The sequence below is a fragment of the Culex pipiens genome, chromosome 2 (genome assembly GCF_016801865.2).
Source record: "Culex pipiens pallens isolate TS chromosome 2, TS_CPP_V2, whole genome shotgun sequence".
Lineage (NCBI taxonomy): Eukaryota > Metazoa > Arthropoda > Insecta > Diptera > Culicidae > Culex > Culex pipiens.
The window spans coordinates 63641731-63785909 of record NC_068938.1 but is presented as its reverse complement, the minus strand read 5'-3'; the positions used below and the strand labels follow the sequence as shown (position 1 = coordinate 63785909).

The following is a 144179-nucleotide window of genomic DNA, read 5'->3' as shown; positions in this document are numbered from 1 at the left end:
TTTGTACCTACTTAAATCTATAAATCACTATTTTATGAAGTTGTCTTTGAGTAGTTTTATCTAGATTTTTTTAAGCCAACCATCGATCGATTTTTCATAGTACGGTTTGTTTTGGTTTTATTTTCTGTGAGCCTTTCTTTGTGAAATTTGAAGAGTTACACTCTCGTATTTGTCGCCAAATTACATTCCGAGTTTTCATCGGGTGTTTTTGTATTCGGATCAACTGGAATTTACTCAAATATTAATTCATGTTTCAGCCTGTTTTTTACTAATTATGTTATTGAGCAATTCTTTGAAACTTCAAACATAGAATATTTCATATTTTTATTCGACTGATTTTTTTTTGCATTTTCATGTTGCTGAGTACTTTTACTGTTTTCAAAGATGCCATTCTACATTAGTTTGTCTTTAAAAATCTTCAAGCAATTTTGACAGATGTCGATACAAAATTGCTATCCAAATTTTCAATTTTAAGGTCTGAAAAGAGCATGGAAAAGTGAGGCGTCGGTCTTTACGTTCTCAAACGGAAACGGAAATTACGACCTCTGTGAATCTAGTGAACTTTCTCACACTTTTTTGTTTTGAAAGGGAGGGCTTTTTGTCGTTCAAGAATTACAAAAACAGTACTTTTCAAAAAAAAAAAACTCCAGAATTGTTTTTTTCCTAAATTCATTCAATAATATCGTCATTTGGGGTGAATAAGGACTTCTGTTTTAGTCTTGTTACTGCAGAAAATTTAGATATTTTTGACTAGTTTTGGATAGATCCATAATTGCCAGGTTGCCAGATAAATCTGGGGATGCCAGATTGTTTAAGTGTCAGCCAAAATAAATATTCACCCTTGTTTGTAGATTCTTCACTTTATGCCCATTTTGAAATTTTTTTTTATTATATTGAACAAATTTAATTGGAAATAAAAAATAGAGTGCGATTTTCCTAAAGAAAATGTAAATTCAACTTCATTGAAGCCAAACAATCTGTTAAACCATCTCAATTCTGAATTTTTAGATTTTCAATTGCCAGATTTTTCCAGATTAGTTTGTTGCTTTCTGAATTTCAAGCTATCAAGTGTTTTAAATCTTCTGTCCCTTTTCAGACTGTAGTTCCGATTCATCCCAGTTGACGGTACCTAGAAGAGTGTGAGGTATTTTGGACACCCTAAGGAAATAGCTCACCCACATGCTACATCAGCATTTTAAGAGAAAGTGAATGGCAAAAAAAGCAATTTATTTTACGAAACATTCATTTCAAGGGGGTACATACATGTAGAATATCGCGAAATTTCATAATTCAGAAAACTTTTAAATCCACTTGAAAGATGATTTTCAATCACTCCTCAAAGTTTCATGAAGATATTTTACGAATAAACTAAGTAAGAGACGAATTAAGCTCAAAATTTTGCCATGCGCAAAGCGAATTGTCAAACTTTCTGTTCGTTTTTCTATAAACACCGAGTTGATTTACGATTTGATTTGTTTTGTTAATAAATAAAAATGTATATTTTGATGCCCTGAAAACAGATTTAAAACGAGTTGAAGTGTATGCTCATACCCACCCCTGATTTTTTGCCGATTTACGTGTATGTAACCCCTTAACCAAATAAGCTTAAATTTTTAGACTAGCATATGGAACAATAGTGCATAAAATTTCCGGTTGATGCGTTTACTTTTATCACCCCCATAAAATCTAAATTACCTTAAAAACTACCGTTTTTTGTAATCCTTGTAAAACCTTGTTTCCCAACCCTGAAATATTGGCATTTAAGGCAGTGCCTACAGGATTTCGGAAGCTTTTGCAGATTGTTTCAAAACTACTTGACCTTTTTCAACTTTTAAGAAATTTCCATTATCCAAAGCCATCACTTGAACTGGCTCAGTCGCTTACATTGCCAGGTGCTGAAGCGGTTATTAAAGCGATTATTTAAAGAAAAAATATTTTTAATGGATGTCTGAACTACTGTTTTTTGTTATTTTTTAACACCTAAAAAACTTCAATGACATCAATAAGTTTCAAATTGTTTTCTAGCAAAAAGAGATTGCTTTTTTACTTGGATGTTTTTTATTCTTAAGAGGCAGTATTTGTAGATTCTGCTCGGTTTGTTCTAGAGGTCGTATCGAGTTGCTCCGATTTGGATGAAACTTTCAGCGTTTGTTTGTCTATGCATGAGATGAACTCATGTCAAATATGAGCCCTCTACGACAAAGGGAAGTGGGGTAAAACGGGCATTGAAGTTTGAGGTCCAAAACACATGAAAATTCTTAAAATTGCTCGCATTTCCGTAAAACTTCATCAATTCCAACTCTCTTAGATGCATTCGAAAGGTCTTTTGAAGCCCTTCAAAATGTGCTATAGACATTCAGGATTGGTTTGACTTTTTCTCATAGCTTTTGCAAATTACTGTCAAAAATTGATTTTTTTAAAACCTTAATAACTTTTGGCAACAGCCTCCAACACCCATACTCCCGTAGGTCAAAAGTTTGGGAATTTCATGGACTATAAGCCTACGGTATTAACTTTTTGGCCAATCGCAGTTTTTCTCATAGTTTTTCGATTTTTCTAGAACAAACATTTTACAACGTTAGTTTTTGCTCTGTAGGCCTCCATAGCGGCACTTTTTGGTCTCAATTTTGACATATTCGGAATCCTCAGAAAATTTTACATTAGATTGAGGTGTTGGAATTTTGAATTTGATTGGAAAAAATGCCAGTTAGAATTAATTAAAATATTATTTAGAATTTTGTCGGATTAGGGGTAAACAAGTTTTCGCCTACTTGATACAGCATTTGACGTATTGATCATAGGGTAAATAAGATCTATTTCTTTTTTCAACAATGTTTTATTTAATTATTTTTTAAATCAAAATTACAACTCCAATACTTCTAACTTACGTGAAATTGACCGAGGATTCCGAATATGACAAAATTGAGACCAAAAAGTGCCGTCTTCTTGGCCTACAGGGCAAAAACTAACGTTGTAAAATGTTTGTTCTAGAAAAATCGAAAAACTATGAGAAAAACTGCGATTGGCCAAAAAGTTAATACCGTAGGCTTATAGTCCATAAAATTCCCTAACTATTGACCTATGGGAGTATAGGTGTTGGAGGCTGTTGCCAAAAGTTATTATGGTTTTAAAAAAATCAATTTTTAACAGTAATTTGCAAAAGCTATGAGAAAAAGTCAAACCAATCCTGGATGTCTATAGCACATTTTGAAGGGCTTCAAAAGACCTTTCGAATGCATCTAAGAGAGTTGGAATTGATGAAGTTTTACGGAAATGCGAGCAATTTTAAGATTTTTCATGTGTTTTGGACCTCAAACTTCAATGCCCGTTTTACCCCACTTCCCTTTGTCGTAGAGGGCTCATATTTGGCATGAGTTCATCTCATGCATAGACAAACAAACGCTGAAAGTTTCATCCAAATCGGAGCACCTCGATACGACCTGTTTCTCATCGGTGAAAAACTCGCTCTTAATAAGAATAAGCATATTTTCCCTGTATGATTTCAACATTTGCCATATTCTATTTCTGAATTTAATATTTCCCTGGCACTACAAACTGAATCATCCTAATTTGAAAATTATAGTTAAAATTACTCAATATTTTCACAAAAATATTTGTTCACTCTTCCTCTCAAACACCCACGAAAAACATTCAACAATGTCCCTGATGTCTTGCGCCACAGTTTTCCGCCCAATAAAATAAATTCACCTCGCATAATCCCCTCCACCGTTCAAGGATCGCCCGAAAGCAATTTTCGACCGCGTGAGTGTGGACTTAAAATCGCGGGGGACTATTTTTGCGCAATATCGCGCCCTCCACGGCTGTCACTCGGACCCCCCCCCCCTCTCGTGGACGGAAAAGTTGTAGAGGTACCCCGAAAAGAACGATCCGCCAACGATCAACGGGAGGGTGAGGTTATTGAGTAAAGTGCCAATTGCGGACCGGCTCCGAACGCCCTGTCTGGTCTTCGAACCCCGTCGAGAGATCTCTTAAGAAAGAAAGAAACATATACCTGTGCGGCCCTAATAATAACCGCTGCCGCGACCGTAGGTATCCGCTCCCACACTCTTATCAGCGACATGTAAAATGCACATAAATAATGTATCTCTCTGCACTGGCAGGGTCCAAGAGGGGGTTGTTGCTGGGTCTGACTGTCTGGTTGGCGCTCCAATGTGGGATTTTGACTCCACAAGTGTCTTTCTAGAGAGCTTATTGGCACTTTGCTCTTTGAGGCGTTGTTGTTGTTGCGATTGTGGGGTACTTTTTACTCTGGTAGATACACGCATATCTCCGAACAACCCAAGCTTGAAAGCTTTCCGAGGAGTGTTGAAATTTTGTTTATTTTTCATCTGGATGGGAATGTTTTTTTTTTTAATTTTAATCCTAGTTAAACCCGAAATTTTATAACTCATGACTTAAACTGCATAGATTTTACACATTTTTACGTCTACCTCAAAAAGATCAAAATGAAACATAATTTCAAGCAAGCAGTCTAAAATGTATCAATTCCCATCGTCCATACCAACTTCAGCATATCTCCAGCAACATCAAACGGCAGTCATCACGTAGTGATAATATCAATAAATCAGGTGCAAAAAACGGCAAGCAAAACGATCCATCCATCGTGAACACTGCAGCGCTGCCGCCGACTGTTGGCACTTACACGAAACCGCTTGATAAACATTAGAATGGTTCCTCCCTGAACAGGTTCCCCGGCGGCCGCGGCACCCATAAGTGCTGTATCACATTTCCGAGCGCAATACCGCCGACCAAGTCGAGTTCGATGAGTAGTCATGAGTTGGTACCGCGCTAGGTTTTGCCTCCAGGTGCTCAGACATCTCCCTCCAGGTTGGGGTTGGGCTGAGCTTGGTGTGGCGTGCCGAAGAAATTTATAAACAACACCTGTTTAAGGCGCAATAAAATCAATTTTTATGTGACTTCAATGCTTTCGGGCTCGAGCCGGTAGGCGAATGCTTGTTCGCAGGTTATTTACTACCTCCATCAAGAATCCAACGCCAATAAATCTCTTCATTTTTTGCAGCAGCACCAGCTCCAGCAACGTGCTCCTTTTTTGCAATATATATTAGACTTTGGAGGCAGAAGTGAAGCGAAGGAATATGACTGACCGAACTTGCAGCGTGGCGGCGGGAGTACCCTTTTGCCACTCCAAAAACCGCAACCGGAATTGTGCCCCCAACAATCGGGTGGTGGTGTCTGGCCTGTGTAGAGTGTCGAATCCAAAAGCAAACCCGGCAAAATAAAGACTTTTCCCTTTGGAGGTTTTTCCAAAAGAAACAAAATATGCGAGCGTTACAATTTATGGCGGCTTTGATGATACTCACCGAAGTACACTTGTTTGAGGAAATCAAGCACCCAGAAATAAAGGGCTGCACGCCGTGGTGTACCATTCGAAGTCAGCAGCATAAATCATCTTTATGCGATTTTCCGAATGCACACACTTTGAACATGATCAATAACGTGCCTTGAAGTGGCCATTACACGAGCCGCCGCCGTCACTATCCTTCTTCGTGGTTGAAGGCAGGAAGGATAGGCTATGGAACTTGCAAGCGAGGAACCTGTTGCGTTTGTTTTGGGGAATTCCTTGAGGAATGGAAGAAACAAATCTGAGCTGCATACAACATCAAAGTGCTACACTCGAATTTTCTGAAAATTTTCCTTCAAAATGCTCAAATATTAATCTCAATTATAGTAGTTGAAAAGGCTGTTGAAAAATGTTGACCTTTGACGCAATGACATCTTTGAATCTGAGGCTAACTTTTTGTGCAAATTTATCTTAGGTATCTTAGGTTCACAAGTTCCTTCATTGCATTAACAATGGTTTCACAATAAAACTCAACCAAAACTTTAACAAAAATAAAACTGCTCCCCCCACTAATCAGTGTTGTCGTGAAACCACCTTCTCAACCCGAAAATGGCCACGTTTTGCCATTCGTTACGCAAAACCTGCGCGCTCTCGTGATGTAGATTTGTTTTTTTCTGACACATGTAGACCACCAACACGCCATACCGTCAGGCAGAAAATTCGCTGCCACAAAAATGTCGCACAAAAGATCCATTATCTTCTGGTTGCACATCCCCCATACTTTGTAAATTTGGCAACAAGCTAGAGACTGGCCCCCACAAAACTGTACAACAAAGTGTTGCTGGCAACATGGTGACATATGGTCGGTGGTCATGTTCTGTTGTCGTAACTGTTCCCATCTGAAATCTGTGGAAGTCATCGTGGTACTTGTTTTCATTTAGTTTTAATTTAAAATACTAACAAAATTTTCTAAGCAACAAATGGTTTTGACGACGACAAAGAGTTTTACACCTGGAAACGGACGTAGCCCTGAAAGACTGTGAAAATTGCGGCAATTCCAATAAAACTTAGTTTTGTTTCAATTAAGTAATAAATATATATTTTTTTACTTTTCATATTTACACAAAACTCAAAAAATTCAACCCCAGAACAACAGTCCATCATAAACGCCTTCGCCTTGGTGTAGGAATGGTCGCGGGGATATAATTTCACTTACATTAATTTAGCATTTTGATTTATTATACACCGTCCAGTGTCTGGCTCAAATTGAAGCAGTGCATGAGAGTTCTGTGCATGTGCATTTCGGTGCGCTTATGTTTCAGGTCGAGTTATGTTGTTAAGCGGTATGAATAAGGTAAAGGTCATTGCGAAACATTCAACGTTCATCAACCAACGCAACGGTGATATAATATCAGCTGTCGGACAAAAAAATGTGACCGAATTGTTCTTGTTTATTGCGTAAAAATGTTGAGAAGGAGGAAGAAAAATGTTGTGCAGGAAAGTGTGAAAAGAACATTTCAATTGAACTTAAGCATTGTATAAGAGTAATAAAAAATGCGGGTTTAATTTTCTCACAAGTTGTTGACTTTGTATAAGCACAAAATGTAAAAAATGTGTTTTTTTATTATTCAAAAATTTGCATAAAACCTTAAAACAGACAAGCATTGGGCATTTTAGCAAAAAGCTTTACTGAAATGAAAATTTGTTTTTATTTGTATTTTCAGTAAAAAAAAAAAATGCAAAATTACTTTGCTCGCACAGTTACCTACATACAAAAAAAGTTTGTAGGGGAGAGTGGGGAGACTTGATCCCCGGGGACACTTGATCCCAAGCCTGTATCTCGTCAGCATGTGGGTAAAACAATTAGCTTTGTTCTAGAAAGTTGTGCGAAATTAACTAAAACTCATTGTAGAGAACAAAGAAAAAAAAATTAAACAATGTTTAGATTGAGTTACACACATTTTTCTAAAACGAGCTGCAAAAAACTTCCAAGAGATCTTTTTTTCTTTGTTTTGATATGTATAGAAAACACTCAAAAATTATTTACAAAAATATTTTTTATACATGAATTGTTCGATAAACTTATCAACTCCAAAACCCTTACGTATTTGATGTTAAATTTATCGTCATACTATTTTTACAATCAATTGTTTAAAAAAGTGCGTTAAGGGAGACTTGATCCCAGCATTTTTACAGTCACTGGAATCAGCCTCAAGATTAATTAATTGGGCTGGGTTTTATACATAGTTTCCTTTAGTATAATTGTACATAACTTACTGCAGTTTGAACCTTTTTTCAAAAGTTTTGTTAACAAAAATTTTCAGCTTTTGTAAACATGCTTAATTTTGGTCTAAAAAATAATATTTTAAGTTTTTAAATATTTTACATACTAAACTTGTTATATTTTGAACACAAACGTACAGGTTTTATGTGAAATTGCTGTAACTTATAGAAAATTAAAAGTTTGGATGAATAAGAAACATTTTGCTTCAGATTTCTTCAAAATGTGGAAAGGGGGATCAAGTTACCCCTAACATTTTGAAAATGCCGGTTTAAAATATTTTTTTAAAACGCTTGGCATTATTCGAAGAGTTCATCTGAGGAAATACCCTTATTAGCCAAACATAGATGAATGTTTAAGCTTTCAATTCATGCAAAAAGTTTATAGTTTTGTGAGACATTGCCAGAGTTATGTGCGATACAAAAAAGGGGATCAAGTCTCCCCACTCTCCCCAAAATAATAATCCTTAATCAATTAAGAAAATAATTTGATTTGAATATAAACCTTAGTTTACTTTTGAAATAGTTTATTAAAATTATATAAGCTTAGTGTTGCAAACATAAATTTTTTTATCTGTCGGCTCTAAAACTTTCTAGACATTGATATACAGTCATCCCACATATTCGGAACACCCACAAATTCGGAACACTTTTGTGGTAAATTGTCAATAGAATGCAAAATGCAACTTTTCTGCCGACCCTGTTATTTTTAGGGCCTTTATTTGAACATTCTCTTGCTATTTCACTAGTAAAAGTAACACTTTTTAAACAAAAACTGCATTTCAAGACTATTTTATCCAGAGCACCAAAACACTGCCTCCAAATTGCCTGTTCCATGATTGTGGGATGTTGTGTTGTCTGAATTTAACTAATATTTTCATAAAAAACGTTATCAGACCATTCATAAAACATTACTAAGCATGAGTTTTATTGGTTTTAGAGTGCAAAGTCATTATTTTTTTAAAAATAGGTACTCCTGGGAAGAAAAAAAAAGTTTGTTTACATCGTAAGAAAAAAGTGTTCCGAATTTGTGGATTTCTAGGGTCAATGTTTTTCTTTGAAAACTCGATATAAAACGGAAAAATATATAGCCGGTCTATACATCAATCGAAAGATCGCAAGAAAAGCTTTCACATGAAGGTTAAAGCAAATCATTATGTTCAATTATCGATTTTCTATGATTTGTTGAACATAGGCCGATCTGCAAACTGTTCCGAATATGAGGGATGACTGTACTCTTAAAGATAACCCTGCAAAGTTACGAAAAAAAGTACCGTAAAACGGGGTGACTTTGATAGCCGGGGTTACTTTTATAGGTTTGAAGATTTTCCGCAAAATGAAGAGTGCAAATTTAATTCATACGGAATGCTATGGAATTATACTAACCATGGTAGAGAAGTGTTCAAGTAGACTTCAAGAAGATAAAATTGTGAAAAGTTCAAATAGTTAGTAGACTATAATTAAGAAAATGTTGATGAAAAACATTATTTTAACATTCTCAAAGTGTCATAATTTTCTTAATAAACATGATTTCAAATAAAAAAACGGAACGCATTTTCGAAGTCGTTGGTAAAATAAATTTGTAAATAATGTTTATGCGTTTTTATAATAAATAAATAAAAATCTGTAAATTTAAAGGCTTTTTAAGTAGAAATAATTTCAAAAGAAATGTGAAAACTTTTGATTCGTGTTTCGAATTGAGTTTAAAATGCAATATTAATCGACAATTTTACAAACAAAACTTGTTTTAACAAATTTCAGTTAAAATTGTGTCATTTAACAATTTTACATAAAATTTATATGTTTTTTGTGAAATGCTTATAAACTTCGTTAATTAAATATAAACTTTGTTTTTTTTTTCTTAGCAACCTTAGCAATTGAAGATTTGACGTAAAAATAAAATTTGAACACCTTAAATCTGATTTTAATAAGAAAAACTATGACTGAAAAAAACCTTAAGAGTTGGAAAATCTTCCATAAATAAATTGAAATCCTATCAATGTCACCCCGGTTTACGTTAATTTAAAAATGAAAAATATATTTTATATTTATATTTTTTTTTTCGATGAAAAATACGATCTTTTTTTTGGAATTTTAGGTACACAATCAAGTTGTGCGTCTAATTTTACATAATTTTTTTGCGCCAAATTTCTGAACCACAAGATTTTGAAAAATTGACCTGGGATTCGTGATCAAGGACCAAAATTATCCTTAAGACAATGTTTCACGCAGAACGAAGAGAGGTCGGGGCAAATCCTGTGTGAGTTGATTGGATTGGATTGATTAAAAAATGTAAATTTTAAGATGAAAGTTCAGTTCGTTGCAACCATTCCTGAGATCCATCAACTTAAAACTGAGAAACAGGGAAATTGATATTTTCTTAAAGCCATCAATAAAAAGCACAAAAGCTATTTTCTCTGTTTTTTTTTGTATGACATCTCAAGAAAACATGTTATCAAATCTTCAAATCTTCTGGAAAATTTATTTCAATTGTAAATTCATGCTTCCAGTTAAAAACATAAAATTCTCGTTGATACAACAAATCGTCAGCTGTGTGCTATCTTGTGACATAGACCATTTTGGTCGAAAATGAGTTAATGATGACGTTTTGCTATACTTAACAAACACTACAAGATGCTTCAACCCGATTTTGGAAACTCGCTTCCGTTTCCCGGATATCGCAATACACACTTGTGACATAGACCAATTTATCATCAAAATGATCGTGCACACTTGTGACTTGTCATACATGTTGTTGGAAAATGTGGAAAATTTTTCTTGTTTTTCACAAAATTATGTACACAATGAAACCATTGATTTGAGCATATTTTAGTTTGTATGGAAATTCTGTGCACACTTGTGACATGTAGTAAATTTTACTTTCGAAACACACTTGTGACACGTGCTTTTTGGATTTTTAATTACATAACTTACTGTATCTTTTAACTGGTGTAACCAAATTAGTTGAAACTTTGAGCGTTTGTTATGCGATAGTATACAAACCGATTGCGTCAAAAAGTTTGGCTCTATTATTCATAGTTTTGAACATATTTACCATCAAACTTTATAAATCGATTTTCTCGAAAAGACCTAAATGGTCGTTGTCACAAGATAGCACACAGCTGACGAAATGACAAAGTTAAAGATCCTCGAGTTCCTCATAATTACTTTAAAAACCCCCAACGCAACCCTATTTCCAGCGAAAACCTGTACGCGGAGTTCTCTCTCCCAACATGTTAATTATGACCTCTGACACTTGGGACATTCACATTTTAACGACCTAGTCCGTACCATGGGACCTCACACACTCCGCCTCCATAGCTGTGGGTCTGGCCATGTAGCCGTTTTTTTTTTCAACTGACGAACCAGAATAAAAAGAATCTTGGTCCCACGATCGTTGCAATCTTCCCAGCTTGAGGACGCCGGTTCCTGGTTTGGCGACTATATGGACGCATATTTTCCAACGAAATGACGACAACACACTTCTCGACTCTGCTCTGCTTAGATGTCGTGGCGGTCATTTGCGTTCATGCTGTTGTTCTTGGCCTACCTTTATTTCTTTTTTGCTTTTTTTTGGGTGGTTCCGAAAAAAAAGGTCGGTCGAGAATGGTTCGCATTTTTGAGTTATTTATACCGATTTCTTCTTGTTTTTATGACACAGTGCGACGGCGATATCTATCTTCTGGCCCCGCGGTGCGATCGTTTATTATAATCATCATCGTTGATGGGTTAGCCATCGGAGCGCAACAAAGCAACTTTGAGCTAATTCTGGCAACAAAACGTCCGACTTGTTCCTAGGCGAAATCGGTGGAAGAGGTCCGTGGCGCCGCTCCATCTCCCACTACTGCTGCTGCTGCTGTCCTGGGCAGAATCTCAGTCTTGCGGGTTGAGTTTAATTTGATGTGACACAACGAGCAGCAACAGCTGGGCTCTCAGGTCTAGGCAGGGCCAGAGTGGCCAAATTTGCGGACATTGTTGCTGAATAGGTAGTGTAGGGAATTTTCTTTTTGTTTTATTATTGTCACGTGTGGAACTTTTAAACAAAAAAAAAAACAAATCTGAAAAATTGCAGTGAGGAATCCTTACATAGCCAGTTTTATGATTACATTAAACAAATTTAGCAGGATCTGGCAACCCTGCCCGCCACATGCCTCCGTTTCGCCACTCGGGCAATTAGAGGCGTTGATCGGCTCGTAATTGCACGTTTTGTTCTTGTCAGCACCGCGGAGCGCGCATTGAAGACAATCCCAACTAGGCCACGTCCCGCCTCGTTGCTGCGTGCTCCTGCTGCAGATCATCCCTCCCCATGAACCACCGGGGTGGCCGTTTGTCATCGTGGGTCATCGTTTGTAATAAACCTCGCGCATCAGGATCATAAAAGCAACGGCTGCCGACCGTGCTGTATTGTGGATCATAAACCCCACCCAGACTATGGCGGGACGATTTAGTAGTAGTTGGATTTTGGTTAGGAGTTTTTGGGAGTCTCACGGGTGAGGGACGTCCAACGGCTAGGGTCCAGGAGTTCAAGAACTAACGTATCGGAGGTGGTCCTCCAAACTTTCTGTTTGGGACTTCTAATTTTCCCATGATCTGCTACGATCACAGTTAGAATAAGACATTTAACAGACTTGGATACAACTTATCGAGGTTATGTAGATTCCTCGAGACAGGTTCAACCTGGTGGCGGGACGGCAATGTTGTAGGAAACTCTTTTTACGAGCCTCTAGATTTAAATACCCGCGCAAAGTGGATCGCGAAAACATGTGATTGGTGCATAAATTATACATATGTTTTGCAAGACTAGCAGAACCCAGACTAGACAGACCTTCTTCACGCATCCACCCCGGGCCGTCCCACCGCGTTGTCTCGGAGATCCGTCTGCGCGGTTGTGCGCCTTACACTCTGGAGTAAATGTTGCATGTGAAATTAAATTTATCGTCACTAGTAATTGAAATTAATGATCACTGGCGCGCGAGCCAAACGATCGGATTTGACTGTGTGGCCAAGCCGAAAGGGCGTCTGCTGACTTAGAGAAATCTGGGCGGAACCCAGTGTTGTTGCGCTGCTAGACTGACAGAATCCAACTGTCGGCGGTGGATCGTAAATTTTGGGGACATCTCGAGATGCAATGAAACATTCCTGCGTTTGCTGGTTAAATGTAGTTTTGCCTTGATTTTCATAGTTACTTTAAGCCATTTAATTTTTTTTTGCAGATTTTGATCCTTGGGTCTGAAAGAAGTCGAAGTTAGTTTTTTTTTTTCTGTTTGATGCTTAACGTGAAGACTTCCATCATTGTCATGATTTTTCCTTCAAAGATATAAATTTTGCGTCGCTTTCAATATTTTGACAAAATTCCTTCAACAAGTTGTTTAGAATAGTGCCCTACACATGCTGATTCCTTTTGGTAACGATTATCCCATTCCTTGTCAAGTTATGGAAATCGTCATTAATCAATGATTGCCAACTAGGACGTCAATGACTGTGCCACAAAAGTATATACATTTTGAAGCACAATTGATTTAGATCAAAAATTCCTTCAGTGGCTTCAAGAAGGCAACAACCGGAACATGCTGATTGCTTTTGGTACTGAAATTCGTTAAATTGAATTTAATACACAATTTTTTATAGTGATGATTAATTTTCTTCGAAAATGATCAACGGCTTCACCTTGCCTAAGTTTCAGAATTTTTAAGATCTTTGACGTTTTTGAACCTTAAAACTTTGTGTCCCGATTTGCTCCACTTCCTGTTGACCTAGAGTGCTCATATTATGGCTAGATGCTAGTTTTATATGTACAAACCATCCCTGAAAATTTCAGGCAGATTGGTGAGGTCGATGCGAGAAGGGGTTGCTCTGCTCGTGGACTCGCTCTTAAAACAAACAAAAAAGGGCAATTTTATTTCTGTTAGTTTGTCAAATGAATATGTGAAATTTTTGTGATCTTTCAATAAAAATTAATGGGTAATTCTCCGCCAACTCACACAGCAGTTGCCCGACCCCTCTTCGATTTGCGTGAAACTTTGTCCTAAGGGGTAACTTTTATCCCTGATCACGAAACCGAGGTCCATTTTTTTATATCTTGTGACGGAGGGGCGGTACGACCCCTTCCATTTTTGAACATGCGAAAAAAGAGGTGTTTTTCAAAAAAATGCAGCCTAAAACGGTGATGAGATAGAAATTTGGTGTCAAAGGGACTTTTATGTAAAATTAGACGTCCGATTTGATGGCGTACTCAGAATTCCGAAAAACGTATTTTTCATCGAAAAAAAAACACTAAAAATGTTTAAAAAATTCTCCCATTTTCCGTTACTAGACTGTAAAAAAATTTGGAACATGTCATTTTATGGAAAATTTAATGTTCTTTTCGAATCTACATTGACCCAGAAGGGTCATTTTTTCATTTAGAACAAAAATTTTCATTTTAGAATTTCATGTTTTTTCTAACTTTGCAGGATTATTTTTTAGAGTGTAACAATGTTCTACAAAGTTGTAGAGCAGACAATTACAAAAAAATGATATATATACATAAGGAGAAAAAGTTACTTTTTGCGTTTTTCTTTGTTTCTTCTTCCATGTCTGTCGCGGATGACGATGAACGGCCATGATCAACGACGACCAACATTTTCAAAACTTTTTTTTCGTAAAATCGCGATAACTCGTAATGTTTATAAGCAAACTCCTTATGTTTGTATATCAAATTTTTTGTAATTGTCTGCTCTACAACTTTGTAGAACATTGTTTTACTCTAAAAAATAATCCTGCAAAGTTAGAAAAAACACGAAATTTTAAAATGAAAAATTTTGTTCTAAATGAAAAAATGACCCTTCTAGGTCAATATAGATTCGAAAAGTACATTAAATTTCCCATAAAATGACATGTTCCAAAATTTTTTACAGTCGAGTAACGGAAAATGGGAGAATTTTTTAACCTTTATTGTTATTTTTTTCGATGAAAAATACGTTTTTTTCGGAATTTAGAGTACGCCATCAAACCGGGCGTCTAATTTTACATAAAAGTCCCTTTGACACCAAATTTCTATCTCATCACCGTTTCAGACTGCAAATTATTGAAAAACACCTCTTTTTTCGCATGTTCAAAAATGGAAGGGGTCGTACCGCCCCTCCGTCACGAGATATCAAAAAACGGAATGACCCTAATTCTAAATTTGAAAATCAAAGATTTTTGACTTTTTGATGGGGAATTTTTTCCACGCACCAAATTTTTTTTTTAAATCACAGTTTTCAATATTGCCTTGGAGTCAAAATTGATTAGAAAATCCTCTTATTAGATACCGATTTTCGAGTATTAATATGGCCATTGTTCATGCCCAAAAACTAAAAACTGTATAGAAAAACTAATGATGCCAAATGGCTTCTCTTGATATAGGAAATGCATGGATAAAGTTTAGAATCAATAAATATAAAGAAATGTCGATTTGCAAATCGTAGACAACTTTTATACAAAAATCTGAAGTAGAATTAGGCCGTTACAAATATTGTTTGAAGTTTATGTCCCTCGGCTATGACCAAAGTCAAGGGGGGGTTAAAAAAATAAAAAAAATATAAAAATTGAAATTACAAGCCTAGGTTTCAACATTTGGATGAAAAAAGTGTTTTAAAATGCATTTTATAAGCGTACAGTTGCTTTCCAATCACTAGTTTTGAAAATATGGAGGTATTGACGGATTTTTTTTCGCAAAAAGAAAACTTTTCGTGGGACTGTACATTGGTACTTCATGAAAATTTAAAATGTTTTCAAAGGAGTTCAAACATGCTAAATATGATTATAAACCGGGAAAATGCATTTTAACTAGTTTTCAGTTGATTAAACTTGAATTTTCATTAAAGTTATGAAGTTATTTTTTTACCCCCTGATTATTCAGGCCAACTTTGAAGGGGGGGGGGGGAGGTGGTGTTTCTTTTTCTTAAAGTGGCTCTATCTCAGCAACCCGAGGTCCAATCTTCAATGTCTCTTAGACAATTTTATAGCAAATTTTCTGAACTTTAAAAAAAAAATATTTTCAGAAGCGGGCACTCATGGTCACTATTTTCAAAACTTGAAAAACTGCAAATATTTTGCTATAATCAAACTTTCGGTGGCTATATCTTGAAAACAAAGCTTTTTATCTAATCTAATCTAATCTAATCTAATCAGACCCTAGCGCAGCCAATCTTTCGAAGGGATCCTGGAGAGTGCCTTAGGTTAGATGACGCCTAGCACTCTTCTTGTCATTTATTAACATTTGTAGTGTACCATTGCATCGGAATGCATTGAAACATCACAAGCGTTAAAGCGGCCAGGCCTACTGCGTAAAGCCGTATCGCAGAGATGACTCGTAATTGGGTTGAGTTTGAGCACTGAGTGTTCGAACAACAACACAATTCTGAATCGACAGGGGAGGAAGAAGCGTGGGGACACACCACCATACGCTCCGAGATTTGGTTGTATTCGTTGGGAGCACCATGCTAAGAAGGTTTGGTACTCCGGGACCCTCTGGGATGGGACATTGTATTTCCACGAATTCCCTGGACACTATTTGCCGTGGTTATAGCGCCACAACTCGCTCTCTGTAACAGTATTCCTAATTCCAGTCCAAGTCGTCATGGCCTAGTGGTTAGCATTTTTGCTTACCAACCCAAAGGACGGAGGATCGAACCCCGCCTCGAGCGACTTTGATTTTTCGTTCATATTCATCATTTCAAATTCTGTGAACTTAACTTTCTCGTTGGGAGCAGATGGGAATCGAACCCAGAACCATTCGCTTACAAAGCGAACACCGTAACCAGTCAGCCACGGCCGCTCCCATCTTGAAAACAAAGCTTTTTATCAAAAAATCTGAAAAGTACTTTTCGATTGCAAATTCAATTTTGCATTAAAAAATAATGTCAAACTTGTTTTTGCATAAAACTTCGATTTTTTCCAAAAATCACTATTTTTTCAAAAATTCATAACTTGGCGGCAGATTTTTTGACCATGTGTTCTATGGCTCAAAAGTTGCGGATTTTTATCCCCTAAAACATATCAAAAAATCTCGAAAATCAAAAAATACGTATTTTGGGAAATTGAGTTTTAGTAAAAAAAAAGTTGATAAAAAGATCTGTAAATTTTTTTTCCGTGTACCTATTTTTTCTCAAAAGCCCTCAACAATACCTACAACTTTGATTGATTGATTGATCAGAAAATTCACTCAAAAGTTACAGTTGTTTGAATATTTACATACCATTTTTGTATGGACAGCAGCCAAAAGTGTAGGGAGACTTGTATGGATGAACCAATCACACAAAATAGTTTATTTGGTCATAGGGAAGGCCACCACAAAGTTTGAACCAAATAAAAAAATACAAATAAAATCCATTTCCGGTTTTGGTAGAGAATTGCTAATTTGTCTTTTTTATTGTTGCAATTTTTATTTTATTTTTGACTAAAGCAGATATGGTTCTATGCAAAAAAATGTGTAAATTTCAGAGCGACATAGTTGTCCTTAAAACATCTTCATCATTCGCTACTGCTTTCCTGATACTACTCAATCTTTCCGCCCGTACATTTCTAGGAAAAAGCTGCTTCGAAAAGCACCACCGCGCCAGAACCAGAATATAAATAAAGCCATTCAGCGGTGGAAAACTCCACCAAAGTCAAACACGAGCCGCCGCCACCGCCAATGCTACGGTACGCCGAGTATGGAAAATAAATTTTCCAGACACAATACGCGAATAAATTCATTCCCAATAGATTTATTAGCGTTCTGCAGCAGCATCAGCAACCCGGCCAGCAGCGCGCGAGCATGAACTTGAGTCCAACTTGAGAGCTTTAAATCTCAGATATATGCTTTCTTTTAGGGGTTTAATGTTGTTACCCCATGATTTTTCATAGCTGGAACAGAACAGGCTGTTTCCTCATACGAATCCATCACGGTCCTCCTCCGCGAAAGGCAGTAAAAATAGTCATCTCCATTAAATGGAAACATCTTAATTAAATTGCTGACCAGTGGGGGCAGAACTTTAAAAAAAAAAATGAACCCATTCTCCAGGCTCGACGTCAGTTACGGAAAGAGACCTTAGCCCGTCCCCCCTCAAGTCTGTAACTGCTTTCTTTATGGAGATGTTACGATGATAATCAAGATGTTTGGAATGCGCTGTACAACATAAAAATCTACAAAACTGGTTGCTGACAACGAGCACTGCCTGCCTGCTGCCATATAATAATACCCGGCAACATATACCTATGCTTCGTGTTGCACTTTTTTCCCCTGGGAAGCCCGTTTTCTCCTCAACATGAGTTGGGCTCCAAGGGAGGGTGGGGGAACGGGCGAGTGGGATTAGCGAGCGTTTAATTGCTGGTTTGTCTCGCCGCTGATTTTCCTCCCAACTTTTAACACTTTTCGTTTAAGAAGCCATAAAAACAGGCTTCTTCCTTCGAAACACATACACATAAATACCAACGTCTTCTTTGAACACAAATTTCAGTTCGTTCGCTCGAGCTGCGGGGGAGGCAGGACGTCAACGAGATGAAATTTTTTTACGAGCAAATTCTTGCATCGCTGAGCAACTCACCGCCAGTGCAGGTTAGAAAGGTTTCTTTTTTCGGGGTGGACTCCCAGCGCACCTTTCCGAGGAAAAGCAGGCATAACTTGACTTAAAGTGGATTAAGAATGACATTAAAAGTTATGACGGTGATGGCTTAATGCGGCGGTGGTGGTTTCGAATGGTCAACCTCATCCCGCTCCCCGTAAGCAATCGAGCCGTCGTCGTGATGCATATGCGATGGATATGATGTCTTAATAATATGGCCACTTCAGCACCTACACGAGCGCGCGTGGAGAGCGCAATAAAACTAGTCCAAACCGTGATTCCATATCAGTGCGCCTATTAGTGGATGTGCCTTGCTGAAGTTGGAACGATGTTTGCATACAAAATTGCTCTAATCTACCTTCTGAAAATTGACATTTTATGAGAATTGTTTTAAGATTAATTTAAAAGTTTCAATTCTCTATTTATATTTTTTTCTGGTCATGGAGGTCATATAGAAAAACATTTCCAGATTTATTTTTATTATAATTTAGTGTATTCAAAACCAGTTCACACAAACACACCCAAAAAGCACTCGCGAGCTCAAATCGAACGCGACGCAAAAGAGCTCTGATGAGTTCCTACCGTTTGTCACTTCCACACCAATCGCAACTGAATATTTTCTCTTTTGCTCTCCCTCTCACTCCAATAGGGTAGTACAGTGAATGGGTCAAAGCAGTCTGCGATCGGCTTTGTTTTGAACATTGATTAAACTGCTATACATCAATGTAAATGTTTTGCATTTTTTTGTGCACACAACATCAAAAACACATTTGCCAGCAATCGTTTTTTGTTTGATTCTCTCTTCTCTGAGCATATTCGATTCAAAGAAAATGTTTGATTCTCTCTTCTCTGAGCATATTCGATTCAAAGAAATTACCGAGTATTTGTGTCGATGTGTGAAGCGATTGACAAAATCGCTGGCAGCTAACGAGTCGTGTTCGCTCACGAATGGTCACCCGCTTCAGTTGACGAACATTTCATCGGATGAGCTTTATCCCAAAACAAATCTAATCCTTTATTTTTACCCCTGCCAACGTTCCGACTGTCGCCCGACTCCGTCCATCATTTCGCGCTCCCACGAATATGGTGAAAAATGCATCTAATGCGTGGTTCGTGGATTAAGATAAAACTGCCATTCACGAACTCTCTTCCAAATAAATTTATACCCGTTTTTTTTTCGCCCGGCCGGCCACGTCTTTCAGGCTTTACCGGCCATCGGCTAAAAATGGCGCGACAAAGGCGACTTTTATGTGCTCCTCGTTATCGTCGACCTGTTGCATGGGGAGTTGAGGGGGCTTACTTTTTTGTAGATTTTTTGGGGGTGAACCTGAATTGTTTTTGATGTTTGAATTATTGGGTCTTCTAACAATGAAGTAGTTTTTGTCATTAAATTCTTAAAACATATTTTGAAAAAAAAAATGAGGGGAATTGATTTTTCATTTAAAAATCAAAATAGGGACATCTACCTTACTTTAAAAAATCTCTTTCTTGTCCCGGTGACGACTTCGGAATGAAGAGATAATAATAACATAACACCTAATTTTACCACCACATTTTCTGGTATGGCCGCTGCTGCTGGGGTGGCGCTCGTGGTATCTCTTAAAAAGCTAAGGCCCCCGGGAATGTGGCCGCGGTCGGCAAATCTTTAGTGGTGGTCAACTAGGTGCGTCCCGATGCAAGTTAATTGCTCAATTTTCACAAAACAATATTTCACCCAAATTTATGCCGACATTTATGGCGGCTTTTATTCATTTTATGGACACTTTTGCCAGGTTCAAAATTTAATGTTTTCTTAATCGTTTATTTACGGGTCCGCGCCGGCTCGCACTACTGACCGGTTCCGTTGGGGCAGCACGTGTGATGTGGGTGGACTCACGGGTACCGGTGGCCAATGAGGGGGGTGGGGATTCGGCACCCCAGAAAAGGCAACTCACTTGGTCGACCTGGTCTGAACGATTGCACCTGATGTCCGTGCGCGCATACGGTACAGCCTTTTTAGTGTCCTTTATCGGCTAACTTAACCCTTAACGATCTAAACTAAAGCTAAAAGTCAATCATTGATAACATTGAAAAAAATTACATCTTTTTGTCTGTAGTTGATGTGATTACACAACAAAAAATCCGATGGTAAAATCGCATATACATCACCTGTGTGAGCAAAAGCATGTAACTAATATTTTATAAGAAAACGTATACACAAAAAGCATGTGTGAAAAAAAAAAATAGATTTTGCATTCCTTAAAATTAACAATAATCTGGTAAGAGTCATATCCAGATTACCAAGTCCGGAACATGTTTTGAAAATATAGTTTTAATCCAAATCATGAAAGTAAAGTTATTCATATTGCAAAGTGTTAGATTTGACAGGGGTAAAAAAAGTATTGAAATTCACAATTGAGGGTTAAGTATTATTGCACTCGCGTGACGCGAGGGGACGGCTGGACGTCCTTGCCTGCGTTGAGTTGAGTCAGTTTTGGTCAGTCGTGCACGGTCAAGCCGCCGGCCGCCGCCGTGATGCATCGGACATCAGTGTGCCAAAGTGCACACACTTGATCCGAGCCCTCCGAAAGCTGCCCGAGCTTGAAACTTCCATTTATGGGCATTTATTTCTGCCTTGCGGGCGTCCCGAGTGATCGCGCGGGTGCTGCTTACCTCACGTGCTGTGGGCTTAAGCTCAGCATAGCGAATCGCTTTAAAGTTTATCGAGATGTAATGGTTGTATAATATAAATCTATATGCTTACTAAGTAGCAAGCTCTTAATCGATTGTGCAGTATCACTTGCGATGAACCATTTGGATTTTCACCTGAAACAGGTTTTGTACTGAGTATCCAAATATTAAAGGAGAAAAACAAATAACAAGCCACAGGTCGACTCAGGGAACATACAACAATAAGTTTGAGTTAATTTAAGTTAGCGAAAAAAATTGATATGTGGCTTTGGATTAAGTTAGAGGCTTGCTTTAAAAATTATACACTTAATCCTCGTTACAACGTGGAAGGTTGCAACGAGAATGACATTTCAAAAGGGCATAAGTTAATTGAATATTTTTGTATTTCGTAGTTTGGATATTGTTGTATCTTGATGCAGTTGCACCGTATCAAAAAGTGGTCCAAGATAAACTTGTAGGAAATTTGGCGATTTTTCTAAAAAAACACGATATTTCTTTGACATTTTTCGATTTTAAGGCTTAACAGTCAAATTAAAACGTGATCAAATGATTTGTTCTCGTTCAATTTTTTTAAAAGAAATATGAAGAAGTTGCCAAAAGTCTCACGAAAAATGCAGCATGGTATGTTCCTTCAAAAAAATATTAAAACCTTCTATAAAACCCGTATTTTTGAAAAGTTGTCTAAACATCAATATATTCGAAAACCGATTGCGGGAATCGATTTTTCATACAATGTTACGAAAAAGTGTCTATATTGACCACATTTTCAAAACAAATTGAAAATACATGTGTTGAAAAACAAAAAAAATGGGAATTTTCTGGTGATGGAACCTGAATAAAGTCATGATTCGAAATCCGGACACTTAGTAGCATATCAGTTTTGTTTTAGCTGGTAAAAAATCATGTAATAAGTTGGAAATGTAGAAACTTTATCAGGATTTAGTACAAGAACAATTTTTCATCCGAATTTCAAAATTAAAATGACTTGTTATGCTTCGAATCCCGGACACTGATGAAAGCTGATTTGAAATCCGGACACTCGATTTTACTTATGAATCGCACAAATTTGTACTGAAATTTAAGTGAATGGAATTTTTTGGGTCTTAAATAAGCTGTTAACATCAAAACAATCGATAATTTGTATTAAAAAATTGCTAGAATTTAAGGAAATCAGAACCATTAATTTCTGCTTTGCCTCCTCGGTGCATCGAACGCCTATAAAATATTTCAGCGAAATGTTTCACAGTGTTGGTAAACTCATGTTTTAATTTAATTTAATTGTTTTGACATTGGCAACAGCGTCCAAACATATTTGAAATGAAAGTTGATGTTAGAATCCATCAAATTACACAGTTTTGACATTTACTAAATGAACTTGTATCCAAATAATTGATGAAACAAGATGAGGTGTCCGGGTTTCGAAGCATCCGGGAATTCGAATCATGACATTATTTTTCAAATACCTGTGATTTTTTCAAAAACTTCTAGATTTTTTTTTATTAGGTCATATAAACATATGAAACACAATAGCTTATAGGACCATTAAAAAAAAGTCTAGACTTGTACAACTTTGCTAAAACTAAGGCTTACAAAACTGATCACAAAATTCCTTCTCAAGACAGTAATTTTAGAATGTATTTGCATAAGACCATGAAATGTATGGACGAATGGATGCTCTTCAGTTTCGATACGCTCTAGATTCGTCAAGATATGATAGATTTAGAACAGGCATAGCTCTCTTAATTCATCACGAAAATATGATTTATCATATATCATCTGTAAACTATGTTTTGCGCTCATGGATATTAGAACAACATATTTCTAATTGATCCTAGTTTTTCGTCCACTGTTTCATTTATAACATTGCTGACTAAAACTTCAAATATGTTAAAGGAATCCCTGTACAAAAAACTGAACTTATCAATCAAACTAAAACAGCTGTCCCTATTCAGACTGTAGTCCCAATTCGCCACAGCTAGTTAGCTAGAAGTCCTAGTTACCTAATAGAGGCAGACCACATACATGTTCTGCTATTTTTGTTTGTTTTAAGTTTCTCGTTCGCGTTTAAAGCATAATTTGATAAAAAATACTTACAGTTAATGGAGCTAGAACTTCCTTCCTGTTGGATCTCACAAAAAAAGTTGCAAATATCTTTAAAAATTCAAATGAACATAATCGTGCCACTACCGTTACATTTCTCCATATCGTGGGTGTCCCCGCGTATTTCTCCCCGCTGCCTCCACCAGCGTCCCCATCTGGTCTGGCCCGCGCGTCTTCAAACGAAACGGAAAGGAACTGCTGCTGGTTCCTTCTCCTCCTGCTTCTCCGCCAGAACTCCACCAAGGAATCGCAACGCGGCGCGTAATCCATGACTGATTAATTATTTCGCATTTGCAAGTCACATTTGCAGCAGCTGCCGCTGCAGCACAGAACTATGCCGTAGACGTACAACGTGGTAGACTTGCCGTTTTAGTTGCGTTGGAGGACTCATATTTGTGCTATGCCGGTCGATCTTCACGCGAAGTGAATGCACATGTGGGGCGGAGGTTCTGTCGAAGAACATTGCCGACTTTGACACCGGGGCCTTAAAAGATCCGATCTGACTGCTTTATGCCACCTCCGACAAGTTCGTTCCGCGGAACCCAGGGAGACTGGATGACGACGGCAAGTACAGTGCGAGTCCGGTCGTAGGACACTTTTGAAATTGGTTTAAGTGTTACTTGAACTACAGTCGATCGACCGGGGTTGCCCTGCACATAGACTGGTCGGAGAGCATTCAGGGCTAATAAAGAGCAAAATTGCATTTTTGTTAGACCAGAGCTGTACGGCGGCGTGTAGTCATGTTGTCTGCGCGACCAAGCTGGAGGTGAACAACCTGCAGCGGAATGCTTTTGCCCGCGAGCTGCACTTGTGGGTGGCAGAAACTGTACGCGGCTATTTAAATTAATGATGACTGCAGCAGTGTTGTAGTGCAGTGAAGCACTGGCACTCTGCTGCAGTTCCATTGCATTTACACCAGGGCGGCATGACACATGACGTGCGCGCGACACGCAGTCAAGTTTTGAGCAGGCAGTGCACTTTGTGTATGGTGGTAAGATTAATTGATTTCGTGATTGTTCTATTTAGTCTCTTTCTAAGGCGATGGAATTTTGCAGTTAGATCTTTTGTACCATAAAACAAAATTAAAATTGTAGAGAAACAATAATTTTAGTCTTGGTTTAAGGGCTATTGTAACCATACCGATGCAAAAGAAAACATAATTTTTCGGCATTTTATAAATCTTTCAAAGTCGGTAGTCAGACAGGTCCTGCCCTCACGTGCGTCCGTTTCAGCAAAACAAATGCCTTCCAATCATGCACACAGAATCGCGCGCTTCTTCGAACTCCCTAATTAAGTAAGAAGACCAGCAAGAATACATTTTCCCGAAAGAATTGAGGGCCTTATCGAACTGCAACTTGCCCAAGAAAATACATCATCGAAGTTGGGCAGATTCCTTCCACCGAAAAAGAAACCCAAACTGACCAGTATTTCAGATCACGATTCCTGGAGAATCGCGAAGATGCTCCCAGGAAAAACTTGTTCTGAGGCCGGGATGATAACTACCTACACACCGTGGCCCGAGGCTACTCGATTTTAATTTTCGTTCATTCATAAAATCATTCATTCGCCAAGGTTTTTTTTCGTTCGTTCGTTTCGTTCTTTTTGCGATTTTCCGGCGAGCATCTCATTTTCCGTCCATCCTTTTTGGTAAGCCATCTGTGTATGAAGATCAGCAAGCCAGGCAACGCTGCGTACAGCTTCCATCATAATTTTGCAGGAAATCTGCCGATGTTGGTGGAACAGGAAAAAGGGCAAAAAAAGAACAACGTCGACGTGATCCATACGTAGGCGCACTCTCGACTCCAGGAACAGGAGTCAACGGTGCAAGGATACCTGATTGTTGAAGGTGTGTTTAGGGGAGAGCTGGCTCCACTAAACATTTGTATTTGGAAATTTCGGTAGCTGTCCGTTCATACAAAAGTAGTACTGAATTGTTCGAAAGTCTGTATCTGTATGCAAGTCGGTCGATTTGATGTATTGATAGGAAAAATTAAAAAAAAAAAATAAATCATTGAACTTTGAACACCCTCTTTGAAATCGACCAAAATACCTATTAGGATTATTCTCTACCAACTCACACAGAAATTACCCCAACCTCTCTTCGATTTCCTTGAAACTTTTTTCTGGATTTGTCAAGGGAATTCCAGTGTGTTAATGCTGTCAAGCTCGAAACTGTGAAAAGATAGAAATACGGTGTCGAAGAGAGTTTTATGTAAAATTGGGGATTGACGTACCGTAAACCGGGGTGACATTGATAGGATTTCAATTTATTTTTGGAATATTTTCCAACTGGTAAGGTTTGTCTCAAGATTATTATGTTTAAAACATGTTTTAGGGTAGGCCACACAAGGTGCACGCACTATTTTGCGAAAAGATATCAACAGCGTTTAAAAAAATCTTATTTTGAATTCCGAGGTGGCTATCAAAATCATAGTTTTTCTTGTTAAAATTTAAAGTGCTCAAATTTTATTTTTACGTCAAATATACCATTACTGAAGTTGCTGATATAGTTGTTAAGAAAAAAATCAATGTTTATATTTAGTTAACTAAGTTTATAACCTTTTAACTAATTACGTCAAAATTTTGGGTAAAATTGCTTAAACATCAATATATTGTTTGAAATTAATTAAAACAGGTAATGTTTTTCATCAATCATCGATTCATAATGCATTTTAAACTAAATTTCAAGCATAAGTCAAAAGTTTCACATTTTCTATAAAATTTGTTCTGCGGTACTCAAAATTCTAAACAGAGTTAAATTGGTTTTTTTTCGAGGAAATTTTCGATACTTTTCAAAAATCCATTTTTGTCTTCCTCACCTTACTGAGGAAAGGCTATAAAATCACTCGAGAAATGAACTCCTTAATTCGAGCTCGTAGGCCCACCTTCACGTATACCTATCGACTCAGAATCAAATTCTGAACAAATGTCTGTGCGTGTGTATGTCTGTAAGTCCGTGCACCGAAAAATATGCACACGATTATTTCCGGACTGGCTAAACCGATTTGGACCGTTTTGGTGTCATTCGATCCGTCTTGGGCTCCCACAAGACCCTAGTTAATATTATGAAGTTTTGAAAAGTACTTCAAAAGTTTTTCTAGAATAACAATTTTAGTTAAACTTCGGAAGATAGTAAAAAGGGTGGTTTTTGTAAGAAAACACGTCATGCTACACATTTTTAGAAAGGTACAACCCTATCAAAAGTTATAATTACTTATGTGTTATTTATACACTTTTTTTAGGCTGGATCTCACATATTTTGATGAAAACGTTGTCCGGATCTTCCATGCGATCTATCGTTGATTGGGTAATCAAGAAATCTTTCTATAGAGTCCAAAAGAATGAAAATCTGACAATTCTATCAAAAGTTATAAGTACTTTAGTGTTTTAATTCACTTTTTTGAGGCAGGATCTCAAATTTTTTGATCAAGTTTTATTTATACACTTTTTTAAGGCCCCAAGCACCTAAAGTTGGATTAAGTAACGTTTTTAATGAAAAGCATGGGTGAGAAACAAAACGTTCATCATACTCGATAGCTCAAAAGTTGAAACTTTTTGTCCACAAAACATATCAAAAAATAGGTAAGGAGGTAAAGATTGTTAAAATCCTTATTTTATGGCGAAAATTTGCAGAGCATTTTTCTATGAACAGCTGCCAAATTTGTATGGAGATTTGTATTGAGAAACCTATGATGCCAAATGGCTAATTTGGACCTAAGAAGTCTATGGATAAAGTTACATCGAAATTCCTAAATTGAATAGTCGTTTTGTGAAAACGTACAGAATTGCTCATTAGTGGACAAGGTGCCACAAAAATCAACAGTGGTATCCCAGGCTGTCTGTAATTTTCTTCGATTGTGTTGAACTAATATCGAAATCTAATTTTAAATAATGGAGTTTTTTTTTAATATTTTAAAGATTTTAAAAAACATTCTATGTAGAAGAATTTTTTTTGCTTTTTGGGTCACTGGGCGGTTTCAAAAAATCATAAATTTTGTTTATTGAACCTTTTTGCCTTCCTCACTGAGGTAAGGCTATAATCCTGCTCTAAACATGAACTTTTTATTAAAAGGTCAAAGACCCACCTTCATGTATACATATCGACTAAGAATCAAAAACTGAACAAATGTCTGTGTGTGTGTATGTATGTATGTGACCAAAATTCTCACTGAGTTTTCTCAGCACTGGCTGAACCGATTTTGATCAAACCGGTTGCATTCGACTTGGTTCATGGTCCCATACATCGCTATTGAATTGTTTGAAGTTTCGATAACTAGTTCAAAAGTTATGTATAAAAATGAGTTTTCACATATATCTGGATCTCATTTATATGCATGTAAACGATGTCCGGATCCATCATCCGACCCATCGTTGGTTATGTAATCAAAAGACCTTTTCAACGAGTCCACAACATTGAAGATCTGGCAACCCTGTTTCGAGTTATGACCACTTAAGTTATATTTATGTACTTTTTTAAAGCCGGATCTCACTTAAATGTATGTTAACGATGTCTGAATCCATCATCTGACCAATCGTTGGTTAGGTTATCAAGAGACCTTTCCAATGAGTCCACAACATTGAAGAGCTGGCAACCCTGTCTCGAGTTATGACCACTTAAGTGATATTTATGTACTTTTTTTAAGCCGGATCTCACTTAAATGTATGTAAACGATGCCCGGATCCATCATCCAATTCATCGTTGGTTAGGTAATCGAGAGACCTTTCCAACGAGTTCAAAACATTGAAGATCTGGCAACCTTGTCTCGAGTTATGATCAATTAAGTGATATTTATATACATTTTTGAAGCCGGATCTCACTTAAATGTATGTAAACGATGTCCGGATCCATCATCCGACACATCGTTGGTTAGGTAATCGAAAGACCTTTCCAAAGAGTCCACAACATTGAAGATCTGGCAACCCTGTCTCGAGTTATGACCACTTAAGTGATATTTATGTACTTTTTTGAAGCCGGATCTCACTTAAATGTATGTAAACGATGCCCGGATCCATCATCCAATTCATCGTTAGTTAGGTTATCGAGAGTCCTTTCCAACGAGTTCAAAACATTGAAGATCTGGCAACCTTGTCTCGAGTTATGATCAATTAAGTGATATTTATATACATTTTTGAAGCCGGATCTCACTTAAATGTATGTAAACGATGTCCGGATCCATCATCCGACACATCGTTGGTTAGGTAATCGAGAGATCTTTCCATCGAATCCAAAGATTGAAGATATGGCAACCCTGTCTCGAGTTATGACCACTTAAGTGATATTTATGTACTTTGTTGAAGCCGGATCTCACTTAAATGTATGCAAACGATGTTTGGATTCATCATCCGACACATCGTTGGTTAGGTAATCAAAACCCCTTTCCAACGAGTCCACAACATTGATGATTTGGCAACCCTGTCTCGAGTTATGACCACATAAGTTATATCTGGGTACTTATTTTTCTGGATCTAAAAAAAATAGCTGGCAAACCACTTATATTAAAAATGAGGAAGGCATCAACCACATAGGTGGATTAAGTTAGTTTAAAAAAAAAAACTCTGGTAAATGGTTTTTAATTCAAGATTCAATATCATCTTAATTTGAAAAAATAAATATGCACTTAGTCTCCCTATACATTGCGCCTGACCGATCAGAAGTCCCTCCTGCTCCAAGAATCGATCAGAGCCTGATGTTCAGGGGGAGGACTCCAAAGCGAGGTGTACACCATTCGCGGCTTCTGAGGTTGCCTCAACTGACTGCTGGATGCTGCGCGAGATCTCTTTTACTTATTGTTCACTCCCTCGAGCGACTTATTCTACTTACCTCTCTTTCTCTCTTCATGCGCGTTCCTCTTTTGTTTTACTTCCCAATAATAACAATAATAATGCAAAATAATCATCATCATCAGCCGGGGTCTTAAATCAGGAGGACTTGCTTGCAGCTCCCGAACCCAACAATCTGGGCATATTTTTTTTGCTTCATTTTTGTTGTTCATTTCTGATATGTCTGCGTCCTTACGAGCCCCGAATGGGTTAATGCTGTGTTGTCGCATATCATTTTTTTGCGAATTAGTTCAAAACGCATTTTCAAGCATTAACAGAAAGGTTACTGAAAATATTGTTTACTATTGTTTAGATTTTGGGAGAGTTCGTTGCGAATGCTTGAAAAAATCTTCGTGAGACAAGATAGCAAAGTGTTGACAACGAGTTCGTGTGTGGAGGAGAAAAAATCTCCTACAACATGAAACACGATACGCCATGCGATCCAACCTGCACTGCAATTCAGTGCAGGACGATGCGAAAGGATTCCGAAGCAAAATTATGAATGTAATATGCTTGCTCGAGTACAACTCGCAGAGTGCGTGTTCATTTTTCATTGTATGCCCGATATGTTTCTGTTTCAGGGAACAAGTTGTTTATCAGACATGTTGTGCTTTGATTATTCGGTATTTTGCGATTCAGGTGTGGTAGCGAGTAACTGATAACTTTAACAGTGTTACTTAAAAAATGTAAAAATGTAATAAATTGAAAATAAAAATAAAGTGTTGAAGACTAAACCAAAGAGTACATCACTTCTCTCTGACTAAACGATGTAACTGAACTCAAAAATAAAGACTTTTCTTTGTAACTTATTAGCATTCAGCTCGATTTATTAGCTCCCAACAAAGTTTTCAATACTCCAAACAACTGGCTTCACAAATCCCCAAAAACCCCTTTTTGATCCCTCCAAATCGCGTACTAACACCGGATGCAACCGAGCCCCATTCCCAAATTAAGTCCCTAAAGCGCTGACACTATGCACTCTGACAGAGGAGAGTCGGGGAGGACCTCGGAGCACAGGCAAAGTTCAGCATCCATGCGCGATTATCTACTACTTGGTACAAACTAGCAAATAATACTAGGCCCTGACATCGAGCCAGGCAGTGTCTTATTCCTCGTGGGACAATAAATCAAACCGCGATCCCAATGCCGGGCCTGAACCCGGCGAACGACGGATATGGCAAGCGTTGCAAGGCCAAGATGTAGGGTGACCACGTGGAGTTCTGACAGTTCAGAATGCATAATAAGCTCTATGGGACCATCCATAAACCACGTGGACACTTTAAGGGGGGGGGGGGGTATGGCGATTGTCCACGCTCCATACAAAAAAGTTTTTTTTTGTATGGACAATTGTCCACGAGGGGGGGGGGGGGGTTGAGATTTCCAAAAAAAGTGTCCACGTGGTTTGTGGATGGTCCCTATATCGGCAATCTAGATTTGATTTTTGAAAAAAAATCTGTTTCAGCCAGGTTAGAATTATATAGCTTTTACCACTAATTAAGTGCATCTAAAAGTTCCAAGAAGGATGACATTGCTAAAGTTTTGATAACTTATATATAGATAACATGATAAGTTAGTGCTAACATGTCCTAAACCAATACCAAAATAGCAATATATTAGCACTATACTTGTTTTAGGGCAGATTTTCTACTCATAGACATAATATCATGCCCATAAGTGAACTGAGTTGTCGAAATTACATTACCTTACCCTGGTATCCGTCCAGGCAAATGTCAGTGGGGTGGTGGTGGCGATGGTGGCGCAAAATGCATATTTGGCTCTTCTCACCGCGTCATCAGCGCGGCGTCGCCGTCTGCGTGTGTTCTCGCTGTGCAAGTGCACTGAGAGACTACAAAAGGATAGTGCACTGGGAAGTAACCCCCCCTCCCCACTCATTTGGGGGGCCGGTACTAACATATACTCACCCAGAGAAGAGCAAAAAAAAGAACCTCCACGCGGAGAGCAGAATCGATCGTAACTGTGAGATCTAGGAAGAATGAATTATTGCTGCAGATGTTGAAAGACGCAGTGCCTACGGGCCGGCCTGGCCTCTAACGCGTTTTGGCCGCTCTCGGGGCCATTCGTCGACGGTTCGCCGCCGCCGCCGCCACCTCCGGTGCCTCCAACGGACGTAGGGTAGGCCCGCTAATCGCTAGAGTGCATCTTGCAAGAGGAGATGATGACATTATTACACCTCGGAGTCGTTTTTTAGATTTATGAAAACTAATAGTGTTTAAACTTGTGCTTTAAATGTGTTTCTTAAAATGCAGTCGCTTTTCGCTATCTCAATATTGTCTCTTCAAACTTTGATGCACTTGTTTCCTCAATTTTCTTTCTAGTTCGATTAGCACCTACACGGATAAAAAGAGTTCCCAAAATCGCGAACAAGCGTTCATGAAAATGCGATCCACGAACAAAGTGTTCAAATCCCATGGAACGTTTTTCACCAACCAATTTTGGGTTTGAACACATTGTTCGTGGTTCCCATTTTCATGAACGCTTGTTCCCGATTTCTCCGTGCAAACTCCCATGCTCGAGAAAAAGGGAGAATTTGTGTGGAAACTCCCCCTTATTCTCGAGCATGGTAGTTTAAGTGTTAATCCCTTTCTTGATAGTCCCTTGGATTTCATTCGCTACAAAAATACTTTCCGTTTGTCAATATTTTCTTTTTCTCACGGCTTTCATGACATAATTCTTTGCGAGACGGAGCTTTGAAGGGAGTTTGATTTTTTGTTATTTTTGTTTGCTGTACGTTGGGGACCATCCATAAACCTCGTGGACACTTTTTTGAAATCTTAGGTTCCCTCCACTCCCCCGTCGTGGACAATTTCCATACAAAACAAATCTTTTGTTGTATCGAGCGCTGAACATTTTATGCTCCAAACCGGATTGGGAAATAAATTTAGTGCAAAAGATACTTTTATATAAAATTGTACGCTCATCAAAAAGGTAAGGTAAAAAAGTTCGTTTCAAATGTTTGCTGTGAATTTGAAATATATTTTTTTAATTATGAATAGAGTTAAAATATAACTGTGTGCTTTTCGGGAAATGCTCATCAAAATCATTTTATTGTTTAAAAATTCAATTTAATTTTTGAATTGAAAATATTTAAAAAAATCTCAGCTTTTTTAAACCAACTAAAAGTTGAAGATTTTTCTTCAAAATCAAGCTTTGAGCCAGTGATCTTTTTTTAAAATGGTTTTTTGATGGCAAATTTTATATTACAGTCCAGACTCGATTATCCGAAGCCTCAATTATCCGATGTTTCGATTATCCGAAATTCGATTATCCGAAGGTTTGTATGGAACTTCGGATTTCATAATAATTCTGATAATCGAATCATGAACAAAAAAAAATTGTTTTGGTTTTTTTTTCTTTTTCTTGTTTTAAACATCAAATTCGAGTTCTGCGACCCCATTTTAGACAAATTTAAATAGTTGATTGCTTATTAAATAATAAAATGCATTTTTTAAATATTTCGTCACCGCCATATTGGCCGCCATCTTGGATTAAAAAAATGTAAATAACTTTAGCGTAGTTTAGTTTAGAGTCTGCCTGAGTGGATCAATCGGACCGCGCACTGGACTCATAATCCAGAGGTCGCTGGTTTGAATCCCGAGGCGGACGCAAAAAATTCTAAGTGTAAAATATAGGTATTCGGTGCCCTCTCCCCGTGCCATACCTTCACACTTAGGAGACCAGGGAGGCGGAGTCTTGTCGCAAAAAGAACGATACACACCTGTGGATCCGTTGACGAAACCGCAAGGTTTAAGAGGGCCACATTATAAGGTGTTACGTCGATTCCGTTCCGTAGTTTAGAGATCATAGTTAAGCTCGACAATCAAAAATAAGACAGCGAAAATATTTTTTTTTGTGATTCCATTATCCGAAGTGATTTTTTTCTGAGGCCTTCGGATAATCGAGTCTGGACTGTACTCTAATTTTTTGATAAATGAGGGAATGTTGTAATGTTTAAAATCACTTTTAAATCTAGAGTTTTTTTAATAGGCCCTATAAACATATGAAAGACAATAGCTTATGGGACCTTTTAAAAAACTCTAGAAATTATGTTTAAAGAGTTTAAAGAGCTTAAAAAATGAAGAATGTAAAAATTGAAGAATTGATTTTGGAAAATTAAACTTTTCATAGGAAAATTGGAATGTTTGTTTTAATAACACGTCAAAAAATATTTAAATAACATTGAAGGAAAAAAGATTTATTTTTAAGAATATTTGTAATGGATACACAGCATAAAATGCAAAAATTTTCCATTACAAATATTCTTAAAAATAAATCTCTTTTCCTTCAATGTAATTTAAATAGTTTTTGACGTGTTATTTTCGATTATTCCTAAAACTGGGACAATTATAGAATTTTGAAATCATATATTTTGATACTTCGACCATTCGACCATTCGATATAACCGATTCTAGGCTTATTTACCCTAGATAAATTCCACCAAAGTGTTGAGAAGGATAGTCACCGGGTCTGGTTTGGCCAGGCAGTCAGTGTTTGCACAACGCCAACTCTCACTGCTGGCTTGCTGGCTGCAGTCCCTCACCGATTGTCATCTAATTAGATTATTTATGGGATACGCGCGGGAATTCAAATGTGGTGCACACGGAGATCGGTTCAGTTCGGAGACCCACGACGGCTCTTGGATAACCGTCGACGCCCTGGGACGACACACGTTGCGGGTGGAACTCGCGCCGTTGCGATATTGAGGCGCATTCGTTTGCATCTAGTTTCGGTCGATAGAGTCACGCAACGGGAGTTCAATAGCTCGGAGTCCTGTGTTTGGTCGGTTGGCACTTGGTTCCTGGTGCAATTACATACTTTATGAACAGGGTCCGTCTGATGGCCAACGCGCGCGTTGGTGGCGGTTACAACACCAACCTCGCTAAATCTCCCAAACCTACATTAGTCCTTCAATTTTTCTCCGGCCAGTAGACAGCACTGCAGACACGTCCTCCTACGGGCATCAATATGCTGCAGTCTGCGTCTTTCTGGCCAAATAATGTTACCGTAAACTGGTATGACTTGGACAACCAAAATCAAAGAGTCTGGCTCATAAATTGGCAAGAACAATACAGTAAAGGGTTAAAGTCCCCCTGGTATACGGTGCCACGCAGCACTCTGGCCATGTCCAGACGTGCCACGGCAAACTAAATGCAATCGTTTATCTTCCGCTGAACGCGAGAAAATTGATCGTTAATATCCAAAACTTGCTCTCGATACCCACCCCCTTAATTTCAGTTGCACATCTTTTTTGTTCTGCGTTTTTTTTCGGTGGGTTGTAGCTCGATGCAATTTCTGGGTCGGCGGCGGCAGCAGCAATTTGGGGGCCCTTCTCTTTTTCATAACCCTTTTCCAGCATGTTGAAGGGTGGGGGGCGTTGGACAGGATGCGACCGGGAGAACCCATTAATCGCCTCGGACGAGGAGTGCAAGAAGAAAAGAACCTCCCGGGTACATATTTCAACTCCCAAACATTGCTGCTGCTGCTGTTGATGCAGAGTTGCCGTCCAATAATACATCATCCACTCGCATATATGCACGCATGATAAGCACCTTCCACGCGGGTTGACTCCTACTGCTGCTGTGGGAGGGGTATCTCCGGCTGAAGCTGAGTCGGTAGCAGGTATGAAAGGATCGATCAGTGTTGCCAGCTGCATATCTTTATTGAACAACAAGCCTTGAAAACGTTGGATTTGAAAGTCCTCTTTAAAATTGTTTCTGATAATTATTTGTTCAAAGTTGACAATTAGGTTTGTAAGATTTAAAAAAGACCTTGCAACCCTGCCTACGGAACATTATTTTTTGTCAGGATACAGCAACGATCCCCACCACACACCATCCTGATTGCAGCTAGCAAGATCGGTATAAATTTAAATTTTAAAACAATTACCTTCGAGCCGTGTACAGCTTTTTGCTGCTTGCTCAGCAGAACTTCTGTGGGTGAAATCGCTCTTGTAACATCCACCGGCCAACATCCTTTCTGTTTTGTCTGCCATCATGTACCTACCGTCGGGGGCCAGAGTGGGAGAGGATGCACTCTGTAGGCATAATTATGCCTCCTTCGCGAACATTCATACCCAGAAAAAAAAAACGTCCAGCCTGTGGCAGCATCGTCTGACGACCGTCAACGTGGTGGAGAGTAATTTTTTTGAGGTTTGCAATCAACATTGAAAAAACATTGCATGTGCTTAGAATCCTGCTGCTGCACTGGGTCTAGTCTGCAGCGCAGTGGCTCCCACAGATCGCCCGCAGTGGCCGCTCCATCGTGTGTCCGGATGCGTTGCATTTCCGTTTTTGTTCGCCTGATCTGGCCATCGCCATCGCCGGGTATACTCAGTTGAAGACTAAGAGCTGAGGTGAAAATTGAAAAAAAAAAATATTTTACTACTTTACTTTACTTACTTTTTCATAGTTTCGTGGCCGCCCAATAATCGTTGAAACTACTCATGTTCGTCTAAATGATCAATACGAATTTTTTCTTCGATTTGCATTTTGATACTGGAATAGTTTACATAAAAAAGCCAAAAAATGAAAATGTTGGTTATTGGACCTTCATAAAACTAGAAATATTAGTCTTATCATGTTTTTGTTTTTGTTTTTGTTTTTGTTTTTGTTTTTGTTTTTGTTTTTGTTTTTGTTTTTGTTTTTGTTTTTGTTTTTGTTTTTGTTTTTGTTTTTGTTTTTGTTTTTGTTTTTGTTTTTGTTTTTGTTTTTGTTTTTGTTTTTGTTTTTGTTTTTGTTTTTGTTTTTGTTTTTGTTTTTGTTTTTGTTTTTGTTTTTGTTTTTGTTTTTGTTTTTGTTTTTGTTTTTGTTTTTGTTTTTGTTTTTGTTTTTGTTTTTGTTTTTGTTTTTGTTTTTGTTTTTGTTTTTGTTTTTGTTTTTGTTTTTGTTTTGGTTTTTGTTTTTGTTTTTGTTTTTGTTTTTGTTTTTGTTTTTGTTTTTGTTTTTGTTTTTGTTTTTGTTTTTGTTTTTGTTTTTGTTTTTGTTTTTGTTTTTGTTTTTGTTTTTGTTTTTGTTTTTGTTTTTGTTTTTGTTTTTGTTTTTGTTTTTGTTTTTGTTTTTGTTTTTGTTTTTGTTTTTGTTTTTGTTTTTGTTTTTGTTTTTGTTTTTGTTTTTGTTTTTGTTTTTGTTTTTGTTTTTGTTTTTGTTTTTGTTTTTGTTTTTGTTTTTGTTTTTGTTTTTGTTTTTGTTTTTGTTTTTGTTTTTGTTTTTGTTTTTGTTTTTGTTTTTGTTTTTGTTTTTGTTTTTGTTTTTGTTTTTGTTTTTGTTTTTGTTTTTGTTTTTGTTTTTGTTTTTGTTTTTGTTTTTGTTTTTGTTTTTGTTTTTGTTTTTGTTTTTGTTTTTGTTTTTGTTTTTGTTTTTGTTTTTGTTTTTGTTTTTGTTTTTGTTTTTGTTTTTGTTTTTGTTTTTGTTTTTGTTTTTGTTTTTGTTTTTGTTTTTGTTTTTGTTTTTGTTTTTGTTTTTGTTTTTGTTTTTGTTTTTGTTTTTGTTTTTGTTTTTGTTTTTGTTTTTGTTTTTGTTTTTGTTTTTGTTTTTGTTTTTGTTTTTGTTTTTGTTTTTGTTTTTGTTTTTGTTTTTGTTTTTGTTTTTGTTTTTGTTTTTGTTTTTGTTTTTGTTTTTGTTTTTGTTTTTGTTTTTGTTTTTGTTTTTGTTTTTGTTTTTGTTTTTGTTTTTGTTTTTGTTTTTGTTTTTGTTTTTGTTTTTGTTTTTGTTTTTGTTTTTGTTTTTGTTTTTGTTTTTGTTTTTGTTTTTGTTTTTGTTTTTGTTTTTGTTTTTGTTTTTGTTTTTGTTTTTGTTTTTGTTTTTGTTTTTGTTTTTGTTTTTGTTTTTGTTTTTGTTTTTGTTTTTGTTTTTGTTTTTGTTTTTGTTTTTGTTTTTGTTTTTGTTTTTGTTTTTGTTTTTGTTTTTGTTTTTGTTTTTGTTTTTGTTTTTGTTTTTGTTTTTGTTTTTGTTTTTGTTTTTGTTTTTGTTTTTGTTTTTGTTTGAATATTTTTGTATTTTTTATATTTCAGTCATGTTCCAATTTTCAGTTTATCCAAATTGCAACCGAGTGTAACAGGAGGCTGCAACTACTGCCGCTGGGAGATGGAAATCACGCACTTGGTTTCCCCCTGGGGACCGTGAGACCACGCGGAGAACACACACCTCACTCAGGTCGACACCGGTGGCAGGTTGCAGAAGTTGCACCGTGCGCGCTCGGTAGGACCCTATGAACAGGGAGGAGGCTGGAACTGGACTCGGTCCGCTTGGCCATGGCCAGCAGTGGGCGAGCCGCGGGCGATGTTCGTATTAATATGATATTAAATACAAGCCCGGGTCTCGGGTTGCTCTACATGAAGGAAGGGGGCCATGTGAAGAGTTTTGGGCAGGGGGTTTGAAGGCAGAGTTGTTTTAAGGTTCGGCATTATAACAGTTGATGTTTGGTGCTTTTTGAAGTCAACCTCAACTACACACCTGCTTTTAACTCCAGTAAAACCCCTTTTTGCGTTGCCTTACTCCTTGCTCAGTTTGGAACTTAATTTAAGGTTATGAATGGGTTTCGTGCCTGGTTTTGAGTGTTTCTACCCAAATTGGTGGCCCTTGTGTGTGTACGGTCATTACACGATAAGTGCATGACTCTGTCGAAAAGAACTTGTAAAATTCAGCTATCGTTCTGATCGAAGAATTATTCATGAACGCTGAGAAAAAATTAAGTCCTGTCCAATCAGAAACCTATCACATTAATCAATCCATCAAATTTCGTATTTCTCTTTCTCTCAACAACATTCAACCAGCAAAAACGCAATGTTCTGCTAAAGTCATTCAATAAATTACCCCCGGTAATCAACCTGGGAAGACAACACACGGCAGCAGTTGGCCCGAGGCCTGTTTCACTGGTGAGCTGCGGCAGCTTTACGGGCGCGATGAATCTCGCGGGAAAACTCCGGACCAACCCACGAAAAGCTCCCCGTGCAGCACGCGTGGGAGGCAGTTAGACGCAGAGTTACATGAGTTTGCTGGAGTGTATCGCCTCGAGGTCCGCGAAATGCAACTGATAATAAACGACTCCTAAATCACTGCTGCTGCTGCTGCTGCTGTACGGAGAACATGTAATAAGGCGAAAGGACTTGGGAGGCTTTTCTCTTTCGAATGGTAATGAGTGGCTGGGACGGTGTTTGCGATTTTCAAGTTATTAATGTTTGCTCTGAAGACATGACAGAAGCTTTGGAACGTTTAACGAGTTCGTTAATTACATTGAACTTGTGTTCAGAGTTCAGATGTAGCAAATTACTATGAGTGCTTATTTGTTTGTTTAAAAGCTTAAGAGTAGCGATCAAAAGTATTAACTGCTAACTAGAATTCATTTTTTTTTATTATGTAATAGACTATCCTTTTAATTTTACAGCACTTTTCTCATTAATCCTGCGATTTTCAACATAATTTCCAATTTCTCCTCCCAGTGCTTACCAACCACATATTTGATTTGCACATTCATTAGCGCGATCAGACACGATCTTCAAACAACCATTAAAATGCTGGTTTTCCAGTGACTCCTCCAACACGAGTCGTTCTACTTTCCATCAAAACGAACCGGCAACGGCAACGATACCACCCGCAACATTGTAGACCCCCGCTAACCACCTCCGGCAGGCAACGGTCGGCACTAATCCGGCGCAGGGCACGACAGACGGGACGATCACCTGCGCGCGTGTGACGCTAGTTCAATTAACACCTGCCATCTTGTGCCATGATCACACACACACACACACGTATGGATTTTGATGGATTCGAGAAGAAAAACCAGTGTGCTCCAAACCAGAGCTGGAACCGATAAAAACCAATGACCGGTACCCCAACTGTGGAGATGACCACGATCCGATAGTGCCGGGCGGGGGTCTCTGGTTTGTGCGTCCCGCCGGGTGGAGGTCGTGACGGAGTTGTTTGACGAAGTTGGTCGGGTGGAGGCTGTCCCAAAACGAAAAGAAGAAGAAGGGGGTGGAGGAGTAACACCATGTTTCAAGTCATCGCAATGGCGAGGTAAACGATCCACTGTAAAAAAAACACTTTTTAGATTCTTTAGCAGTTCTCTACGTTTTTGTTATTCAACTTTTCATTGATTTTTTTTTTAATTTGGATGAAATTTTGTCCATTGATTCCATAAGTCCAAGTAAGCCATTTTGTATCATTAGTTTTTTTCATACAAATTTGGAACCTGCCTATACAAAAATGCTATGGAAGTATTCAAAAGTCTGTATTTTGACATGGGATTTTCAGATCGATTGTTGTCTTCGGCAAAAATTGTAGAATTTGATATGAACTTTTTAGAAAAATATTTATGAAAAATGTATTCACTTTTATTAAAACATAAACTTTTAAAAATATTTGAAACCGCCTTATCATTTTTTTATAAATTTGTTTTTGTGTACCAACGGTGCATATTAGTATTTGATGGACGTTTTTATTTCCGCTATGTTATGTGTTTTAATAAATAGGGATTCAAAGAAAAATGCATATGTAAATAATGATGATTGGAAAACTAGTTTATGCCAAATGCGGTTCTGGATGTGACCACTGGAAAATCATGGAACCATTATGGTATGACTTTTCCCAAAATTTAAGAATAGTTTAGTAAGTCAATTTATTGAAAAACGAAATGAAATAGCTCATTTTTGAATACATCTGATAATTGTCACAAAAAAAAAGTTACTTAATCCACCTTGATGTGGTTGATGTCTTCCTTGCGTTGATTAAGTGAATATACCACACAGCCTAAAAAAAATGTATAAATAATACTTATTTTTATCAAAATATCTGAGATCCGGCCTCAACCAAAGTTTATTAACAACACTAAAGTACTTATAACTTTTGATAGGGTTGTCAGACCTCTTGGGCTTGTTGGAAAGGTCTTTTGATTATTTATCCAACGATATGTCACATGATAGATCCGGACAACTTTTTCATCAAAATATTTGAGATCCGGCCTCAAAAAAGTCTATAAATAACACTTAAGTGCTTATAACTTTTGATGGGGTTCTCATATCTTTAATCTTTTAAACGCGTTGGAAAGGTCTTTCAAATACCTTTCTAACAATATATAGCATAACGGGGTTTCTTACAAAAACCACCCTTTGTTTACAATATTTCAAACTCCAGCTAAATCGTTTTCAAGCATAACTTTTGAAGTACTTTTCTTAACTTCATAGCATTAACTAGGGTCTTGTGGGACCCCAAGATGGATCGAATGAGACCAAAACGGTGCACGGACTCACACCCAGACACTCGCACAGACATTTGTTCAGAATTTGATTCTGAGTCGATAGGTATACGTGAAGGTGATTCTACGAGGTCGAATAAAAAAGTTCATTTTTCGAGTGATTTTATAGCCTTTCCTCATTGAGGTGGGGAAGGCAAAAAATCCATGCGGTCTTTTGGTGTATCGCATTTGATGGTTTGCGTGAAACTAGCTTCGGTAAACAAAACACAATCTTATGGGAAATCCGACGAGTATTCCGTTAAAAATATTTACGAGTCTGAAAAATTAAGTCCGTCATATAAAAATTGTCAAAAACCATCAAAAAAACATTTTTTTTCAAAAAATTTTATTTTTAAAACCGCTGTAACTTCACAAGGATTGGACTTAGGACAGTGGTCAATATGGATACTTTTATGTAAAATTGTCTGGAAAATCGATTCCCGTTTTTGAAAATTTTTACGTTTAGAGCACTTTTCAAAAAAACAGTTTTAGTAAATGATTTTTGTATTTTTTAGGTGAGTTGCATCATTCTGCATTTTTCGTGAGTCTTTTTGTAACATCTTAGCTGCCGTTCTACGCATAATTGTCCCATGTTCAAAAAAGTGCAACTGAAAAAAACGTGATTGCAATTTTTCATCCGTTTTTTTGTGTTTCTACGCATAATTGTCCCGTGGGTCCCTATTTACCCCATATGTCCCTAATCATCCCTGTCAGCAGTTTATCACTCTTATTTGTAATTCTCTTGCTATACAAGAGGTAAACAAGGTAAAATACGTCGTAAAACTGATAATTTCGTGAAAGAAAATACTTGGTGGGACAATTATGCGTAGAAGTTCAACGATGGGACAAACTGACTTGGTGTTATTTTCAATGAGTTTCCAAACAAAGTACTAGATTTTATGTGTTTTTCGAAAAGTACACATCAAACTAAACTTAAAAATGATAAAAAGTCAGAATCGACTAAAAATGACATGGGACAATTATGCGTAGAACGGCAGTTAGGCTATCTTCACAAAAATTTTGAACGAAAAATAATCGTGGGCTCCCCCTTAAATTTGACTTTTAAACTTAAAAATCAAAAAATCTCTTAAAGTGGCGTGTTTTTTTTTCATTCAGTGTATTTTTTCGGAAAGCCCGTCAAATTTCCTACAAGTTTGTCTTTGTCAACTTTTTGATACGATACAACAGCTTCGAGATACAGAAATATTTAAATTCCGAATTATAAACATATTTAAAACACTTACCCCCTTCTCAAATGTCTTTATCGAGTGAAACTGGCTCCATATACAAAAAAATGGCTTATATAAGCGTAGGATAACATGTCTACAAAGTTTCATTGAAATCGGAGAGGGTCCGGTACAACCGATTCCCTATTTGGCATGGAATTGCTCTAATATTAATTTTTTTTAATTTAAAGTGTAGAACACATTGGTTTATTGGAAATCCCGATTTTAGCAATATTTTAAAGTGATTGTGCTCACAAGAACTTCTTAAAAGCTCTTTGAGTGCACTTAAAGGTTCTTACCCTATATCTTACTAGAATTTCAATAAAATCTCTCCGGGTCTTCGGGAGCCTTCAATATTAGCGTAATTAGAGTTCTCTAATCACTTGCACAAAATTCTGGGAATCATCTACGTGAAATGCCAAACAAGTTCTAGAGTTTTTTTTGATTAGGTCTTATAAACATATGAAAGACAATAGTTTATTGGTCCTTTTAAAAAAAAAACTCTGGAGTTCTTCTAAAAGAGGATTAGATTAAAGTTATTAAATAATAAAAAGTTTGGTTTAGCAAATTTGGAGAAAAAAATCAATAAATATTTCTCAACGAAATTAAAATTGCATTACAGAATTAATAATCATTTAGGAATTCGTATCTAACACAATTTTTTTGCCTGTGCACCCAACGAAAATGTACTAAAAAATTGGTTTCTGCTGAAAACAGAACACGACCGAGCGGCGGCCGCGATGGCTCCATAGAGATAAACGGAAGTTCATGTAGCGCGTCCGAGCAAAGTGCTGCCGTCCAGAGGTCTTTTGTGAGTGATCGAGTTAACGCCTTAACGCCATCAACGGGCGCTTTTTGTCGAGTATGTATGCCTCTGTGTCGGGAGTTGCACGACAGCAGCATCAGTTGGGACATGACACCCGCGCACCGCCGCCGCCGCCAACACGGAAAAGCACGTGTCATGGTGCTGTGTGGTTGGTGGTGGTGTTGGTACTAATTACTTTCACACTGGCCAACTAATGAGCCGATCATTGATTTGAACTCGCGGGTTAACTATTTGGCGCTCGGGAGGAAGCGCACGTGCTGTGCTGGTGGGTGTTGTTCGGTGCCACCACTTGGATGATGAAGTTTGCAATTTGGGATTATATTTTTTTGTCATGATATTTCTAAAAATTATGCTTTAAAAGAACGTTTAATTTTATTTTTTTGGAAGCATAAAATTAATAAAGTAGTTTTAGAAGCTTTTACTATTTTTTAAACAATTCTCTAGAATATCTTAATCCGATGCCTTTGTGCTCTGTTATGTTAACTAGATAGGAATTCCAGCAAGATTACCCGAGCCGGCGGAAACAACTTGGAAATAACATTTTTTGATATTTGAAAATACTAGGCTCATAACATTTTATGTTATTTATAAAAGGATTTGTTATTCATCTTTATGAATTTTTTGTTATTGGATTGTTATTGTAATAACAGACTAATAATATTTTGAGTTATTCTTCGAACAAATATTTGTTAATCTTTTTTGTTGTTTCAACATCTAATCCGATCATCCCAATAACAGTTACAGTTATTTTTCCATAACAAAAATGTTATTCCCAGTTTGTTTTGGCTTTCAATTTTTTGATATTTGAAAATACTATGCCAATAACATACACTAGCGTGCCCAGCTCTTTGAGGAAGGTGGGGCAATAATATGGACGTTTTGAAAGTTACGTCATATATGGACACCCCCTGACCAAATTTAGAACAAATTTGCCCTATGTTGCTCCACCCTGTGCACGCTAGTAATAACATATTATGTTATTTATAACATGATTTGTTATTCGTCGTTATGATTTTTTGTTATTAAATTAAATTATTATTATTGTTATTAAATTAATAACATTTTTAGTGATTCTACGAACAAATCTCTGTTATTATTTTTTGTTATTTTAACAACTAATCCTATCATCTCAATAACAGTTGGAGTTATTCTTCCATAACAAAAAATGTTATTCCCAAGTTGTTTCGGCGTTCAACCAATATCAGCCCAATAACAAACTTCGTTATGATAACATAAACTGTTATTAAACCCTTATGCAAATATGGATTTTTCAAGAAGATTCCATAACACTTTCTGTTATTTTAACAGTATTTGTCATTGAAATGGCATGCATATTGTTATTACCGTCTGCCCGGGGTCTGTCCGGGTAATACAAGAGAGCACAGAGCCATCGAATTGTCATAATGTTAAATATCTGAAGCCACATTTGAAAAGGGCGCATAAACATTATGACAACTTGGACATTTTGAAAATCCCATGCAATAGGTAACTAATTTACAAAACCTTAAGTGTTAAATAAAAGCTGAGGAGGCCAACTTTTGTTTAACACTTCGAATTTTGGAAAAAAGTTACCCGGGCAGACGGTAATAACAAAATTCATGCCATTTCAATAACAAATTCTGTTAAAATAACAAACAGTGTTATGGAATCTTCCTGAAAAATCCATTTCTGCATAATGGTTTAATAACGGTTTATGTTATCATAACAAAATTTGTTATTGGTCTGATATTGGTTGAAAGCCAAAACAACTTTGAAATAACATTTTTTGTTATGGAAGAATAACTCCAACTGTTATTGGGATGATCGGATTAGTTGTTAAAATAACAAAAATTAATAACAAAGATTTGTTTGAAGAATAACTAAAAATGTTATTAGTCTGTTATTACAATAACATTCCAATAACAAAAAAATCATAACGACGAATAACAAATCTTGTTATAGATAACGTAAAATGTTATTGGCCTAGTATTTTCAAATATCAAAAAATGTTATTCCCAAGTTATTTCTGTCTGCTCGGGTACCTGAAGCCTGAGAATTTGCAAAATAGTTCCAGCTTATCCGCCCTTTTCAAAAGATGCTTCCGATTTGCCTTCCCTTTTGCATTATTTAAATGACTAAAATGAGATGTTTTATTCTCTAGCGCAAGTTACGGAACAATTCATAGCCAAGTAACACTTAATAAATAAGTGCCGTTTAAAGAATGTTAATTGATTCCGAAATCAATTAAAAAAAATAAAATGTCATAATGCCGATGATCGGGAAATGGTGATATTGTTTGTAAATTGACGACTCTTGACTAAATTCGTAAATATTTATTAATGGTATTTTTGCTATTTTATTTACTTTGTTTGTCATAACATAATTCATAGAACATTTGGTTTGTTTTCGCATGTTGTCTTGCATCATTCAATTAAATAATTACAAATTGGTAATAAGTATTTTTATTATTCCGTTAATAGATTCACTGCTTGTCGTTCAGAGCTATGGCTATCGATTGTATATAAGAAGGAAGAAAAATATGTTTATTAAATAGTCATATCGTATATAATATAGCCTATCTATTAAGACGTATTGTTGTTCTTCATTTTCCAGCAAAAGTTTGTCGACGATCCTGCTGTTAAACCGCTGCTTCGTGCCAACTAGTTTTTGCACACCCGCGAATTGTTTTGTATAAAAACTTGCATTTTTTTTTTGTTTGTAGTTTATAAAATTGGACTAAGATTTTTTCTGGTTGGATTCATTTAATGTAATTTAACTAGTAAGAGAGACAAGTGAAAAAGTAGATTTGGAAAAAGTCGATTGAAACTGTTAGTAATTAATTTGTTCGTATAAATGCTGCTCTATGGGTTTGTATAAGTTAGTCATTAAGTTTTTTTTTCTGAGTTTTATTTTTAATATCACCGAAACTTGTGAGTAGATTGTAATGCAATAGAAAAATATGTTTTTTTGCTTGTTTTTAATTTATAAGGAATCTTACGTTAGCATTGAAAGCGCTTGAATATTAAATTGTGTAAAATTTGTTTAACTTTTTTACTTAATTGAACTTCTCTCCTTCTCCTTTCTTGTGGCACATTGGAAGCGTTTATCTGCTGGAACCGAAAATATGTTGCGCAACTTTTTTTTTATGGGATCGTTTTTTCCTTGTTTTTGCTAGTTTTTTTGTCTACTTACAATAAGGCACTTAATGAAAAATGTTCAGAACGATTCAGACGGAAATTGTGTTTTATTCACTTGATTTAACTTTTCTGCAGCCATGCTTATTTCTGTGTCGCATTTCTTTCAATTCTATAACAAAACGAAAAATTGGGGCTCAGCGAAGTTTTTTTTTGCAACGAAAAAGGCGAAATCAAGAAGGTGGGAAACTAAATAACCAAGGGATGTGTAATAAATGGTGAGTGGAAATAATAAGAATGGAAGATTAATTCTGTTGAAACATTTTTTATTTATTCAGCGAAATCAGTTGATCAATAATTTTGTACTGTAACAAAACGAAACCTTCATTAAAATTTTCCATTCATTCACGTTTAAAAACTGCTTTACAAAAATTAACTTAACAATAAATAAGTAAGGGTAAACTTAAGGAATAATTCAATTACAAATGTAGTTCGTCTTCTCTTGCGTGTCATAAATTAATAAGTGTACGTGTCTTAATCGATTGTTTTACAACAAGTGTTCTGTTTGTTTTTTGTTCTGTTCTTGCAACTGAAAGGTTTTACTTGAACTTTTTTTTCTGCTTTCCGAGTAAAGTTCAACGCTAGTACAAAAATAATCGTTTCGAAACCGTAAACTTAGGGGGTATTTAAAAGTAGATGAGCAAAAATCAAGGACTTTCAAGTTAAATAAATAGGTCTTGCAGGCGCTTTGTTCGTTTGCTTTTTCTTTTTCTTTTCATTCGTTGTTCTATGAAAACGGGAACCAATAAATAATTTAAGGAAAAACTGGACTAACACAAAGAGGAAACATAAAAAAGGTAAGGATGACAAACTTAACGAGCCTCAACAAAATAGTTTTTTTTCCTTAAATGTCGAACGATGAAATCATCTTGTTTGAAGCATCCTCACAGAACACATTTTTGAAATGTTTTTTTTTATCAAGGTAAATTTAAAATGACGCAATTGGTTGCTTTGCGGAACGATTTTTTTTCTAGCACTAAATTTTGTTTTTTAAGGTACGTGACATATTTTTCGAGAATTCATTCAGTTACTATTTTTTCGACAACACCCAATCAAACTAATTTAAAATGAAAACTTAAAGCTATATTTACACGCGGATCGCACTCGAATGGAATTAAAATATCCTAACTAACGTTTAAAAAAGCACGAAAATAAATTTTATTTAAAACTAAAACTTACTGGCTAGGAGTTTTCCACAGAAAAGAAACCTATACTTAGTAAATGCCCTTTTCAGAAGTCGCTTCTGCAACTCTTCTTCCTCCTCAATTTCTCTTTCGATTAAAAAAAGCTTCGATTAAAAGCTCCTTGCTCTAGTAGTAGTATTAGGTATGTAGTCTAAAACTGCAAAGTTGTGAGTTTTGTTAGCTATTAGTTTTGCTGCTGCTCTAATTTATGAGATCTCATTTTTTTTTAATGTGTGTTGCGTTTGCGACTTTACTGCTTTTTTAGTAGCTATTAAAAGTGTTTTGTTTAGTTGTTATTGCGTGGATTGGACTGTTGGACTGTTTTTACTTTCGATTTCGGGAAGAGATAGAAGAGAGGGGGTGGAAAAAGTTCAAGCAGTTTCGCGCCTAGTTCGAGTATCAAAAGTTGTGGTTAGAGCTGCTCGTATTTGTTTTGTTAAAATTGATTTACACAGTTTCATATAAATTCATCTTGTCTAACGGTAAATTTGGCACATTATTAATTAGAATTGTATTTTTTTTTCTCTCCTCCTCATTTGTTCTCAGCGATTTAAAGTTGTTAAATTGTCACTCGAGTTTTTTTTAAAGTTTGTTAAGCTGTGTAGGTAGTGTGAGTTGCACTTAAACTTAGAAAGGAAAAGGAACTTGTTGGAAACAAACGGAGTTGGCTTTAAAGCTGACTAAGAAAGGAAACTTCTTGGAATGTGAGTGTGTGTGTGTGAGTGGGTTTTGTCTGTGTGTCACTGCCATTGTGGCGGGGTGTGTGTGGGGCTAAACGCGCTCGAACAAAAAGCATTTTTGAGCCGCTGCCAAGCAGTAGATTTGCTGGCAACACTGGTTAAGGGTGTAGCATTAGATGATTTAACGCTTTCTTGCAAAAGTTTTACGACGTGATTTGATTTAGTGAGGGTTTTTGTTGCTTGCTTCAAGGAGGGAATAGAAGGATTTGGAAAAGGAAATTTGTGGATTTAAAGGTGAAGCAGAAGTCAAGAGTTCAATTCGCAGCAGATTGCACTTATTTTCCGATCAATTTGCGATTTGATTGAGGTTTGATTCGTTGGGCAATCCCTAAACATGAAGTACCATGCGTTTCCATGATTGCGTTCTAAATTTCCAGTGACAACCGCACAGCTTAGGACGGCAAATTACAGTCTTAATCCCAGCAAAAAAAGGCACGACCTCCCCGAGAAAAAGGTCCAAGTCACGGTGGCACCCGCCACACTGTCTGTCCCGTATATATTCCGGAACTTGGCAGACCGTCCCCAGAGCATTGCAGACTCCAGCAGGACTGTCGTCCTGGAAAAAAGGTCCTACTGCTGCACGGACCTGGAGGGGGAGCCCAAAAGTAATTACGACCACCCTTGGGGAGAGGGAATGAGGCAAAACTTTTACTCAAACACCCCCTCCGCCATCGACCTCCCCTCAAAATGGTCGACCAACACCCGAAAATTGTACTTTTTCAAAGAGGCACACGTACACGCTGTACACACACACATAGTAATGCTTTTATAAATTTTCATTCTCTCCCCAAACCTCCCTTGGTAACTTTTAGTGGATGAAAGCCAAAGCTTTATGCACTTTTTTCCCTTCCATTTGGTTCCTGATGCAGCAGCAGCAGTAGCTTAGACCAGCTCATATTTCACTCCGGAAAAACCTCAACAAGAAGGGTGAAAAGGGTGGTGGGCTCCACCCTCGCTGGCCCCCCACCTCGGACAGTCACTGCTGTAAGCTGTGTAAAACTATATTATTTTAAAAGGCACACTCACACACACGTGCGCTCACAAATTTATACTGCAACCCATGCAATGGGGTGCAATGCAGATTGCGGCTATTTTGCACCACCTCCCCCTTCGACCACAAATTTTCCATCCCATGAGGGTGATGGAAAGCTTTTAATGTTGGGGGTGCTGGCGTAAGAAAGGACGACACGTGGACCTTGTGGGGGTGCTGCACGTGACGCTCCGTGTGCACCAGCGAAAAAAAAGCTTTTCGTGCGTGCAAAGTATGTGACGTGACCCAGTTTGCGTGCGTGTAAGAGGGATGATTTAGTGCCGATGCTGGTTGGGCAGGGGGAGGTTCGTGACCGGGGTTTCGGGGGGTCTTCTGAAGTAATAACGGCGATAATTATGGGGCAGTGGCGTACAGATGTGATGCATTTTTAGGTTTATTTGCGTTTTTTTATTGTTGAACTAAAATTTAAAAGGTAAAAAAACTGTGTGAAATTTCATGGAATCGTTTGGATTTAGAACCCGCTTTTAAATCTTAGAATTTGAGTTTGAAAAAACTTCTTTTCGAAACTTTACTATCTTCAAACAATTAAATTGTATGATATATTGGTAGATTTATTGTATGTAAAATATATTTATCTGTAATCATTCAATATTTAAAAATCCATTTCATTCCAAATATTGCCATTTTATGAATAAAAATTGAAATAACAAGCCATAGTCTCAACATTTGAATTCAAATAGTAGTTTATGCAACAAGTTGCAAAAAGAGGATTTTTTCAGCACGAGTCGTACATTTATCCAACGAGGTTCACCGAGTTGGATAAATACGAAGAGTGCTGAAAAAATCAAGTTTTGCAACGAGTTCCATACAACATTTTTTGCAATTCCGAAAAACACCCATTGAGTGAAATTTTAAGTCAAATTTTCATGTATTTTGTCAATAAATCGTTTAAATAAAAAAAATGTTGAAAAGTGTTACTTTTCAAACAAGTGCTGAAAAGTTCAACTTTTCAGCACCCATTTCAGTGCTGAAAAGTAGAACTTTTCAGCATTTATGTTGAAAAGTGTTGCTATTCGATTCTGTTATTTTTGGTACAGAAAAGTAGGCTATTTCGTCGTTCAAGAATGACAGGAAAAGTACGTAGTTTCACGACGGAATTGCAAAAAAGTGTTTTAAAATGCATTTCACACTAGTTCAGTTGTTTTGCAATCATTAGCTTTCAAAAAATGTGAGATTTGACAAAAACAAAAAAATCAACGAAAATTTTTTTTGCGATGCTTAAGATCAAAAATTAAAAAAAAATATGAAAACATTTTTTTTTCATTTTTTTAATTTTTATTTTATTTTATTTTTTTAGATTTGATTAGATTAGATTAAAGATCAAAAATTTTCAAAAGATTCTGTGATCAACCCAAACATGCTGAAAATGATTCTAAACGCAAGGGAATGCTTTTTAAATTGATTTCAGCTGATTGCACTTAAATTTCCATTGAAATTTAGAATTTTTTTGAAAAAATATTTTAGAACTTTAAATGAAATTTTTACCGGCTTTATCATTAAAATAAAAAAAATCTGCAGTATTGCACCATCATCAAAAAATAAATAAATAAATAAACGCTCATCAAGAGAAAAAATCGGAAAGGATCATGGTTCTCATCTCTTGCGTACGAAAGAAAAAAATGAAGACGAAAAAATCATCACCTGGATTATTAAGCGGAACACCGATTTTCCTACTACACTTGCAGGTGTAACGTCACACGTCGAAAATGGCTTCGTAGATAACCAACATATGTAAATAAAACAAAACAAATCAATTAAAGTGGTGCTAGCAATGAAAATCACAAAAAATCTTCGGCTGGTTCGGGAGCGATTTCATTTTCCGTGATTCGCCTCCTCTCTCTTTCGCGTGTTGTGTTCGCAAGCGAAAATGAGTTTTTTTTTCGATTATTCCATTCTTTTGCCCTCAGGTCTTTTTAAGGTTGAGGGAAAATGGCAAAACATCAAATCAAATCCAGCGTTTAAAAAGCTTTAGAAATATAATTAGTCTATTATTTCCAAAATATTTTATTTTTTTATAAATAAAAATACATTTCCAATCTACAATCCAAATAGGTCCATTTTTGTCTCAAGAACCCAAAATACCTTGAATTGATTGCAAATGTGGAAATAAACGGTGTCAGTAATTTCCAAAGTAAATTTTCAAAACAACCTATAAGTCATAGGTTTGATGTGCAGATAGGACCTTTTGAAAATTTAATCTAGATTTAATACTGATTGTTCAAAGTTTTTCCAAAGGAATAAAAAACATCAGAATATTTCAATGTAAATGGAAACAAAATCAACTGGAAACAGTTCATACAGTTTTTTTGCTTGTTTTTACATTGTAGTTTTGTTATTTTTTATATCAATAATTCGATTAAAATTGATGTTTTTTTTTAAATGGCGAAATTGTTCTCAAAAATATTGTGAATTTAGCTCGTAGCTTGATTTTCTGGCATCTTCTCACGGTCATTGGAAACGGTCGTGGATAGACCTAGGGGTTGCCAGTTGGAGTGAAAAAATTCAATTGGTAGAAAAATTATGGATTTAAATTTTGCTTTTTTATCACTTCTCCGACATTAGGAATAATTGTTTGAACATGGTCGCAATTTTTTTATTCGGTCGGAAAAATATTATTTTTCTTGAAAAAACATCTATTTTTAATCACATGATCACCCCCAATTCTGGCTCGATGCCGCGTGCTCCGTTTGTTTGTCAACAAAGCTGCAGCTGGATGGTGAGACGAAGTGAGGGGGGGAAGTGATTTTGACATTTTTATGCCCGCATCTGGCCCGCCGCCCATTTCGTCGGTCGTTGAGTCGCCGGTCGTTTCCAGCGATTTTTTTAATCCTGTACACTTTTTTATTATTTTGATTTGTGATTCAAGATTTTAATTGAAAAATTTCAATTAAAATAAAATATTGATATTAATAATGTTGAATTATCATGACTAATTAATATGTTAGCAATCAATTGACTGAAAACTGAAGTGTTTATCAGAAAAAAAAAATCAAAATAAGCAAGTGCAATCGATGACAAAAATTACACCAGTAAAATTTTACTCAGATTTATTTTAATCCCGCTGCGTTTAATTTTTTTAAATTTCTTAAATTTTTTAAAATAAGAATTGATTAAAAATTTTAGGAAGAAATTGACAAAAATATCAAAACAAAGAACCATTTTTTAAGTTTCTACTCTTTTTTGTTTTTATGCTAAAATTTAAATGCTCTGAGCACGAATTTATTGTTTTGATATTTTGGAGCAAATTATCAAACGTTTAATTTTTGTATCAAAGAGACATAATATATCTGATTTTGCTGGGGTTTCAGATTAAAACTTGAAAACATTGAACAATATTTGAAACAAAAAATAATTTCATGATTTTCAACAAATCAGAATTTTACTTGACTTGACTTGAAAAAGCGATTTAAAATGAATTATTTTCATCAATGGAAACGCATGGTACTTTACACCCTCCTCAAAACTTCCCTGCTTTTTCACAACTGACCTCCCCCAGCACACTAAATGCCGTGCGGTTGTAATCACCTCTGCCGCGTAACTTCCGTTTCCCCTCAACCTTACCGGGGAACGCGAAATATGACCACGCGAGAGGGTGGTTGGGTGGTTCTTATACTGCGGGGGTGTTTAGTGTGGGGGCCGGAAATGGAGAATTTTTCTACCGCAAAACGGCTGCAGTTGAGCTCCTTTTCTTCCAGGGTTTCTGGGTGGGGTGGTGGCAGTGAAAAACTGCAGAAAAACTCGGAGAAAAGCCGGAAAACAACAACAATAATGAAAGAAGACAAGGCTGAACGCAAAAGCTTGGCTGTGGGAAAAAAGAGAAGAGAAGCTAGCAAGCAAGCAAAAATAGTTTGAGGCAACAAGTCTGGCTGACTTTAATATTCAATTTGCATGATTGAAAATTTAAATTAAGATCATGCAGTAGTTTTTCTGCTGCTGCTGCTGCTGGCTGTGAGTGTGCGAGTGTGTGTGTGTGATTAGTTTGTTCCTTCTGGCTCAAGATAATTATCATAAATATATAGCTTCTTGGTTGTTGGGATTACTGCGCTGCCGGTCTTTACTTGTCCGAGTCGGAGTCAAACCGGAAAATGGATTCGTGGAAGAGGAGGTGGGGAGGAAATAGTAGTGGTAGTTGTAGTACTAGAGTTGGGGATATCTTAAGGTAATGAAATCAACCGGAAGCACGTGGTTTGGGGAAGGGAGATAATTTGAAGGAAGTCGTTGCTGCTGCTGTTATTTTCAGTGTGGGAGGATCCTGGAGAAGTTTTGGAGGGTAGAACTTGCGTGTAATTAGTGTGTTTGTGTGTGTTCTGTTCTACAGTAAAAAAGTGTATTCTTCTTGTGTTCTGTTCTAACTGTGTGTGTGTGTAGAGAGAGTTGTTCGTACTCACAATAAGGCACACGGTTTAAGGCGTACTTTCGTTTTGGTTGTTTGTTTGTTGTAAAGTTGTTGTTGTTCTGTTAGTGTGTGTGTAAGAGTGTTTGTGCACTAGACTACTACCTACAGATGTCACTATATCGTTCTACCATGTTGCGAGTGGGGACTACCGCCACGTTGTTTCGCTGTCCAAATATCGAACGAAGGGGGAATGTGCGTAGGAAATCGATGTTGTGGCAAGCTTCGAAATCACGTTTTTTTCGTTTTCTCTGAAATCACTACTAGACTAGGGTTTTCTCAGGAGGGGGGAATGTGTGTGGGTTTACGGGGAGGATCCTACGACTATCACGACCAATCTGGGTGTGAAGACAAGTGCGTGTGAGCAAACTGAAAGAGGCGCTGCGGACCTTTTGTCATTTGTGTTTGTGGCCATCGTGTTAATTAACCTCTAAAAACTTCTATTCTAGTTTTTTTTAATTCACAACCTTTGAGATTTCTTCTTGTTCTCTGATTTTTCCTTACTTGTGTACGTTTTGCTGTTTTTGAAACACGGAAAAGTGAGGGGGAGAAATTTAATTCTAGTAAAATTTCTACGGGAATGAGTTCGGGAATTGTTCAAATTTCTTACAGTTAAGAATCAATGAAAAAAAGTAGGAAACACTCTAAAGCTACTAACACAAGAGAGATTGGCAAATTTCGTAAAATAAGGTAAACACAACAATTGAAATCAATAATGAAAAAAAATGCCGGAACTAACACTGCAAACTACTCTGATGAACCTGATTCGAGAGCGTATTTTACGTGTGTCTAGGATTCAGTCTTTGTTTCGATAACGTAACCGCCCGGACTGCCGCTGCCGTACGCTTCCTTCTTCACGGCGCGGGCGCTCGCCCCGGACGCGAGACTCACCACCGGCAACAGCAGCGGCTTCGAGTCCATCGAAGCGGGGCTGCTGGAGCCGGGCGAGTTGCTGCCGCCGCCGGCGCTGCCACTGCGCTCGTACCGCGTGTGCGTCCGCATGTGGCGCGTGATCATGTCCCGCCGGCAGGCCGCGTACGGACACTGCGGGCACTTGTACGGCTTCTCGCCGGTGTGCGTCCGCTGGTGGGTCGACCTGTTGGCAGAAAGGGGAAAAAAGTGTTTTTAAAAAACTTTCCAATCAAATTCTCTTACTAACTTGATAGAATTTCTGACATCCAATGCAGTCCAACCTTAAATTAATTATACAACCATAAAAACTGACTTTGGAGCGGCTGAAATTCCTACCGAAATTCATCAACAGACAGAGAGCAAGAGAGCAAAACTTGGTTCTCTAAATACCTTGCGTTTTCTCTGAGCAAAGTTGAGGATCGTTACAGCTCGCGGGAAGAGAGAGTTACTATTATGCTCACTGTCTTGCCACTGCTCGAAGATTGACTTTTAACCAGAACTTCGTCATTTTCATCTATTTCTTTAATAAGTTGTCATCGGCTGATGAAACTATATTGCTTTAAAACGATTACCCTTCTACTACCCAACCCAGCCTCTAGACGAGTTTCGATCTGAAAATTCATCAAAAATCAAAAACCAAAAACCAATTTTTGATCTTTATAAACCATTGGAAAGAAAAATTCTTGAAATTTAAGAAAGTTATAGGGAGACAAGTTTGATGTGACTATAAGGCTTTCTAGTCAGAAAATTACCAACACATTGAAAGTATTTTTACATGACAGCTGGACGTTTGTTTGCATCAGGTTTCCTATCTCTTTCTAGCAAAATTTGTTTGTCCGGCGACTTCTAGCTGGTTTTTTTGACTGACCGCCCGATATGTCAGCCAACATACTTCGCAGGGCTGTGACAGCTCGAGCTCGATCATTAGGTCTATTCTCGTACTGCAGAATTCTGCAATTCTGCACAAAAACGGCAGTAGAGTGTTCCCGTACTTTTCTGCAACAAAAGTAACTTTTCTCTCAGGCAGAAATTCTGCAGTGAGAGAGGTAGAAGTTGCAGCAGAACCGTTCCCGTACTTTTCTGCAAGCTCTCTCTTCTCTTTCTTGTTGAAAAGTTACTGCAATTTGGTGTGATGGATGTTGACTACACGCTTACATAAAATCAGCAAGTTGGGTGAAATTAAGCATTTTATTATAAGTTGTAATAAAAATGTATTTGAGTTATTTTTTTATGTCTGGTTTTATTGAGAACGATTTTTCATATAAACGATTTCAGGCTTAGTTCATTTATGCAAATGATATAGCGATTTTTTTAGTGTTTATATTTTTACCTGATAAAAAATTGATAACTTAAGCCATAGTATTACAGCACGGCTAGTACCCCAACAAAAAATTGTACTATAAAAACAAATTGTTTTTAAAAACTTTTAAAAGACACATTTCTTTTGAGTTTAATAATTTCAAATAAATATTTGTTTATGAATAATTTTTGATCTTCAATTGTTTTTGAATATACCTCGGAATATACTAAATATGTGTGTTAAATAACAGGTAAATTTAATTGGCAAATTATAAATTAAACCTTTAACGGTGCTACCAGCTTGTATTCTTATATGAACCAAAAAAATGTTATTTGTCGAAATGAAAATTCTTAAATTCTTAAATTCTTAAATTAAATTCTTAAATTCTTAAATTCTTAAATTCTTAAATTCTTAAATTCTTAAATTCTTAAATTCTTAAATTCTTAAATTCTTAAATTCTTAAATTCTTAAATTCTTAAATTCTCAAATTCTTAAATTCTTAAATTCTTAAATTCTTAAATTCTTAAATTCTTAAATTCTTAAATTCTTAAATTCTTAAATTCTTAAATTCTTAAATTCTTAAATTCTTAAATTCTTAAATTCTTAAATTCTTAAATTCATAAATTCTTAAATTCTTAAATTCTTAAATTCTTAAATTCTTAAATTCTTAAATTCTTAAATTCTTAAATTCTTAAATTCTTAAATTCTTAAATTCTTAAATTCTTAAATTCTTAAATTCTTAAATTCTTAAATTCTTAAATTCTTAAATTCTTAAATTCTTAAATTCTTAAATTCTTAAATTCTTAAATTCTTAAATTCTTAAATTCTTAAATTCTTAAATTCTTGAATTCATAAATTCTTAAATTCTTAAATTCTTAAATTCTTAAATTCTTAAATTCTTAAATTCTTAAATTCTTAAATTCTTAAATTCTTAAATTCTTAAATTCCTAAATTCTTAAATTCTTAAATTCTTGAATTCTTAAATTCTTAAATTCTTAAATTCTGAAATTCTTAAATTCTTAAATTCTTAAATTCTTAAATTCTTAAATTCTTAAATTCTTAAATTCTTAAATTCTTAAATTCTTAAATTCTTAAATTCTTAAATTCTTAAATTCTTAAATTCTTAAATTCTTAAATTCTTAAATTCTTAAATTCTTAAATTCTTAAATTCTTAAATTCTTAAATTCTTAAATTCTTAAATTCTTAAATTCTTAAATTCTTAAATTCTTAAATTCTTAAATTCTTAAATTCTTAAATTCTTAAATTCTTAAATTCTTAAATTCTTAAATTCTTAAATTCTTAAATTCTTAAATTCTTAAATTCTTAAATTCTTAAATTCTTAAATTCTTAAATTCTTAAATTCTTAAATTCTTAAATTCTTAAATTCTTAAATTCTTAAATTCTTAAATTCTTAAATTCTTAAATTCTTAAATTCTTAAATTATTAAATTCTTAAATTCTTAAATTCTTAAATTCTTAAATTCTTAAATTCTTAAAATTACGTACGTTTAATTTATACGCCATCTTGAATCATAATAAACACACATTTTTTAAGGCATATTTTAGGTTAGAAATTCAAATTTAGAGTATGAAAATTTTGACTGTTCCTATTTTATTTATTTTTTAGCTTTAAAATTTTTGGTTTACAGATTTTTTTAATTTTACTTGTATTTGAAATTATAATTTCTTTAAGTTTTTTTTTATTTCTCAAATATCTGATTTAATGTTTTTTAAAGCTTTCATATTTTTAAGTATGGATTTGTTAATTTCCAGATTGCTTAATTCATTTTTGATTTTGTGATCATTTTTATTTGTCAATTTTACTTCGTCACCTTTGTTCTTTCATGTGACATCCAGTCATAATTTATTTATGTTATCCTGAATAATCTTTTAAACATTCTGCTATTAAACATGTATTTATGGTTCTATATAAAACCTTTGTTTGTCTTTTTTTATCATATTTATTAAACGTACCTGCCACTCTCATTTGTAAAATTGTTTACCTAATGTACAAAATTTGAGTTGTTTCTAATATTAATTTCTGCCTTAGCATAATTAATTTCTAGTTACTTAATAATTAATACATCCTTGATTTTTTAAATAAAATGTTGTGCTGCATAAAACAATAATGTCCCAGTCCTAGAGGTATACTTCTTTCAATTACTTTTTTTGTCAACCTTTTTTTTTTAATATTTTGAAATAATAAAAAAATAATACCCAATTTGAGTAAATCCACTCAACTGTGTACAATGTTGCAGAAAAAAGTACTGGAACGCGCTACCCAGGCAAAATTTTTGCCGCTTCTCTCCTTGCAGAACTTCTGCAAAAGAGAGAGATGAAGAGAGCAAGCTGAAAAGTACGGGAACGTACTGCAAAAAAGTGACTTATGCTGGCTGCAGAATTCTGCAGAAGCTGCAGAAATTCTGCAATTCTGCAAGTACGGGAATAGACCTATTGTTTGCATCAGGACACTATGACGAGGCGTTCGTCATTTTTGGGTTAAATTGTATTTTTTTCACTGGGCATAGAAAGCCTTATGTCAATGTTTTAAAAAACGTTATTTTTCTAGGGTCAACTTTGTCTGAGTTTTTGACTAACATTTATTTTATGTAGTAAATTGTGTATTGTGCCAGACTATGCGGCGACTAAATAGGCGATAGAAGGTAGTAGAATTAGCCAAATATAGGAAACAAACATAAACTAAACAAGATAAATGCAAATAAAAATACTAAACATGGAACAGAACAGAAAAGCATAATACAAGAGAAGCTAAGTTTATTGTAGAACACAAGTTGCTTAAAATGTCCTCCTAAACACGGGAAAAACATGCAATAAAAAAAACTATGGCATGAAAAGATTGACCTCAATATTGAAATTGAGTTACTTTGAATGCATCAAAAAACTTTCTTTCAGTAGGTTTTACACAAATCCGATTTGAAGGGTAGAATAGCATGTACTGTTTACATATCTCGGGTTATTTTTTGTATTTCTCTCTTACGCAAAACAAAAATTCATTGTTTGTCAGTTTAGATCATTTGAAGGACGTGAAAATAAACAATCATAAACAATTCAAACAAAACAATAACAATGACAAAAAATGGGCCAATGTCGAAGTGAAAACAAAGAGCTCACGTCAGTTCCGTTGTAACAATAGGTTCAATAGTTCAGTAGGTCAGTTCAACTGTTGATGTTTACATTAGGAACAAGCAGGATAGGCTAATTGTTCACACTTCAAGATTGATTTGTCGGAATTTTGATTTTTTTTTTTTGTAAAATGGCCCCATATCGATTGGCTTTGTTCACAAATGGTTCTTGTGTCCTTTTGAAAACTACTGTTAAAATTTAAAAGGCGAAAAATTTGGGAGAGAAATCCAACTTGTGAAAAAATCTCAGCTAAAAAAATGGGCCAATGTCGAAATATAAACAAAGAGTCTATCCTGCTCGTTCCTGATGTAAACATCCACTGACGTGAGCAGGATAGACTCTTTGTTTACACTTCGACAATGGCCACTGATTTTTTTTGAATTGAGGTTAGATATTTTGACCTCCTTTTTACGTAAATTCTAGCAGAGGAGTTCTAGCAGAAATGCTCCACCATTCTAGCAGTATTCTGGCAGAACCAGCCCTGCTAGAATATTTCGTGACTGGGAGTCAATGAAAGCGATGAATCGGTTGTCGAATTGGATGTCACAGGAATTTCATTTGGGTGTAGTATCATTTGGGTGGCAATCAAGGCTACTTACAAGTGATCCGAGCGGGAGAAGATCTGGCCGCACACCTTGCACGAGTACGGCTTGACGCCGGTGTGGAGGCGCATGTGCCGCGTCAGCATGTCGGACCGCGCGAACGACCGCTGGCACACGTCGCACATGTACGACTTGGTGATGTCCGTCGAGCTGGAGCGGCTCTTGTGGCGCGACGCCATGTGCTTGGCGAGCCGATCTTGGAGCGAGAACAGCTGCCCGCAGACGGGGCACATGTACGCGACGTCCGACCCGGGCGGCATCTCCTCGACGACGGGCGACACGTTCAGGTTGTAGCACGCGGCGGCGGACTTTTTGGTGTTGTTGGACGCGACGTCACCCTTGACGATCGATGGCAGCTGATGGGGTTGGGGTTGGGGTTGGTGCTGGGCAGGGGGCGGCGTGAAGGTCAACTTCGGTTCCTGCTTGATCACAGACTCGAGACTAGGCGTGCTGTGGAGCAGCTGGGAGGCGCCGCCGGCCGGCGAGCAGGCCAACGGTGAAGGGGACGATTTCATGGAGAGATCTAGCGGGTATTCCTGCGGATCTTGAGGTTCCTGTGGGGTGGCGACAGGGGAGGAGGGTTCCTCGGGTTTCGGTTGAGGCGGCTGCTGCTGTTGCTGAAGTTCCGAGTCGGAGTGGCTCCGCGCCCGAGCAATCTCCTGATACAGGAGTTTGGTTTGCTGCGGGAAGTAGTTGAACAGTGCCAGCGGGTTCATGTACTGCAGCTGTTTGTACAGATACTGTTGAGGTTCCTGTTTGATTTGTACCTGGTTCATGTTGTTCTCGTCGGACTCGTTGAGCCGGAGTGGGCTCACGCTGATGCGGGGGCTGGCCGAGTACGGGAACACATCTTCGACGGACTCTTCGGCGCTGGAGCGCGACTCTGATCGCTTGATTTTGTAGCTGACCTCGCCGACATTGTTGTTGTTGTGGTTTACGCCGTTGTGGTGCAGCTTGTCCAGGACCGCTGACAGTCGCTTTCGCTTGTGCTTCTTCTGCTCCGATCGGAACAGATTGTGGTTGGCCGTCGAGGGCAGGTTGTTGTTGTTCTCTACGCTGGACGGGGACGGTTGCTGCTGCTGGAGTGCCGCCAGCTGTTGCTGCTGGTACCGCTGGTGAAGCAGCTGCAGGGTTTCGAGCTGGTGGAAGGTGTTACCTCCACCGCCGCCACCACCGGTCGTACCATGGTGATGGTGCGCCGGATGGTGCGAGTGAGGATGCTGCCGACCCGTCTGGATGTGCCCCATTGGGTCATAGCTACCATCCGCCATCGTCATTAGGTCAGTGATTCTGTTGCGAGACGGATCGCCGAAAATTGTGGTTCTGAAAAGGGAAGAAAACAAGTAAATCTCATTACAATCTGGCAGGACAAACGACGCTACACCGGGCTTGACACCCTCGGCTTATCGTATACGCTCCGGAATAATCCTATCAGCGTCCGTATCTTTTCCCACTTAATTAGTGTCCCCGTAAGCCCGCAGTTTACGATCGCGGCCCAAGGTGCGTGCTCGCAGGAATTTCTCTGCCCCAATTAAAACCGATATCTTAATTATTTAAATTCCCATAATTAAAATATTGGCCCAAATCTCTAATTTATTGGCTTCACCGAGCCGCGCCGCGAGGGCGCGGGAACCCATTCCGAGGTGTCCGTAATGTCATCTCCTCCACAAAAAGCTAGGAAAAAAGGCCCCGAAAAATAATTTTCATACTGATTGGATTTCGATCATCGTCTTCGGCCGGAGCCGAAATCCAAATTGATTACCACCGTGATCGCTTTTATTGCCATTATTGGGAGCTTCGGGATTGTCCTCCCGGGGATCTCTTTTATGGAATTCACCACGGCGGGGACTCAATTTATTTTACGGGTTTTAATTTCGAACTCCCCTGTTCTCGCTTGGCGATTGATTGGGGTCCCTCGACGCAGTCCATGAATTGGACAAAAGCAATAATAATTATTATTATATTAATCAAATGAATTGATTATTATTATCGACGTTATGAGCTGACCAGGGGGTGCCCTGGCGGCGAGGCCGCCGCCGCCGCCGCCACCGCAGATGGTCCCAGGAAGACACATGTGAGCGTTAACCGGTTCAGCTTTATGTATTCGTCGTTGATTTGGACCCCGATTGAAAACCGGGAGGGGAATAAAGCGATTTGAAGAGCGCCTAATCTAATCGGAGGTATCGGAGGCCCCGGAGTTGATGGTCGTCCATGGGACCCGCGCAGGGGTCATTAAGTGTGCGTCAGGTGGTTCCTGCTGATCTACGAGACCACGCTGAATGACGTTAATTGTCGGTACAGTAAGCTGACCGCGCGAGCATCAATAAAATCTGGTACGATTCTCGGGACCGTGGAGCGCGAGAAAAATGGCCACTTGGCCAGTTCGTGAGGCACGCAGGATGGGGTAGGGGAGGAAAGATGAAGATCAACACTTGAGATAAGCTGGACCGTGTGAGCGATGGATCAATTGAGCGAGCGTTGGTTGGGCTGGTTTTTCGGCGCTCGCGCAAGTGCTGGGTTTTGTGTATGTAGATCAACGAACGCCAAAGTTTGATAAAAATGGGCACAATTGGCGTGAGAACCGGGTACTTTCTCTGGGGGCCCCCCTCCAATTATGGCCGCCGAGCGGTAACATATGGCTCCTGAATGGGTTACGCGAACGAAGTTCGCAACAGTGTTGCAAACCTACTCCGAAACGCGCACCAAAATTAATCCGTTAATAATAGAACTCGCCCTAGCGTTTAAACGTCCTGACAATTGATGGCAATTTAGATTGCCGGCGAAGCACCAACTCCGCGTACACGACGGTCTGGACCCCGCACAGACATGGCGGGCCAGGTTCTGCTTTCGGAATTAATTAATGACGAGATGAGATTATTAATGTGGCAAGTGCAATTAGTATATATGCTAGATTCAATTTGCATCTACACCACACAACCGCGTAGATCTTCCTGCGCGACACCGCCGAGGAACGCCCAGACACAACATGCAGATGTGCAGACTTAGATTAATGTCCAAATACTTGCTTCCGAGCCGATCGTGAGGGTGTGGGAGCGGGGAAGGCGCGTACACTTCTTGAACACCCCGGACTAATCCTTCCTTCAGAATTGAGGGAGTACGGCTTTGTCTCCGACTTCGTCGGAGCAGGATTTTGACCTGCAGCCAGAACTTCACACGCATCTTGCGGATGGATTGTCGTCGTCGCGGTGACAGCGTCGTTTTTCCAGCGAAATTCCTCAGCGGGAGTCGAACCTCGGAGTTCCTCTTTCACTTTTTGTTGCCGGTGCACAAGTTGTCGTTTTTGTGCGGTGTCGACGGTAGGGTTGGAGGTGCGGAGTTGGTTCTTGATTTGAGGTCTAAAGTAGTCGTTTCTCACATTTGAATAAGTTTATCCGAATTGGTTATTTGAGATATTAAGCGAATCTGGATTATGACAAGTTAATCTGAGTCTCAAGACTATAATTTCATCAGTTCAGAAGGTTCTGTTCGATTAGATAATTCTGGATTACAAGTAATTGAGATGAGTTTTTAAAATAATTTAAAATAAATCTAGATAACAAATGATTTTTCCTAACAGTCATCTTGCTGCCCGTCAAAGTCCAACATCCCACCACCAACCCTAGTCCTAATGGTGCGAAACCGGCAAACTTGGCCGGTACGGCGGGGACACGCGGGTACGCGGATGCCAAGACATCTCGCTTGGTCCCACACAGACCGTGTCCATTCCCCCCTTCGCGTCAATCTCTCAGGGATGTGACGCTGAGAGCCAGGAAGAAAGGAATTCATTCTGACTGCTCCTGCGACTCTTCGTCACGGCTGCTACTGCGCGGTCGTTGGGTACCACCAGATCTTGGGAATTCATTCACGTTGCAATTTGCACCGGGATGCACTTTTCCTCCAACCCGCGGATGTTGTGTTGTGTGCAGGACCAGTTTTTGCCGCGCAGCGGTTCAAACCTCGCAATGAGAAGGAGGTTTTTTCTGTGCCGCTTATTTTTTGTCGTACGGGAAATTGATTGAAACTTTTATTTCTTGATGGGCGGACGGATTCATGGACCAAATCGGGCCAATTCGAGTTTTCGAGGCGAAAAGTTCAGAGTTTAATTCTTTATTTGATTATTCCATTCAACGCTCGTCGCGGGGAAAACAAAAGCACTTCGCCGCAGTGCGAGCGTGTTGCCGCGAGGAAAATTTTGAGAACGAGCCAAATTTCTTTCTTTTGGTACGCTCATTTAGCAAAAATAGCGAAATCTATTCACATACAATCGCAAAACCAAACAATCATAAAAATACGGGATGGCTCCGCCCCCCAGGGGGCGGTGGGGGTTGTCCCTAGCAAGAAAAACGGTACGAATTTACTTAGAAGTGTCATGGAAGCTTCTTCTGCAAATTGATGTCCAAAAGCTTTGCATGCAATATTGCATGCAAAGCCTGAACAACTGATTTTTTTATAGAAGCAAAAAAAATCTAGGATTTGAAGTGACATTTCAAGACTTTCTCAACCGAGAAAACCCGCAAAGAAAAATCTCCTTCTAGAAAAAACAACTTGAGGAAAAGCGACACATAAAAGTTTATCACCAACCTCGACACAATGCGTGACTCCTTCAGCAGTTTGAAGCACAGCGAAATGGTCCGGATCGTGACCAGCGTGAAAAACTAGTGGAAAAACCCCTCACACCACCGGAAAAGCGCGTTCCACACTCGTCACTTCTTGGCGAAAGCTCTCTCTTCGTGACTGGCGATTTATCATTCCCAAGAGGGAGGCAGGACCATTTGCATTTTGATTTATTCTTGAACGGCTGGGGGAGGAATTAGCTCGTTCCAGTGGGAAAAGTCGGGGAAAACTAATTCTTCCCACACCGCGCTCCGCCGGCAGTCGCAAAATTAACTCTCTATAATGGGAGCCGGACTTGGCTCCATCATATTCCGGCGGAGTCCTTTTATTTTTATTGTCCTTTGCCAGTTTTGGATAGTGAGGAGATTGAGAGAGAGAGTCCGGTGCGTCGGGAAAAGTTTTCCCCGTTGACAGGCCAAGTTGAATGTTAAGGACGATATATTTTAAATTTTATTGCTTTCGCGAACGGTTTTTGGCAGATATAGTTGAGTTTGGCCCGGACGGTGAGGAGGGGAGAAAACTGATTTACGGCTTGTACGGTCCAGTGGAGGAGATTTTAATTAGTAGACGGCTCCTCCGAGCTGACGCTCCTGGCAAGCGGAAAATTTGATTAGTACTAATGAGTTCGGTGCCGGTACGGTGCGGCCCAAGGCGATGAACAAGCCGGCAAATTGGGCGTTGCCATTCGGGAAATCTTGTTTATTTTTCATTTCATAAAAATCTAAGAGATCTGTCTTTCAATCGAATTAAAAGGTGAAATTTTGTTGAACAAAACATCGCGTTCAGTGAAGTTTGCATCGCGATTACTCGATTCTGCCTTGTGCTGCCGTTCGTACGACGCCAGCTTGGTTCGCCATTCTCTTTTGTGCGGTAATTCGCTCGGTTCGCTTCGCAAACAGTTTTTCACTTTGCTTTCTGCTGTTCTTCGTTCGTTTTTCGATTCTCTTTTGTGCGGTGAATCGCTCGCCGCTCACTCAGATAATATCGCGACGAAAGAGAAAGAAATGAGAATTATTTTGCCGAAATTCCCCAAATTATTAACGAACTAATTAATCTTCAAGAAAAGAGCAAATTTCGCCCACGTCCCTCTTTTCGGAAGGCCAATCAACGAGACTGTTCCGCCCCTCAATTAATGCCAACTTTCAATTCTTTCACCTGTCACCGGCGAATCCACCCACTAGGCAGAAAGTCGCTCGCTGAGCAGCAGGTTTCGCTCACGATTATTTACGAATGTTTAAGTCAAATATTATCATAAGAAGCTTTATTATGTTAATATCGTTTCGTGGTAGCTTTTCGCTCGTTTTTGTGTCTCTCAGTTCTTCACCCCGCTTTGTTCATTACACTTGACTGCGGGTTTTCGCTTCTGTGCTGGGACCGGCTACCTCCCCCGAAAATATTGGATTTACTGGGATCCTCGTGGGCCGCCTCCCCCTTTCTGCCCAATCGGCCTTAATCTCGATTCTTATATGTTCGGAAATTTAAATAATTCATTCGGGGGCCGCAGTTCAAAGGCTTTCGCGGTGATGTTTCGGCTGATAATCCAAAGTTCAGGTCCGTCGAAAGATTGGACGCGTCCTTCTGGTGCAACTTCATTACGAAACGAATCTCGGGGACCAGAGAAAATATGAGCCAGCATAAGTTGAGCAGCACACAACCGCATGCTCCTTACTGCTGGGTGAATGCAATTTCCATGCTGCGGTTCTGGCAAAAGCAAAAGGTGGACAGAGGGAATTGCTCGTAATTTTTGAAGTCTCAGATTATTTTTAATAAAAAAATAAACATAAAATTGAAGATAGAATTGAACTTTCACAAAAAATTAAAACAAAAAATATTTTTTTTTTCATATTTAAAGACAAATAATCAAGCTTTGTTCACGAGAAAATAAGTCAGAGATCTGACAACCCTGCCTATTTTGCATAAATTAGAGTAAAATTGCTCTTAAAAAATCGTTTTATTTTTGTAAGATCTTCCTATGTGCAATACATTTTTGAAAATTTGGCAACACTGCAATGATTAAAAATCTTATAAAAATCTGTGAAGTGTTTAAAACATGAACATTTTGCAAAAATAACGTCTTCAATACGACTTCTGTAAAATTTTTAAAACTTTTCAGAGTAGACTGCTGTAAATTTAAAAAAAAAATCGGGATCCTTAGATTGTTTATTTATTCTAGAATTAGATGATCTCGCCACTCTGTCGTAAGTTATTATTTATTTGATGAAAATCATGGATTTTTTAAAGGCTAGATTTATTTAATGGTTTTATGCTGAGGCATGTAATTTTTGTTAGTTCGAATCTGGCAACACTGCTCAAAAATGTCATAAATGATAATGTTTGATTAGGATCGCGCTTTTTTGTCAGAAATCGAAGACTTGTTACAAAATTTTCTCCCACTATCCCATGCAGATAAAAAGGAGCTGATTTCTCGCCCACTAGCCTTGCCCACCGAAAGTTCCCACATCAGACTACCAGAACCCACCAGCAGCAGGAGGAGCAGAAAAGGCCTTACTCTTTTTTTCCTGTGGTCCGTTTGTTATCTGCCCACTTTTTTGTGTTGCTCCTACAAGAGCATGGGGGGATTGTTTCAAATACGACGAACCAGCAGCAGTGCAGTAACTCGAGAGCCCAATTTTCGATGGTTGTTTTTTTCGTGCACCCAAGTCTCGCAGAGGACTCCGTTTTGGGGTGCTCCCCCCCACCCTGCTTCACCACTTTGCAGGGAATGTTATTAACTATAAAGATATATTTTTTCATAAAACGCTTCTGCAGATGTCGGAGGCTGCTGCTGCTGAACGCCCGAGGATGTTTTGCCAAGACAGCGCGCGTATCAAGAGGTTGTTGGACGGCCTGCAGCTACCACACCGGGATTCTGAACGCTACAGTCGATGGAGGTGCGCGGCGCTTCTTCTAGACACACTGCAGCTAATGCCCAGCATCCACCGCCCGTCCGTCACACATGTTTGATGCAGTCCGTCAACCTGCGCACACACGTCTGGAGTCGCGTCCACAAGTTATAAAATAATAATACATTTATAAACATGAGGCCACGTCTCACCGCGACCTTCCCCGCCAGCACCGCAGGGGATGAATTGTGCGTATATCATCATCTTCCACCTTGTGCAGCTATCAAGTCTCGACCAGATACCTGTTCCTTTGCAGCCTTCATTCATGCGAGTTCTTCGACGAGTTGCGTGCGTGACGAACGCGCCGGACGACTTCTGGCGTGGCTCCTCCCGAAGCTGCTTGAATGAATAATGACCCGGTGTGGAGTACCGGGCATAATAACACAGTGTCTGGACGCGCGGTTCTACCGGGAACCGCATCGGAAGAGCATCGATCGGTGCACCTTCTCCCCATCCCTCGTAGACAGATTGAGATGATTGCGAAAAGTGGTAGCTAATTATGATTTGCAATCTGCAGACTAGAGCACAGACGTCTTCGACGTCGTCCTGAGGATCATCAGCGCTGAACGACAGGAAGCTGCGGGTGATGACGTCCGTCGGATACTGGATTCTGCACACAAAAAACGCTACTAGTGTTTGGCGTGTGATTCATGGTTGTCTATCCAGTTTTTTTATCCGCCGCTCAGTGTTCTTCTCTTCAGAGCCCTTCCACGTCCATATATCTCGCCATTTTTTTATGCGACGAGCCGTAAATCATGACCGTCGCGACGCATTATGCTGCTGCTGGTTTTTTTTTCTACTGTTCAATGCCCTGAAGGATGGCTGTGGCCAGTCTGGGAAGTGGTCGGCTGGAAAAGTGCATAAATTAGTGCGCGCCTTTCATCGCGAAACTGATGCTGGGAGCTGTTGGGAGGGCTGTTTGATTGAGTTTCGAGAGCTTTCAAGAAGTGTTTGATATTTTATTATTTTTTTGTTCCATGGAAGAAATAAAAAAAACACTAACGACAATTATTGTTGTCTTCTGAATTGTTAAGTTAATATTATAATTAGTAGTTTTAGTTTTAATAAAAAAAATTTAAGAAGAATTCAACAAAAAATATATATATATTTTTGGCAAATATCTGTCATTGCAAATTTTTGTTCAAAACAAACTTCAAAAAAACAGGCAGGCATTTTTTTGCTGAAAATTTAAGTTATGGTTAAATAAAATCATTGTACCCTACTTAAAATACATTGTGTAACATTAATTTTTGTATTTCAATCAATTAGGGAATTTTTTGACTATTGACAATTTTTAATTTTTGGACCATTTTTTGATATTTTTTGCTTTAAAATTTTGATAGTTGAGCTTGAAACCTGAAATTCAGTTTTTGTTGTTGATTTCCTTTCCACAATTCCTTGAAAAATCTTTTAAAATCGATTTTCAATTAAATTCATTTTCATGTGATTTTTTTACCTCTCAATTTGTTATACAATTTATTATCTGTTTGCCGCAAGCTGGAAATTGATTTAAAAAAAATTATGAAATTTTATTCGGAATTTTAGCTAATTTTGATACACTTTTATTAAAATTTTATAATAGGATTTTCAAGAATTAAAAAATAAATCAAATACTGTAAACGTCGGTGGACACTTTTTGCATGTGAGCAATTCTCTACCAAAACCGGAAATGGATTTTATTTGTATTTTTTGATTTGGCTCAAACTTTGTGGGGGCCTTCCCTATACCCAAATATGCTATTTTGTGTCATTGGTTCACCCATACAAGTCTCCATACAATTTTGGCAGCTGTCCATACAAAAATGGTATATAAATGTTCAAACAGCTGTAACTTTTGAGTGAATTTTTTGATCAATTTGGTGTCTTCGGCAAAGTTGTAGGTATTGTTGAGGACTTTTGAGAAAAAAATAGGTACACGGAAAAAAAATTTGAGGATTTTTTTATCAACTTTTTTTTACTAAAACTCAATTTCCCAAAATACGTATTTTTTGATTTTCGAGATTTTTTGATATGTTTTAGGGGACAAAAATCCGCAACTTTTGAGCCATAGAGAAACATGGTCAAAAAATCTGCCGCCGAGTTATGAATTTTTGAAAAAATAGTGATTTTTGGAAAAAATCGAAGTTTCATGCAAAAACAAGTTTGACATTATTTTTTAATGCAAAATTGAATTTACAATCGAAAAGTACTTTACAGATTTTTTGATAAAGGGCTCCGTTTTCTAGATATAGCCACCGAAAGTTTGATTTTAGCGAAATATTTGCAGTTTTTCAATTTTTAAAAATAGTGACCATGAGTGACCATTTCTAAAAATATTTTTTTTGAAAAGTTCAGAAAATTTGCTATAAAATTGTCTAAGAGACATTGAAGATTGGACCTCTGGTTGCTGAGATACAGCGGCTTAAAGAAAAAGAAACACGAAAATTGAAGTTTTCTAAGTCTCACCCAAACAGCCCACCATTTTCTAATGACGATATCTCAGCAATTAATGGTCCGATTTTCAATGTTAATACATGAAACAATCGTGAAATTTTCCGATCTCTTCGAAAAAAATATTTTGAAAATTTTAAAATCAAGACTAACATTTTAAAAGGGCCAAACATTGAATATTACGCCCATTTAAAATGCTAGTCTTGATTTAAAAAATTTCATAATATTTTTTTCGAAAAGATCGGAAAATTTCACGAATGTTTCATGTATTAACATTGAAAATCGGACCATTAGTTGTTGAGATATCGTCATTAGAAAATGGTGGGCTGTTTGGGTGAGACTTAGAAAACTTCAATTTTCGTGTTTCTTTTTCTTTAAGCCTCTGTATCTCAGCAACCAAAGGTCCAATCTTCAATGTTTCTTAGACAATTTTATAGCAAATTTTCTGAACTTTTCAAAAAAAATATTTTTAGAAATGGTCACTCATGGTCACTATTTTTAAAAATTGAAAAACTGCAAATATTTCGCTAAAATCAAACTTTCGGTGGCTATATCTAGAAAACGGAGCCCTTTATCAAAAAATATGTAAAGTACTTTTCGATTGTAAATTCAATTTTGCATTAAAAAATAATGTCAAATTTGTTTTTGCATGAAACTTTGATTTTTTCCAAAAATCACTATTTTTTCAAAAATTCATAACTCGGCGGCAGATTTTTTGACCATGTTTCTCTATGGCTCAAAAGTTGCGGATTTTTGTCCCCTAAAACATATCAAAAAATCTCGAAAATCAAAAAATACGTATTTTGGGAAATTGAGTTTTAGTAAAAAAAAAGTTGATAAAAAAATCCTCAAATTTTTTTTCCGTGTACCTATTTTTTTCTCAAAAGTCCTCAACAATACCTACAACTTTACCGAAGACACCAAATTGATCAGAAAATTCACTCAAAAGTTACAGCTGTTTGAATATTTACATACCATTTTTGTTTGGACAGCTGCCAAAATTGTATGGAGACTTGTATGGGTGAACCAATGACACAAAATAGCATATTTGGTCATAGGGAAGGCCCCCACAAAGTTTGAGTCAAATCAAAAAATACAAAAAATAAAAATGGTCGAAATCGGCCGATTTCGTAGAGAGTTGCTCATGTTTTGTGATGAGTTATACATTTGTGGATAAAAATAATCAATCCTAATTTCAAAATTATGGAGCACAATTTGATATCGGATTGATGATTATTTCAATCTTGAAAGAACGAAGTCAATCTCTTAAGCTCACGAATAGAATTGCTTTTGTAACTGAATTTGACAAAAATAAATATTATTACAACTAAATTTCATGTAATATTTCATTTGAAAAAGATTCACCATATTAAAATTAAATTTAAATTAAGCACGACATACAAACGATGATGACGATGATACAAATATTTAATAAAGTACAATTTCTAATCAAAAAGTTTCCATGAATCAAAGTGGGACCTTCCAAGATGATTGAAAATAAGTTATTTTTTGAATAGTTATGATCCGGTAATAAATTTGACCAAAATGATTAATTCAGAACAGGTTCCAAATTTTGTAAAAAAATAAAAAGAAGTTGTTAAAAGTTGATAAGAAGCAAAACTTAAAGATTGGTTCAAGTGATTGCAATAGAAGTCCTAAGAAATCCAAGGTTGAATAGTTTTTCAAATGTAGTACCACAACATTAAGCTTCCATTTCAATCTCAACTCAAAACTGCTTCCTAACCTCAAATTCCCCATTTCCAATTTGGTTGATTGCGCTCCCCGTTGAAAGGAAAAACCTTTCGGGGAAAATCGGGCGACTTTTCCAGGGCACGCCACGCACACCCCACAAAAACCCCGAAAACCACAATCATCCAAGATTCAAGGCGTCCAGCAGCGCCTAAAAGCCCCCCTCAAAAAAGTGGGCAAAACTTTTGCCATCCAATGCTACCGACTTGGCACTGGTGTGCCTCCTCTTACACTCTTACTTGGTGGCTCCAAGGCTTCCCCGACCTTCTCCCCATGCTTCAATTCGATCCTGCCACCTACTTCCTTCGCCCGCTTAAATATTTTTATTTATTATTTTATGTTTTATATTATTTTTGTCGACCTCCCCCTTTAACCCTATACTCCTCATTTCCCCTCCTTACTCTGGTTAGTAGCAGCAGCAAGCAGCGTCAGGATTCTACATCATCTCACCCATCATATTGTCTGCAATGCGCTGCTGCAATTTTTATGCTGCTGCTGTTACTGCTGCCATGCTCTGCTGGCCTTACTTTTTATCTTCCACTTGTGTGTTGTTTTTTTTTTCGGGGTAGATTCTTCGGCTTGCTCTTTGGAACGCGCTGCTGCTCCTTCGCTTCCTTTTATCTCTGGGCACATACACACACACACGTGCACACGTTCCAACTCTTACTCACACTCACACACACACGCTCCAAATCGTTGGAAGCATGGGAGTTTGTGGGCTCTGTCGTCGGGGGGCGACCTTCCTTCCAGCAACTGAACTTGCAGCATCCAGCGGAATTGGAAGCAGTACACCCAAACCGGGAGATGTCTGACAAGAAATGTTGTTGGAACCTTTGTTGACGTCGACAACTGCATGAATAGGTAGACGGTATTGCTCTAATTCGTTAACGGTAGACGGTATTGTTTCAATTACGTTTTTTTTTGTTTTGACCATGAAAATAAAATGTTTTATCAAATTCTGTTCATCATCAACCTCTGGGTGTACAAACCCTGACACGGACGACAAGCCATTGTCGCATTTAGTCCTCACCCCCCATTGCCGCAGTAGCCGCCCCCCTCCCGCTCAAGAGTCGGTCGAAGGGCGCGCTCTGGTCTTCTCTGGTTGTTTTCCAATTGGATTCACTTTCCTGACGAAGAAGTCGTCGTCGTCGGTTGATGGCCCGGGATCACCGCAAAATGAGCAACCAACGAGCAAACGAGCCAGTCGTTTGTGATTTTATTTTCAATAAATTTTATTATTAGCATACATGTGTGCGCTCGTGTCCCGAGATGTTTGCGTGAAGCGTTCGAAAACGTATCGATATCAATCAATTGATGAATAATTTACGCCAGATGTGTGCTGTGCGAGTTGCTGCTCAAGAAGCTCGCCCAGGGGTTGCCTGGTGGTGGCTTGTGCGATGGCTGTCGCATTTATGGGCGCTCGACCCGCACCGATTACGACTTACTTTCGGCTGCTGCTGCGGTTGTTCGATGGTCGTAAAACAAGCGCGTCAAATTCCCGTTAAGTCGGAGCGTAGCGCGTTTAAGGACGCGAGGTGGAGGAGCAGGTTTACGCATTCCAGATCAAAAAGATATTTGGTGGTCGAAGTGGTTCGATGAGCATCGGGTGGAATTTTGGGAGTAGCTATGGGGAGCTAAAGAGTTGGTTAAAACACAAGATTAGGCTTCCGTTGAGCCGGTTGAACTTCAGATCTTCATTTCAGAACTCACTGTTACTTTCTGTTGAGCAGGTAGATGTCCAGAACTTCAATGCAATAGATTTTTTACAGCATATTGAAGTTCTATAATTTCAAACAAAACCCATTGTTGACCTCTTGCTCAATCTTAGACGACAATTCCATCAACGCTTCAGAACAACTCAATTGATCAACCCCTCGCGCGAACACCATTCACCTCGCGGGCTTGAAACCGTGTCGAACATCGTTGCGTCTTTGTAGCAAACCGGTGTGACTTCTCGACCGCGCAGGTATCGAACCTGTAGATCAATCCACCCGCTAAACACCCTGTGAACACACGACGATAGAGAACTGTTGTATATATGAGCGTGAGCTATCCACGATCTAGCCGGGGTCGAGGTCGCCCTATAAACGCGGACGAGCGTCACAGAGCTGGCAGACGTGAAGCTCTGAATTCATTGAGTTTGACTTTTAGAAATTCAGAAACTTTTTCAGACTTATTTAGAAATTTTAATAAATTTTAGAAAAAGAGTGTCTCACCCCTTGCGTTTGTTTACTAAAAGTGACAGTTATACGCTAGCAAGAAACATCTAAATATTCTGGTAAAACTTTCCCGTCTGAAAGTCTGTGGCAGCAGGTAGCTCCGGACACCTGACGAGGGTCGCGTCCAACCCAGAAGGGGGCCCGCAGGATGGGAAGCTAATTTATTTTTTTCGCCCAACTTTACCCGGTTCGATCATCGAACGGCCCCGGCTAGTTATGAGTCAGTTCCACCCGGCCCCGGCGTCAACCGGATCACTCAACCGATATTTTATTGGTGTGGGGTGGTTGTGTGGCTAGATAATTATAACAATCATCTTGCTGGGATCTTCGGCGCAGAGCAGACGACCGGGTTTGATATCGCGAGAAATCATCGCGCTGTCATTACACGAGGGGGCGGTAGAACAACCGCGTGGTGGCGCGGCGATCCGTGAAGGGGAGGTAGAGAAGGTGGTTTGTTGGCGAACCGGCGCGATAACTATCATCAAATCCGGCTCACTTATGGGTTTTGCTCGGAACACAACAAAAAAAAAATCGGGGGGGTTCTTCAAGAAGTAGCAGGAATGTCATGCTGGGCGACGACGAGCAAAGAACAAAACATAAATATGTAACACACCGCAGAATCCGACCAGAAGCAGCAGCATCCCGTGCAAAACCATGGGAAGTCCCAGGTTGCGGACCTGGGGGCGAGACGACCGAGGAGTTGCCAGAACGAACGAACTAATAAACAAATAATTTCGGAGGGTAGTTGGGGGCAGGTCGGACTGAGGAGGATGACAAGGGTTTTCGTCTTCGCAAGACTTTTGTCTCCGTCGGTGAGGGGTCCCACGATGGTGGATCGAAACGGTTCAGCGGGATTAAGCTGGGAAGCTGGATTAATCCCGAAGGGATTGCGGTGCGCTTGGTGGACCCCTCGACGCTGCAGTGGAATCCGAAGGGTGCACCGAAGAAGAATTAAAGAGTTAAAACAGGTGCATCGGTACAAATTATGTTTTATTGCGACCGCGCTGAGCGCAGGTCTGCGGTCTTACACAGCAGTAGTGGGACGCGGGGTGTTTAAGGAGATGAATGTCTCTCTGCGCGACGGTTGGCTGTGGGTTTTCGGAGGTAGACGGTGGAGTCCGCGCGCAGCCCTTTTTGTGATACTTGCTCGGGTGGAGGTTTCGAATGTCTGTCTGGCTGTGGAGGAGGTTCGGGTTGTTGTTTTTAAGGTGCGGTGAACCTCAGACACCTCGTTTGCAGAACCGCGCGCGGTGGGAACGAGCCGGCGAGGCAGAATAAATTATGCATAGCCAAGTTTGATATTGAAGTAATTATAGCCGGTGGTGGTTGAATGAGAGTTGAGAGAGTACGATGGTGACGCGTCGCGTCGCGTAGTTGTCGAGGAGGGTGAAAGGCGGTCCTTAACGAGGACATTGTTCTAAAATTAGCGAAATTTTGGCGCAAGAGCGGAGGAACTGTCAACCGCGGTTTTGAAAAGTGCACCAGGGCTGAACCGAAGAAGCCCGGCTGGTGTGAAGGTGTACACGCGGGACACAATGAGTCACCGGTTCGCTGATGGTTCAGGAAGATCTGCGCAATTGACGGAGAAGATTATAAATGTCACCTCGGCGAGCGATGGACGCGAGGGGCCGGGTGTTGTCTAGCCTAGAGTTTGAAATGTGACAAACGGTTTACATCGGTCGACCGGCAATTTCACCATTATTAATAGAACTTAATTAATTTATATCTGAGCGTACAGCCACCCATTCGGATTCGTTTGATCCGCGACGCGCCCGGCTGGAGAAGTCGATACCGCCGTCTAGCCGGATCGGAAAATAATTGGCGAAATTCCTCGCCGCACAGACACGTTGTTGCACGAGTCAATGGCCCCGGCTGTCTACTTCCAGACCTCGCGGCGTGAAAAGCTGTCTAAAATTAACCACTTTCGGGACCGCCGCACCGATTAAGGCCAATAAATCTAATAGAATCTCATTAATCTTTCGAACGGCTCTCTGGTTGGCGCGAAGATTTATGCCACTTCTGCCACCGTACACAAGTCGCTCGCTCCCCCGAGGGGTCGCACAATCAAACGTAAACAAATAGCTGTCATTTCGGCTTAAAAATCCCCTCCCCCGCGCGGCGGCATTTGTGAGTTCCATTCATAGGCTGGTGACAGTTTGGTACCCATGGGCGCGCGCCCCTAAGGTCTTGGAAAACTAGCAATAAATTAACATCCGAGGGGTCCGAGGGGGGGCGCTTCGACGAGGGGGCACGACTTGGGGCTGCTCAACAAATAAAGTGCACTTTAAGAAGTGCATGCCGTTTTGCATGTGCATCGTATGCATGGCTGCACATGTGCACATATATGTGTGCGAGCACACAGTTCAAGGTGAGGATCCGTGTCTCCAGGGGGAGGGGTCCCGGGTTACTACAATCCTGAAGTGGGGGCGCAGCGAGTGAATGCAAATTTATAGTATTGTCTTTGGCTCTTTGGGGTTTACATCGGTGATGCCGGATCGGGGATAGCGTCGGGGGAATCGCTGGACAGTGGGAGCGATATTCGGGATATTGGGCATTTGAAGACACTTGGTGAGCTATTGGCATAAATTTTTTTAAGTAACTTGAGATTACCGTGATCTTAGACTTAACCGACTTAAATACGTCGAAGTACAGTACTTGCTCGATAACTGGGCTGAGAGCAAGGCTCAGTTACCGAAAGCTGCAAGCTAACTGGGCGGATCGAAAAATTACGAGGAGAACGTCAATGCGATTTATTAAAAAAATATCTCTAGAATTTTTTTATCAATTTTTGTTCGGGTGTGACATGAAATTTAACGAAATCTTTAAAAAATAAATCGTTTCTGGAATGTTTTTTTTTGCATCCGCTTACCCCTCGATCGTTTGGCTGTGTTTTTGTTTTTTGACGTTTGTCTGCTTTTAACTGCGCTGGAGCCCAGCCGCGCGCCCAGTTTCCGAACAATTACTGTAAATATCCATTAAGTCTATTTGGAAAGAGTTTCTGGAGACCCTAAGAACTCAAAGGAGTCTCCAAAAGAACCCACTGTGCCACAATAACCTCTGAGGTGCAGCATATTTACCGACTCGTGCGGGTAGGAGGAGGGCCGGATCGTCATACATTTAGCGACAAGCTGGCGGTTCTGGCGGTGACTGTCAGCAGTGTGCAGGTGCGCGGGAGTGTGCAAAAATGTAAACACCGATTCCACTCCAGCACGAGCGTCTTCTAATGGGAGGGTTCGGCTACCAGCAGCGCAGCTTGTCGTGTCGTGTGTTTGGAAAGGCATTTTAATAATTAGGTAATATGTGCAGAACTGCTGGGTCTGGCGAGACTTCGGTGGGAGGTCCAAAGATCCAAAGAGGTTGTGAGGTTGGTTCTGAACTTTGCAAGTCGTTCAAGATCAGCTTGAAAGAATTGAATCCGAATCTCTTAGGCACTCCGGACTCAACTAGCCGTTAATCGAAAAATAATGACGCTGTACGCTACTTCATCGCTTTTGACATTTCGTGAGAAATGGGCACCTGCACACGGTTTCGGGGTCAATCCACCCCGTTGTTGTTGTTGTTGTGGAAGTCTCGGGGGCTTAATTCAAATTAACGCCGTAATAAAACCCCACTAATCCGACGGGGCGCTACTGCTAGCCTTGCCAGAGGAGGGGGCACACGCAAACGAGAAATCCGTGAGGGTGGCCCTCCCAATTTGAGCTGTGTGGAACAACGCTGAAATCGCACGGAAATCCCTCCCGACTTGAACGGTCTCGAAAATTCACGCACACCATCTCAGGGAAATGTCGAAATGTTTCAATTTCATTGACCAAGAACGTAAACACTCGAAGGCGTGCTCGAAGGGCAGTTGCATCTCACACGTCGGTGCTGTGCACAAGTATGCGTGCTTCTTTATTATCGCCGATCAGCACAAATTCACTTTGCAGTGTGGTGCTGGAGTGACATGATTCAAACAGATTGAACAATTGAAGAATTTACTGTTTTCTTTAATTGTTTTGTCAAAATGTCAAAATGTCAAAATGTCAAAATGTCAAAATGTCAAAATGTCAAAATGTCAAAATGTCAAAATGTCAAAATGTCAAAATGTCAAAATGTCAAAATGTCAAAATGTCAAAATGTCAAAATGTCAAAATGTCAAAATGTCAAAATGTCAAAATGTCAAAATGTCAAAATGTCAAAATGTCAAAATGTCAAAATGTCAAAATGTCAAAATGTCAAAATGTCAAAATGTCAAAATGTCAAAATGTCAAAATGTCAAATTGTCAAATTGTCAAATTGTCAAAATGTCAAAATGTCAAAATGTCAAATTGTCAAATTGTCAAATTGTCAAATTGTCAAATTGTCAAATTGTCAAATTGTCAAATTGTCAAATTGTCAAATTGTCAAATTGTCAAATTGTCAAATTGTCAAATTGTCAAATTGTCAAATTGTCAAATTGTCAAATTGTCAAATTGTCAAATTGTCAAATTGTCAAATTGTCAAATTGTCAAATTGTCAAATTGTCAAATTGTCAAATTGTCAAATTGTCAAATTGTCAAATTGTCAAATTGTCAAATTGTCAAATTGTCAAATTGTCAAATTGTCAAATTGTCAAATTGTCAAATTGTCAAATTGTCAAATTGTCAAATTGTCAAATTGTCAAATTGTCAAATTGTCAAATTGTCAAATTGTCAAATTGTCAAATTGTCAAATTGTCAAATTGTCAAATTGTCAAATTGTCAAATTGTCAAATTGTCAAATTGTCAAATTGTCAAATTGTCAAATTGTCAAATTGTCAAATTGTCAAATTGTCAAATTGTCAAATTGTCAAATTGTCAAATTGTCAAATTGTCAAATTGTCAAATTGTCAAATTGTCAAATTGTCAAATTGTCAAATTGTCAAATTGTCAAATTGTCAAATTGTCAAATTGTCAAATTGTCAAATTGTCAAATTGTCAAATTGTCAAATTGTCAAATTGTCAAATTGTCAAATTGTCAAATTGTCAAATTGTCAAATTGTCAAATTGTCAAATTGTCAAATTGTCAAATTGTCAAATTGTCAAATTGTCAAATTGTCAAATTGTCAAATTGTCAAATTGTCAAATTGTCAAATTGTCAAATTGTCAAATTGTCAAATTGTCAAATTGTCAAATTGTCAAATTGTCAAATTGTCAAATTGTCAAATTGTCAAATTGTCAAATTGTCAAATTGTCAAATTGTCAAATTGTCAAATTGTCAAATTGTCAAATTGTCAAATCGTCAAATTGTCAAATTGTCAAATTGTCAAATTGTCAAATTGTCAAATTGTCAAATTGTCAAATTGTCAAATTGTCAAATTGTCAAATTGTCAAATTGTCAAATTGTCAAATTGTCAAATTGTCAAATTGTCAAATTGTCAAATTGTCAAATTGTCAAATTGTCAAATTGTCAAATTGTCAAATTGTCAAATTGTCAAATTGTCAAATTGTCAAATTGTCAAATTGTCAAATTGTCAAATTGTCAAATTGTCAAATTGTCAAATTGTCAAATTGTCAAATTGTCAAATTGTCAAATTGTCAAATTGTCAAATTGTCAAATTGTCAAATTGTCAAATTGTCAAATTGTCAAATTGTCAAATTGTCAAATAATCAAATTGTCAAATTGTCAAATTGTCAAATTGTCAAATTGTCAAATTGTCAAATTTTCAAATTGTCAAATTGTCAAATTGTCAAAATGTCAAATTGTCAAATTGTCAAATTGTCAAATTGTCAAATTGTCAAATTGTCAAATTGTCAAATAATCAAATTGTCAAATTGTCAAATTGTCAAATTGTCAAATTGTCAAATTGTCAAATTGTCAAATTGTCAAATTGTCAAATTGTCAAATTGTCAAATTGTCAAATTGTCAAATTGTCAAATTGTCAAATTGTCAAATTGTCAAATTGTCAAATTGTCAAATTGTCAAATTGTCAAATTGTCAAATTGTCAAATTGTCAAATTGTCAAATTGTCAAATTGTCATTTTAACATTTTAACATTTAAACATTTTAACATTTTAACATTTTAATATTTTAACATTTTAACATTTTAACATTTTAACATTTTAACATTTTAACATTTTAACATTTTAACATTTTAACATTTTAACATTTTAACATTTTAACATTTTAACATTTTAACATTTTAACATTTTAACATTTTAACACTTTAACATTTTAACATTGTAACATTGTAACATTTTAACATTTTAACATTTTAACATTTTAACATTTTAACATTTTAACATTTTAACATTTTAACATTTTAACATTTTAACATTTTAACATTTTAACATTTTAACATTTTAACATTTTACCATTTTAACATTTTAACATTTTAACATTTTAACATTTTAACATTTTAACATTGTAACATTGTAACATTTTAACATTTTAACATTTTAACATTTTACCATTTTAACATTTTAACATTTTAACATTTTAACATTTTAACATTTTAACATTTTTACATTTTAACATTTTTACATTTTAACATTTTAACATTGTAACATTTTAACATTTTAACATTTTAACATTTTAACATTTTAACATTTTACCATTTTAACATTTTAACATTTTAACATTTTAACATTTTAACAATTTAACATTTTAACATTTTGTTAACAATTTTTCACTTATCCTCATCAATAAAAAAATGAAAACAATAATATATTTACTCATTTCAAATACAATACTCATCTTTCTGCCGCGATGCTAAAAGAACAGTAAAACTCGTCGACCAATTGGGTATATAAAGGTATGACGGATTTTTGCTTTTTATTAAAAAAAATAACTAATAGTATGTTTAGCATTTTTCAAATAAAGCGGGTTTTCTTTTTCATTAGCAATTTGTTTCGGAATTATTTATATTTTTTCCACATTTTTTTTTTGTGGTGAAATCTACTACACCTTATATTTTTAAAAACCTTGATGGATGAGGGACCGCAGCCATCACCAGGGTTACCAGGTCAAAATATGAAAAATCTGGCAAAGTATCGATTGAAAATCTGGAAAAATCTGGCAGACGAAAATCTAACAATTTTGAATGATGAAGGGGAGGGAGGACATTCATTAATTCAAAAGTTTGTAGAATTCAGATGGTTTAACTGATTTTATGGCCTCAAAAATATTGTATTTGCAATTTCTTTAAGAAAAATGCATTCATTTTTTTTAATTTTCAATTAAATTCGTCCTTTTTTATCAAAAAGTTGTTCAAAATGGGCATAAAGTGAAAAATCTGGCAAAATCTGTCAAAATCTGGCACAGAGAAGGGTGAATCTTTATTCTGGCAGACACTTGAAAAATCTGGCATTCCCAGATTTATCTGGCAACCTGGCAACCCTGGCCATCACTGACATTTCATTGTGTTTCGTATTTTCATGGTGTGATCAAGCAGCTCTGCGATTCTGACAGTGAATTTGCAAGAAAAAATAAAGAATTCAGTGAAATGCATGGAGAAAAATCTGCAACGATTGCCTTTGGCCCGCTGGAGTCTCTTTTGGCTCGGAAGTTTTCGCCTGGAGCTTGTTCCATCGGTGATTTGCGCCAACTTGGAATGGCTTTCAACGAGGTTCGCCGGAATTTACTTCAAATTCATCAAAACAGGTACGAGCAGAAGAAATAATCAATTCATAAAGTGATGTTGTCAGACATAAATCTGTTCTTCTTTTCAGGGTAATCATTGCAATGCTTTAAAAAAACAGGAGGACGAGGACTCGGAGGGCTCGTCAGGCCTGGCTCCGGATGGCTCCGTGGAGGTGACGGTTTTCATTGAGTGGTTATTTTGCCCGAAGAAAGTGTTTTAGTGTGAAAGCGAGTGTGAAAGTTTATTGTGGAATAAAGGATGATGTGTTGTAAATTTGTCATTTTTATTTTTTTGGTGGAAGCCATTTTGGGGAAACGGAGGGACTCACTAATACAGGCACAAAATTGAGCCGCCGGCACTAATACATAGACAAAATATAAGACCAATTAATTCACCAACACATGCAACAAAGTTTGAATGTGTTTGTGTTTAGTTGGTTAAAAAGGCATGAAATATTTCTTGCGGGTTTCCCTCGCGCTGATTCTGCGGGTTTTCTCCCCTGTCCGTGAATGGTGACAGTTCCCTCTCAATTCGGGAGGGTTTTCTCACGATTTTCCCCCGATCTCGGTTGCGTGCATCTACCCAAATTAATCACCCTTTTGAGTCGATAATTTCTATTTTCACTCAAACAAGCCCGCGCGCGATCATTTGTCAGGTGCTCCGGCGTGATTGATTAGAGGGGGCCTTTCCTCGATTACTCGTGTGAGGGGCTCAGCCTGCGCCCCGCTTTTGTTAGTGTGTCACGGTGGGAGTGATCGCGCGCGTGCATGATGTAAACAATGGACCGGAGAGGTTAGGCGGCGGCGGCGGCGGCTCCGGTTGTGAGTACCGGGTGTAATTAAGTACAAATTTGATTAATTATTGATAGCAATACGTCGAATTCGCGCGCGCTCTGTGCCCATTTCGCCCTCCAAGTTACGGTTCTCTCTCTCGCGAGAGTGTGCGCGCGGGCTTTTGTTTGTGTTGAGCCGCCTTTGTATTGATGGTAGTCGGTACAGCTATTACCCGGTCCCCCGGCGGTGTTGAGCCGTGAGTTATTTCGCATGATTATCGGTGGTTTTGTAGTTGCGCGCCCCCTAGAACCTCCCGTCGGCGACCTGCGCACGGTTATAAGTTAATTAAGAATTAACAACGAAACAGTAGTGTCAGCGCGCGCACACACACAACAGGAGTGGGCGCTACACGTGTGTGTGTAGTTGTGCGTGTATGAGGGATGTTCTCCGCGCGAAAAAGGGCGGAGAAATTTTAAAGCGAAGATTAATGTATCTATTTTTCAGCCGGGCGCACGAGCGCAAGCTACTCCGCGTGAACCCGGGACAGGTGACCTTTCGGCGAGAGAGAGAGCGAGTCGCGCATTAATAATTGTTCTGGCAACGCTGAGTGGCTTGTAGCTGCCGTCGTTGAGTCGGTCAGGCCCAACGATCATCAAACAAAACGGCGCGGGTAATTATCCCAAAGACGTCGGCAGGCTTGTCTCGCGGGAAAAGCTCGAAACATTTGCGCAGAGATGCTAATGCGAAGGAGGTTAACGATTATGAGTTTGCGCCGGGAGGCGCTTCTCCTTAAGGTACCATCAGCAGGGCTGACAAGGTTCCCACAGTAGTGGTGAGTGGTGGCCCCTTAACGTCCCTTTTGGCGGGGGTGCAACAAACTGACAACACAATGCACCCGAAGGGTGGTCGGTTATAAATTTCCGTGACGCCAGATTTTGACAAGTACATCGCGCGCGCGCACGGGTACTGCAGCAAAAATGGTAAACAATTATCGATTATTTAATGCGAATTAATTTACGACCAGAGTTGGTGAAGCTTCCGCGGTGGTCACCTGCAGTAGACTGGTTCAACGGTTTGTCTGCCATGTCAACGCTTGCTTAGAGCATAGACCTTAGACCTTCTACCTTGCCAAAAATCGTCCAATTTCAAGCGAAACTTTCTTAGGGATACCGTTGAGATTTTCCCTTATCCCCTCAAAAAAAGTGGAACGTCAACTCTTTCCAATCTCCAAATTCTCTTCTGCAATCCGCTTGAATCACAGTATTTAAGCGATGCAAAGCAGTTCTCTAAAAGTCAACGAAATAACTTTGTCAAAGTGCGGAAATCGATAAGACTTCAACAAGCAGAGTTACGTGGGTAACCACACGCAGAAAAATATTTTGTAGAATCAGCCTGTATGAGGTTTGATTCAACAAAATATTTTGTTGAATATAATCAACAAAATTTTTGCATTGAATCAACTCTCCAATTTTGTTGTTTCAAATCGATACATTTCGTTGTTTCAAAGCAGCTTTTTTGTTGAATCAACCCTCACTTTTGTTGACCAAAATTTGACAGAAAGCGCATTCTAATCAGAATTTTGTTGAATCAACGTTGGTTTCGTTGTGGAAACAACTCAAGATTTTTATCAAACTAAGGTTAGTCATTGAATTGAATCAACAAAATGTTGAATTGGAATAAAAATTGTATTTTATTGATGTTTAATTTTTTTATTTATTGAAAATTTCAAATAATTTCCATCTGTTCCTTCAAGTGTTGCAGCAAATTTGGCCCGTGAGACCGTGAGCCATTTTGCTGTTCTGGAACCACACCTGGTGTCGTTGACACCGCCGCTTCTGAGTGAACCGACAAGTTTGTCTCCCCGTGTTGAGCGGCCATGTTGGCACTGGCTTCCGGATCGTGGTTCTGTTTTCCGCAGAGGTCTGTAAGGACGAAAAAGGCGTCAGAGAGAGACATTTTTGTAGAATTCTAAGGCGCTTACCAAGCATGTCCCGTCGAAGATTAAGATCTTGGGGAATTCCGATAAATCTGGGTTGGTTCTCCATCTTGCAATGCACGCTGAGGAACTTCTGGTGGTGGCAGCTTTGGTATCTCAATTGTCGGGTTTTAGTCGGCCTGATTCTGGGTGGCTTGGAAAACAACCCGAATCTCGAACACAACCTTTTCGTATTCCGCGAATCGCTCAGATAAACAGGCCACGGATCCATTTGTATAGCCTCGCCGCACGGAACGGAAAAAAATCGATCAGCCCACTGAGAAAATGTCAACATTTTGACAGAAAGGGGGCACGTGTAAACCACAATAATTTTCATTGAAATAAAAAAACACAGTCAAGTTGATTCAACGCCGTTGTGGGTTGAATCAAATCAAAATTTTTGTTGTTATTTCCAAAGGAGTTTGACAAAATACAGCAAGTAATTTCAACTCAAAATTTTGAGTTGTTTCGATCGGTTTTGAGGGTTATTTCAACAAAAAATCGTCAAGTTAAAACAACAAAATATTTTTTTGATTCAAACCACATTGATTTTTTTGCGTGCAGACTTGAAGGGACGTTTTGAAAAAAATCAATTTGACTTTATGATGGAATTGCCAAAAAAAAACTGTAACTTCAAGCGGATACCTCATATCAAGTTGCAATCTTCGAAAAAGTTTCTCCAAAGACCTTGCCGAAGACCGTCAACCAACTACCTTCTGAACCGGCCTAACTCCCCGGCATCACCGACATGGCACCGCGCCGCGGAAAAATTGATAAATATCTCGCGGCCGCACCGTACCAGCCACCGTCTCTTAGGTAGCTCGAACGTACATAACCTAGCATTAGATCTGCCCAGTGCAGAGTCCGGCTGCAGCCACTTCTTCGGTAGCGGGAATAACACGATGATTAGCTGGTGAAAATTGCACGCTGATGTTCCTTCCTTCGCGTCGGTCTACACCACAAAGTAAGCTTTCCGTGGGTGGGATCTCTTGAAGGTTTTGACGGTTTAGCAGCATCCGCTGCCGCGGCTAATCGCCGAACGAGGTGAGATTATAAAAGATATGGTAATTACATTGATTGAGCACCCTTCGCACGTGTGCGCGCGCTCAGCTTTGTGCCGCTCCGCCATTTCTTCCGCGCAGGAAGGTTAATCGCGGTCGGAATGTTTACAATTTGATAAGTCGTTATCATTATTCAAAGCGCGAGCGAGCGTTTGGTGAATTGCATCGCGGCCACACCTCCAGCTGCTGAGGCGAGCCTCGGTTTGCCATTTTGTGTGGTATGGCGGCAGCTGCGGTGTTTTGAGCTGGTGATCGTTGCGCGTTGACACCCACCGCCATTTCCGAAGATCCCCACTTACTAAGGGTGTCCTCAGTTAATGGAAACTCAACGAGTTTCCATCTTAGCAGCGACGATAATGGACTCTGCCAATTGTTTACACAATTAGCCAAGTCCCTCCCTCCGCACAGCTCCATAGATTCGCTAACATCGCATCTTGAATATCAAACCGATTTGTCAATGTTGTTACCCTCTACCTGCTGCGCGCAGGACTCCCCGACGACCTTCCAGCAGCGGTAGCTGCAGGTGCCGGTCCATTGTACACACCACGGTACCGCCTCAACTTGGCAAGCGCAAAGCCAGTCAATCGGTGAGAATCGATGTCTGCGCAAGGGCTCGGCCGCAACGGTATGCACCCTCTCTGAAGTCTCGTTAGACCTCTCGGGCGACTTCATACCGGACTGGCGATTTTAATTATTTATAAATTCATTAATGCCACTTCGTGCGCTGCGCGATTGTCCCGCCGAGATCATCAACGCGAGTCCAATTCAAGGAACAACTCCACACCGTATTATGCAATCCGCGAAGGTCTTTCAGGCCCCCTCCGAGCGATTCTATTCACGACGACACCGATCCGTCGTCCGAGTTTGGAGGAGGACACCGCGCTCCATTCAGAGGCGTTGAAGACCCGCGCGACTTCAACGGTGATGGAGGTCGTTACGAGGTATCCGTACTTCCGAGAGCTGCTGCGGGTGCAGCAGCATCAGGCGTTATTATCGGTTTTATGTGTTTATAGACGCGAATTGAATGTAATTGATTTTAATTCAATCTCTGCTTTGCGCCCGGCCTTCCAAGCGTGAGCTTTTCCGATATTGATTTTCCTCGCCTATTTTTACGCGATAATTTCAATTTGATTTTTCGACTTTTATTGCGCTCTTTTTTGCGGCTACGCCAGATGAGTGGTGCCTCCTTCTTCTAAACCTCGTAACGCCAGACGCGGGTGATAATTTAAATAATCTATAAAATCACGTCGATAATTGTTCGTAATTGTAATTGAACGTTCAATCAACGGCGTCCCTGGCGCGTCAGCTGCCCACAGATGGCACCAGAAAAAAACCTCGTAATTGCCTTCCCAGAGGTGCGAGCTCTCCGTGGAGGATTCACGAAAAAAACCTGACCGCACTTTTAGATCGAATCGTTTTTGGGGTTTCGTAATAGCAATAATCTCCAACAACTTTAGCCGGGGCGAGGAGGTGCCCCCACCGAAGATGATGAGATTTATTCGTAACATCTCCCCCTTACCGCACCCTTGAACCCCTCGGAGATGAAAAATTGGATCGAGAAAAAGGGAAAGCCGAACCCCGAAGTATCATCGGGGGAACCTTAGGTAATCTGGCCGCGGCTGCGGCCGCCCGAAGGAGGAAACTACTTTAAATTTCACACCAATTTGTCAGCACACACACACACACGTTTGTGTAACAGTACTTTTGCAGCTGGAGGCTGCTGACGCGCCCTGCGGAATATACGGCGAGGCGGTCCTGCTGAAGTGACCGTTGCAGCAAGCGGTGCCACCGGAGTACGCCCCGCGGGGGTATTGTTTTAAGTGGTCGTTGTGGACGACGATGAGTTTCGTTTTGTGGAGGGGATGTTTTTGGGAAATTTTGAGTTGTGGAGCTTGGTGGTGATAACTGTGAGGAGTTGAGGTGTTCTCACGGGTTTTTTTGGCCACCTGAGAGTTTGTAAGTTTTTGAAGTGTTGCCAGATCGCTCGATTTTCATTTGAGAGGTTGGAAGATGTGTCAAAGTTGTGTTTTCAGTGGTCATTGAAACCCAATCTAATGAGGCATTAACAGCCCCTAATACCTGAGATACTAGTTAAGTGCTCAAAAGCAATAAACAATTAGCTGAATCGTGCACAACCTTCAGCATTAAAAGCCATTGTAATTACAGGGGAGACCATCGCTGCCACCCCCTTGCCGAGGAAGAACCTGCACTTTTTCCAACGGGCAAACCCCTCCGCGCGAGCAGCTACTGCCAGGCCACATAACCTCAACGTTCAAAACAAAACATATTTATGTGTGCCGCACGGGTATTTTACAGCCCCCGTCTCTTCAGAGGACCATCACCGCTTCTTTATCGCGGGCTGTGTTCCAGCGCCGGGGTCGTAAAAGATATGCGTGCGAACATTGGCGAACCTTTCGGGGTTGGGTCCGTGCACTGAACAACGCGAGAAAAGGTGGACGGAGGCAAAATACGACCTCGGGGGCAATAAATAACGTAGGTGTTTGCGTTTAATAAATTCATACCGCTAATTTAACAAGTAGTTATATATTTTTAATTATATTTAATATCGCATGACCAGGTGCAGTAAACGTGTGTCATGGGCATATTTCTGCGCGCGATGTCCGCGGACTAGAGACACGCACGTGGGACTCTAGCGCCGGAATGTCGCGAGAGGGACCCGAGATTCCGGCGAGGTCGTGACGCCTCCACTCGACTCGTCAGGTGCTCGTCAATCAGCTGGAGAAATTCCTCAAGTTAATCAATTTTCCTACCCCGACGACGAGCGTTGCGTGTCGCGAGGACCCAAGATTGCGCCGCTGCCTCCCGGAGGCGGTCCAGAAGTCAGCAGCAGCGCGCAGGGACCACTCAAATCTATCAAAACGTCGCTACTTTACGGGCTTCTCGTGGTGGAATCCGCTGCAACGCTCGGCCGCGCAATTAGGCGTGCTCTCCCGGGGGGGAAATTTCGAGAGATGAATGAATTTCGCTGTTCCGCGGAGCCCTCGCGCGGACCAATCAGGCCAGCAATCCACACGGTGACCGCCGGGGGGCATTTCGGTGGCCGGAGCGAGTTGAAACAGATGAACTTCTTTACATCTCCGGACGGGGCGTGTTAGGCTGCGCGCTTCCTCAGCGGTCGTCGGAGGAGTCGTGCTGGGGCGAATGAAGACCATAACTATGTATTAAGCAATAATAACAGCAATAACAATAAAGATAATGATATGAACGAATCTGTCTCTTTCACCCCTGGCTGAACTTGAACCGAAAGCACCACGTGAATTAGACACCTCCCCCCACCACCACCTTAAACCAGTCCAAAGTGGGCAGTTTGTTACTGTTTTCACCGCGTGACGACCACGGCGGGTCATTTATCATAATCCCACGGGGGAAAAGACGAGCGCGGCTCAACGCGGAATGCTTCAGCGCGTCGGCCTCGTCGATCTTCTTTAATTGTTTCAAATGGGTTGTGACTCTAATTGCGGCTGACACCTGTGTGACAGATGTGATTACGTGTGCGCGAGGTCTCTAAAAAGTAGCACTTCCCACCAGGTTCTTCACGGCGACTTCTTGGAGGACGTCAGCTTATCTGCGGGTTCGTCGTCGCGGGTGGAAGGTAATGATTTATTGCCCCCTGGACGGCCGCTGTACTTGCGCGGACTTGGGAAAGCTGGCCGCGGCGAAAATCTGCCGGGATTCTCGGCAACAATTATACACACTCTTACACCGCAGTGAGGGATGATTAATTGCACGCGAAATTGTAACGATTCAGCGCGACTGCGGTGGTGGTCCGGCGAAATCAACCGGCAATCAGATCTTCGCAAAACGGACATGTGTACCTGTCCGGGGCGTAACTGTGTACCGGGAGGGATCCGGGCTGATGTATTGCTGGAGGTTGATTAAAGTGCGTTGTTTATGGTGGCTCCAGGAGTTGCAACATTGCAACGAAGAAAGTTTATTTTCGAATCAGACTTCAAGCAATTCTGAATATCAGAAAGCGACCAACAAGCTCAAAATTTGGCTCACAAACAACTAAAGTACCCCTCGACGCTACTTCCAGCGCACGAGCATGCCCGAAAAAAGGCCCGCGGCCGCCCGGCTTTGAATTATTTATCTCTTCCCAAACTTAATGATTTCCTCTATTAGCGGGCGCGATCTTTTTTCCTTCATCTCCCTCGCTAGATGATGAGTTCAACGGGGGGCTCCACACAACATCGCCGGGCGAGGAACGAGGGGTCTCGAAACTCTTTTTTTGCCCCAAATAATCAGCCCTCCCTCGGGCGGTTCCAAAATTAAGCCGGGGAAGTATTAAAAATTTCACGGGGTATTAAAATTAATAAATTTTCCGAAAAATTTCGACCCCCCCTCTTTTTCGGGGGGTCTTCTCCGGTAGAGGGTGGTCGGCCGGCACTTTTGACCTGCGTGCGGTCAATTAGAACCGGGTTGTGAGTGCGCGGGTGTCCGCCGGTTACCCTAATTACACTCTGGCGGTGGATCACTTCACACCTCCCTTCTAGGTGTGATGAAAACACTAATTCGAGTGTCCGGCGTTCATCATTTTGCGTAGATTACATGGTGCGCTGCCCAAAACAAACTGCCCTCCCGGCTTCGGACACCCCGCTCTTGAAGAGTTACGCGCCCGGCGCGCCGTTTCGCGGCACGGTCAATTATTATTACCACTTCCTTACATGTGTTTTGTTCGGCGAATCGGGCGACCACTTGACCGCCCTCCACGTGCCGCCCCGCACGGCACAGACAAGCAGAAGTTCGAAATTTAAGTTTGTAGTACGGGTACTTGACGCTAGTGGCGCTACGCTGTGAAACGCCAAGAGCTAGAGAACAACAGGTGTCGCTAGTGTTCAATTCAAAACTGACGTCTGCGTCCAGTTGTCTGTGGCTTACCCTCGCAGCTTTGATTGATTTTAAGAGCTTCTTAATGCTCTTTTTGAGCGTGGCGGCCGCGGATGCATCAAGCTTTTTTCGAAGGTTCCGCGCGCCAACACTTTCTTGTAGATCTCCAATCAAAGCGCACCCCTCGCGGTTCCAATTTGGCACTTTGCGCGAAAAAAGGTTTTCCATTTCTGATGATGCACGGCACCGCGATGGGGGAAGTGCCTTCGCGCGTGCGGGAATTGCACTTTTTGAAATTAATTTTTGGCGTGGCCTCCAGAGTCGGATTGAATAATCTTCACGCCGAGGGCCGTCCACACAAATCGACAAAAACAGGTGTCTCGTAGAGTGGCTTACCTGAAAATAGAAACAGAGAAAAAAGCGACGAATGTAGTAGAATATAGAAAACTTTAAAAACCATCAAATTAGCGATGGAGGTTATCGATCAAGTGATTGAAAGGTAGTATTACAGTTTTGACAAGTTTAACTAATCAAATCTCGCGCGCCGGTTTCGCCACCTCGCGACGGGTAGCTGAACCAGCAGCGCGATCAGGTTGTTTCGAGCGAAAGCGGTTGGGGGCAGACCCAGCTTCATCTGCTGCTGGTTTGATTCGTGTTAGCTAAACACTAATGAATTGGGTCAAGATCTCGGCTTGATAGCTCAGCTCGATGGCGTAGCTCTGAGGGGCGTGAGTGTTTACTAATGGCACCGCGGGACGTGTCCGCGCAAATTCCAGTGCGCGTGAAACAAAAAGTCGATCGCAGGTTGAGGTTGTAGTACGCAAGCCTACGACAACCTCCGATATCTGTAATCTCAACTCTAGAATAACCCCAACGCTGGTCAACTAATTTGCCTAAGTGCCCTACCTAGAATCGACCGAGTCCTGATCTTCAACCAGGTCGAGAAACCCCTCAAAAGCTTCTAATCACCCCCTAGATTTGGCCCAAGCCCAACGAGAAGAGCCATCGAGCAATCAACCAAAAACAGCTTGCCAACAAAGAGCTGGCGATGCTCGGCGTCTCTACAGAGATAGAGGAGTTGGTCCCGAAACGACCCAACCAAGAGCACAACAGATGGTAAATTTATATTCATACACACATTTAAAATAAGAGATAAAAAAATTATTTAAACATAAAATTATGGTTTGTGTATGTAATTTCGGGGTTTAAAGCAGCAGCTTTTTTTGTAGCGTCTTCTCCCTTGCCTATTTTGCTGGCTGGCTTCACCACAGAGAGTTGCCCCGACCACCACCCGCGCCAAGGCTCTCGCGTCAGAGGCTCACACACGGCTATTAATCTGTCGCCACCCTCTCAATCCGCCCGCCTCGCAGCGAGTTGAGGAGCCAGAGCCAAGTCTGAGCTAATGCTGGCCATATAAAGGCGCACTTGACTCGTCTTTCAGACTGTTGGGACGAGGCTCTGGGAGGGGGGGAGGAGGTTGACTAGAGCTGGATACAAGAATTTATACCCATATTTGAGACTATGGTTGGTGGCCTCCCCCGCCACCCTCTGGGTGGTTGGAGGAGACGGAAAAGTTTTTTTTTATTATTAAAATGGAAATGATCGTACAGAGCGACAGCTTTTGCACGCAGCATCCCTCCTTTTTGAGGTTTCTCGGAGAGGAGCTGTAACTTATGCTACTATGAATTTATTTATTTCGAAGGAAAAGGTTTTGATTTGCTGGGAAACTCTAACTTCACATTTTTTTTAATTCTTTTGGGTTTTAGGAAACAAAAACGTAAAAAAATGCTGAAGAAGAAAATACAAATCAGGAGCGTTTGGTACGGTATGTCCACGCATCCTTCCTCCCCGGTAGATTCTGTGAAATGTGGGCTGGCCGTTTTAATTTTTGTGAATACTTTTTCGGATGTTCTCGGACGTACGTCACTTAATAATATTGACAAAAAAAGCTTGGGGGTAATCTAAGCCAGAGACTTTAACAATACAAATCAGTTGCAAATATTTCATAATATTTCAAATTTAAAAAAAAAGTTGAGTAGAAACAGTAGAACATCCAGGTGAATTACTCACATTTCACAGTGTCTCCTTTACATGCAGCGGAGACGAATGACCAAAAGAATCACACACAAACTGGCCCTGCAACGTTCTAGGGGGGACCTGTTCCGAGTGGAGCTTGTGGAGACGCATTGATGACCATTCACGGGACACAGCAGATCTCGTTTTGCGACCGCGGTATATGGAAATTGAAACCCTGCTCAACAGTACTCAGCTCAAAGTGGAGCTTGCCCCGTTCATGCGAGGAACCACGTGGTTACTTGGGGGTGCGCGAAGTTGACGTCGAGACGACCTTGTCAACGCGAAGCGGAGTTCGAGGAAAAACGTCCGATTGATTTATTCGGCTAAGGGGGCGTGTGGTTGATCCACATTCGGCCACGAGTTCATACACGTGGCAGCCTTTCGTCAGAAATTGTATAGCGCTCGGTGTCAGCTGTCGGGGAGGTCCCCGCTCGGGTTGACAGATGTTGAGAACACCTTGGGTGGCTTTTTGGGACTGTTTTTGGGATTTTCAGGTCAAGTTACAACAGGATGCTCGGTATCGTAACCTGGGAGATCAAACGGCAAGGAGGTCAGTGATTTGGATTAAGTTACTCCATATTTAGATCGACTAATGATGATCTAACGCGACAATGCTTACAGAACTCTGTAATGACCCTCCTACGAGCTGATCAACAGGTCCTTTGGAAGCCAATGGAATGCAATGAGCCACATGTGGCCATCACTAGCTATTATCGAGAAGCGACCTCTTCCATCATAAAAGCATCAAACCATCATCGGAGACCTTCTCTTCGGTGTACGAAGAGAGCGCCCCTCTAGCCTCACTGTGGGAACTGGTCAACCTGACTGCGTCTGTCTGTATCGCGCCCGTTGAATCTACCCGGCGAAGAAGGTCTGCTTCTTCAAAAAATTAATATATTATTATTCGATAAAATTTAAATGTTTCTATGTTTTCGAGGGAACCCGCGCGCACGCGGTCGATTTGTGTTCGCTTCTTCGTCCTCCTTTTAGCCTCTTCCAAAACTCCACAGGTATTGGAAGATAGACGTTTTGTTGATTTTTGTTTTTCTTCTCCACTCAACGCCGCGCGGGGTGTAGATTCTCATCTATCCGCTGACCCCCTGTTCGTGTCCACCCGCACACAGACACCCGAACCCGGCTCGTTTTTTGTGGCTTTCGGGGTCGATTCCTCTTCGCCTTCTCCTTCGCGCGTTGATTAGCCGATACCTGAACAACATGCGATGTTCTCTCGTTGCGCTTTTTGCTCAGGCTTCCTCGCGGGTCAAGGTGTAGGTGTTCATCGGTGTGGGAGATTCGATCTTTGGAAGTTTACCGCACCGCGCGAGAGAGGCTTCTGCGATGATTATCAAAGCGTGTTCTCTGCCCCTCTTCCCGGGGAGAAGATCCCCCGAGAAGAGCATCTTCCTCGGCAAAACGGTACGGAATGTACCTGTTTGTACCCCGCGCGTCTTCCCTCGACCTCTGTGTTTATTGTTGTTTCGTTTTGTTTTGCGCGTGTTGTTTTACGGTTTTCTCTCCCTGTCCGCTTCAGCGGTGGTGGCTCCAGAGAGGTCTCTAAGCCCTCCTGCTCCTACCCGGCTTTGCGCGCGGTGGATTAGCATATTTATTGCGTTTTAATAAAAATTTATGTTTTGGATAATCATTGAAGATTCGGGTTCGACTCGGAGTCCGTTTCGCTCGTTCCTTTATTAATTACATGGATATTTAATTTATGTGCGTTTCTTGCGGGTCACTCACACACGACTACACGGTCAACCTGCGCCCCTTCTCCCTCTCCGCTTGATTAATCTATTGTTTCCGTTAGGCAGGTGAATATTCTTTTTTGTCATCCGGAGAGAGCATAAAAGCATACAACTCTTCGATAGTCTCCGAAGAAAGAGCCGGGTCTCCCTGCACACTCCGGATTGTGTTGTTTGGATTTTTACGATTAGAAGAGCTTGCCGGGGGGAGATATCTACATCTTGACCGGTTGTGGGAGAGACAAGTTATTTATGTGTATGATTTTATGGATCTGACCGGACAGTTGACCGCGCAGAGATTGTGGTACAGGTGAAAGACCCCCCTCCCTCGACCATTTCCGTACCGGTATGATCGGCGAGTGAGTTTATGCTTTGGCGAGGTTTTGAGTGAGTCATCTGACGGGTTGAGGAATTATGCAATAAAGTGCCGATTTTTATGTCCCGAGGAGAATTTTTATTTGCCAATGTTGTAAAAATGTTTCGCTTTTTTTGGGACTTTCCACCGGTGGTGGTGAAATGTAGAGCTTGGGGCCACTCCCTGGCTACACAATAGACGAATGTCACCGGGGCTTGTTTGATCTACCGAAATCGATCAGTGCGGAACCTTGTAGGGGTGCAATTTAGGAATTAAAATATCAGTTTGGGACGATGTTTTTGGCCAGTCCAATTAACTGTTTTCAATGTTGACATGTCAATTTTAAATGTGGATGCTGTAAAACTCCGCTTGTTTGACATATTTAGCATTAACATATACAAATAAAGTCAAGCAACATATCCTCCGTTAAGAAACATTTGAGAGCTCAACTTGTTGGGCCGATATTGCTCGATGTTGAGCAAACTGGTAGATTTTTTGTTTGACACTTTTTAGTTGGTTTGACAGAGTCAAACTAAAAAGTGACGTCCTGTCATTTTTTACATGGGACTCACACTTACTGTCAAACCAAAAATCTGGTAGTTAGTGTAAGCTTTGTGTAAAGAGGGTGTAAAACTAAAAAAATGGTCCCGTTCGTTTCACAACAATTGCTGTCAAACAATCGTGATTTCAGTGTACTGTTTTTACATATTGTTTACTAACATTGGCGTGTACTAAAAATGACAGCACGTTTCCGCAGTAACTTTTCAAAAGGGGGAAACTTTAGATGTAAACAAATAATCTAACCCACTTGCTTTAGTGATATTTCACGTTGAGTGAGAGAGCTTGTTTACATCCACGGATTTAGCCACCTATTTGACATTTTTCGTGTGAATATATTAGAAAATCAAAATTTCTCCTGAAACTATCGTGAAACAATCACTGATGTTTTTCTTTAATCATCGCTCAGATCTACTCTTATCCTCTCAACCTGCGTATTTTCAGTCAATCAAAATACGTCAAACTAACCATGTTTTTCTACAATTTAGTACAAAAATGAAAAGAATCAAGGGCTTTCACCCAAAACCTGTTAGACTCTACCAGGCATCTGTCACATCTATCATCGCCATAATCAGATAAACCAACACAGACTTTGGCGCGGAAATTTTACAGCTTTCAACCCGATTGATTCCGGAGCCCATTTCTATTCAAAACCATACCCTGGCCCAAAACCATGAGTGCATATCTCCAATAAAGGCAATAATCCCCGCAGAGTGTGGCACTATCGACGACCCTCCCCACGGCCCAGCGCACCCCGGCACAGAACAAATCACTATAAATAGTGTTAAACCCGCCATAAATCATAGATTTTGGCACTTCCATAGAGTCCGCTGGATGTCCGCTGACTGACTAGCAGGTCCAGGCGATGGGTCTGCCTAGATAGGAGTACCGCAGTCCCCAACCAGCGCTGGTGATGTATTGGCTTTATATGGAATTAAACGTGGTGTCGACCAGGCTCCGAATAAAAAAATCAATCCACTTGGTGTGGACCCCTCTCCCCCCCCTCGTAACGGCCGCACGCACGCAGCATCATCAAAAACTTCATCAGCATCGCACCATCACGCGCGTCCTGACGACGGATGACGAATGGCCGTAAAAAAGCGCCTCTCTCCGGCGGTTGTGACCGATGATTCGCTGCGGTTATCGACACAGACATCACGCCCGGGAGCTGCCTCCCCCGAGGGCGGATTCTGCTGGCACAGACAAGTGGACGCGGAGTTCGCGGCGCGAACATCAGCGCAAAAGCTGGTTAACTGCGAAGTCCGCTTGCCTGTGCTGGTCAAAGTGTGTGACAAAAACGAGCCCTACAATGGCACCAAGTCAGCATCGACAGCAGCACCACCACTGGATAATAAATTCAAATTAAGCATCACAATAGGCAGTCCGGTGGTCCGGCCAAGACCATGCGTCAGGCGCGTATCTGCGTGATCTGCGTGATTTCCGAGGCCCATCAGCTCGACACCAGCAACCGATTCTGCGAACGAACCCCATCGAAGAAGCTTCCAGCGGCAGCAGCACATAAAACTCTGCTAGAAATTATGTCGCCACATTATAAAGCTTGGGGGCGAGGAGCGGTGGGACGCCCCCTTGCGGGTGGGTGGGATGCTGTGTCGCATTGTCGTCGGGGGAGAGAGGTGGGTGGCCACCCTGGTTCTCCCCCCACCATTCAATTTCGGTGATGGGGTACCGAAAGCGAGAAAGAGTGTGGGAAAGTTGTGCCTTTTTTCGGTGCTGGCCAAGAAGTGGATGAATGGTTAGGTCTGGAGATTGGAATCTAGCCGAAAAGCACGTGCTCGGAATCTGTGACTCAAGGGGTGACGATGGCGACGGTGACTTTGACATGCATGAAGGAGATTGTATGGAAATTGAACAGTTATTGGATGCTGTAACCTTGAAGTGGAATTGCTGCATCCAATAAGAGTTAGTCGTAAGTCGCCAAGTCAAATCGCGATCGCTGTGAGAACATTGACCTTTGGTTTGACAGTTCAAAGATCTTAACTTTTCTTGTAATTTTGAGCTCAAATTCTACCTGCACCAAACAGCCAACTTTGAGCCACCTCGCAGCACCTTCTCACTTATGACACTGCAATAATTGAACCTGTTTCGCGGGGTGGCAATCAAACCACCCCGGGCGAAAATCCTTGAAACACCGAACCGCAGGTAGGCCCACCTCAACTCAGCTCACTCAAAAGGAGCCTCCCCTGCTTTTTTGTGCGCGACGAAAATGTGCCCTCCCCCCACAAATTTTGATGGCCTAAACCACGACAGCGGTGGTAGCAGCTGACGAAGAAGTCGAAAAAAACCACCAACGATTAGGAGTTTGTTTTGCGCTGCCGAAAATTGGTGGCCAAATGCCCCCGGGGAGGGAGGGTCCAACGGCAACGGAGAAGCCTAATTTGCTGCCCTCGACGGGCGGCAGGTCGTCGCCGCCGCCAAAGCAGAGCACAACGCAAATAATCTGTTCGATTAATCAAACACCTGTTGGACAGGGCGGCGGCGGCAGCAGCGAAGTTCGCTGCAATCCCTTGACGAATCGCTGATTGCGCAATGGTGTTTGGAAAATCTGCATGATCTGCACGATCGGTGTTGTCAGCGACCTCCAGCTGTCAGTTGGGCAATGCGTTGATGAGCCAAGGGTTAGCACAGAGTGTTGCGGTAAGGGACCGCTGAATTCATTAATGAACTCGTTTTTTCTGTACCCGGTTTAGTCCTGCGAGAATCCCATCGGAAATCGAGGTCACAAGCGGGGGATCAAGTCTAGACCAGATTCCGGTCCCAATCTTCAGAAAAGCATGCTCGATTAGCTCAGAGCTGTGTGTGTGGGGTACAATTTTGCATACATAATTTACCAGAGCGCGGGAAGATTCGTTTCATGTCGGGCGGTTCGGAGTTTGGCGATCGAGGCTTACCTGGAAGAGATAGAAAGAGAAGAGAAATTTCATTAGCTAATTAGTATAAGCTTTTGTTTTTGGTTCGGCTAATGGTTGTTGAACATTTGGGGACCGCTTTAGCTAGGGATTAACTCCCCCTAATTGATGTCAATGGAATGTTTATAACCTCACTCCGACGTCGAAGATCGCGTAAAATCACCTGTTTATGTGCAACATTTCGTAATCCGGATCATCAACCTAAGATTCACCAGCAAAAACACTACAAACAGAACCAAAAATCTACACTTTTCAGCAATCTTTAAAGCTGTCAACGAAGAACCGTTAGCACCCGATCTTGCCGATCGAGAACAATGCCCCGCACGCGATCGCGTGCGTTAGTGTTTGTGGGGGTGATCTGTTTTTGTAGGCGGTGTGATCGTGGCGAAGTGTGAGTGCTGATAAAAGTAGTGCGTTGGTGATCGTGTGATCGTTTTAACAAATTTTGTTCTTGAAAAGGTCGGGTCAGATTCAACATCTTCAACCGACGTAAATTCAGTACATCTGGAGGTCAACCTGCTCAGAAAGAGCTGTAGCTGTTGCTGCGAAACTAGACATGGCAAAAAATAATTATTTAACCGCGATCTCCGGGGACCCCTTTGTGCCCATACCCTCACGAAACTGGTCCAAACACACCTTCTTCCTCGCGTTCATATTTGTCATTTCCACCTGTCGCTGCGCCGTGTGTCCACACACAACCTGTAGCATAACCAGCCATAATAGCAGCAACAACAGAAGAAAAAAAAACTGTATCAAGTCGAGTGACAAACGCGATCGCGCCAAACCCTGCCTGCCCGCGCAACGTGACGCGGTTGCACAATCCGGACTACCTGGCCAGCCTCCGAAGAATGCACACGCGATATCGCTGTGCAGACTTGCCAGCAGCAGTCGGGTCTGGTGTACACCCCCTACGATCGAGGGGACAGAATTCTTCAAAGTAGCAGCAGCTACGCAACCGATCGCTAACCGCAGACTCTGCGGTCTCGAGCAACCTGCTCAAGTCAGGGATGTAGTCGCTGCGGGGACTCAACGGCTGGTAGACAGCTGCCGGGCAACGTTTCAACCCCGGCAGCAGGACTACGATCGCGATGGAGAGGAGATTCACTTGATCTTGCAAGCGGCAGCAACTCGTCGGAAACAGGTTTATTAGCTTCGACGGGTCCGGGGTGACGACGTTCGGACGGAGGGAAAATTAATATTAAATTGTTGTGTGCGCGGAGATCGTCGCCGTTGCGCTAGCGTAGCTGCGCGCATTATTAATACGGATGACGGTCTAGATGTCGTTCACACTGCAAGCCCTGCACTAGAATCCGAGCGATTCCTCGCGTTGCCTAATCGAAATGATAATTGCTTTCGATGGTCTCCGGGAGTGAACCCTGCGGCACCGCCGCTGTCGCGACGAGTTCTACATAAAATTACAGCAAATCAACTCGCTAAACGCACAAATCTCCGCGCGACCACAAAGTAAATTGAATTGAATGACATTATTAGCCGGATCAGTTTACAAGCTGCGCGACGCGACCTTCTTCGTCACCCCCCAGTGGTCTACATGCACTTAGGGGCCCCCTCGACTAGTTGCATAAAAGTGTCCAAGTCGCGCGCGCGCCCGCAGCTTTATCTCATACATATGCTCTCCCCGCAGTCTCTCTCTCTCTCTCGGTGGAGTCTGGCGTTGGTACAGTGAACCTGTTCCGCGCGCAGTTGATACACTATGTAGATGTACTCAGAGTTGCTGCAAGTGCGCCGGCTGGAGAAGGGTGAGAGCGTGCTCGCGCGCTAATTTAACGGATGTTGACAGCTGAAATCAGATTAATTTATTGATTTCCATGAGGACGGCGGCGGCGTCAACGCAGCGACGCGTAGCGGGAACTGGTTGGTGGAGTGGAGCTCTGGGATCGTGGGATTATCGGGAGTACATGGGAGTGATTGGTAGTCGACTGACGCTTTGGGATTCGTTCATTTTGGAGTGGTACAGTTAGTCGCAGCTAGCCGGTTACATGATTTGCCTTCCTGACATTTGTTTAACAAAGTGTTTAAAAAAGGACTTGATGATGACTGATCAGAGCACCAGTTAGTCCCAGCTCTGAAAACTAACCCATTGAATGATTTGCTTTTTCCTATTAATCAACCACAATAGCCAACCACACCGTTCAAACGGGTTAAATAGCCCGCTTTCGGCTACCGCCCGTCCAATAAACAGTCTAACTAGCGCACCAAACTCTCCAACACACACACACATATGAGCCCGGGATCGAGCCCACAAAAATACAGAAATAATTAAAAACGCTGAACGGAGCCACAAAAAAGAAAAACAATTAATTTTATGTTTTCGTTCGTTCCCTGTACACACCCGCCGTCGCCGGGGTTCGCTCCTTCTTCCATCTCTTAATTAATTAAGTGTATATGCTCGAAATTTTTAGCCGCACGGGTATTTGGCGGGCGATCTTCCACCCGCGCACCGCCAAAAACCGTCCTTGGCGGTTGTTTTTGTGTGGCTCTTTTCGGCGTTATTTTTCCTCTTTAATACCATATACACAGAGTTGGGGTAGCTTAAACCAGGTAGTCTACCTGCGCGCAAAAGAACAAAGATGAATCAGCCGAAATTGGCACGATTCGTACCCCTCGGACCGCGGAGTAGCTGCTGATTGAAATCTAAGTGTGTTTTTTTTTATTAATTGTATCTGGCCGGAATGATAGAACCTCACCGCGGATCGTCCTTCTGCGTGTTTTAAGCTTAATGCATATCCGAGAGAGTGCGGCAAAGTCCTTCTGAACCCATCAGTTGGCGCAAGTAGTCGACGTACGATGACGCTCGGCCGACCCTGGACTATGCCGCGTGAGAAGAAGATTCGGTGGTGTTGGATTGGGTGCAGTTAACACAAAGATGATCTAAGATCTGGAGCTACCTTGGCGCGATCTTGGGTCTAGGAGTGATTTCGATCCGGAACAGCAAAAACATGACTTTGAAACAGATTCCGAATACTGAAAACATGATACTAGATACATGATACATGATACTGAATACCAAAAACATGATTCTTTAAACAATATCTTGGACTAGCTTGAAGTGTTCATGGTTATGATTTTAGATCTTGAAGCCACTTTGACCCTGAATTCCGAAAACAAGATTCGAAAAACAGTATCTTTGACTACCTTGGAGTGATCATGGAAATGATCTTGTATCTAGGAGCGATCTTGGACCGACAAGTGATCTTAAATGACCCGCAATGACCACTTCGATAGCGCCGGAATCTCTACAGTCCCGTCACTGTTACTGCAGCTAGCACAAAGATGATCTAAGATCTTGGGCTGGCGCGATCTTGGGTCTAGAAATGATTTGGATCCGGAACAACTAACACATATTTTGAAGCAGAAACTCTGAGTTATTACACCCAAAATTCAGAATCGAGATAATCGTTCTCTCAAAATTTATTGAGGGCTCAGTGCCAAAATCGATAGAATAATGGTACCAACTCACACCATCATAACAAATGAGTTCATTCGTTAGTTGAATCAATAAATCTCCAACAAGTGTCACACATCCACTTCTGACTTCTCCATGGTCACCAAGCTGTGGTGGCCGAGGCAGTTAAGTCATTGGATTGGTTTGTCAAAGGTCTCTGGTTCGATTCCCGTTGTCGACACTTTTGGTTTTTTGTTTGACGGATGAACTTTTTTTGCAAATGAACCTCGAGAGAATAGTTCTATCGCCCATCTCGAGCTGTGTTCTCTGCGTCCGTGAATGGTACCACTATTCTCTCGACTCGAGACCATCATTCTCTCGGACTAGCGCTGCCAGTTTTGGGTGTAGGATACAATTTTTGGTTTGGGACAATCGGAAACAGTATCTTGGACTACCTTGAGCATGGATGACCTTGTATCTTGGAGAGAGATTAGTCCTGAATACCGAAAACATGATTCTTCAGACAAAATCTTGGACTAGATCGAAGTGATCATGACTACGATCTTAAATTTAGAGCGTTCAGGGTTTCCGAATACCGAAAACATGATTCATAAAACAATATCTTAGACTTCCTTGGAGTGATCATGGGCATGATCTTGTATCCATGAGTGATCTTTTAACCCAAAATGACCACTTCGATAGCGCCGGAATCTCTACAGTCCCGTCACTGACGTTCGCTCGACCTTGCCCCATCCATCAAAGATCGCGCAGCGATCCTCACCGAAATGAAGTCCTCCAATCTCTCTCCGCGTAGAAAGGCGATTGGAATTTTTACGACGCTCATCAATTTGCCATTTTCGGCCCGCGGATCGATTTCCCGCGCGGCTTGGCCGCCTGTCACCTGTTAGTGGCAATCATCGTAAAGTAGTGGGAATTATTCATCTTTTTCGTTGTTGGGTGCTGCCGCCACTGCGTGTTCCCCAAATGGCACCCGAGCACGCGATTGAGGGTTATCGTGGGTGTGAGTTTTTCCCCACCGAATTAGGGGGGGGGGGGGGACCTGACTGATGATGACCATTTTTCCGCTTCGCGGTGGGCTTTGTTTGAAGTTGTGTGAATATTTGCAAACCGTCAAGATTAATCACTGCGTGGAGTTTCGACGGGCGGGGCGGGGTTCTTATCGCGGAGTCGATACGATCTGCGTACCCGGTAGAATGTGCAAATTAGGTTGGAAACTCTCGGGGAGGTTGTTTGTTTTCGGGACGGTACTCACGGTAATGAGAAGGTTGCGTTATCCGACGCGGTAACAGTTCCGCGGGTGAAATATGGGCTCGTCAGTAACGCATTTTTTTGGACTGGGCCAACCTCGCAAGTCGGGACTAATCTGGCTTTGTTGGTATTAAACCAGTTGGATTGTGACGTGGAAGTCAGCTTGTGATAAATGAGGTAATCGCTAGTGAAAGAAAACTGATTTGCAGGGCATGCAGTAGTGGACCTCCTCCACGGCGATCGTCTCCACTTTCCAATTACAGCCGACAATACGTGTGTCAATCGCTTTGACGAGGCCTCAATAGCTCGGGTGACCCGAGTTAACGAACACACTTGCCTACAGGGTATTGAGAACGCAGCTATTGCGGGACTCCCTCCGGAAGCTAATGGCTTTCTGCATTAAGGCCAATGGCCAGATATCAATTTACCCGATGTGCGCCCAACCTGTTGATGCCTTCATTAGCCTAACCGTCCACGCGGGTGCTAATCTGAAGAACCACTTTATCCGCACGTAATTTGCGTTGTCGTCGTCCAGGTTATCGCGGGCGCGCGGCCCGTAATTTCCATACCTAACACCCCACACACACGCGGGTCCGTAGACGACACTGACTGTTCAATTATCGGAAATCTACCATTAAATCTTCGATTTTCCCCCACGTCCTCCACACCTTGATGCAGCTGCACACCACGAGTGCGATTCTCCAGGCAGGATTAATTAACCAATCAGCACCTTTAGTTCAGCGGTACACCGGGCTGTGTGGTGGCGCTCGTCGAGCGCTTCACACTCACACTTATCGCCAGCGCACACGTGTACAGCTCAGCAGCAACACCGATAAGAAAGACATCATTTACATAAATTACCCCTACCGATTTAAGTGCAACGGCAACGGCAGCTGAGTTCACGACGACCACCACTATCCGGCACTGCTTCCGAAGTCGCGTATTCATTCATAGACCCGGCTCTCTGCAGTAGTCGCGCCCGTGGGCTCAGGAAAAATGAACCGCTTAATGATAGCCTTATTAGCATATTATTTGTTCGACTGGATCTGCTGTGGAGGGGAAGCTGTGCGCAAAGTGCAAGTCACAGGTAGCAGCATCCAGTAGCGCGGTGGTCAACCCTGCACAAGTGAGAGTGCAACGGACACCTGGCCGGGATGGTCGGCACTCGAAGGGAGCCGGGAAATTATGTTGCAATTTTTTGAACCCCAGCTGCACCTTGAAGGGCGAGAGAGGAGGCCGGAATCCTTCAGCTGCGCTCTGGAGGAATGATTGGATTTTATTATTATTGGGGCTGCCGGCTTGTGGGGTGGTTCAGAAATGGAGCAGTCGTAAAGTTGGTAGTTTTATTGGCGGAATCAGATGGAACGGATTACATGGTTGAGGTTGAGCGCGGTGTGGGGTACGGTCGATCAAGAATCGAACGCGTAATCGTTTATGGTTCGGAACTTGGGCTTTTTCTGTACAACCCAAGCGAGGGCGGTTGGGAGAATCAACGGTAACGGATGTCAGTACAGAAATCTCTTGGGTCGTTCAACTAAACCTGCTCTCAAATGCTCCAAAGATCATCAGCAACCCCCGGAGCAGATATTCCTCTCCAGTCCAATTTTATTGTTTGATTTATTTTTATTTGATTAATAAAAGTCCCAACGGCCATACACCGTAGGCTACTCCACACTCGGATCCGAGCTGTAGTTGTACGACGACCCTCTCCGCCGCACATGTACACAGCTTTGCACGGATCATTTTACGCGAGACGTCACCCGCGCACACCAGCCCCGAACCACTACCGTGAAGTCTGAGCGCGTCGCGCTCAATTAGTTTGTTATTAAACTTGACTTTTATCTCTCGGTACGCGCGGTCGTGGTGTGGGTTCCTCTTGCGATCGCAACTGTGAGTGTCAACGCCGGGCTCGGACTACACACAGACAGAGATTTGTTCGGAAGCCGCGCCAGTTGAAAGACCAGCGAATCATGGGTCAATTTAGATACGCGCCGGAGTTGACAACGCGATCGTACGGGGACGGCGATCGTCGGTAGTAAGCAGAATCAGAACCAGCATGGTCATCGTCGTACATGTGAGCGGGGGAGAGATAGCGTAATACGATCCGGGTCCCCGAATAAAATTCCCACGTCTCTTGGGGGTACATAAATATTTATATACGAGTGTGTGAGTGTGTGAGAGAGGGTACGAGGATGGAGCAGAAAGAGTTCTGTCGGGTTATTGTTTGATGTGGAGGAATGGTGCTGAGATTGTTGTGGATTGATCCTGTGGTATCACCGTTTTAGATATACCTGCTTTTTTGAAGATTTGGAGACTAAAGATTCAGAAGATCTTCTGAATACGAGTCAATTTAATCTTCAAAGCATCAGAATCTTGGATATATCTGTTACACGTGACTTGGTGTCAAATCAAAATGATAACTATAGGACTGTTTGAAGTATGAAGATGAACTTCTATAGTTCAACCAGTTAGGTGTCTTGAGATCTTCATAAGCTTTGTAGACTGTAGGATTCTAGAGATCTTCTGTATAGAACACCGTTGATCCTTTAGATCTCATGATCTTTAACTTCCAATTCAGGTCATCTAATCGATTCTCGGACTTCAAATCTAGAACCTTTTCAACCTGTTCCGCGAAGTGCCCAACTCGACCTGCTAGCTGAATCGCTCCCTCACGCAGCTTAATTCGCTCTCACCCGCACTCGAGAACACCAGCAACAACAACAACCGACATCGTCGAGCATAGCTCAAGCCGGAGTCCCACCGTCGCGCAGCTTCCCAAAATGCTGGTCCAACAAAGGCAACCTCTTCCGCCTTACCTTACCCACAACTCCTCGTCCAACGACTGCGCGCTGTGCACCTCGCATTCCGGAGTGTTTGGGATTTTTTTTCGTGGGCTCTCCGTCGCCGACTTCGTCGCCGTCCATCGCCGATCCCACAAAGTGGCCACTTCTGAAAAATGTTTCCCACCCTCGCATTTCTCGGCGGGACCTGCTCGTTCAAGTTCGAAGGAGCGCAGCACCGCCGCACGAGAGACGCAGTGTGTGGGGTGGAGCTCTCATATTACGTACATAAGTGGAATTTTATACACTTGAACATTTATAACAACATCAACAGCGTGTGTGTGTGTTTGGAGAGCTTTTTTTGTTGTAGCCCCTCTCGATCTTGGCCGTCGAGGCCGTTTCGAGACCGAGAGTGAGAGCTCCCCTAAATGAATATTAATTTCGATTCAAAATTGGAGGAGGATTTTTTATTTATTTTCTCGGCAACGCTCGGCGCTGCTCTGGTTTGTTTTTGGACCATATTTGGGTCTGCGGACTCATTGTTTGCGAGCGGGAGACTCAACCAGGTCGCGCCACATTATCACCCCTCGTTAAGAGGACCTCCTAATTAGCGACCGCGTTTGATGACACCCCGAGACCTTTCAAGAAATGGTTTTACTACCTGCAAACCTTGCGCGGCGGCGACCTGAAGATCCTCGCGCGAAGCGCTTGCCATTAATCGTGTGAACAAGTGCGCGCGAAGGTGCGGTGCGACCGTCCATCAATAAAAGAAATACGAGAAGCCGGCTACCTTGAGAGCCTTTGCGGGGTTCGATTCAACCAAGTACCTTTTCAGCTCGCAACCAATCAGCCTTTGAGTCACTTGGTGTGCCAAAGTGGTGATTCACGAGTTTTCGGACGCTTCTTCAGATTTTGGGCCTGGGGGAGAGATCGCTGGGAAAGTGGCCCTGAAGAAGCGAGTGAGTCATGTGAGCGGAGGTTAGCGCGCTGGGATTGAAGGGTTCAGGAATTCGCTGGTGTGTGAAACGTGGCGGTAATTGGAAGTCGATTAACGCGACACTAAAACCAAGATCTTGATGATCTCAAGGATCAACCAAGATGATAACGAAAGATTTCGAAACGTTGCCTGAGCTTCAGAAGACCGCAATACACACAACTGTTGGGTATATGATCAATTGGGTCCTAAAATGAAGCATAGATTGCTGATATTATTGTTTACAGCGATAAAGCTTATTTTTCTGAGTACAATGACCCTTTGTACGACCACAAAAAGTTTAAAATGGATTTTTAAATCAATTTTGAAAAATTTACCTCGCGATCCTTCTTGACAGAAAAGCTCCTACTTGACAGCTCGTTCCAAGGGGACCATAGTTGATCCATCGAAAAAACGTTGTCTTGTCAAAAAAAAAATTGCATTAAAATGAAAAAAAGTGATCAGAAATGATTTTTAAGCGTGTTTTTTACCGTTGTACATAAAAATTGACATAGGGCTTTGCTGCCCATGTTCGCATAAATGTCCCATATGCAAAAACAGCAAGCTGAGAAAAATGCATTTGAAGTTTGCCCCATACATAAGGCTACGTGTTAAGTTTTCGCGAACAAACTGGATTTCCTCCTGATTTCTAGAACAAAGTACTGGATGTTATATGCTCTTTCGAAAGAGCACACAATTTTGAACCAAACTGCATCAATAACTCGAAATCGATGAAAATGCATATGGGACATTTATGCGATCAGGGGCAGTTTAGTACCCAATTGGTGATGATCTGGAAGATCAACCAAGTTGGTAACAACAGTTTTTGTCAATGTATAAGGTTGGTATTACTTCAGTAGACATCATTGCATCAACAAATGACAAATGACCTTGAAGTCGATGTCTCGAAGTTCTGATGGTTCAACCTTGCCATATACGTAAGATTGATCGGATGTAACAGTCGACAGACCTTCAGTAGCCTTCACAAGCATTAAGCTAGACTAATACCAGCGTGTTACACTTCATCTCCGCCAGTCTAATTCCGCGTATTTCATAACATCGAGCGCTAAGATGTAACAAGATATTGTGAAAATCACTTCCCCTAATCGAAAAAAGCCCGCAAAACTTTAAATAGCTCCCCAAAGGCGCCCAAAAATTAATTTTATTTCCTCTCTATCACTTTCATTTATCTACCTCGGGGGCTCGATTATCTGCGATCAACGCCACCACCACCTCCCCGCTTCTCTCTCGGAAGAGATCCAACTTAATTTTTCGCTTGTTTGTCCAATTAAGTAATCCATACAGCACATTTCGGCGCTTGATCTCCGGCCGGCCGCGCCGTCCGAATGCTCGGCGTTAATTATTTTCGTTTTTCCCAGGCGCGCCGAATTTCCCGAATCGTTTGTGTAACTCATCAGCAGCAGGCCTTTTTTACGTAAGATTTACGTACGAGCAGAACCTCGGTCTTGAGGGGGGGTGCGCTGCACCCCAGGAGGGAATCGATGACCCTGGGACCGAAATGACGACAGTCACCAATTGAAATTTATGTCCTGAGAAGAACTCGGGGGGTTCGGTCGAATCTTGTCCCAGGTAACGATAATTAAAACGTTACTTTACTGGTCCTCGCCGATGAGGACGTTTCTCCGATTTTATTGTTTCACTTAATTATTTGAAGGGGTCTCTCGTGAAATGGGTCCATTAAATTGGGTTTTCTCACCCTGCCGCGGAGATGTCACACACGCACGGTGGAGTCCGTGCGGGGTTTTACGGCCGCCGCTTCATCTATAAAAATGAAGCAATCTCGCCGTGAGTGCTCGCTGTGGTTGCAACAATCACCGCCGAATGGGGATTTGGCTAATTAATCAAAAGGTCGCCGACGGTACGAGTTCTAAACGGTGAGAAAACTCCACCTTCAATCTCAGTCAAGAGGTACCCTTAATTAAGCGGAAATGAAGCGCGCACCGTTCAGTACGTACGCAGAGCTTATCAGCGCTGACGACATCGGAAATCAATAAAGCAAGAGGAGTCCGAGATCTTGGCACGGCAGCAGCGGTGACTAATTAATTCACGATACTAATTTCAGGTTGGACGCTCCGTCGGCGATTCCCATGGCCACCGCCTCTCTTCCCGCGAAGAACTAGTCCGAATCTGGACCAGCAACAGCACGACATACGGAGGAGGAGAAGGGTTCGAGAGACAAACATCTCTAATCTTGTGGTTGAAATAAAAAAAGAGAGATTTAAATCTGGCGTATAAAAATCAACAATCGGCCGTTGCTAATGGCCGTGTGAGGGGCCCCGAACGTTTTACGACCAAGTCGGTAGTGTGTCGTCCGCGTTCTGTACCGCTTCCTAGACGGGGGTTTGTAGCAACAGAAACAGGTAGGGAAGCGATGGCTGAAGAAATGATGCTCCTTCGAGCGTTTCCTGGAACTGACCACGCCGCGGTTGGTGTCATTATCTCGAACTCAACGCTGTTGAGGGTGGACGGTATCGGCGAGGCTGTAGTTGTTGAGGTTGGAATCATTCGTCGTACTTCACAGCGCAACCTTCGTTTCCAGCACCTCGATCGCCCGGGGCCAGTGGAAATGACTAAACCGGCTGCTGCCGTTCGACAAGTGTGTGGTGGAGGTGGATACACTGCGCGCAACATGTTTTGTTATGGAGAGATTCCAGCATCCGTCGCTCCCAGGCGCGTAGAAGGAAACATGAATGATCGCGTCTGGGGTCCAACTTCCCGTCGTCACCGCTGCTGGGAAGAGGTTGCCAGTAGTCAGAGTGTGGGATAATTGATTCGTAGCTGGAGGTACGAAAGTAAGGGAAAAGGGTAGATCTTGATATGAGGGGACCTTCAAGAATTGCCGTACTGCACCGCTGGTGAAGCGGTTGATGGGTGGTTCTGATCATGTTTGCTCACTTGTTGGCGCGATACCTGGAGGTGATAGCGCGCGATCGCTTGACAGATCTAGTTTTGACGGTATTTTGATTGGTTGAGCAATTGCTTGATGGATTTGCGTACTGACAGCTGGAGTCTGGAAGTGCTCTCATCAGCACGGAGAAACATCGTGAAAATATCGTTGAAGATATCTTGGAAGGAGAGATCGGGAATTCGGGTTGTTCTCATCACAAACTTGAACTTGCAGTGGTTTCGAGATCAACTGATCAAACTTGTCGAACAGGGCGTAATTGGCTTCTCTGCCGAAGCCAGGTATCACCAGTTTCAACTAGTTACACTGTCTTAGCAACACGATGTATTGTCGGTGGCAAAATTCGAGGAACGACCAAATGAGCGATCAAATGGATTACTACTTAACATGTGGGTGATAATGTAGAACCGCGATAGTCCATGACATTCAGAGATCTCTAATTCAGCAAATCTACGAAATTAAGTCCGCAACGCAAACCAAGTGACGCAAGCCGCCTCAAACTCGCCGTAATTATGCTATCTGGAAGCGATCCAATCGCGGCAGATCAACAATCTCGTTTCCAATCTGGACCCCTCTCAATTGGGACATTAAATCCCTCATGTTGACAGTTGGCTTAATTAACCATCATTTCTCAACCGCCTACGACAGCTCGTCAAAGCTCGTAGGGCATCTCCCGCACCAAATAGGGGCAGGTTAATTGGCACCAATAGAGACAGCGGGAGGGAGTTCTCAATTGATATCGTAGCTACTTCAGAAGTGAACAAGTGAAACGCGAGTCATCGCGGCGTGAGACAATGCGACTGCAGCTTCCGGGGGCCTTAGGGCCTTGGCAGTGCATCTCATCTCGGGGAGATTGAGCCGACATGTTAATTGAGAGCCACTGATTTTCGGGGGCCGCCTTAATTGAGGCGGAATTCTACCGCAGAGTTCACTTTTATCGAACGTCAATAAATCTCGCCGACGACGGAAAAAAGTGCGCCTTAATTGAACGATTATTCGCCGGGCTTTTACTCTTCCACTTTTCCACCCCGAGAGTGTCCCTCTTCGGTGACCCCCGGAGTGAACCGCGCGCGAGTGGCTACTTCCAACTCCATTAAAATTTGTTGGTCATGGCCTAATTAATTGACGCTTTTATTCTCGACCTCTGCGCGGTGATGCCGCCGCCGAAGTGGCCACCTCGAGAGGCTTCTTTTCCTTTTTCCTTAATTGAAAAACGTTCAACGGCGAAGGCTCCTCTTCGCGACGACGACGCCGAATTCGGCGTGAGAAAAATTTGCGCTTCCTTGGGCACTGCCCGGCAGAGGCACTTGACTCGTCGCAGTGATTTTGGCGATTCGTTAGTGTGGGTGTTGGACGTTTCGTCGAAAAGTTTAAACTGTTTCATTTCATCTTTCAAATAAGGAGCCGTTTAACAGGTCGTTTCTCCGAATGGACGTTTGGTCAAAAACGCAAGTTCTCTGAAAAAGCCGTTTCACCGAATTGACCGTTTCACCGAAATGACCGTTTCACCGAAAACCCATTACACCGAAAAAGCAATTTCTCCAAAAATGCCAATGCACCGAATGGGCCGTTTACCCGAATGGGCCATTTCACCGAATGGTCCATTTTACCGAAAAGTCTTTTCAGAGCCATTACTTAACCATGTTTCGATTTGGTTCGTAGTATTCCCGGATATTCGATGAATTGACATTCGGTGAAACGACCCAAACTTCTGCAACATTTGGCTCATTTGCAAGAGGCAACACAACCAAGGTGAACAAGGTGCACGCGGGACTCCAAAAACTCCAAAGAAGCAGAAATTAAGAAATTAAATTGATTTGACTTTAAATTAAGAGTGAAGTCCGGGTGTGTGTGCACTTCCCGGAGAACCTCTCACGAGCGGACCCTTACGCGGACCCCACCCGCAGCGCGCGCCGTCCAGCTACAAATCTTGGGTTCTTATCGCGCGCCCACAATCTTGACCGCGCGCAAGACCCCTCTGCGAAAGAATCTCCCCCGGAGGATCTCTCGCGGCACATGTGCGGACCTGGGTGAAATGTGAAACCCCGCGGAAAAAACTTTCCCCTACTTCGTGGAGGTGGAGGAGGTTGAAGATGTGCGCTGCACACAGGCGGACATCTTCGCGGGAGAGATGCGTTTGCGATAAAATATTTGCGCGATTGTTTTCGCCAGGTGAAATTTATGGTAATCGCCGGGGCGGCGGATCTGTGTGAAGGGCGAAATCGTTGAGGTTGCGATAAGCGAGTTGAGGGCTCTGGACGTGAAGTTCTGGGAAACATTGGTGGCGGCGTTGACCAAGGACTTGGTCGGAGATGTATTGATCGTCGGGAGATCCGACGTCAGCGCGGGGTGATGGAGTGTCTAGATTGAATGATTTCTTCAGCTATGGGGTGAGAGTCTATTGACAGAGGCTTGGGCATTGTCGGTGGACTTTGTCAGGGTTTTGACACCTTGCGCTGAGTTGTTGCCCTAAAAATCACAGAAGAACCCTTCTGAAAACAAATTGGCCCAAAAGGGTGGCAAAATTCGCTACCGTTTCTCACCCAAAAACCAAGTGACGAAAGGGGTTCAACCGCCCGGTGGCAATCGTCGTAACACAATTTCCCGGCGGGGCCCATCGAGATGACTAATGGGACGTAATTTCCGCCCCAAAAACCGCAACATCGAGGCCCCAAAACGCCACAACTCTACGGGCGTACAGAAAAGTGGCGAAAATCTCACGCGTGCCCGCGACAATTGACCAACAGTCCCAACCTGTCAGGTGGTCATTAGGAGAGCCTAGCGGTCACTTTAATAACTCCCGCGTGTTAGTGCTGCTGCTGGGAGACCCCCGGAGCCATGTGTGGACCCGTGATGATGGCCAGCGGGTTTTCTTACGTGCGGTGGCAAATGTAGTTTCGTGTCAAATTTATCAAACTTGAGACGGCGGCGGGGATAGTTGAGGTCGGTGGGGCTCTCAATTTTCGCTCGAAGCACCGCCGGGCACCACTCAAAACAAAAGATTTGAGAAATGATCACCGAAACTAGGCTAAACTTGGCACGCAGAAGCTTTTCTCCGCTGTGCGGTGGCCTCCGACGGATTAGACTAAACAGGCTCCACGCGAATCAATCAATCTCCGTGCGTTTCAAAGGGGGGGCTTCTGGGGATTGCTGCACGAGCCTCACGCGTGTGTGACAAAGGTGATTTGGTGATGGTTAATTTGTGGTTCACGACCGGGGGAGATTCGGTGCATATGTTGCGCACCACGTTAACCTTGTGCTGATTAGGGGTAATCCTCTTAAACGGGATCCTCGGGCCTTTCGAAACCTCGGCGAAATTGATCGCGCGGATTGAAACGTCTCGCTGACAGACCCCAGTCAATCAACGGACACCCTCAACCGGTGTGTTAAGAGTTGATAACCGTCCCGTCGGACAATGAGGTGGCCGAGAAGCTCTTAAGCTGTCATTCTCGGCTGGTAGCAGCGTAGAAGCCGTTGATGGACCCTTGAAGCGCTGTGGGACCAAACCGGTCAGTTTCCAATTTCTAGGTCTTGGCCCGGTTCATGGAGCGGGGTAGAGAGGGGGCGCCCAGGAAGGGGGCAAATATTTGTTTTTCTATTAACATAACATTAAGAAAATTATGCTCCGAATCGCGCCCGGGACTTGGCCGGGTGTGTGAGTTTTGACGAGGGCACTCGCGCCCGATGGAGCGACTCCGAGGAGGTAATAAGTTGCGCGCAGCTTTTGATGCGGCTGCTGATGATGATGAGTTGTGTGCTCGGTTTTGTTTTGTGTGGGGTTCCGCGTGGTACAGGTAGAGGGGGAGTAGAGATGGTACGGTTTTGGTGATCCCTTCTCAGAATCGGACATTTTGAAGAGGTCACCTCAAACTCACCAAGAGACAGGCCCGTAGCCAGGGGGGGGGCTACCGGGCTGCAGCCCCCCCCGAAATTTTTCCAATTTTTTTTAAATTGTACTACCTTAAAAAATCTCGAATCAATGATTGTGTGTTCTCTTCCCAGAAATAATTTGTAAGATAGAGAATCAAGAATTGATTGATCAAACTAAGTAATTTGCCTGTCCATTGCCGGGCTCAGTTTTTGTAGATTATGGATCCAATATTTAAAAATTGAGCTGCAGATTTTAACATTGTTCCATTCAGTAACATCTCATTTATCTTGTACTTTTAGCATTACATTGGTTAGGATGGTCCAAATCTGGGCTTACTTGGGGCTATCCCCTGAAATCAAAGATTTACGCATCACTAGCCTAAGGTCCAAAATTTGAGCTTTTTCTGACCACTGACCACCAAGTTTGGGCAAAATCGTCAAATTGTATGGAGAAAAGCAACTGTTTCAGTTTTTGACCAATGGAAGGCGCGAAAACTATCCAGTTCTTACCAATTTTTAGAACTAATATCTTCTTTAAATTTGGAAAAACTTTCCCGAAGACACCTTATTTTTTTGGGTTTTTTGCTAAAAAGTACCTTCGAAAATAGCAATTTCCGAGCGGACTGCTCTAAGGGGCTACATAGAAATAATTACCGTCATCTGGGGCGATTCGGGACTACAGTCTGAATAGGGACAGCAAAAATCCTTAGATCTTGTTGTCTTATTTTTGATTGTAAAGCTTAAGTATGACCCCTGAAGAACCATAAAATAATTTAGAATTTTTGGATTCAATGTGACGGCCGAAATGGAGGTCAAGAAATATTTCTGGTGTTTTTTTTAAAGGTCCAATACACCAAATTTCCAGTGTTTGCTTTTTGGGTGCTTTTGAAACCGTCAGGGGTATTAAAAAACACCCAAAAAGCAAAAACTGAAAATTTGGTGTATTGGACCTTTAAAAAAACACCAGATTTGTTCATATTTAACTAAAATGTGGTTGCAGATGCCGAATTTGATGTTAAAAACAAGCAAATAAAACATGCCGACTTCATTTGTTCCTGATTCGATTATCCGAAGTCCTTCGAACTTCGGATAATCGAAACTTTGGATAATCGAGGCTTCGGCTAGTCGAATTTTGACTGTAAAATTAATAGCCCTCCTTTATTTGCATTAAAACCTTTAAACTGTTAACAAATGTTTTTTTTCTACATTTTTCAAAATTTATCATAATTTCTCAAAAATAATTAGATTTTGTTTTCAAAAACGAAAGCATTGAATATGAAAAACATTTGAGTGAATTTCGACTATTATCAGAAATACAATTCTAATTTTATCGTTTTGGTTTTAAGAATATGGTTAGTAACATATCTGAGACCTCAGAGAAAAATGTTTGAGAAATATCTGTGTGTATTTTTTTATTACTTTTTCGTAAACCTTTTTGCCTTTCTTACAAAAGAAAGGTTTAAGGTTTGCTTTTGGAAAAACGCTTTTTTCAGAAATCTAAAAAAAATCGTGCACGGCGAGGATTCGTCCCAGGAAAAAATCCTATTACTAAATTGAAGGTTTAGATGCGCTCTTTCGATTGAATTTTCGCCCGAAACCCGGAACACAAAGTCTGATTTTTGAGAGCTCTTTTTCTGAAATACATGGCCGATGTCTGTATCCGCTCTTAAAAATTTGTGTCTTCCATCACTGGAAAACCGCTCGTAAAACCCACCATTTCTAAAAGCCAGATCTGTAGCCGTGGGGTCGGAGACGAACATTTTATTTTTCGATTCACAATTTTCGACCAGTAAATGTGGTCAAAGCCATTTTTAGAGGTATTTTTTGGACTATTTTACAGATAACACTATCAAATTTAAAGAATTCAGTTTCAAACAAAAAGCCATTCGAAAACATGCGCCATAAACTGTTTGGGCCCAAAATTTGAAGCTTTTCCAAAATGTATTTCCAGAGATATAACGATTTTAGTGTTTTTCGTCTTATTATTACCCTATTTTTTCCTATTAAATTTTTGGATTTCTGCAAAATCATATACTGAACATCAAATTCAAAGTCCCAGCCCATTCTCGATCGAAAGCATTTGGTATGAATTGTATTCGAGTAAATTTTGGTATTGATCAGACGGTTGGTTCAAAAGTTATAGCTGTATGATTTTTCTTTATATACAGAGTAAATTTCTCTAAAAAGGTAAGCCCGAGCAGGGGTAAATAACACGAGAATACCATTTTTGCCTTTCTTACTAAAGAAAGGTATAGGGTTTGCTTTTGGCTCCGACGCCAAATCAAGCTTCGTTCCCAAATCATTTCTCGAGAAATATTCATTCGAAAAATCTGCAAAAAATCATGGACGATCGATTTTCAACGCCCGATCGTTTGACAATGACAGAATTGGTCTATCTCCAATATCCGAATTTTGGCGCTCAATTTACTGAAGAGCACGCGTGACGTCCGTGTGTGGTAAAAAAGTGCTCAATTTTGTGGTAGGGGGTTTCTCAGAGCCCACATTATGGATTTAAGCTTTCTTGGGCGCATTTGAAAGGGGATGTGCTGAACCTGAACCAGTTCCATACCAAATTTGAAATTATCCATTTTTTAAGGTGCCTCGGAGTGTGTTTTCGCCTGATCAGGCGGTTTTCAAATGAAAATTCGGTCGAAAATTGAAGTATTGAAATCGTTTATTTATCCCAAAAAATGCATTTTTCGAGCCCTACATCCTCCCAAATTTTCATCCATGTCGGTAATGTGGTTCTTGATTTACAGCTTTTGGACTAATTCACTGTGAGGGGGAAAAACCCCTAAAAAAGGTAAAAGCCAATTTTCACCAAATGCCAAAACTATTCCTTTGGCATTTTATCTATTTTTTTTTCTCCACATCATAATCTAGACCATACTCGATGTTCTGAAACAAATTTGACCTCATTCGGATTTACCGTTCAGATTTTAGAAAATTTCCATTTTTGCCTTTCTTACTAAAGAAAGGTATAGGGTTTGCTTTTGGCTCCGACGCCAAATCAAGCTTCGTTTCCAAATCATTTCTCTATAAAAATATACATTCGAAAAATCTGCAAAAAATCATGGACGATCGATTTTCGACGCCTCGTCGACAAGTTGTCAAGTTGAGCTTCACATGCAGACGCGAGCAATGCTGGCGCGTGATGCTGGCGCGTACAGAATTTTGATAGGGGGAGAGGGGGTAATATGCACCCCCGGGGCAAAATGCACCCCCTGCTTTTCTCGGTATTTGGAAGAATTTTCCGGGGAAAAAATCATAGAAATTGGAAGCTTAACATTGCTAAACCATGCTGGAAAAATTTGAGCATCGCAGTATAAAAACAGTTCAAGTTATTTGCAAAACTTTAACATGTTGTGTTTTCATCTAATTTTCATCGAACTTTCATTATGATTTTTGGACAATATAAAAAGCATTTATTGATATTGAAAGTGTTGAGGTATATAGTTTTTGCCATAATCTTCATTATTCTGTAGATAGATGAGTCGAAAAACATCAAAAAATGCATTTTTTATTAAATTTTCTGCAAAAAGCGTGTTTGGGGCAAAATGCACCGCTGTAACCCTTTGTAAAAACAGCGGTGTCATCTAGTGGTGACTAGTGAAAACTGCTTTTACCCGGTGCATTTTGCCCCATGTTGTGGTGCATTTTGCCCCGCATGGTCGTTTGAAATGAATCAAAAATGTTTCTAGAAATTTCATATTTTTGAACAATTTTGAGGTTTTTAAAGACTTTTTTCACTTGGATGACGAAGAATAATAGTTGTTTGAGAACATCGAACAAAATTCTTCCACAGTAATGCTGTAATGGTTGAGTTGCGGCTGAGGACAAAACGCAAAGGCCAGCAGAGCCAACCAAGACCCCTACACAATCCCCCTTCCCTTCCCACGCCTTGTCTTTAACATCAATCCCTTCCCTACTAACCCCGAGTAGGCCGCGGGTAATCGGCTCCCCTCCCACTAACATTTCTTGACTTTTTTTTGATAAGGTCCTATAAACAAATGTAAACATTGAGTGTATCCCTTTCACACCTTATGTCAAAGTCCATCGGAGTAAGCGGGATACACTCAATGTTTACATTTGTTTATAGGACCTTATCAAAAAAAAGTCAAGATTTACACACAAGATCCTCTGTAATTATTAAGTCAAATGTAATTACAAAAGCCGACTCGGTCCTAACCAGGTCCCAGTACCGAAAAGGACCTAATAAAAATAATTTTATGAAAAAAAAAAAAAAAAAATGCTGTAATGGTTGAGAAATCACAGTTTTCCCTTAGGAGGTGCATATTACCCCCTCTCCCCCTACTAGATTACTCCCTTTTAGTGCAAGTTGCTTTATCGATTGCTCGTTCATCACACATCGCCTATCATGATTATCCATGCTAAGCTTCTGTGAACGCAAACTAGACGCAAGCAGCTATCCGTTCTGAAGCCCCATGCTCATTCTTTTGCATTTCTTTTTTGTTTTGCTCATTCTCTGATCGATCTCTGAGTGAACGAATTTTTGGTGAGCGTCCAAGCTTCCCATGCGCCAGTGACAACGCACATCGCGGGCAGGGCTGAGCTGTAGGTTAGTCGAGGTTAGTCGTCGACTAACAAGTTCTTTAACAAAAATGTCGCCCTCCTTAAACCATTTGGCGCCCTTAGCAGGGCCCAAGAGAAACTTAGCATTTTGCAAATTTGCCAAGTTGCCGATTTGTGCTGCGCCTTCTTGAAAAAGATAAAGAAGCCCCAGGGCCCCAGGGCGCCCCCTCAAGAAGCCCCAGGGCGCCCAAAATGACATTTTCGCAAATTAAAAAAAGAGCCTAAGGGAGATCAGGGCTAAGCTGTAGGTTAGTCGAGCCGCGTTTGTTTGGAATCAACTAGCAGTGCTCTTCAACTTGTTCCGTTTTGATGATTCTTTCCTTTTTCTAGATGCTGCTACGTTGCTTGGGTCGCTGTTCGTTTTATGCATCGCTAGCATACAATGACCGGTGTTATGGTATATCTGGGTCTGACCTGTGTTGGAAAAATACTATTTTGTTCGCTGCGATGGTTAAATTTAATGCGGCTGGAGTGGCTATTTTTTGCCAAATCATTCAAAAACTTTCCTTTAGTAGGAATGAAATTGGGTCAAAATGTTTGTTTTATGGAATTTGCAATTCCTCAGTCTTTTTAGTGAAACTTAATTCTGTTGTTCTGGGTACGTTTTTCACCAACAAAGATTTTTCAAAAATTCAACCTTTAGTATACTCTTTGAAAAGTGTCGATTTCTTTGAAAGAGTAACACTGCTGAGTGACTTGTTTTGATCTCTTAGTTTTTGAGCATTATTTCAGTTTCAATTTTAAAACTATTCATCAAATTTAAACATATATTTGGAAAATGTTGGTAAGCTATCTGAAATTCTTCGTAAAAAGTTTTTTTTTCATTTAAATGGTTTTTGTGCGGTAGAAGTATGTTTTGTGTAATCCAAAAACGAATAATCTCGTTAATTCTTGATATTTTGAAAAGTGCAAAAACACACTCAGAGATTACGAACAATTTAGCGATAGGCAGAAAACATTACGAACATCGCAAATTGTGAGCTAATTCTCTGCCTCACAAATAATTTGTTCTGATTTAAAAAAACGAAAATGCTTGTGTGCGAGCACAGCTTACACCCGGCCATGGCAAATGAGGCAAAAACCAGCGCTTTTCAGTTTTATGAAAAAATCATGTTGAGTTTTGAATTGATTCATGAATGGACCATTCTTTATTTTGCTATTTCTTTGAAAAAAATTCAACTGCCGTTATCTTCCTTTTGTAAGAAAGGCTCTATCTCACCCCAGGTGGGATTAAATCGGGTTTTTCCGAAACCACTCGTCCAAAATGGTTTCTTTTGGTCACATTTTTTAGTTTCCACCGTGGCCAATCTCCAATTTTTATTAAATATATCAAAAATCGGAATATCAACTAAGTGAATCCTTATTATCAACTAATTTTTAACATTGTGCATGAGCTTGCGATTTTTAAAGGAAGAAATAAAATGATAATAATATTCAAAACGTTGAAAAAATTTAAGCTTGGATTCAAAAACTCTGAAATTAAATTAGAGCAATTCCAGCCCAAAACAGGAATTTTTTAGGTACTTTTTTCTCGACCCTCTCCGATTTCAATGAAACTTTGTAGACATGTTATCCTACGCTTATATAAGCCATTTTTGTGTATATGGAGCCAGTTACACTCGATAATGACATTTGAGAAGGGCGTACGTGTTTTAAATATTTTTGTTTTCGTAATTTAAATATTGCTGTATCTCGAAGCCGTTGCATCGTATCAAAAAGTGGTCAAAGACAAACTTGTAGGAAATTTGACGGGCTTTCCGGAAAAAATACACTGGAAGAAAAAAACACGCCACTTTTATGAGATTTTTTGATTTTTAAGTTTAAAAGTCAAATTTGAAGGTGAGCCCACGATTTTTTTTCGTTCAAAATTTTTGTGAAAATAGCCTAAGATGTTACAAAAAGACTCACGAAAAATGCAGGATGGAGCAACTCACCTAAAAAAATACAAAAATCATTTACTGAAACTGTTTTTTTGAAAAGTGCTCTAAACGTCAAAATTTTCAAAAGCCGATAGTGGGAATCGATTCCCCAGACAATTTTACATAAAAGTCTCCATATTGACCATTGTCCTAAGTCCGATCCTTGTGAAGTTATAAGCTAATTACATTGCTCATAACTGAAAACATAATATTTTTTCAGTGTAGTATACTGCCCATGTTCGCATAAATGTCCCATATGCAAAAACAGCAAGCTGAGAAAAACGCATTTGAAGTTTGTCCCACACATAAGGCTACGTGTTAAGTTTTCGTGAAAAAAATGGATTTCCTCCTGATTTCTAGAACAAAGTACTGGATGATATAGGCTCTTTTGAAAGAGCACACGATTTTGAACCAAACTGCATCATTAACTCAAAAGTGATGAAAATGCATATGGGACATTTATGCGATCATGGGCAGTATAGTAACCCTGGTAGTAAATTAGCTTATATCTGTAAGCCCATACATCCAATTGAAATGTGGCCAAGGACAAACTTATGGGAAATTGGACGAGCTTTCCGTTAAAAATATTTTCGAGACTGAAAAATCTAGTCTGTCATATAGAAATTGCCAAAAACCATCAAAAAACCTAGTTTTTCAACATTTTTATTTTTGAAACCGCTGTAACTTCACAAGGATTGGACTTAGGACAGTTGTCAACATGGAGACTTTTATGTAAAATTGTCTGGAGAATCGATTCCCGTGTTCGGATTTTGAAAATTTTGACGTTTAGAGCACTTTTCAAAAAAACAGTTTCAGTAAATGATTTTTGTATTTTTTTAGGTGAGTTGCTCCATCCTGTATTTTTTGTGAGTTTTTTTGTAACATCTAAGGCTATTTTCGCAAAAAATTTGAACGAAAAAAAAATCGTGGGCTCACCTTCAAATTTGACTTTTAAACTTAAAAATCCAAAAATCTCATGAAAGTGGCGTGTTTTTTTCTTTCAGTGTATTTTTTTCGGAAAGCCCTTCAAATTTCCAACAAGTTTGCCTTTGACCACTTTTTGATACGATGCAACGGCTTCGAGATGCAGCAATATTTAAATTACGAAATACAAAAATATTTAAAACACTTACGCCCTTCTCAAATGTCATTATCGAGTGTAACTGGCTCCATATACACAAAAATGGCTTATATAAGCGTAGGATAACATGTCTACAAAGTTTCATTGAAATCGGAGAGGGTCGGGTACAATCGATTCCCTATTTGACATGGAATTGCTCATTAATTAAACATCATTTTCAAATTGTATAATTTCTGATCAATAATTCATTTTGAACTATTTAATTTCTATTTTTTGGATTTTTCGGATTAGAATTTGCATTTTGAAAATTTAAAAATTTCTTTATTATTTTTTTTTATTTTTTATTTCGGAATATCAATTGTAAATAATTTCCAAAGTTTATGTTGCCACATTTTTAAAATGGACCAAAAAACAGAGCGCAAATACAATATTTTTAAAATAAATAGCTTCACAATTTTAATGAAAATGACTTATTTCGATTAAGTCTTTTTAGGACTAGCGACCAGGTCGGTTCGGAAAACAAATATGAAATGTTTTTCCTGCTTTGATAATCATATACGACATGTTTGGGCTCGTTTAAAAATATTTATAATGTTTGTAACATGTCGCGGAACCGTGGAAAGTTTTTTTTCACGAAAAAAGCATTTCGCCATCAGCTAGATATTTTGAAAACTAATGATGCAAAACAACTGTACTGATTTAAAGTGTGTTTTGAAACACTTTTAAAATAATAAAACCATAGCTTATAGTTTTGATTTTTAACCCTCTCGACTTTGGTCAGAGTTTAGTGACATAAACTTCAGAATAATATTCGCAACGGCTAATTAAAGATTTAAAAATTTTACACTTTCAAATTACTAAATTTTCATAATTTTTGATTTCAATTTTTTTGGTAAAAGACAAAAATAATCTATATATATAAAAAATTTCGACGATTTTGTTCGAACGCGAATCAGTTCAATACGGAACGTCGGATCGAGGTGCTTTTTGCTGCGTTGGGTTCGTATAAGTCCAAGGAAGGTTTATACGCTAACAAATTGACACTTTGGCCACTCTGGAACCGATTCCGGAAAATCTGCAGATTGTATGGGAAAAGTTACGTAAAATAAAATTTTGATCACAGGAGGCTGAAGAAGCCAGCAAGCAAGAAACGTCAACAAACGAAAAAAAGGGCAGGACGAAGTTTGCCGGGTAAGGCTTGTATAAACATAAAAAATTTAAGATAACAATTCAACAGAATAATATCAAAAAATCTGAAATTCCAAAAATTAAAAAATCGAAAACTAAAAACATAATAAAATAATTAATACTTAAGAAATCCTAAACTAAAAAAAATATCATTTTAAAATTAAGTTATTCAAAATCCAATAAATTATGTTTTTTCAATCTTTATTTTTGGATGCTTTAAATATTTTTATGTTTAAATTCTAGTATTCTTAAATTTATTTATTTTTACCAGAAAATTAAGTGATTATTGTAATGGCTTTTCCCTTATTTCAGCATTTTAAGATTCAGCGTTTTGACAGTCAGCTTCATGAGGCAATTCTTCAATATTATTTAAGCGAATACATTATTTTCAAACTATATTTTCAGTCGCATTCAAATAAACAAATCAAAATCTCATCAACACATATTGCACCCGAAGAAATATCAAACGACGCTTTTTGTTTCTGTTCCTTTTCAGCTGCGTACCGCTTAAGAGAAGTCTTTTCGTAAACCTTTTCTTGACCGTTTCTTGAGATTTTTTTAATGGAGTTTTAAGAGTCTCCGTACTACAGGACATTTTTTAAAAATTTCGTTTGAATGTAAAATATAGTTCTTGTAGCAAAATTCAGACTAAGATTTGATTTATAGGAAAAATCTAATTGATTTAAGAATTCTTACATAAAGTATTTTTTACTTTTAAAACAAAAATTTAAGATAATAATTACACATGATAATTTCAAAAAAATCTAAAATTCCAAAAATGAAAAAAAAAATCAAAAACTTAAAAAATTATAAAATAATTACAACTAAAAAAATCCTTAAATTATAAAAAAAAACATTTTTTATCATTTTTAAATAAAGATATTCAAAAAATAATTTTCAATCATTTCAATAAATTATGTTTTAATAATCTTAATTTTTTGATGCTTCGAATAATGGTATGTTTGAATTCTAGTGCAGACTAAGATTAGATTTACAGGATAAAACTAATCGATTTATGAATTCTTACATAAAGTTTTCTTTATTTTTAATTTAGCAAGGTTTCGTAAATATAAAATTTCTAAACCATAAAATGTGCAGGATTTTATTCCCAGAGTCAAGATATTGCTTGAACAAACATCGATTTTAATAAATGGTTACAATCCTAAATTATTCAACATGATTAGATCCCAGAAACACAAAAAAAAAGGATTTCATTTGTGTGTTTTTGTTTTAGAAGCACCACAGCCAATTTACATTATTTTTCCCCTTTATCTTGAAAAATCATATTGGTTATCAAAACTTATTTTAAAAATTAATATAGTTTTGACAGTTATTTCAAAATAAATAAATACGTGAATTGAAGATTTAAATTTGTTAATCGTGTTACAATTTACAATTTTTATCGTACATTTTATTTTATTTCAAGAAGATGTGTCTCAGGAACTAATAGATCAATCTCCAATGGTTCTGAGTCTTTACACGATAAGAACAATACAAGTTTTGCTTGATGTTGCTGTTATATTATTTTCATTGAAATACTTGTTAAACAGTTTGTACACTATTTTCAATAAATTGGATAATGTTAATTTTTGTGTTTTAACGAAATATGCATATTATCGATAAAAAATGAATGATTTCTATGAATTCATAGACTTTTAAATATTTTGACTCTGGATATCTTTAATAATGTCTTTTTGATACTCTTTGGTTTAAATTTAACCGTTTATTCGATCAGAAAATTTTATTTTTAATTTAATATATTTTTTTAATTTCGAAGATAAGCAGCACTGCAACGATAGATTGAAATTTTATTAAAAAATTATCTTTAGAATTAAGATCTGATTAAATTTTTTTGTCATGTTTTCAAATTTTATTTTTGCTCAAATTCTGGACCAATTTTTCAGAGTACAATGAGGAATGAATTTGAAAATGGCTTTTAGTCGGAATATTAAAGTTAAACATGAATCGTTTTAATGTTTGATGCAATCGAGGAAAATTCTAACGGTTACATATGCATTTTAAAAATGGTTACATATGAATTATTAACAACTCTTCCAGTGAATATTTTGGCGTTAAAATTTAATTTAATACATTTTATCTAAATTTTTGAACACATTAAAATTAAACACAGGCACTGATTTTTTTTTCTTCAAATCTATTTATTAACAGATATCCATTATAGGCCTATAGGGTCGTCCAATTACCATGGAGACACTTCAGAAGCTGAAATTTCAACGATTTAATTTTTTTGTATTTCATTAAAATTACAATTAAAATAAAACATTGTTTATGTTTGTTTATACAATTTTAAGAAAAACAAATATTCCAGTTATGAGTTTTATGTTGTGCTAGAAAAAATGAAAAATGTCAGATAAACCATCACAATTATCACACAGCTGAAAATGAAAATCCAGACGGTTTAAAATTTAATAGGTCAAATTTACCAGTTTGTTCGTGGGTTTTTCTCTCAGTATAAAATACAGAAAACATAATACTTATGGTTAGATAAATCGATATTTCTTTAATTTTTTTTTTAAATTTAGCGACGTTTATCACGAAATTGGATTACAACTAAACAATTCAAGAAAATGTAAAAAAAAACACTTTCTCTACTCCTTTAATACAAACTAGCTGTTAAAATAAAGAAAAAAAAAATGACGAAGGAGTTTCTTCAATAAAGACATTGAAAACTTAATATGAAAATCTTTGAAAACTTTTTTGCATACATTACATTACAATTTTACAATTCATCTCAATAATTATACCACAAACCAAGTGATGGTATAAATGATTTGCTGATTTTTATACTCCTTGAATTTTTGCACCCAAGCCCCCCCCGAACAAAAATCCTGGCTACGGCCCTGCCAAGAGACAACGCATAAAGAGACCTCATGATAAGAAAGAGATTCCATGATCATTGAAAGACCTCATGGTCACTAAGAGCCTCAATAATCACTAGGAAACTTTAGGCTCATGAAGAGACCTCATGATACTAAGTGACTTCAAGATCACTAGGACATTACAATTTCACGAAGAGACCATATGCTCACCAAGAGATTTGATAGTGACTGGAAGACTACAGTGGCGCATACAGTGACCTCATGGTCACAAGGTGATTTCAGGATCATCAACAGTCTGGACCCGAAGCCTGATTTTTCTGTTACATTCTTATTGGAATTCCATATAAACTGTAACGGGAACTGCAGGCACCGGGTCCTGACTATTAAGAGACCTCATGGTTACTAAGAGACCTCAGGGTCACAAAAAGACTCAATAGAATAGTCGCTAGAATACTTCAGGCTCATGACGAGACCTCATGGTACTAAGGGACTACAAGATCACTAAACATTAAAATTTCACGAAGAGACCTCATGGTCACCGAGAGGCTTCGTAGTCACTGGAAGACTACAGAGGAGCTACAGGGACCTCATGGTCACTAGTATGTTTTAGGATCACTAAGAGATCAGGGTCACTAAGAGACTCAATAGAATAGCCACTAGGTTACTTCAGGCTCATGGTACTAAGTGACTACAAGATCACTAAGACATAACAATTTCATGAACAGACCTCATAGACAGAGACTTCGTAGTCACTGGAAGACTACAGAGGAGCATACAGTGACATCATGGTCGCAAGGAAATTTCAGGATCATTAAGAGACCTCATGGTCACTAAGAGCCTCAATAATCACTAGGAAACTTTAGGCTCATGAAGAGACCTCATGATACTAAGTGACTTCAAGATCACTAGGACATTACAATTTCACGAAGAGACCATATGCTCACCTAGAGATTTGATAGTGACTGGAAGACTACAGTGGCGCATACAGTGACCTCATGGTCACAAGGTGATTTCAGGATCATTAACAGTCTGGACCCGAAGCCTGATTTTTCTGTTACATTCTTATTGGAATTCCATATAAACTGTAACGGGAACTGCAGGCACCGGGTCCTGACTATTAAGAGACCTCATGGTTACTAAGAGACCTCAGGGTCACAAAAAGACTCAATAGAATAGTCGCTAGGATACTTCAGGCTCATGACGAGACCTCATGGTACTAAGGGACTACAAGATCACTAAACATTAAAATTTCACGAAGAGACCTCATGGTCACCGTAGTCACTGGAAGACTACAGAGGAGCTACAGGGACCTCATGGTCACAAGTATGTTTTAGGATCACTAAGAGATCAGGGTCACTAAGAGACTCAATAGAATAGCCACTAGGTTACTTCAGGCTCATGGTACTAAGTGACTACAAGATCACTAAGACATAACAATTTCATGTACAGACCTCATAGTCAGAGACTTCGTAGTCACTGGAAGACTACAGAGGAGCATACAGTGACATCATGGTCGCAAGGAGATTTCAGGATCATTAAGAGACCACATGGTCACTAAGAGACCTCATGATCACTAAGAGACCTCATGGTCGTTAAGAGACCTCATGGTCACTAAAAGACCTCATGGTCACTAAGAGGCATCATGGTCACTAAGAGACCTCATGGTTACTAAGAGACCTTATGATCATAAGAGACCTCATGGTCACTAAGAGTCCTCATGGCCGCTAGGCGGCTTCAGGCCCATGAAGGAAAATCATGGTCACCAAGTGACTTCGTAGTAACTGGAAGACTACAGAGGAGTATAAAGTGATCACTAAAAGACCCCGCCAAGAGACTCCGTAACATACAGTGACCTCATGGTCGCTAGGAGACTTATGAAGAGACCGTATCGTCAGTTAAAGATCTCATGTTCACTGGGAGGCTAAATGATCGCAAGGAGATATCAGGATCACTAGGAGACCTCATGATCATTTAGAGACTTCATGGTCACTTAGATACCTCATGGTCACTAAAATACTCAATACCAAATTTCACGATCACTAAGAGACGTCATAGTCACTAGAAGTCTACAGAAGCGCATAAAGATACTTCATGGTCAGCAAGAGACCTTATGGTCACTGGAGACTCCATGATCTCTCGAAAGCTACAGGTTAACCAAGAATCAAAGTTAGACGCCCAAATTTGATCAAAAAACCTCGAACCCTACCATCTCACCCAACTCCGCGAACTCCGCCGAGGCTCCTCCACCCCGAAAAAGATCGCGATGTGTGAAATGAGAGCACAAGTGTGGGAGGTTTCCACCCGTGTGGAGGCACTCCAGGGGAGGGGAGGCTCCGGCGAATGTTATAATTATATTTCAAATAGAAGATTAACAGTATTTTCTCATTTGGGCGCGAGGGCGAAGGTTCGGGTTCGCTTGATGGATTGGGCGGGTGGAGCAGAAAAAAGTTTCGCATGAAATTGATAAAATGTGGTGTTGCGGCTGGGGTTTGCCGTGGGCAATCGAATTCGGGAGATTTGGGAGAGATCTAGATTTGGGGAGTGGAGTGGGGAAGCCATCGCAAATGGCTGTAATTTGCTTCGTTTAGCTTCTTGATGTTAATTGCTGTTATCGAGATGTGTGTGTGTTGGGGCTTTGTTGTGTTTGCAAAGCAGCTCTTTGTTTTTACGCTGATGATGAGCGTAGATTTGGGTGGGTTGGTACGAGCGTTTTAAAGGAGAATTACGGTAATCGACGGTGAATGAGGACAGTTTGAGCTGAGGCCGCAGCCAGGTCCAGAAATACCCCTGGTGACCTATCGGGGCTGCGTCGAGCTACGGAACCGTAAATTTCAATATATGCTAATTCCCTGACGGCTCTGTTTGTCCGTAGACCACCGCCGGAGTTCACACAGGTGAAAGCCACACCAACGCGTCGTTCCGTACGAAAACTCAAGTCCGGCTTGACCGCACCGATACAGCACATTCTCGTGGTCAATCAAACATTGCAGGTCATCATTTCGAGCCCGGCGAGGCCACCCACAACTCGTTGCCCCTTCCCTCCCCCGAAAGAGTGTTTGGTGTCAAGAGGTTTCACACTTCAACGGAGGAATACCTCAGGAATAGATATGCGCGAGGTGTCGAAAAAGTGCTGAACGAAAAAAAAATACCGATGGCAATAGACACAGTCGTTGAAAAATTATAATTGAAAATTACCTCCGCCGATAATCGAGAGGGGGGGCGTCTCGGGGACGCACGACAACTGGCTGAGCACGTCAGGAACTGGAGGTGTTAAAAAGTGCTGAACGTGCGCGCCCTGTTGACGAAGTCGACAAAAAAACAAATGAAGAACACAAAAACGAGCCATCGAGTTTACATACATGTGTAGCCCCAGTTCCTCACCTGAACGGGGGGAATCGGGGTGAAATGAGCAGATTTTCGGTTCAGAAACTGTCAAGAAACTGTCAGATCTTATATTCGGGCAAACAGGCTAGAACCTGACTAAATCGATCTACAGATCATATCAGGTCATATCAGGTGAGTCGACCTTTAAGAACTGGTCAGAAAAAGTGAGGTTACAACTCCCAACCCACCTCTCAGCGCCCCGTCAAAAAAAGAGGAACTTATGCGCCCTCTAAGTCGACCCCCGGCGGAGGGTGGCCCGGCCTGCGGCGGGGGAGACATTCCGCTTGACTATTCATTTATTCTGCACTCGAACGAAATTAAAACCTTTTAAAAACGCGCGCGACATTCGAGTGCTTTCCTCGGAGAGTGACTTACGCGAGGAGGGGCGCGGTAGAAAACAGTTTTTATTAAATATGGATTTATGCACCTCATGGGGTACTTTGCGTCGGGTAATGTGCGTGATGTAATGTGGGAAATGCGGTGCGTTATATGGGGTGGGCGGTCAACTCCCAGGTCCTGAACTCCGGCGCGACCATTTTTGCATTTTTCGAGAACAGTTTGCCGAAATTATGCAGAGTTATGCGATCGTCGGTGGAGAGGAATGCAGGGAGCTAATCTGCAAATCTGGGTCATCAAAACAAGACTAATAAATTCAATCCCGCGGTCACCGCAACCCCGAGATAACGGGTCGTTGAGTCCGCGCCGGAATGCAAAATAAAGAACTCCAAGGAGTTACGCGCGGGGTGGACCTTAAATTTGAATGTTTTTTCAACAACTCGCGAGCACGTTTTTTTTGCGGATCGCGAGGAAAAGCGCTCGCGAAGCAGTTGTTCCAACTAGGACAACACGGTCGAACCCTTTTGGCAGGTAGAGGCGGTTGGCTCGGTTTACAAAACATGGCGACCGTTCCATTCATCGCGGTGCGAGTCCAAGCCAGCAGGATAAACAAAGTGTGTGCGCGCGGCGACCTCGATTAATTAATTCTGCTTGACTGTCATTCAGATATTGAACGACTTGGTTGCGAATGGCCGTTGAAGTTCTGGGCGTTAGCTAGGTTTTTGAGCTGCTCAGTATATCAGAACAACGGTTTGGGATCGTATAACCGAATTGCTGTTGACCAAATGGTTTTTAAACAACCTTTCGGTGAAATGACAATTTCACTAAAAGGGTTTGGTTCCTCAAAGGTTGAAGGTTTGGATCAAAAGTGCAAGTTTGCCAAACGGTCATTTCACCGAATGGTAGCTTATAGCCACATAGTTACAAGAAAGATTTGAGCGTCGTTTCATCAAACGGTCATTTCACCGAAAGTTTATTTCTATTCATGCCTACAACAATCAATTGAGAATCATTTCACCAAATGGTCATTTCACCGAATGCTAACTTCTTCAAAATGTTCAAAAAGGATGAGATGAGGGTCATTTAATCAAACGGTCATTTAACCGAAAGCTAACTTCTAACCATGCTTTCAACAATGAATTGAATATCTTTCACCAAATGGTCATTTCACCGAATGCTTACTTTACTTTACTTTTACTGCTCGTACAACCTCCGGGTCATGAGCTGTCTCCAGATGCGCTGCCACTGAACTCGGTCTTGGGCTGCTACTCTCCAATTCCGACTCGGAACTCCCACACTTCTCAGATCTTCCTCCACCGAATGCTAACTTCTTCAAAATGTTCAAAAAGGATGACATGAGGGTCATTCCATCAAACGGTCATTTCACCGAAAGCTAACTTCTAATCATGCTTCCAACAATCAATTGAGTATCATTTTACCAAATGGTCATTTCACCGAATGTTACAACAATGTTCAAAAAGGATGACATGAGGATCATTTCGTCAAACGGCTTTTTCATCGAATCATTCTTCCAACAACTAATTTAGGGTCATTTCACCGAATGCTAACTTCTTCACATGCGTTCATGAAGAATTTGAGGATTACTCCGTCAAACGGTCATCACACCGAAAACTAACTCTTTTCACACTTTCAGCAGGACAAAAAGCCATGTTTTGACGAAACGGCATTCTGTGGTAGTGTTTTCGCGTTCAGACTGTATCCACCCCTTGTTGATCTTTGCCAACGGGTTGTTGTCCTCCGCTGTGGGGCACCAAAAAATGCAGGTGTCAAGGTGTCGCACACTATCTGTTGGGGGTTGTCCAAGGACGTCCGACCTTGCCCCCGGACTGTTTGTTGAGTCTCGAGAACGTGGACCGTGTGAGTCGGCGGGGATTCGGACATTGTTTTGCCAAACAACACACGCGCGCGCGCAGGCTTGTTGTTTCGGGGGACCACAGTTACATCAAGCCTGATAAACTGGTCAGCTGTCCACGCGTTCATCAATCGGGTCAAAACTTTACGCAACGCTGATCTGAAAACGAAGCCTGTCGATCCGAATTATCGCCGACGAGTTTGCGCGCAAAATCAAACGATTTTTCGGAACCCTTCCAGTTGACATTCAAAAGTCGGTCACTCCGAAAGGCAAGGCGCACATCCCTTCCTGGCCTCCTCCCGCCCTGGCGGCGGAGGGGGCGGTCAGTTCAATCTTTCATTTCCTGCGTGACCACGGCGGCAGCCAATGACATTAATTTATTCCACGGGCCACTCATTTAGAGTTGGTCCCATCCGTCGCGTTGCGGGAGGAGCCCCCGGCTTTTCGTAGAGTCCACCGCAGAGAGAGAAGGAAAATTATCCCACACTTTTGTGGCCGACGACACATCCGGTCCGATCCGGTCTCCAAGGGGCTCCAAGGGGGGGGGGGAGGGTGCCAGGGGAGGAACCTACTTGACGCCCTCCGGGCGCGTCCGCGATAAATATTGCCCCATTGGCGTTTCTTCTTGTTCTCAACGGGGTTGAGCCGATGCTTTTATGGTCCGGTTCTTTCCTGCCTGAATGTCGGACAAGTTGTCCGGAGGCTGGTCGCCGCAATATTGATGAGGTACTCCAGATCGGCAGGTCTTTAGAGCCGCCTGAAGTCCTGAAATTCGCGGTTCGTTGACATCGAAACTACAAGTTTCTTCGAAAGCCCCGCAAAAGGGTGGGAGTTGGGAGCCCACCGCTCGAGATGATGTTCGATTTTTATGGGTTTCCGCTCCTTGTAGCGATTCGGCTGCTGTGCCGACGGGATTGCAACATAATTAATCCGATTGATGAGCACACAGCGGTGCCTATTTCGGCCAGGGGTTTTCCTGTGGAGACTTTCAGGTGGTGATTGCGATCGCTGCGCGCGTGGCTGTGATTTCGGTTTGGTCACCACCACCAACAGTTTGCCTTTTTTGTGGGCCATTTCCGTCGCTGCGAGAAACGGAAGTGTTGATGGGTTTTGTGTGGAGTCTGGGTGTACTCCCCCCGGTGGGGGTTTGTAGACAGTAATTTTTGGAGGATGGTTTGGGTTATGTGACACTGACGTGAGATCGTTTTTAAAGGTATTTGTTACGAAAGAGTGGTCTTAAACTTTCGAATGGCTTTGGGTGATGTGTTGGGACACAAAACTTTCAAAAATGGTGTTGATATTGTACAAAAATATTTTGTTTGACTCAATTATTTGTTGATAAACATGTTTAAAAATTTGAATAATTAAAACACTTTAAGAAAGTCATAGGAAAATCTGTTTCAAAAAGATATCCATCAAATTCCGAAGTTTCAAACCTTATTAAGATTTCATGAAACTTCAAAATCTGTGTTTTTGCAACTCCGTTTTGAAAATACTTTCTTTCCCTACATTCTATAACGGCAAAGTAGCCTAAATATCATCACCAACAATATCAGAGCTGAAAAGTTTATTTTATCACAAATTTGAGTGCTAAAAAGTTCAACTTTTCAACATTAGTCTGCGATCAGCAGAGCAGCGAGTCAGACGTGTGTCCCTCCAACACCAAATAAGTGCTTAAAAAGTGCAAAAATGCCTCACGGCAAGAAAAAGAGGCGGTCCTCACCAGCAGGATCGGCAGATTTGAAGAAGCTAAAGAACGCCGAAGCGCTACCTGCAAAGCCAGGCAGTTTGAGCAAGGACGCTCAAAAATTGTCTGGAAACCAGTTCGCTACCCTTCCTGTGGACGTGAGCGAGAAGGAAGAATTTGAACGACGGGAAAAGTTGCCACCCATTTTTGTGAAAACATCGTCATCGGATTCGGTGCGAAAGTGGCTGACCGGGTTTATCAAATCTGGTGCTTTACGAGCTTCCATTCGCTTGTGTGCCGATGGACTCAAAATTCTGCTACCTACCAGAAAAGATTACAACTACGTTCGGGATTTCCTGAACAACACCAAGATTGAATACTACAGCCATGACGATCCAGGTAAACGCCCCATGAAACAGGTCCTCCGAGGCCTGTACGACATGGATGTGAGTGTGCTGAAAGAAGAGCTCAAAACTCTTAAGTTGAACGTGATCGAAGTCTTCAAGATGACGAGACACAACAAGGACATCAAGTATCGTGATCAACTGTACCTGGTTCATCTCGAGAAAGGATCGACAACGCCGTCTGAGCTGAAAGCAGTTCGGGCAATTTTCAACATCATCGTGACTTGGGAACGTTATCGTCCAGTACACCGTGACGTGACGCAATGTTCGAACTGCTTGCAGTTTGGACATGGTGGAAGGAATTGTTTCATCAAGAGTCGTTGTGCAACCTGCGGAGGTGAGCACAAAACTCAAGCTTGCGAAACAATCAACGAGAACATCGAAGCCAAATGCTTCAATTGCGGCGGCGACCATTCGACCAAGAATCGGAGCTGCCCAAAACGTGCTGAGTTTGTAAAAATTCGGCAGCAAGCGACGACGAGGCACCAACCAAATCGTCGCAAAACACCACCAGCATACACGGACGTGGATTTTCCTGCTTTGGCGTCACCTGGAGCGGGATCTGTTCGAGTGGTTCCAAATCTGCAGCCATTGCCGTTGAATCAGCGGCAAAAAGTTGCAGAGAATACAACACCTCCAGGCTTCAGTCAGCAACCGAGGGAAAACCAACCAGCATCAACGGATGAAGGCAGTAGTGACCTGTTTTCACCACAAGAACTTCTGAACATTTTCATCGAGATGACAACAACTCTGCGTGGTTGCAAAACTCGCCAGGAACAAGTAAGAACCCTTGGAGCATTCATCTTAAAATACAGTTCGTAGTTTACTCGTTCTAATGATTTTGAATATTTCAATGAATTTACATTTTTTTAGTTTTAAGTTAGGATTAGTTGTTAAAGTGATTTTTTTCTTTTTTACCCAAATGTATTCGATTCAATGCAAAAATGTAAAACAATTTGAAGCAAATAAATGAATGTGAACAGTTAATAATAAAACGAAAAATACAATAAAGATGAAGAGCATTTAGCCATACCACTTAGAATGTAAATGAAATGTAATTATTATAAGAAAGTTCAATAAAGACATATTTAATTTCAAAAAAAATTTCACTTTTCAACATTTATATCTTAAAGTAATACTTTTCGATACTGTTTTGGATTTGAGTTGACCAAAAACACGCCTGAAAATCTAATTCAAAAGTTTTTTTTTCGGATGTTGAAAATTAGGATTTTTTTAATCTCGTCACATCTAACAAATCTATGACTTTTGTTAAAAATATCAATAGTTTAACCAATCATAGCAAACAAAGTAGTATTATTTTTTTTATTTTATAAGCATTTAAGAAAAAATGAAAACAAATTAAAGTAGCTTTTTATAAAAGAATTGTGAATTTCAAATGCATTTTAAACTGATTTCACCTTTTCTGAATCTTGCACCCAAAGTTAAGCGAACACAAAATAAAAAAATGTTTGATAATTTCAAATAAATTCAAAACGAAGTTTTGCGAGAAACTCACCATGGTTGGTATGAATTTTGTATTATAATCTTTGGTTATGTCTTAGCATTTTGAAGTACTATTTGAATACTCAATCATTATTGTTTTGTCATTTCTTAAACCCTCATCATAATTGAAATTGTATTCATCAAATCTTTTGGAAAACATGATTTTAATTTGTTGATGACAACATTTAAGTTTTGTGGACTGTCAACATTTATTGTTTGTATTTATTTTTGTATTAAAGGAAATCTAACATTAAATTCTTGTGGATTATCTAAATAAAAGAGTAAATTTTTATAGTGTTTATGAACTTCTATTATATTACAATTTAATCTAAACTTTATTTGAAAAAGGGGTTTAATTGTATAAATAATTTATTTTGGCTCTTTTTATGGTCAAATACATCATTTATTTGAATTAAAAATACCCAACAAACATTTACAGTTTTTAAAGTGCTTTTAAGTATTATTTTGACAATTTTTCAAATAAAGACATGGCAAAGTTGTCTTGTCATATCTTGTTGCAAATATTACTTAATCATTGTAGCAAATTTAATATATTAACTGATAGTTTAGATTTTAAGATTTTTAAACAGAAACATGAGTTGTTTAATGGTAGTACCTCAATTGGTATAAGGATAATGAAAATTTTGCAAAATGAGATACATAAAAAAGACTTCAAGGTTATCCTTGCTACAGTTTGAGTGAACATGAAAACAACATTTCCTAACTTTTTAACCTTTAATATATCATATTTGTTGCTAGAGAATTGTGAAATAATGTCATGGAATATTTCAAGTAAATAAAACTATAGAGATTTTATTTTATTTTACTATGACTGAGAATTTAACTCAGGAATACAATAATAATATTACCCTTCTAGTGCCATTTTTGTTAAAATATCAATTCCAGCGTACCTTTCAAATCCAAAATTTTCTGCAGAAGGATAAAAAATATTGTCTGTCTGTGTGGATCAATCGAACCGCGCACTGGACTCACAATCCAGAGGTCGCAAGTTCGAATCCCGGGGCGGACACAAAAAAATCTATGTGTAAATATAGGTATTCGGTGCCCTCTCCCCGAGCCCATACCTTCACACTTAGGAGACCCGGGAGGCGGAGTCTTGTCGCAAAAAGAACGATACACACCTGTGAAACCGTTGACGAAACCGCGAGGTTTAAGAGGGCCACATTATAAGGTGTTACGTCGATTCCGTTTTTTATAAGAACTATGATGTTAATGGAAAAGTAAACTACAATTCAGTAACAGTTTTGCATTTTTAAGTTTTGCAAAACATAACTGAATCAAATACGATATTTGTTTTATGATTCAATGGACTTAAGAAGATAAGAAGATCTTTTTAACATATTTTGTTCTAGAAAATATTTTATATCAAACTATTCTTTTTCAAGATATTAAAATTGACAAAAGATCTACATCAAATAGAACATAATCTCATCTTTCCTAATCCAACTTATCTGTCAACCTCCACCAAAAATGTCTCCAAAGCAAGCAAATCTCGCAGATGTTGGTCATCGCCGAGCGGAAACGCAATCACCCCAAAAAAAAAAGACCACCACGTGCTACTGGTCCTTTGCAGGAGGCACATGTGTCTCCCGAAGGTCCCCCCCGAAAGCTATGGAGACGAGCTCGGACGTCCAGTTCTCTAATCCAAGGGACATCGCGCGTACGCCAGATGAGACGCACAGACTTGGAAGGAATAACAAAACACTTACCATGTACGAAAAAAAAAAGGCCACGAGATGAATTTATATCTTCCGGCTCGGATGGATGGCTGGCTGGCGTTTTTGCTGCTGCTGCCGATGTCAAGCTGATCTTTTCAGTTTCTTCCGTTGCGTTTAACGAGTAACGAATTCTCCGCTCGCTGCGACAAGTTAGTTTATTGCAAACTAATGTGTGTGCCGTTGTAGTTTTGCATAAGTTTACCAACTCTGACTTGAATACTTTTTCTTGTGGTGTGTTAGGTTACACTGTTTTAATCACTTGTTACTTCTTTTATGTTGCGTTTTCCTTTTGACTTGGAGACACTTTTCTTCTCTTTTGTATCACTTGTGTACGATTGGTAAAATCTTCCTACTTTTTTGTGTGTTTTTTTTGTTTCAATTCTTGGTTTTACTACTCTTCTAGTTGTAAATAAGACACTTTATCGATTTCCTCTTAGTATAGAAAACTTTTGACTTTTGTTTTATTGGTTTGTTATCGGTTATTCCTTGCGCGCGATGAGTAATACGAAGCTTAATGTTTAATGTAACTAGCAACGGCCGGTTTGAAATCGTTTTAAAAAGTGACGTTTATTAAAGAGGTGTAAAAATCGCTTAAATCTTGTAGAAAAGCACTTGAAACTCGCGAGTGCGCGAAAAAACTGTTGGCGATTTCCCCTTTTCTTGGTTGTCGTTTTTGTTGGACTTTTTAACGCAACTTTGTAAGGTGGATTAACTCTGGTTACTTTTTTTTTGTTAAGAATAGCTTAAAACTTGCAGGAAAAAACGGTAGTTGTAAACTGGAGAGGCGAAGAATAGTCGGGTTTTAAACTTTTGTCCAGCAGCGCGTGGTGTGATGTTGAGCTCGCGCGATGTTGTTGACTGCCGTCGCCACTGCGTTCGTGCGTGGTTTCACGTGGCCTTTTCCCGCGCGTGGTGCGTGGAAATTCGTGGAGCTTTTCCGGACTTTTCCGCTCTCTCCCGCACGCTCCTCTCTCTTCGGCTTGCTGCTCACTTTTAATATTTATCACAAGTTTTTTGTTTTGTTTTTCTTGTTTTATTTGAAACCAAACTTTTTGAAACTTAGTATTTTCAATTACTTTTCACTTATATTTGCGCTTTTCGCTCAACAAAATCCACATAACATTTTTTGAGTATTTTTTCCAAACATCACTTTTTCATTTTTCCTTCCAGCTTCAAACGAAACAAGCTCATAGCGGTGCAGGGTTTCGTTCCAAAATCCGCCAACAACATCCTGGCGTAGGACGTGGGTGGGAGTCCTTTCCTAATAGGTGTTGTGTGCTGCGGCGTGAGTGGGTGGTGATTTTCCTCGGGAAAATCCTGCTGCGTAGGTGTCCAATAAATGCAACAACGTAAAACACTCAACAACAATGATTTTTTTTTTCACTAAAAAACCAAACTCAACAAATCGGAGGCTTCACTAACAACACACTACTCGAAATCCCCACACACAAGAAGGAACAAAAAACTGATGGAACAAACTGAAGGGAGTGTGTGATCGAAACATAAAAACTGATACAGAGAGGCGCTTCCAGCCGGCTTCGAGTACGGACCGACACTAAGCTGCTGGTGACCGTGCGGCGGTGGCTGAGAGCATGAAAAGGCAGGCTGGCAGTGCGGTGAGCGAACATACACACCCCAACATCAAAAGGAAAAACATGCAACGCGAGAGAGGGAGAGAGCGCGCGCAAATACCTATGCACGAAAGGCAGCGCTACGCCCTCTCACTGTGTGAGTGGTTGTGAGCGGAGAGAGAGCAGACGCTCTCTCTCGTGTTGTTCAGCTGGCGATACACGAAGGATTCGCGCGTTCGACATCGGTTGCGTGTGTGCGCGCTAGGGGTGAAAAAGTTTGGGTGGAAATGTTTTTTGAAACCATCTGAATAAGTTTTACGTTGCACAAAACCAATGAAAAAGTAGTCGAATTACTTGAAAAAGTTATGTGAACCGATTTTAACAATTTTATCCAATGTTTTCTTGCTTCAAATGAATCAAGCACCATGCATCTCCATAAAATATTAATGTATTTGTTACTTGATGGGGACGCATGGTGCATTAAGATCAAACAAACATAAACAGAAATCATGATTTATATTTCTAGAATTTGTTTTGAAGAGGTCCTGTAGTATATTGTGTTTAGGACCAATTCAAAAAAATCTAAATTTTAACAGTTTGCTTATATTTATTGGAACATTGGAAAAATGTTCTTTTGATTGCTTTTATCTCATTTTTATGTTTATATTTCGTGTATTTGAGTTCATGCTTAGTGCATATTTGCGAATATAAACGAGAATATACAAATATTTTCAATGGTTATTCTATAGCAAATCTTCAAAACAACGTATGAGCCATGGGTTTCCTGTACAGATAGCACCTTTCGGTAAAAAATACATATTTTGGTACGGAAATTTAAATTTGATCGAATAAAAGTGGAACTGCTAAGCCTCATATATTTAACGGAGCATATTATAAATTATTTGTTTCATAAAGTTTCAACCGTTTGAAAGTTAGTGATTTAATGACAAGTGTATTATGCCTTAGCTCAGCTATTAAAAACTGTCGCAAATAAAATTGCATCGTTTAGTATAGGTAACATAAAAAACATGATAATAATTTAAAAATAAATTCATGAATTCCTATTATCTTAATCATAATGTTGAAAGCATGGCTTGAAAATTTTCTTGAACTTTATTTGATTAGTTCCTTTCATTTCCTCCCCTCCTTGCACATAACCAGAGTCAAAAACCGAAAACTGTATTGTTCTTAGGTAAGAAAAAATCACAAAATAACTGGGCTGTGTAATTCCTAAACATCTTCGTCTTTTTATTATTAGCAGGTTAGGCCTATTTTGGAATTTTGGAAAAAAAGTTTTTTCAATAGTGTTTAGAAAAATAGTTAGGATGCCCTCGAAAGACTGGCTGCGCTGGGGTTAGATTAGATTAGATTAGATTAGATTAGTGTTTAGAAAAATAGTTACGTTAAAAATTCTTGGTTTTAATTCCGGGGTGACTTTGATAGTCATAGTTTTTCTTGTTAAAATTATATTTAAGATGTTCAAACTTAATTTGTACGTTAAATGTACCATCACTTAAGTAGCTGATATAGTTTGTAAGAAAAAAAATCAATGTTTATATTAAGTTAACTAAGTTTATAAGCTTTTTAACAAAATACATATAAATTTTAGGTAAAATTGTTATAAAGTCGGAATTTTGCCTGAAATTTGTTAAAAATAGTTTTGTTTATAAAATTATCGATTTATATTGAATTTTAAACTGAATTCGAAGCACGAATCACAAGTTTTCACATTTTACATGAAATTTGTTCAACTGAATTTGCCTATAAATTTGGAGATTTTTTTTAATTGTGCTTCAAAAACACATATTATTTATTATTTACAAACTTATTTAACCTTCTCCTAGTGGAAAATTGTTAAAAGAATCTTAAAATGCATTCCGTTTTCCGATTAAAAATCATGTTCATTGAGAAAATCATGACACTTTGAGAAGTTTAAAATAATTACTTTCATCCACTTTTTCTTAACTATAGTTAACTAACTTTATAAACTTTTCAAAAATTTATGAAAAGTTCTTCATGAGGTACTTTGAACACTTCTCTACCACGGTCAGTATGTTTCTGAACCATTCCTTACGTATTTTAATTGTACTCTTCATTTTGCGGAAAAATCGCAAACCTTTCAAAGTCACCCCGGCTATCAAAGTCACCCCGTTTTACGGTAACTGCTAAAAAATCAGTTATTTTCAGATTAGAGCAATTAACTACCAACACCGGAAATGGCTTTTGTATGTATTTTTTGATTTGGCTCAAACTTTGTAGGGGCCCCCTATGACCGAATAAGCTATTTTGTGTCATTGGTTCACCCATACATGTCTCCATACAATTTTGGTTGCTGATGTCCATACAAAAATGGAATGTAAATATTCAAACAGCTGTAACTTTTAAGTGAATTTTCTGATCATATTGGTGTCTTCGGCAAAGTTGTGGTATTGTTGAGGACTATTGAGAAAAAAATGAGTACACGAAACAAATTGCAGATTTTTCATCAATTTTTTTTCACTAAAACTCAATTTCCCAAAATAAGTATTTTTTTGATTTTCGAGATTTTTTGATATGTTTTAGAGGACAAAAATCCGCAACTTTTGAGCCATAGAGAAACATGGTCAAAAAATCTGCCGCCGAGTTATAAATTTTTGAAAAATAGTGATTTTTGGAAAAAAATCGAAGTTTCATGCAACAAAAAATTGAATTTGCAATCGAAAAGTACTTTACACATTTTTTGATAAAGGGCTCCGTTTTCAAGATATAGCCACCGAAAGTTTGATTTTAGCGAAATATTTGCAGTTTTTCGATTTTAAAAAAAAGTGACCATGAGTGAGTGAATCTTTTAGGGAGAAGAATGGTGCTTGGAGTTCACCTAATTATAAATTAGCAAAATCTAATTATAAAATTTAACCTTTTGCTGGAATTTATTTTATAATCTAAGGGTAATTCTCTACCAACTCTTCAATTTGCGTGATATTTTGTCCTTAGGTGTAACTTTTGTTCATGATCACGAATCTGAGATCCGTTTTTTGATATCTCGTGACGGAGGGGCGGTACGATCCCTTGCATTTTTAAACACATGTAAAAAAAATTGGAACATGTAATTTTAAGGGAAATTTTTATTCTTTTCGAATCTACATTAACCAAGAAGGGTAATCTTTTCAATTAGAACATAATTTTTCATTTTAAAATTTCGGGTTTTTTTCCAACATTACCGGGTTATCTTTTAGAGTGTTACAATGTTCTACAAAGTTGTAAGGCAGACAATTACAAATAAATTGATATGTGAACATAAGGAGTTTGCTAATAACCATAACGATTTATAGCGATTTTACGATTTTTTTTTTGATAAAGTTACTTTTTGCGATTCTCTTATCAAAGTTTTCTGGACAAAAAATTTTGCTATGCGAAATTTTAAAATTGAATTTGTCTAATAGGTGGGAGGGTTGTTGTTGTTGTTGTTGTTGTTTTTTTTTTTTTTTTTTATTTATATTTATTCAAATTTCTTTTCCATGTACATTCATTCAGTTAAAATATTATTGAGTGTCCAATCACAAACGATGACTTTTCACCTCAATTTTAAATACTAGCAACTTTCATTTATTCATGAAATATTGTAGCTTTCGCTATTCAGTGATTTCAAATGTAGGAGGTCCTACATGTACAAAAGGGAAAAGGGATACCTTAAAACTAACTTATAAACTATATAAAGAGCGGATCAATGCAGCTGAAGACTGCAATGATTTTTGTCGAAATGCATCAATTATCTTATTGGACATAACATCCAAAGTGTCAACTTCGGCTAATTGATGAAGTTCACTGGTGCTGAACCATGGAGGAAGTTTCAGAATCATTTTCAGAATTTTGTTCTGAATCCTCTGAAGTTTTTTCTTCCTGGTTAAGCAACAGCTTGTCCAGATCGGCACAGCATAAAGCATGGCAGGTCTGAAAATTTGTTTATAAATTAACAGTTTATTCTTGAGACAAAGTCTAGAATTCCTGTTTATAAGTGGATACAAACATTTAATATATTTGTTACATTTAACCTGGATACTTTCAATGTGATCCTTGTAAGTAAGGTTTTTGTCAAAACCAAGTCCAAGATATTTCACTTGATCCTCCCACTTTAAATTTACCTCATTCATCTTTATAATGTGATGACTTTTTGGTTTAAGAAAATCAGCCCTTGGTTTGTGAGGGAAAATAATAAGTTGAGTTTTTGCAGCATTTGGAGTAATTTTCCATTCTTTCAAATAAGAATTGAAAATATCCAAGCTTTTTTGTAATCTTCTTGTGATGACACGAAGGCTTCTGCCTTTGGCGGAGATGCTTGTGTCATCAGCAAAAAGTGATTTCTGACATCCTGGGGGCAAATCAGGCAAGTCAGAAGTAAAAATATTGTATAAAATTGGACCCAAAGGAGGGTTGTTGTTGTTAATTGATTAATCTCCGGCAGCTTTAACCATTCGGTCATTCGCTGCCCCAGGTGGGAGGGTGTTATAGGGTAGAGTAGTCATCAATGAGACACGGGGAACAATGATAAAATGGCTCTCAAAAGTTGTGGTTTCAACCAATCAGGCTCATATTTGGGGGAAAGGTGTGTCTACTGGATACACGTCTGCCATAATAGTGGCTTTGGTTATGGACGCTCCCTTGAAAAGTAATTCATAAATGTTTGATTCTGGGGTGTAAAAGTAAATCATGGACAAAAAATACTTTTTCGCTCGTAGGCTGCCATTTACACCAAAACTAATATTTCTTCAAATTTCTTTCGACGTTCCATAGGGATTAAGTTGGGCTACAATGTCTTTTCATTAGTTTTGGCCAAAATTTAGAATATACCCAGAATCCAGGGCTGTCTCATTGTTCCCCACTCATTTCAGCCCATGGGTAACAATGAGACACTTCGATTTTTCTTCATAAAACTTTTCAAAATCTATGGAAATCTTTCAAAACATAAATTGAAAGTGATTTTTGGCATATTTATAGAGTTTTAACTTCATTTAACCAAAAATATAAAGTTATGTGGTATAAATATAGGGATTTTACAAAATTTAAATACTTTTTAGTATAACTTTTGTTAATTAAAGTTTCATGTTGGCAAAATTGCTTCAAATTGTTCCAGGCAAGTCACCTGCAATGTAACAATACAAAAACATGATGTTTTAATAGAAAAGTATTGATTTTCGTACAGTGTCTCATTGTTCCCCAGCTGTCTCATTGTTCCTGCCAAGTGCGTCTACAATGAGACAGTTGAATAACTCTGGCTATAGAGTTCGGATCGATCTCATATTTTGGTCAATGTTAGAACACATTAAAAGAAAGAAAATGCAACAAAAAGCTCATTAAAACATGCTGATGAAAAAAATAGAAAAATCGTTAAAAGTTGAAAACCAAAAGTGTCTCATTGATGACTACTCTACCCTACAATTAAATTTAGAGATGACAGTTATCGGGAAAATGTAATTGATTCAAAGTTATACGAAAACTTTTCCTAAAGTTTCGTCCAAAGACCCAACTCATTTTCCAGCGTGGGCCTCAGCACGGCACCGACATCGTGCACACACACACATTCATTCACTCGCATTGACTCTCTCTCTCTCTCAGGCTTGCCGATATTGCGGGTTTATTCTCCGAGTTCCTCCGTGTTGCGCAAACAAACGCGCGTTCTTCGTGCGCACCTCCTCCTGGCGTACGACGACATTCGGTTCGACTTCGGGCTCCGCTTCGGCCATCTCGGCCTTTTGTTTTTGTTTTGTTTTGGCTCTCCACACAGGTTTTCGCACCCGCCCGGAGACTTTGGAGTTCGAGTCGTGAAGAGAGAGAGCATAACTTTTCTATGCTCCTTTCGTAATTATTCGGGTTCATGAGTTCGAGCCACGAGCAAAACAAGTTTTATGCTACACGCATTCCCCCACACTCGTGTTGAACGGTGTATGTACGCACACAGTGAATGTCGTGCAAACGGGTGCCGTGAGTTCGACGGCGGTAGGAGAGAAGCTTCTTGTTGTTGTAAAGTGAAGTCCCTACTACATACACGGCGACGGCGACTGCTGAAATGTTGTTTGCTCTGCTGGATTGCTGGCGTCGTCGGTGTGTACATGAAGCATAGCTATGGAGAGAGAAACCATGCCGGGTTTAGGGTGGGAAAATGGGCTGAAGTTTTGGTGGGTGATTGGGGCTGGAATTGGTGTAGATTTTAAAAATGGATCTTTCGAATTTATGTATCGCGTTTATCTACTTTTTTCTTTTTTATTTTTGGCCAATCGCAGATTTTCTCATAGATTTACGATTTTTCTACAACAAACTTTTTACAGCGTTAACTGTTGCCCTGTAGCCCAAGAAGACTGCACTTATTGAGCAAAATTTTGAGATATTCGGATTCCTCGGGATATTTCACGTAAGTTTGAAGTTAAAAAGTTGTTAATTTGATTGAAAAAAATGCCATTTAGAATGAATTTAAATAATTTTTAACATTTTGTCGGGTAAAACAGATATTTGCCAACTTGATACAGCATTTGACGTGTTGATCACAGCGTGAACCAAATCAAACCTTTTTTTTCAAAAATGTTTTATTTAATTATTCAAACATAATTATTTCATTATTAAAATTAACGACTCGAATACTTCAAACTTACGGGGAATTTTTAGAGGATTCCGGATATGCGAAAAATGATTCCAAAAAGTGCCATCTTATTGGGCTACAAGGCAAAAGTTAACGTTGTAAAAAGTTTGTTACAGAAAAATTGTAAATCTATGAGAAAAACTGCAATTGGCTTTACAGTAAATTCCGTAGGCTTATAGTCCATAAAATTACCTATATTTTGACCATTAGGAGTATGGGTGTTGGAGACTGTTTCAAAAAGGTATTGAGGTTTTAAACAAAATTCATTTTTAACAGTAATTTGCAAAAGCTATGAGAAATAGTCAAACCAATCTCAGATGAATATAGCACATTTTGAAGTGCTTCAAAAAACCTTTCGATTGCATCTAAGAGTGTTGGAATTGATCAAGTTTTACGCAAATGGGAGCAATTTTTTTGAATGGAAATAGCTTTGAACTAAAAACTTTTTTTTTTCAAAACATTTTCCTGCGTTTAAAACCATATTTAGCATGTTTGGGATCGATAAAAAAATACAGAGAAAATATTTTTTTCTCGAAGCATAATTTCATCGATTTTTTAAGTTTAAGGCTTGTTCAAATATGTTGTAAGGTTTAATTAAAAATAAGACCCCAAAAATGGCCTTACGTGATTTGCAAATTTTAAAATCCTAGATAAAGTCCAAAAGGCGTTGATAGAATATCGAGAAATTGCATTTGGTATGTAAAGGCAATCAACTATTCAAATTTAACGAAAAAGGGGGGTTTCGAACTCAAATTTCATGTTGAAAATGTAAACACGCAAAAATGTTTTTGTCTATAATTCGATTAAACAAATCGACATTTTTGAAGTTGATGTCATTTCTCTGAACACACTTCAATCGACGGAATTGAATTTATTTGTATTTAATGCAATTTCTTGGATAACACCAATAAACAAACATGCACACCCCCTTAGTTTTGCTAATATACAGATTCACATGAGTGCGCATGGTATTTTAAGATAATCACATAACACTTAAACCTGAAATTAATAATGTTTTTTATTGGTAGCAAATTTGTAAACAAAAATTCAATAATGTCGATTGGAGCGTGTTAACGTGAAGACTTCCATCATTGTCATGATTTTTCCTTCAAAGATATAAATTTTGCGTCGCTTTCAATATTTTGACAAAATTTCTTCAACAAGTTGTTTAGAATAGTGCCCTACACATGCTGATTCATTTTGGTAACGATTATCCCATTCCTTGTTAAGTTATGGAAATCGTCATTAATCAATGATTGCCAACTAGGACGTCAATGACTGTGCCACAAAACTATATAATTTTTGAAGCACAATTGGTTTAGATCAAAAATTTCTTCAGTAACTTCAAGAAGGCAACAACAGGCACATGCTGATTCCTTTTGGTGCTGAAATTCGTAAAATTGAATTTAATACACAATTTTTTATAGTGATGATTAATTTTCTTCGAAAATGATCAACGGCTTCACCTTAAGGGAGTCCAAATATATCATATGTTGTTTAAACTGAAGCGTTTACTGACATCAACTTAAAAATGTCAAGTTGTGTTATCAAAGGTTCCTTAGAAACCTTCTTGAAATCAAGGTTGGACTGCATTTATTATATATTTTCCTCGGTCAATGATCTACCGCATTCTTGATTAGCAACTATAATTTTCTGACAATTTAGTTTAAACATTATAAGAGCATTTAAACATACAAAAAATTGGAACAAGAAGTTTATGAACCTAAACAGAACAAAACGATTTCAAAAGTTGCTTGAAATTTCTTCAACACTCAACAAAAACAAATGTTCTGGTGTCCTTTAATTACATTCCCATTTAATCTGTTATAATTGATTTTAATATAATGCATCTGGGTAATTCTCCGCC

General features: G+C 39.8%; 1 protein-coding gene and 1 long non-coding RNA gene across 4 annotated transcripts; one reads left to right on the top strand and one right to left on the bottom strand.

The window, feature by feature from the left end:
• Nucleotides 1-45482: 45482 nt before the first annotated feature.
• LOC120420813 (zinc finger protein GLI4) lies at nt 45483-135944 on the bottom strand. 3 transcript variants are annotated; one of them, XM_052708374.1, is made up of 3 exons: nt 134123-135944; nt 58556-59881; nt 45483-53697 (listed from the first exon to the last, which is right to left on the bottom strand). In XM_052708374.1, the coding sequence occupies exons 2-3, from the start codon at nt 59833-59835 to the stop codon at nt 53391-53393; spliced, it is 1587 nt and encodes a 528-aa protein (XP_052564334.1). In that variant the 5' UTR covers nt 59836-59881; nt 134123-135944; the 3' UTR covers nt 45483-53390. The 3 variants fall into 3 exon arrangements, with proteins under 3 accessions (XP_052564334.1, XP_052564333.1, XP_052564335.1); XM_052708373.1 differs by lacking the exon at nt 134123-135944 and adding an exon at nt 96527-96685; XM_052708375.1 differs by lacking the exon at nt 134123-135944 and adding an exon at nt 96494-96621.
• Nucleotides 79482-80331, top strand: LOC120420814 (uncharacterized). The gene is made up of 2 exons (XR_005605899.2): nt 79482-80071; nt 80140-80331. It is a non-coding gene; the product is annotated as an uncharacterized LOC120420814 (long non-coding RNA).
• Nucleotides 135945-144179: the final 8235 nt, after the last annotated feature.

Excerpts from the sequence above, each read along its gene's own strand:
- LOC120420813 (XM_052708373.1), bottom strand. Across the intron at positions 53,698-58,555 it reads TTCTCCCGCTCGGATCACTT|GTCGACCCACCAGCGGACGC; the intron begins GTAAGTAGCCTT and ends TTCTGCCAACAG.